This window comes from Pelobates fuscus, chromosome 10, assembly GCF_036172605.1.
Source record: "Pelobates fuscus isolate aPelFus1 chromosome 10, aPelFus1.pri, whole genome shotgun sequence".
NCBI lineage: Eukaryota > Metazoa > Chordata > Amphibia > Anura > Pelobatidae > Pelobates > Pelobates fuscus.
Window position 1 is genome coordinate 18,845,892 of NC_086326.1, and position 144,179 is coordinate 18,990,070.

The 144,179-nt window shown below is 40.7% G+C and overlaps 1 protein-coding gene across 1 annotated transcript; it reads left to right on the plus strand.

The window, feature by feature from the left end:
* The first annotated feature begins 14,122 nt into the window (after window positions 1–14,122).
* On the plus strand, window positions 14,123–116,336 carry LOC134574960 (uncharacterized). The gene is made up of 15 exons (XM_063434063.1): window positions 14,123–14,229; window positions 77,226–77,327; window positions 77,676–77,759; window positions 80,753–80,809; window positions 82,209–82,334; window positions 83,456–83,501; window positions 84,421–84,511; window positions 85,473–85,614; window positions 91,455–91,559; window positions 92,855–92,945; window positions 93,051–93,126; window positions 95,989–96,066; window positions 99,451–99,553; window positions 100,756–100,862; window positions 115,301–116,336. The coding sequence occupies exons 2-15, from the start codon at window positions 77,253–77,255 to the stop codon at window positions 115,434–115,436; spliced, it is 1,317 nt and encodes a 438-aa protein (XP_063290133.1). The 5' UTR covers window positions 14,123–14,229; window positions 77,226–77,252; the 3' UTR covers window positions 115,437–116,336.
* Window positions 116,337–144,179: the final 27,843 nt, after the last annotated feature.

Here is a 144,179-nt window from a genome sequence, read left to right on the forward strand (position 1 = left end):
ACACATTAACAGCAGCATAGAGAGATAATGATATAGGGCACGGGGAATGATTTGTTTTTTGCAATTTGCATACTTTGCAGTAATATAAATAGAGAAAGCCTACATTATTATTGCAGAACATGCATTAAAGGACACACTGTGTTTGCAGCAGACTGACCTGTAATGCATGTTCTGAATCGATTTTAAAACATGATCTGTATTTACTCTGAGTTTAGTCTGTCCTGAATATATACTATGTATCCACTCTGACATATAGTGCACGCTGTGAGCTCAGTCTGCCCTGAATATATACTATGTATCCACTCTGACATATAGTGCATGCTGTGAGCTCAGTCTGTCCTGAATATATACTATGTATCCACTCTGACATATAGTGCACGCTGTGAGCTCGGTCTGTCCTGAATATATACTATGTATCCACTCTGACATATAGTGCATGCTGTGAGCTCAGTCTGTCCTGAATATATACTATGTATCCACTCTGACATATAGTGCATGCTGTGAGCTCAGTCTGCCCTGAATATATACTGTGTATCCACTCTGACATATAGTGCATGCTGTGAGCTCAGTATGTCATGAATATATACTATGTATCCACTCTGACATATAGCGCATGCTGTGAGCTCAGTCTGTCCTGAATATATACTATGTATCCACTCTGTCATATAGCGCTTGCTGTGAGCTCAGTCTGTCCTGAATATATACTATGCATCCACTCTGACATATAGTGCACGATGTGAGCTCAGTCTGTCCTGAATATATACTATGTATCCACTCTGTCATATAGTGCATGCTGTGAGCTCAGTCTGTCCTGAATGTATACTATGTATCCACTCTGACATATAGTGCATGTTGTGAGCTCGGTCTGCCCTGAATATATACTATGTATCCACTCTGACATATAGTGCATGCTGTGAGCTCAGTCTGTCCTGAATATATACTATGTATCCACTCTGACATATAGTGCATGCTGTGAGCTCAGTCTGTCCTGAATATATACTATGTATCCACTCTGACATATAGTGCATGCTGTAAGCTCAGTCTGTCCTGAATATATACTGTGTATCCACTCTGACATATAGTGCATGCTGTAAGCTCAGTCTGCCCTGAATATATACTATGTATCCACTCTGACATATAGTGCATGCTGTGAGCTCAGTCTGTCCTGAATATATACTATGTATCCACTCTGACATATAGTGCATGCTGTGAGCTCAGTCTGTCCTGAATATATACTATGTATCCACTCTGTCATATAGTGCATGCTGTGAGCTCAGTCTGTCCTGAATATATACTATGTATCCACTCTGTCATATAGTGCATGCTGTGAGCTCAGTCTGTCCTGAATATATACTATGTATCCACTCTGACATATAGTGCATGCTGTGAGCTCAGCCTGTCCTGAATATATACTATGTATCCACTCTGACATATAGTGCATGCTGTGAGCTCAGTCTGTCCTGAATATATACTATGTATCCACTCTGACATATAGTGCATGCTGTGAGCTCAGTCTGTCCTGAATATATACTATGTATCCACTCTGACATATAGTGCATGCTGTGAGCTCAGTCTGTCCTGAATATATACTATGTATCCACTCTGACATATAGTGCATGCTGTAAGCTCAGTCTGTCCTGAATATATACTGTGTATCCACTCTGACATATAGTGCATGCTGTAAGCTCAGTCTGCCCTGAATATATACTATGTATCCACTCTGACATATAGTGCATGCTGTGAGCTCAGTCTGTCCTGAATATATACTATGTATCCACTCTGACATATAGTGCATGCTGTGAGCTCAGTCTGTCCTGAATATATACTATGTATCCACTCTGTCATATAGTGCATGCTGTGAGCTCAGTCTGTCCTGAATATATACTATGTATCCACTCTGTCATATAGTGCATGCTGTGAGCTCAGTCTGTCCTGAATATATACTATGTATCCACTCTGTCATATAGTGCATGCTGTGAGCTCAGTCTGTCCTGAATATATACTATGTATCCACTCTGACATATAGTGCATGCTGTGAGCTCAGCCTGTCCTGAATATATACTATGTATCCACTCTGACATATAGTGCATGCTGTGAGCTCAGTCTGTCCTGAATATATACTATGTATCCACTCTGACATATAGTGCATGCTGTGAGCTCAGTCTGTCCTGAATATATACTATGTATCCACTCTGACATATAGTGCATGCTGTGAGCTTAGTCTGTCCTGAATATATACTATGTATCCACTCTGACATATAGTGCATGCTGTGAGCTCAGTCTGTCCTGAATATATACTATGTATCCACTCTGACATATAGTGCATGCTGTGAGCTCAGTCTGCCCTGAATATATACTATGTATCCACTCTGACATATAGTGCATGCTGTGAGCTCAGTCTGCCCTGAATATATACTATGTATCCACTCTGACATATAGCGCTTGCTGTGAGCTTAGTCTGTCCTGAATATATACTATGTATCCACTCTGACATATAGTGCATGCTGTGAGCTCAGTCTGTCCTGAATATATACTATGTATCCACTCTGACATATAGTGCATGTTGTGAGCTCAGTCTGTCCTGAATATATACTATGTATCCACTCTGACATATAGTGCACGCTGTGAGCTCAGTCTGTGCTGAATATATACTATGTATCCACTCTGACATATAGTGCACGCTGTGAGCTCAGTCTGTCCTGAATATATACTATGTATCCACTCTGACATATAGTGCACGCTGTGAGCTCAGTCTGTCCTGAATATATACTATGTATCCACTCTGACATATAGTGCATGCTGTGAGCTCAGTCTGTCCTGAATATATACTATGTATCCACTCTGACATATATTGCATGCTGTGAGCTCAGTCTGTACTGAATATATACTATGTATCCACTCTGACATATAGTGCACGCTGTGAGCTCAGTCTGTGCTGAATATATACTATGTATCCACTCTGACATATAGTGCACGCTGTGAGCTCAGTCTGTCCTGAATATATACTATGTATCCACTCTGACATATAGTGCACGCTGTGAGCTCAGTCTGTCCTGAATATATACTATGTATCCACTCTGACATATAGTGCATGCTGTGAGCTCGGTCTGTCCTGAATATATACTATGTATCCACTCTGACATATAGTGCATGTTGTGAGCTCGGTCTGCCCTGAATATATACTATGTATCCACTCTGACTTTTAGTGCATGCTGTGAGCTCAATCTGTCCTGAATATATACTATGTATCTACTCTGACATATGGTGCATGCTGTGAGCTCAGTCTGCCCTGAATATATACTATGTATCCACTCTGACATATAGTGCATGCTGTGAGCTCAGTCTGTCCTGAATATATACTATGTATCCACTCTGACATATAGTGCACGCTGTGAGCTCAGTCTGTCCTGAATATATACTATGTATCCACTCTGACATATAGTGCACGCTGTGAGCTCAGTCTGTCCTGAATATATACTATGTATCCACTCTGACATATAGTGCATGCTGTGAGCTCAGTCTGTCCTGAATATATACTATGTATCCACTCTGACATATAGTGCATGCTGTGAGCTCAGTCTGTCCTGAATATATACTATGTATCCACTCTGACATATAGTGCACGCTGTGAGCTCAGTCTGTCCTGAATATATACTATGTATCCACTCTGACATATAGTGCACGCTGTGAGCTCAGTCTGTCCTGAATATATACTATGTATCCACTCTGACATATAGTGCACGCTGTGAGCTCAGTCTGTCCTGAATATATACTATGTATCCACTCTGACATATAGCGCATGCTGTGAGCTCAGTCTGTCCTGAATATATACTATGTATCTACTCTGACATATAGTGCATGCTGTGAGCTCAGTCTGTCCTGAATATATACTATGTATCCACTCTGACATATAGTGCATGCTGTAAGCTCAGTCTGTCCTGAATATATACTATGTATCCACTCTGACATATATTGCATGTTGTGTGCTCACTCTGTGTAATATAATATAATATAGTATAATAATACACTGTGCTCACTCTGTATAATATAATTTAGTATAATAATACACTGTGCTCACTCTGTATAATATAATATAGTATAATAATGCACTGTGCTCACTCTGTATAATATAATATAGTATAATAATACACTGTGCTCACTCTGTATAATATAATATAGTATAATAATACACTGTGCTCACTCTGTATAATATAATATAATAATACACTGTGCTCACTCTGTATAACATAATATAATAATACACTGTGCTCACTCTGTATAATACAATACAATACAATACACTGTGCTCACACTGTAGAATATAATATAATAATACACTGTGCTCACTCTGTATAATATAATATAATAATACACTGTGCTCACTCTGTATAATACAATATAATGATACACTGTGCTCACTCTGTATAATATAATATACACTGTGCTCACTCTGTTTAATATAATATAATAATAATACACTGTGCTCACTCTGTATAATATAATATAATAATACACTGTGTTCACTCTGTATAATATAATATAATAATACACTGTGCTCACTCTGTATAATATAATATAATATAATATAATAACCTGTGCTCACTCTGTATAATATAATAATATAATATAATAATACACTGTGCTCACTCTGTATAATATAATATAATATATAATATAATACACTGTGCTCACTCTTTATAATATATAATATAATACACTGTGCTCACTCTGTGTAATGTAATATAATATAATAATACACTGTGCTCACTCTGTATAATATAATAATATAATATAATAATACACTGTGCTCAGTGGCGTACTAAGGGGGGGGCGGGGGGGGCGGTCCGCCCCAGGTGCCATCCAGTAGGGGGGTGCCACACTCTGTCCCTCCTGCTGGTCGTCCTCTCCCTCGCGGCTCCGGCGCTCAGTGAGTGAGTCAGAGCACAGGGAGGGGATTCCCAGCCTGTGTTCTGAGTCATCACTGAGCACCAGGGATGCTGTTATGGAGTGTGCCAGCAGGGGGCGCAGAGTGTGCATTCTGCAAGATTTCTCCCCTGCGGCCACTCTGCCTGCACCTCCTGCACTGCTTGCACCTCCTGCACAGCCATTGAATCATGGTAAGAAAATATTATTGTAAATTCACTCTCACCCCCCCCCCTCAGTCACCCTGTCACCCCCCCTCAGTCACCCTATCACCCCCCCTCACCCCCCCCTCAGTCACCCTGTCACCCCCCCTCAGTCACCCTGTCACCCCCCCTCAGTCACCCTGTCACCCCCTCCCTCAATCACCCTGTCACCCCCTCCCTCAGTCACCCTGTCACCCCCCCTCAGTCACCCTGTCACCCCCCCTCACCCCCTCCCTCAATCACCCTGTCACCCCCTCCCTCAGTCACCCTGTCACCCCCACTCACCCTCTCACCCTGTCACCCCCCTCAATCACCCTGTCACCCCCTCCCTCAGTCACCCTCTCCCTCAGTCACCCTGTCACCCCCCCTCAGTCACCCTGTCACCAGTCACCCCCCTCAGTCACCCTGTCACCCCCTCCCTCAGTCACTCTGTCACCCCCTCAGTCACCCTGTCACCCCCCTCACCCTGTCACCCCCTCACCCTGTCACCCCCTCCCTCAGTCACCCTCACCCCCTCCCTCAGTCACCCTGTCACCCCCTCACCCTGTCACCCCCTCACCCTGTCACCCCCTCCCTCAGTCACCCTCTCACCCCCTCCCTCAGTCACCCTGTCACCCTCCCTCAGTCACCCTGTCACCCTGTCACCCCCCCTCAGTCACCCTGTCACCCCCCTCACCCCCTCCCTCAGTCACCCTGTCACCCCCCCCCCAGTCACCCTGTCACCCCCCCTCACCCCCTCACCCTGTCACCCCCTCCCTCAGTCACCCTGTCACCCCCACTCACCCTCTCACCCTGTCACCCCCCTCAATCACCCTGTCACCCCCTCCCTCAGTCACCCTCTCACCCCCTCAGTCACCCTGTCACCCCCCCTCACCCTGTCACCCCCTCAATCACCCTGTCACCCCCTCCCTCAGTCACCCTCTCCCTCAATCACCCTGTCACCCCCCCTCAGTCACCCTGTCACCAGTCACCCCCCTCAGTCACCCTGTCACCAGTCACCCCCCTCAGTCACCCTGTCACCCCCTCCCTCAGTCACTCTGTCACCCCCCTCAGTCACCCTGTCACCCCCCCAGTCACCATGTCACCCCCCCCTCAGTCACCCTGTCACCCCCCCTCACCCTGTCACCCCCTCACCCTGTCACCCCTCACCCTGTCACCTCCTCACCCTGTCACCCCATCACCCTGTCACCCCCTCCCTCAATCACCCTGTCACCCCCTCCCTCAGTCACCCTGTCACCCCCTCCCTCAGTCACCCTGTCACCAGTCACCCCCCTCAGTCACCCTGTCACCCCCTCCCTCAGTCACTCTGTCACCCCCCCCCTCACCCTGTCACCCCCCCCCCTCACCCTGTCACCCCCTCAGTCACCCTGTCACCAGTCACCCCCCCAGTCATCCTGTCACCCCCCTCAGTCACCAGTCACCCCCCCTCAGTCACCCTGTCACCCCCCTCACCCTGTCACCCCCTCCCTCAGTCACTCTGTCACCCCCTCAGTCACCCTGTCACCCCCCTCACCCTGTCACCCCCCTCAGTCACCCTGTCACCAGTCACCCCCCCAGTCACCCTGTCACCCCCCTCAGTCACCCAGTCACCAGTCACCCCCCCTCAGTCACCCTGTCACCAGTCACCCCCCCTCAGTCACCCTGTCACCCCCCTCAGTCACCCTGTCACCAGTCACCCCCTCACCCTGTCACCCCCCTCAGTCACCCTGTCACCACCCTCAGTCACCCTGTCACCACCCTCAGTCACCCTGTCACCCCCTCCATCAGTCACCCTGTCACCCCCTCAGTCACCCTGTCACCCCCCTCAGTCACCCTGTCACCAGTCACCCCCTCCCTCAGTCACCCTGTCACCCCGTCACTCTGTCACCAGTCACCCCCCCTCAGTCACTCTGTCACCAGTCACCCCCTCCCTCAGTCACCAGTCAACCCCTCTTTCCCTCACTCTGCTACCTGTCACTCCCTCCCACGCTCTGTCAGCCCCTCCCTCCTACGCTCTGCCACCTGTCCCCTCCTCACTCTGCCAACACTATCCCACAGCACACTATGTGCCTTACAATGCCCTACACACACTACATCCCACCCCCACACTATGTGTCTTACCCATACTGCATCCCTATCACCCCTACACCAGGTCTGTCTCCTAAATTACTATCAATAAAGATTTGTATCAGGACAAGTAGATTGTCACGGCAGACAAGTAGATTGGGCAAACACTTTAGTCCCTGGACAAGTAGTTTTTTTTTTTTTAAATTTCAACACCCCTGCCCTCTCTGCCATATACACCCCCGCCATATACACCCCTGCCTTGTCATAATATCCTCCCTGATATAAACCCACTACCTGGTCATAATTCCCACCCTGGCATATACCCCTTTAACATGTCATATAATACCCACACTGCCATAATCCCCTCCCTGCTATATACCTCCACCGTATCATAATACACACCCTGCCATACACCCTGGCCCTGCCTTGACATAGTATCCTCTCTTCCATATAACACCCAATCCCATTGTTCCCACCCGTGACATAAAACACCATATACTCACCACCTCACCTGCAGTCACCTCCTTCAATCCACTGTGTGCAGTGGCACACACTGTCATAGTATCCACCACACTGTCCCACCCTGCCATATACCTTTCTCCTGATAGTAATACTCACCCACTTACATATACATCCACGTTGTCACATTCCCCCAGACAGATAGGACAGATATATACTGGAAGGCAGTGAGATTAAACATTTTTATGGACCATATAGGAGTTTGTGTACGCCCTGCAGTAAGCCGGCAGCCGGGGTATGACTTCATCCTGGCATCGGCATCACTACTGGTCGTGCAAGTGAGCTGTGAAGGAAGAGCACAGAGATCCCAGCCCAGCAGCAACCGCTTGTCACTCCCAGAGTAAGGTAGGGAGGTTGGTTGGACCTCTTAATAACTAAATACGTTTGTATATCTGTGGTTGTGTATATGTTTAGTAGATAGCTCCCTAATTTGGTGTCCTTAAATATGTCAATCCCACATAAGGATAACAAATAAGTGAGTTATCTACTAAACAACCTAAAGATTAAAATTAAGAAAAAGGCTTTTTAAATTTTGATCTTTTAGCTATTTAGTAGAGAATTCCCTAAATTGGTGCCCTTATGTGAGATTCCATATGTAAAGATACCAAATTAGGGTGCTGTTTAGCAGATAGCTCCCTTATTTGGTGTCCTTAAATATGGCAATCCCACATCTCAGCATCTTGCCAACACTACACACAAACACATCCCTGCATTCCAGTGCAAACACTACATACAAACACACCTCTGTATTAAAACATCACCATTATATATAACCACACCACTGCATCTCGCCAACACTACACACAAAAGCATGCCTGCATTAAAATGCCAACACTACATACAAACACACCCATTCATTCACTCGCACTTACTCCATACAAAAGCATGCTTACATTGAAACATGCAAGCACTGCTCAATGCTACATACATTAAAAAAAATGTGGGTGTTTTGTACATTTTAAAGTGCAGGGGGGGGGGGGGGGGGTGCCAAAACTAGGACCCGCCCCGGGTGCCATATGCTCTAGGTACGCCCCTGACTGTGCTCACTCTGTATAATATAATACACTGTGCTCACTCTGTATAATATAATATAATATAATATAATAATACACTGTGCTCACTCTGTATAATATAATATAATACACTGTGCTCACTCTGTATAATATAATATAATATAATAATACACTGTGCTCACTCTGTATAATATAATATAATACACTGTGCTCACTCTGTATATTATAATATAATATAATATAATAATACACTGTGCTCACTCTGTATAATATAATATAATATAATATATAATATAATACACTGTGCTCACTCTTTATAATATATAATATAATACACTGTGCTCACTCTGTGTAATATAATATAATATAATAATACACTGTGCTCACTCTGTATAATATAATATAATACACTGTGCTTACTCTGTATAATATAATATAATATAATACACTGTGCTCTCTCTGTATAGTATAATATAATATAATAATACACTGTGCTCACTCTGTATAATATAATATAATATAATACACTGTGCTGACTCTGTGTAATATAATATAATATAATAATACACTGTGCTCACTCTGTATAATATAATATAATATAATACACTGTGCTCACTTTGTATAATATAATATAACAATACACTGTGCTCACTTTGTATAATATAATATAACAATACACTGTGCTCACTCTGTATAATATAATATAACACTGTGCTCACTCTGTATAATATAATATAACAATACACTGTGCTCACTCTGTATAATATAATATAACACTGCTCACTCTGTATAATATAATATAACAATACACTGTGCTCACTCTGTATAATATAATATAATACACTGTGCTCACTCTGTATAGTATAATATAATATAATAATACACTGTGCTCACTCTGTATAATATAATATAATAATACACTGTGCTCACTCTGTATAATATAATAATACACTGTGCTCACTCTGTATAATATAATAATACACTGTGCTCACTCTGTATAATATATAATATAATACACTGTGCTCACTCTGTATAATATAATATAATATAATAATACACTGTGCTCACTCTGTATAATATAATATAATAATACACTGTGTTCACTCTGTATAATATAATATAATAATACACTGTGCTCACTCTGTATAATATAATATAATAATACACTGTGTTCACTCTGTATAATATAATATAATAATACACTGTGCTCACTCTGTATAATATAATATAATATAATAATACACTGTGTTCACTCTGTATAATATAATATAATAATACACTGTGCTCACTCTGTATAATATAATATAATATAATAATACACTGTGCTCACTCTGTATAATATAATATAATAATACACTGTGCTCACTCTGTATAATATAATATAATAATACACTGTGTTCACTCTGTATAATATAATATAATAATACACTGTGCTTACTCTGTATAATATAATATAATATAATATAATGTGCTCACTCTGTATAATATAATATAATAATACACTGTGCTCACTCTGTATAATATAATATAATATATAATATAATACACTGTGCTCACTCTTTATAATATATAATATAATACACTGTGCTCACTCTGTGTAATATAATATAATATAATAATACACTGTGCTCACTCTGTATAATATAATAATATAATATAATAATACACTGTGCTCACTCTGTATAATATAATACACTGTGCTCACTCTGTATAATATAATATAATATAATAATACACTGTGCTCACTCTGTATAATATAATATAATACACTGTGCTCACTCTGTATAATATAATATAATATAATAATACACTGTGCTCACTCTGTATAATATAATATAACACTGTGCTCACTCTGTATAATATAATATAACAATACACTGTGCTCACTCTGTATAATATAATATAATACACTGTGCTCACTCTGTATAATATAATATAATATAATAATATACTGTGCTCACTCTGTATAATATAATATAACAATACACTGTGCTCACTCTGTATAGTATAATATAATATAATAATACACTGTGCTCACTCTGTATAATATAATATAATAATACACTGTGCTCACTCTGTATAATATAATATAATATAATATAATAACATGTGCTCACTCTGTATAATATAATAATATAATATAATAATACACTGTGCTCACTCTGTATAATATAATAATATAATATAATAATACACTGTGCTCACTCTGTATAATATAATACACTGTGCTCACTCTGTATAATATAATATAATATAATATAATAATACACTGTGCTCACTCTGTATAATATAATATAATACACTGTGCTCACTCTGTATAATATAATATAATATAATAATACACTGTGCTCACTCTGTATAATATAATATAATACACTGTGCTCACTCTGTATATTATAATATAATATAATATAATAATACACTGTGCTCACTCTGTATAATATAATATAATATATAATATAATACACTGTGCTCACTCTTTATAATATATAATATAATACACTGTGCTCACTCTGTGTAATATAATATAATATAATAATACACTGTGCTCACTCTGTATAATATAATATAATACACTGTGCTTACTCTGTATAATATAATATAATATAATTCACTGTGCTCTCTCTGTATAGTATAATATAATATAATAATACACTGTGCTCACTCTGTATAATATAATATAATATAATACACTGTGCTGACTCTGTGTAATATAATATAATATAATAATACACTGTGCTCACTTTGTATAATATAATATAATATAATACACTGTGCTCACTTTGTATAATATAATATAACAATACACTGTGCTCACTTTGTATAATATAATATAACAATACACTGTGCTCACTCTGTATAATATAATATAACACTGTGCTCACTCTGTATAATATAATATAACAATACACTGTGCTCACACTGTATAATATAATATAATACACTGTGCTCACTCTGTATAGTATAATATAATATAATAATACACTGTGCTCACTCTGTATAATATAATATAATAATACACTGTGCTCACTCTGTATAATATAATATAATAATACACTGTGCTCACTCTGTATAATATAATAATACACTGTGCTCACTCTGTATAATATATAATATAATACACTGTGCTCACTCTGTATAATATAATATAATATAATAATACACTGTGCTCACTCTGTATAATATAATATAATAATACACTGTGTTCACTCTGTATAATATAATATAATAATACACTGTGCTCACTCTGTATAATATAATATAATAATACACTGTGTTCACTCTGTATAATATAATATAATAATACACTGTGCTCACTCTGTATAATATAATATAATATAATAATACACTGTGTTCACTCTGTATAATATAATATAATAATACACTGTGCTCACTCTGTATAATATAATACACTGTGCTCACTCTGTATAATATAATACACTGTGCTCACTCTGTATAATATAATATAATAATACACTGTGTTCACTCTGTATAATATAATATAATAATACACTGTGCTCACTCTGTATAATATAATACACTGTGCTCACTCTGTATAATATAATATAATAATACACTGTGTTCACTCTGTATAATATAATATAATAATACACTGTGCTCACTCTGTATAATATAATATAATATAATATAATATAATATAATAACATGTGCTCACTCTGTATAATATAATAATATAATATAATAATACACTGTGCTCACTCTGTATAATATAATATAATATATAATATAATACACTGTGCTCACTCTTTATAATATATAATATAATACACTGTGCTCACTCTGTGTAATATAATATAATATAATAATACACTGTGCTCACTCTGTATAATATAATAATATAATATAATAATACACTGTGCTCACTCTGTATAATATAATACACTGTGCTCACTCTGTATAATATAATATAATATAATAATACACTGTGCTCACTCTGTATAATATAATATAATACACTGTGCTCACTCTGTATAATATAATATAATATAATAATACACTGTGCTCACTGTGTATAATATAATATAACACTGTGCTCACTCTGTATAATATAACAATACACTGTGCTCACTCTGTATAATATAATATAATACACTGTGCTCACTCTGTATAATATAATATAATATAATAATATACTGTGCTCACTCTGTATAATATAATATAACAATACACTGTGCTCACTCTGTATAGTATAATATAATATAATAATACACTGTGCTCACTCTGTATAATATAATATAATAATACACTGTGCTCACTCTGTATAATATAATATAATAATACACTGTGCTCACTCTGTATAATATAATAATACACTGTGCTCACTCTGTATAATATATAATATAATACACTGTGCTCACTCTGTATAATATAATATAATATAATAATACACTGTGCTCACTCTGTATAATATAATATAATAATACACTGTGCTCACTCTGTATAATATAATATAATATAATAATACACTGTGTTCACTCTGTATAATATAATATAATAATACACTGTGCTCACTCTGTATAATATAATATAATAATACACTGTGCTCACTCTGTATAATATAATATAATATAATAATACACTGTGTTCACTCTGTATAATATAATATAATAATACACTGTGTTCACTCTGTATAATATAATATAATAATACACTGTGCTCACTCTGTATAATATAATATAATATAATAATACACTGTGCTCACTCTGTATAATATAATATAATAATACACTGTGTTCACTCTGTATAATATAATATAATAATACACTGTGCTCACTCTGTATAATATAATATAATAATACACTGTGCTCACTCTGTATAAAATAATATAATATAATACACTGTGCTCACTCTGTATAGTATAATATAACAATACACTGTGCTCACTCTGTATACTATAATATAATAATACACTGTGCTCACTCTGTATAATATAATATAATATAATACACTGTGCTCACTCTGTATAGTATAATATAACAATACACTGTGCTCACTCTGTATAGTATAATATAATAATACACTGTGCTCACTCTGTATAATATAATATAACAATACACTGTGCTCACTCTGTATAGTATAATATAATATAATAATACACTGTGCTCACTCTGTATAATATAATATAATAATACACTGTGCTCACTCTGTATAATATAATATAATAATACACTGTGCTCACTCTGTATAATATAATATAATATAATAATACACTGTACTCACTCTGTATATCTGGAGTTCACATCCCATGGTGTGTGGGCGTGGCCTGTGGAGTGATGGGCTGGCGGTGGGCGTGGTTTCGGCGGAGTGGGCCGGTCATTACGCTAATAGCTTGGTATGCAGGGGGCGTGGCCAGCGGGGCGGGCTAGGTGGTGCCTCGGGTGGCAAGGCTGGCGAGCTGGAGGCTGTGAGCGGAAGGCGGAGGCTGAGCGAGCTGCCGGGGCCAGTGATGGTGCCGGAGAGCTGGGAGCACAGCGTGGCAGTCGGTGTGGCCGGGCTCACAGCAGGTAATGGGGCCGGCAGGGGGCGCTATGCTGGGGGGGGGGCAGGCTGGCACGGGCTGCTGGCAGTGGGCACACATTGGCACTGGCTGCTGGGAGTGGGCACATCGGGGGGTTAACAGGACTGGGCTGCCCTTAGAGAGGCCTGGCTGCCAATGCTGGACTACAACTCCTATCATGCTGTGTGATGGGAACGGTAGTCCGGCAACAAGTGAGCGGCTCCAGTTGCCCAGGTTTAATGCCAGAGAGCGAGATGGGAGTTGTAGGCAGAGATGGCAAGAAATGGGCATCACATGGGGCAAAGGATCAGCAGGAGATACAATGTAACTGTGAGAGAAACAGAACATTCCAAGTTCTCACTGTGAGAGGGCAACACATGCTCAGTAAGGGCAGAGGGCACAACATGAGTCTGCTGGGGCAATTTCAGAGGGCACAACATGAGTCTGCTGGGGCAATTTCAGAGGGCACAACAGGAGTCTCCTGGGGTAATTTCAGAGGGCACAACATGAGTCTGCTGGGGTAAGGGCAGAGGGCACAACATGAGTCTCCTGGGGTAAGGGCAGAGGGCACAACATGAGTCTGCTGGGGTAAGGGCAGAGGGCACAACATGAGTCTCCTGGGGTAAGGGCAGAGGGCACAACATGAGTCTGCTGGGGTAAGGGCAGAGGGCACAACATGAGTCTCCTGGGGCAATTTCAGAGGGCACAACATGAGTCTGCTGGGGCAATTTCAGAGGGCTCAACATGAGTCTGCTGGGGCAATTTCAGAGGGCTCAACATGAGTCTGCTGGGGCAATTTCAGAGGGCACAACATGAGTCTCCTGGGGTAATTTCAGAGGGCACAACATGAGTCTCCTGGGGTAAGGGCAGAGGGCACAACATGAGTCTGCTGGGGTAAGGGCAGAGGGCACAACATGAGTCTCCTGGGGTAAGGGCAGAGGGCACAACATGAGTCTCCTGGGGTAAGGGCAGAGGGCACAACATGAGTCTCCTGGGGTAAGGGCAGAGGGCACAACATGAGCCTCCTGGGGCAATTTCAGAGGGCACAACATGTCTCCTGGGGTAAGAGCAGAGGGCACAACTTGAGTCTGCTGGGGTAAGGGCAGAGGGCACAACATGAGTCTGCTGGGGTAAGGGCAGAGGGCACAACATGAGTCTGCTGGGGTAAGGGCAGAGGGCACAACATGAGTCTGCTGGGGTGAGGGCACAACATGAGTCTCCTGGGGTAAGGGCAGAGGGCACAACATGAGTCTCCTGGGGTAAGGGCAGAGGGCACAACATGAGTCTCCTGGGGTAAGGGCAGAGGGCACAACATGAGTCTCCTGGGGTAAGGGCAGAGGGCACAACATGAGTCTCCTGGGGTAAGGGCAGAGGGCACAACATGAGTCTGCTGGGGCAAGGGTAACTACTACAATGATTGTAATGCCAACAAATAATCCAGAATGAAACAATGACAAGTCCTGTGCTTTTATGGAGAATCATTGCATCCTGTCCTGTTAGTACATGAGTAACACAGTACTGCATATTACAGGTTTAGCAGGAAGGGTAACTTGTGATTGAAGCATGGCCACTGGAATGACAAAGATATTATCAGTTTATTGGAGTTAAATCAATGATGATAAACCTACTTACCTACCAGGCTGCATCTTTTTGAAGAATAAAGTGATATTTTGAAATGTTTGCAGATGTACCTGTGAGCAGATAGGAACATATTTTGTTGCTGCATGTGTAATGTGCCAACCTGTTGCAAGAGTCATGCAATAGATGGCTGTTTGTCAACTGTATCTTTAATTTTTCCCCCCTTCTTCCCATGCTGACTTGTTGTTCATGCAAGTAACCATTATGCAGTGTTGAGGTTTTTCAGCATGAGTCACCAGCAGTAATGGGTGCATATTTCTGATATCTCTACCAGAGACACAATGGGGATTCATATTAACAGACAGTTGATTAAACCTGAACATCCTGTGTATCAAAGATGGATTTTATTTTAACATTTGATAACCAGCATTCAAATGTTTAATAAACACATGGGCAGGAAGGCTGATGTTTTTGACCCCTGTCTCCAAATTAATCTGAATTTTATTTTTTTTCTTAATTTACGTTAGAACCCACTTATAAAATATTTACAATGGGTTTCATTGTTCGGAGCAGGATCTGACAAATGATGTGATCAGCAAAAGTTTGGAGGTGGAAGTGACATCATTCTGCTAAGCAAACTCATTTCTATCTTGAATCTTTTTTCTTGGTGTTTTTTGTAAACTGTGTGGAGGGTTGATAACCATCAGGCTTAACTCTGATTCACAGCAAAATAAACCATTTTATGTTTGCAAAACAGAAGGTTATATTCAGTTGTTTGCCTTAGTTTTTAAGTATACAAAAGGAGAGAACTTGTGTAGCCCGCATGGTCATTTCTGTACTAATTATTTTAATATTATTGATATATTTTAAAATAATACACATGTTGTAACATTCAGGAGTCTAAACAGCAAATTGCAGTGAATTAAATGAATTGGATATTTTGTCTAAAAGCGCCAAGTTGTGACTTTAGGTGAGTTGGATAATTTTTCTAAACCAGCTGTTACTGTCTGAATATTGCACATTGACTTTCCGTTTGCTACAATTTAGACTTTCTTGAATAAATACCCCAGTGGCTTATCAGTTCTAGGTGAATTTTGCAGAATTACTAGACTGATGATGTACACCAGTGGTTCCCAAACTTTTTAGGTTCATGGCGCCGTTAATATTTTTCCAAGGCGCTCCAAGTAAAAACTATTTTCTAGGTTGTATGTATGTACATTGCTGCGGCATATACTGGGCCCCTGTTCTGGAGAAATGCTTGCCGTTCAGGAGCAGATCCAGAATCTAATCTTGGGAGTGGCACGGGTAGATTATTTAAAGAAACAACCCAGGCACAATAACCACTACATTATGATATAGTGGTTATGGTGCCTGTAGTGCCCTCCCAGGGTAAGTAGTCAAACTGTTTAAGAACAGTTTGACAACTTACCTGAGGTGTGCCGGGATAGGGGCTGCAGTGTGTGTGAGGAGTGCAGTGTGCATGTGTGTGTGAGGGGTGCAGTGTTTGTACTGGGGTGCATTTTGTTTGTGAAGGGTATAGTGTGTGTGTGTGTGTGTGAGAGGTGCAGTTTACGTGGGGCAGTTTGTGCATGAGGGGTACATTGTTGAATGGGTAAGGCAGTGGCTGAGTGACAGGCAACAGAGGGTTGTAGTCAATGGAGTATATTCGAAGCATGGGCTTGACACCAGTGGGGTACCTCAGGGATCTGTACTTGGACCCATTCTCTTTAATATTTTATTAGTGATATTGCAGAAGGTCTTGATGGTAAGGTATGTCTTTTTGCTGATGATACTAAGATATGTAACAGGGTTGATGTTCCAGGAGGGATAAGCCAAATGGCTAATGATTTAGGTAAACTAGAAAAATGGTCAGAGTTGTGGCAGCTGACATTTAATGTGGATAAGTGCAAGATAGCTGCAGATAAGGGCAGAGTACAGAATATTTGAAAGAGTCCTAACCAGATGAAGGTAGGCAGACAATGTAATTGAGCAGCAGGAAATGCTAGCAGAATGTTTGGTTGTATAGGGAGAGGTATTAGCAGTAGAAAGAGGGAAGTGCTCATGCCATTGTACAGAACACTGGTGAGACCTCACTTGGAGTATTGTACGCAGTACTGGAGACCGTATCTTCAGAAGGATATTGATACATTAGAGAGAGTTCAGAGAAGGGCTACTAAACTGGTTCATGGATTGCAGGATAAAACTTACCAGGAAAGGTTAAAGGATCTTAACATGTATAGCTTGGTGGAAAGACGAGACAGGGGGGATATGATAGAAACATTGAAATACATAAAGGGAATCAACACAGTAAAGGAGGAGACTATATTTAAAAGAAGAAAAACTACCACAACAAGAGGACATAGTCTTAAATTAGAGTGGCAAGAGGGGCGGAGCCTGACCAGCATCCTGATCACACGCATGGCTGCAGAGCTCCTGCAGCTAAATCCCGAAAACTGCCAAAAGATAAGCAAAAACGACTCTCACCAACCCAAGACTACCCTGCCTGAGCTCGGTGTGCCCCACTGAACACGGAGATACCCGTCTCGTGAGAATCGGTGCACAAAATCCAAGGATGCAGGAATGCGGCCTACAGGCGCGGGAACAGGGGAGAGGCGGCCGATCTCCCCGTCCTCTCGTCAACAGCACCGGTGGCATGATGTTTCCCCCCCCCCCCCCGGATCGGTGGGGGTTATCCCGATCCAATCCTGGTCGCGCAGGAGACAAGCGACGAACCCGCACAGCAAGCCTACAACGCCAACACCCAAGGCAACACGGGATTGCTCGGGCCCAAACAAAATGGCGACACGGCCGCGGCAAGCCACAAACCATGCGACGCTGACCGGGAGACGGAGAGGCTGGATGCCGGTGTGCGATACGGGTGGCAATCCCCTCCGCGGCCCACTGAGGTGCAGATTCTGAAAGACCCACAGCAAGGGGACCAACGCAGCCTGAAGGAAGGCATAGGATGAAGGGACTTTGCAACAACCGTGACACACATCTGGGTCTACTCAGTTTACAGGGCGGCATGCCACCCAAGACCCCAGATCACAGCGAAAATATTATTATTACTCTTAACATGTCTATCTGCTGTTTAACCTAGTCTGTACGAGCGACTACTAGCACGTAGATAGGAAGCCAGTCCCTACTTAATGCACAACTCTTATAGCAAGTGTCTCACTGCGGCAACCAATGATATATTTTGAAAGTTTATTATTGTGTGCTCCTGTTATAATCCTATAATTTTCCAGTCCATAAGCCTGTTGCTTAACTTCATTGAGCAAAATTAGCATTATCTAGCGATGCAAACTTGTTACACATATTATGCATAGGTTGGATATATACGCTGAGGCTAACATAACAATCATTTAGTCTATGCCTAGCTAGACTAGAGCTAGGTCTGACCATCTTGCTAATCAGCTTAGGTTATACTTAATTGTACAGACTTGCTTGTATAATGTTTACACATGTCATGTTGTCCCTCTCTGCTACCCCTTTGAATACCCCCCTCTGACATGTGCATCTAGCTAATTCGCATAACTCACTCGTGAACTTACACTACTGAAATACTGCTATATATAAAAAAAAAAAGTGCCTGAATAGCAAATGCCATGACTTGTATTATCAATGTTTACCAACTGCCCTGATGTCACTGTTGTGGCGCACCAAGGATACTTGTTAACTTTGTGCACAAAATTTTTTTTTAAGAATTTAAAAAAAAAAAAAAAAATTAGAGTGGCAAAGGTTTAAAAATATCAGGAAGTGTTACTTTAGAAGGTAGTGGATGCATGGAATAGCATTCCAGCTGAAGTGGTAGAGGTTAACACATTGAAGGAGTTTAAGAATGCGTGGGGTAGGCATAAGGCTATCCTAACTATAAGATAAGGCCAGGGACTAATGAAAGTATTTAGAAAATTGGGCAGACTAGATGGGTCGAATGGTTCTCATCTGCCGTCACATTCTGTGTTTCTATGTAAGTGTGTATGGGGGGGGGGCAGTGGGTGTGTAGGGGGGGGGCAGTGTGTGTATATATGGGGGAAGTTATTGTGTGGTGTGGGGGTAGGAGGGCACATTCATAAATATGTACTTTATTTTTTTTAAATTAAAAAGAATAATTCTGATATCCTCCCTCCCTGCTTACCTTTGCCTGGGAGGGGGGACAGTACTAATCCCTGGTGGTCCAGTGGAGAAGTCCTGGTAGTCCAAGTGGTGAGACTGAGCTGCCAGAATTCCCTTTTGCGAGATTCGGAGCGTTGCCATGGTAACCTTAGCAACACTCCAAGCTCGCAAGAGGAGAACCCGGCGGAGCTGCAGGTTATAGCTCCCCCAGGTCCTCTCTCCCTCCCCTGCCGGCTGCTGCATTACATTGCTAGCGGGCCGGTGAAGGAGATTTCTGATCTCCCCTCCGGTCCTGCAGAGCCGGCAGGGGAGAGCACAGTTCCCAGTGCTATCATCATATGATCATAGCACCGGGAAACTATCTCACTGTGCCCCTGTGTGAACCGCAGTTTGTGAACCGCTGATGTACACAGTAATAGTATATAAATAGGAGCCTACACATCCAGGCTTACAACAGACAATCTGTCATCCCAGTAAGTGACAGAATAATGTATACAGTTATCTCGTGATGAACTGGGAATGTTTTGACCTGGGTCTTTGTCAAACTTCACATTGAGACAGGCCGACACATATCTCAAATGTAATAACGTAACTGCAGATCCTTCAAGGAGGAGAAAGTTACCTACATGGGGATTTGTGGGATGACTAGTATAATACAGTACTGGGTAACATCAGAATGTTACTGCAGGAAAGGGTTAATATATTTGTAGAGAAGATGAGGAGAAAAGAATGTCTGAGATGGTAAGTCACGTTAATGAATAAATAAAAAAGACAGAAGAAGAGGGGTACTTTCACTTTTTGCTGAGCTGGTGTGTACCTCAAGTCAGCCCTGGTCATCCATAATATTCACTATTCAGGGTTTTCCAAGCTGAAACCCATTGATTTCATCTGTCAGTGGGCTCACGCTCTGGATGCAAGGAATGTGTATTTGTAGCAATGAAGATGAAAATCCAGGATACTGCTCGAGTATTTGTCTGTATGAAAAGAATCTCCTGTAAGTCCAACTTGATTCAAGTTGTTGACAGTTAAACTTGGCAGTTGGCAGCAACACATTCCTTTTTGGACCCCAGCAAATTCAATGTAGACTGAACTGAGAACAATGTCTCTTGTCTGAACTATGCAGTGTAGATTCATTGGCTAAGGAAACAATGCGATAAAGTAGATACATTTTATCTGTTACCCAGAAAATGTTACTGACTCCAAAATTATATATATATATATATATATATATATATATATATATATATATATATATATATTTGTGTTAAGGGCTCATGATAGTACAGAAGATACAAACACTGATAAGTGTAGGATGGTATTAAAAGAGCAAGTCGGTTGTGGTGTGCCGGAACCGACGATGAGGTAGGCCTGTAAATAAAGAGGGCCCACCAAGAAGAAATGTAAAGAGAAAAGGAGTTAATAATGAGGAGTGGGTGGGAGGGTGATGCAGCGCTGACCTCGAACGATATGGAGCCAGGTAAGGGGTGTCCCTTAAGTAGGGAAGAGGTGTGTCATACGCCCCTCCCACAATTACAGGCCAAAAGGCCTTAATACTTGTGTTAAGGGCTCATGATAGTACAGAAGATACAAACACTGATAAGTGTAGGATGGTATTAAAAGAGCAAGTCGGTTGTGGTGTGCCGGAACCGACGATGAGGTAGGCCTGTAAATAAAGAGGGCAAAAGTAGAAAATCAAATTTATTACATACCAGCAATATACATACTTTAACCAGACATGTCTTGAAAGGCATTTCTTACTTCTTGTACCGGGTTAGGTATGTATCTAGAGTAAGCCGATGATTTCCAGCGCCCTAGTGACTTGATAACATGAACTGGAATGTTTGCACTGGATGCTGTGGAGGCCGCTCCTATCCGGAAGGAGTGGCCCGAATAGTTAGCTGATTTGAGGCCCAGCTGTGTAAGTAAAGACCTGACGTGTGTCATAAAGGTGGTGGTAGTGAGTACCGAACCTTGTAGACTGAAAGTGGTTGAGATGGTGGTTCGTTGTTATGCTGGGTATATGAGTCCAGTAGTTTGACGGGGCTCAACCTGTTGTGAGTAGGATAGTACTTAACAAAACACATGGACTATTATATCTTAACTCTGTCTCACTCCAAAACCAGTCAACATGCACTTTCAGTAGAGGTTAAGTGTGAATGAAGTAGGATGTGAGTGGACTGTGTTGTGCTGATGGAGGTAAATTCTCTTGGTCTCAAGAAACCATAAACAAGGCTACGTATATGGCGGTTTTAACGATGAGGCTTGTGTTGTTGGCAAAGGGTTTAAATCTAGTGAATTGTATAAGTCTTTAAAAATATGGAAATCTATGGGTAGCCTCTGGGCCGTACGTGGGGGTTCGGATCTCTGAATACCCCTAAGGATGTTCTTAATTGGTAGGAGGACACTTGATTTGTCTGGTTGTAAAGTTAGCATGTGATGTTGGATGCCTGTCAGATATGGTTTGATTGTGTTGTATGATAGTTTGAGTTTGAGGTGGCAAAAAGAAGCAAAGCCCAACCAGGATGCCACGATGAAAGGTTGTAAGATGTTGTGTTCAGAAAGGAATCTTTAAATCAAATGAAAGCTCTATCGTAAGTTTCCCGGGTATTAGTAGACAGTACTAATTGGGACAATGTTCTGCTGTGTTGCATAATAGCATCTAGTCCATTACTAGATGGTGGAATAGAGGGGTGTTCGTGGCTGTGAGTGCGGCTGACGGGAGTATTTGACGAAAAGCCTGGAAATTAAAGCGAGACAAATTGTCAGCAGCAGTGTTACATACACCTGGAACATGAATACAAAACAAGAGAAAATTATGACATGCAGCCAGCCAAGTGAGTTTCCTCAAGAATCTCATAATAGTCAGTGATTTGGATCGGCCTTGTTTATAATGTGACAAGTTACTTGGTTGTCTGAGTAGCAACGTACAGACGAACCTGCCCATAAATGCACCCATGCCACGGCAACCGTCACAATGGGATATATCTCAAACAGAGCTGAGGTAGTGGAAAAACCCTCCAGGTCCTGAACTTCTGAAGGCCAGCTGCCCCAAAGCCATTCGTTCCTGAAAAATTGCTGCAAAACCTGTGGTAGACGCCGCGTCTGACCAAATGGTAGGTGAGGAGTCAGACAATTTTGGAAGGAACATGCTTTTACCATTCAAGGTGGTTAAAAATTTTCTCCACATAATTACGCCTGCCGTGGCTTGGGTATCCAGGGGTGACCTGTGTCCATCATGTCTAAAAGTGGGAAACATGTAAAGGAGTTGTGAGATGAAAGCCCGGCCTTGAGGTATGATGCGAATGGCAAAATTCAGTGACCCAAGCAGAGACTGTAATTCTTGCGGTTGCAAGTACCGAGTTGTATGTAGAGATTATGTTGATCAGAATGTTTTCTACCTTGGGCGTGGCAGGCTAGCTTGCATGGTGGCTGAGTCTAGTATGATACCCAGGAATGTGATGAAGGTATCTGGTCCTTCAGTCTTGGTGGAGGAGACTGGGACACCCACCTGTTCGAATAGACTGATCGTTTCTTTTAGGCTACTGGGAGGGGAAATATTCTCCTCGACCAGTAAGAAATCATCCAGATAATGTATAACTGTAGGGCATCTGGCTATATTTAATAAAACCAGCATAGGGTTTCGGCGAATACGTTGAAAATGGCCGGACTACTTTGGAACCTAAATGTTAAACGTGAGCAAAATAGTAGTTCCCTGCCCACTTGATACCGTGCAGGTGACACAGTGTAGGGTGGATAGGCAGTAACTTGAAAGCATTGTGATATCAGTCTTACTGAGCCATGCTCCGGCCCCTGCCTGCATGATAGCCGTAATGGCGTGATCTATGGTGGAATATTGCAGTGAAAATTCCTCAGAGGGTATGAGGGAGTTCAGACTAGGAGTGGCAGAGGTGTGAGGTGTTGATAGATCAATGATAAGTCTCTGTTTGTGAGATTTCCCCGTGACAATACCGATGGGGTTTGTCCGCCATGTGGTGAACGGAGGGGACTGGAAGGGCCCCCATAGGAAGTCCTCTGCCACTTCCTGGCTATGAGTGTCTCCACCGCTGTAGGGTTTGTTGTGCGGATTGTAAATTAGGACATTCCAGGATTCCGGAAGGCATGTGTATGAGGCCTGTGTGAATCCTTCTGATAGACCCGAGATAATGAATTCCACCAAATGTCTAGATGGATGATGTGGCAGTAATGTCGTAAGTACAGAAATGTTTATTGATGTTAAGTATAGTTTTGGGATACATTTTATTTGGACACAGATTTAGCATGTGCCCTGAAACAGATGGCTGGAGAAAGTGATTGCAACTCAATCAGTGCTGGAGGGGTCGCAGCGGCCGACCCAGCCATGGTAAGGGGTGTAGTGACCGATTCCCCAGGGGTGATACTGGCAGGCTAACTAGGCCTGAAAGGCGAAAAATTAATCTTGTTTTGTGACAGGTGAGGCCCTGCTAGTTGCCAAGTGGCTATGAGAGGCTCTGTCTATGAGTTGGCGCGAGGGGTTATTGAGGCCACCCATCGTAGTGGCAGGAATCGTAGGCCTCTCGGTGATAGTAAAAGAAAACAGGGGGAGGGAGTGACAGGTGAGGCCCTCTCTATAATATTGCGAGGCGGCTAACTCACGTGTGGCCCGATGGCGTTTGCCTCCGAAACGTTGAGGCGGGGTGTTGGCCTCGCGGACCACTAAACGATAGGCAGAAATGCCAAGAAGGGAGGTACCTATTTGGGCCTATACCCCTAACTTGCCAGTACTCTATGGCCTAGAAGAATGAAACGTATGTGAACTACAACGTGAGCAGGCTTACGTACGTGGTAGTATGTATGAAGTTTTGAGATTCGACAGGTATGAAAACCTGGATAAACCTAAAACGGTGGAAAACAAAATGTGATAGAGTGAGAATGGATCCTGTAAGACCTGTGTAATCTGTATAGGCTGGGATTAGGGCTTCTAGCAGTATGTGCGGGAGGTGTAAAATCTATGAGTATGATAGTGACATGACTGCCCATGCTTGGTGACAAGCGTTACGCTGAGTCCGATACCTGGCAGCAGGGGATTGGCCGTATAATGTGTATATATGGAAGGTGATCAGATGATATGCATGTCACTAAACTGATCTGGGAATGCAAGGGACTTTTAAATGTGAAGTGACAATATGCAGAATCATAAATGTTGCTGTAAAGTGACGTATGAACCAGAACGTGTGATTCAAAAACCGAAAGTCTTGTGAGACGTATATGCCGTGTTCTTGAATACTCGTGTTACGTCGTCTGAGTGTGTCAAGAAAAGGCCTGAGTTTGTAAATGCCATGTGAAATTATGTGAAATGACAATCTATGCAGAAAAAAGTAACGTGACGTATGAGTGGTTGAACCAATGCGTGTGATTCAACCCGAAACCCTCTGTGGAAGGTGGGACCGTGTTCTTATATACTCGTGGTATATCGTATGAGTATGATAAGAAATGGCCTGAATAGTTAGTGCCATGTAATCGTAATGTACATGGTTGTAATAACATCATATCTCCATTATACTCTTTGAAAATAGGACCGTGTCCTTGAACTCGTGGTATGTCGTACGAGCATGACAGAAAAAGGAGCCGTAATGTAGGCTAACCATAACAGTAATATACATGTAATATCTGCATTGTAAAATAAAATAACTTATTATTAAAACCATATATATATAATAAGCAAACTGAAACAAAATAGACAACCTAAGATGGTGTAAAATAAGTATTTGAATGTTTAACCGATTACTGTGCAGGAAACGTATGATTGGTTGGATCAGTACGTGTGATTCAACCCGAGTATGCATGAAAAGGAATTAAATCCTTGTGTCATGGTTAACAACAAAGAAATGAGGCCTGTAACGTAGGCTGATTTAATTGTAATGAAATGGATAATTTAAAAAAAAAAAAAACTCCAGTAAGCGTGGGAGTCCAATGTCTATACAGAAATGTTAGCTGGTTTCATACCCTGATGTAATAAGTGATACCTTAAAAATAGCATGAAAATGGTCTGTCTAATTTAACCAAGCAACTTTTTAACCAAATGTAAATACATGAAATGATGAAAATGTAACTCACGAAAAAGATCTATGTGAATACATAGCAGAATAACCGAATCTTAGTATGAAGGGAAACAGAAGTTAGCATGAATAGCTTAACCGTATGCATTTTAATGCAAACAGCAATCGTGCATAGAATATACTATGAATAAGTGCCGACCAGAAAACACAAACCGAAATGACAATCGTTTAAATGAAGCAAGGTTGTTTTTTACATGAAATGCAATAATGTCCGAGAAGCCTGTAGTACACTGAATGACCGATAGGGGTCAGTGTGTAGGCGAAAATGCAGTGGTTCGATGGTTTGTACATGAAATGCAATAATGTCTGAGAAGCCTGTAGTACACCGAATGACCGGTAGGGGTCAGTGTGTAGGCGAAAATGCAGTGGTTCGTTGGTTTGTACATGAAATGCGATAATGTCTAAGAAGCCTGTAGTACACCCAAAGACCGGTAGGGGGTTTAAACGAATGATATGCATGAACATGCAATCGTTTTAGAACAGACTTAGACAAAATGCAGCCGTAAAGTGAGGACCTGACCCGTGCATGGTGCCGTGGGACTGATGCCTGGCATAACGGGTAGGTTGACTTACAGTTTGTGAGTCACTTGGACACCATCCACGGCGATGGATTGAAGAAAGAAGGTGGTAGGCCGGAAAAGCCTGTGGCTGGATTCCTGACACAGCTCTGCTTAAAAAACCTCATGGAGTAATCAGGTAAAATGGCGTCTGGATGACCCGGAAGTGGAAATGATGCAGCGCTGACCTCGAACGATATGGAGCCAGGTAAGGGGTGTCCCTTAAGTAGGGAAGAGGTGTGTCATACGCCCCTCCCACAATTACAGGCCAAAAGGCCTTAATACATATGTTCTGAGGCCTATTCTAGCATCAGAGATAGTTGTAAACTACAATTTGTAAAATGCCAATCCAGTTTAAGTAGTTGCGGAAAATCATGATAAATATAATTGACAAATAATAATCTGGGGTGCCAAGGATGGGTATTGGTGCTTTTAAAGATCAATGTTACAGAACATCCATATTTTAGTTTATAATGTCCGTATATTGTTGCTAGAATTTCTAGAATTGGCAAGTATTGTGATAGACATTTTTTTTATTTTTTATTAATGTGTGAATTGTGGGAAATTAAAAGTGAATACCAAGGGGGGGGGGGGGTGGAGCCTGACAAGCAAGCGAGCAAGACATGCTCTGCTTGAGCTCCCGCCGATCGGACACTTATAGCCTAAAATCTGGGGGTGAACCGCAGAAGGACCCACACACTGCGTCTATAAAGCTTGGGGAAACCAGCACACACCTGCGGACACCCGACTTGCCACTCAGAATGCCTGGGAACCAAGACGGCGGATTGAGGCCTACAGGGTTGGACGGGCTGGGAAGGCGGCCGCTTCCTGCTCACCACACTGGGCCACAGGCAAGCACCCACCCCCCTGCGGACCGGGGGGGATATCCCGGTCCCCGCCACATGGAGCTGGCCCTGCTGTATGCCTGCAGTCGGGACCGACAGCCGAAACGAACAGACCGGAGGTGAGGGCCTCCAAAATGGCGGACACAAGCGACTGCAAAACTCGTGGCACGCAGCAGCAGCCTGCAACACCCATTCACATCTCTAAAGCGAGCAAGATGGAGGTGAAACAAAGCGGGGCAACAAACCCACACAGCCTGTCCACAATGGCCACCCAGCCTGTGCCTGAAATGCGGAGCACCAGCCTCAGGACACACCGGTCCTCACTGGAAACCTTTGATTGGCTCTGCACAGGCCTCAGGGAGGCTTTACACAGCCGGGGAGTGACTCACCGCCAAGCTGAATTAAAGGTGGCCTCATGGATACGTCCTGCAGCGCGGCGCAGCTACTATATACAGATACCCCGAGCCTCCAAGATGGCCGTCCGGCACAACAGATACCGCCGGGCCTTGAGGCGGGATGGGGCACCAAACCCCCCGTGCACATGAACCCAACAGCACACAAGGAACACTGGAGCTCCGAACCAAGCGACGACCACACATACCCAACCTGACCGAACCACTGGCGATAAGCGCAACACGACACGCACCTCCCTATACAAGGCAACACTGCAAGCGACCACGCGACTGCACCACATGGGGGACACTACCGGAGCAGAACCCCGAAGCGGAGGCACCGGGCCCTGTGGCAGCAAAGGCGAGTCCAGCAGACACGAAGCACAGGACTTACCTATGGATCAACCTCACCTATCAGACCTGTACCCCAAGCAGAGGAAAAGCGTCAAGGACATCTAAACGGGACTGTAAAATACCCCAGGCAGGAGTTGGCTGACCGGGACCTTTACCACCTCAGATAAGACATCCGCCCCATGCCCCATATTGCTCCCTATCTTAGCTTTCACATAATCGTTAATATAGATTCTAAAAATACATATTCCTGTCTGAATAAGCTAGTGTTAAATGCCTGCATAACGTGTCATAGAACAAATAACGCTGTTATATGCTTACCGATTATCTAGTCTAGCATGCTGATCAAGATCTACTACCATCAATAACTTGTCTTTTTCATGTTCCTAATGTTTTCAACCACATAGATTATTCACTACTAAAATGTTTTATGTCACTTAGGTTTAATGAGTACAGGCGTAACTTTACCTAAGCACTCCGGGTAGATTGATGAGCGAAAGATCTAAATCCACACAGACACCCAAGTGAGGACTGTTACCCGATACCCACTGCCTACAGGCGCAGATTACTTTGTGGTTGCTTTCAGGCCGTTAGCTACCTTTATTTTTCCTTTCACAGGCATAGTGAGGCATTAAGCCAAGGCACTTACCGTCACCCTAACCTGAGAGGATACTAGATTCCCCTTTTTTGATCTGGCGGCCGCCTATAAGGCAACTGCAATTTATTCAACTGCAATACTTTAAGTTTTTATTGTTCGATTTGTTAATAATCATTTTATGCTCCATATGCTCCCAGACAGCTGATTTACGCGAGCCCATACACTGTAACAGAGCCCAGCACCAAGCCACCTCATCAGGTCTGGACTTTAGGGGGCATGGGCTGAGTGTCCTGAACAGACCTATATCAACCTAGTGTAGCCAGGGGTCCAGCCAGATATACCATACCCGCATGTTATACCTCTGATTGTATTCACTTTTACTTTTATTTCTTATGTTTCTGCAGCACTCAATAAGCATACGCTTTAACAGACAACGACAGATGTGTTGCACGTTTTAAGTAAACTAGCACAGCCATATCATAAGACCTCTAAGTAAAATTAAGAATAAATAACGTTAGCATCCTTAGTACCTTGGGGGAATGTACTACCTCACCCTACTAAGTCAAACTAGCTAACCACCCACATGCTCAAGCTTGTAGTTATTTAATTATTCTGTTGTGTTCTCTTTATGTAACGCATTTAAAATATACTCGTATACCATTGATACTCATTTACATATGTTAAAAAATGTTTATAGCTTGTACCAAACGACAACAAAAAGAAAAATGTGCAGATCTTTAGTGCCAACTTGCAAAACGTGATGGATAAAATATGCGTGCTGTTGTGGCACATTACAAATGATTGTTATCTTCATGCACAGAAAAAAAAAGAATAAAAAAAAAAAAGTGAATACCAGGGGATTTTAAAATATTATGGCAATTTAAAATGCACTTTACATTTCCAACAATTCACTCTTTAGTGCTTAACTCTGATTGTGCACATTTTAGTGACCCAGATTATGTACAGTTTAGACGGTATTGCATGTGGATTAACATTCAGTAAACCTATGCATAGCCTAGGGTCAAAGGGCACGACTTGGAAAAGCACAGTGTACCGGAAGATGTACGTAATGTGTCTATTTTGGGATAGTACTGCAAGAGCATCAATTTGTAACCGCTGATAGACTACTATCTGATAATGGAATATCTGCAGCGGTACATTTCTAAAACCAAGACACCCAACAACAGCAAATACTCCATATTTTAAAGTGTGCTTATTATTCAAATGCATAATGACGTCATTCTAGTGAGTGTTCTATTTTTGCATTGTGCTAATCAGAGTGCTATCCAATGTGCAAATGAAATGGGATTTTTTTGTTTTCTTTAAGATGCACGTGTTTGCATTATTGTGCTATTGCAGTACTGTGCACAATCTTTATTTAGAGGCTTTAAAAATAGCATTCAGTCAAATACAAGTTATTGTCTCAAATTATAATTTAAAGTCGACCTGTCACTTTTCTGTATTTCATAAAGAGTTACACGATTATTCACTAAAGTGTGAATTTGTGAATTCAAAGATAATTTCACATTTAAGGCCAGAGTATCTGAACTTGAAGCGTAGCTGATTTAGAGAATTTTTCCAACTTTTCTCCAATCCCAACAGCCACCACGAATGATGGCTGTGGCATTTAGTCTCTGTCTATGGAGGATTGCGCGGGATCTTCCAAATACCTCAGTATTGTAAACTTGTGGCTCTTGACATCTTAAGCAACAAGAGCCAAAGGGAATCGCTAACTGTCTTGAAAAAGGTACAATTCTTTGTGAATCGCTAACATGGCGTGCAAAAGGTACAATTCTTTGAGAATCGCTAACATGGCGTGCAAAAGGTACAATTCTTTGTGACTCACTAACATGGCGTGCAAAAGGTACAATTCTTTGAGAATCGCTAACATGGCGTGCAAAAGGTACAATTCTTTGAGAATCGCTAACATGGCGTGCAAAAGGTACAATTCTTTGTGACTCACTAACATGGCGTGCAAAAGGTACAATTCTTTGAGAATCGCTAACATGGCGTGCAAAAGGTACAATTCTTTGAGAATCGCTAACATGGCGTGCAAAAGGTACAATTCTTTGAGAATCGCTAACATGGCGTGCAAAAGGTACAATTCTTTGAGAATCGCTAACATGGCGTGCAAAAGGTACAATTCTTTGAGAATCGCTAACCTGGCGTGCAAAAGGTACAATTCTTTGAGAATCGCTAACATGGCGTGCAAAAGGTACAATTCTTTGTGAATCGCTAACATGGCGTGCAAAAGGTACAATTCTTTGTGACTCACTAACATGGCGTGCAAAAGGTACAATTCTTTGAGAATCGCTAACATGGCGTGCAAAAGGTACAATTCTTTGAGAATCGCTAACCTGGCGTGCAAAAGGTACAATTCTTTGAGAATCGCTAACATGGCGTGCAAAAGGTACAATTCTTTGAGAATCGCTAACATGGCGTGCAAAAGGTACAATTCTTTGTGAATCGCTAACATGGCGTGCAAAAGGTACAATTCTTTGTGACTCACTAACATGGCGTGCAAAAGGTACAATTCTTTGAGAATCGCTAACTGGCGTGCAAAAGGTACAATTCTTTGAGAATTGCTAACTGGCGTGCAAAAGGTACAATTCTTTGAGAATCGCTAACATGGCGTGCAAAAGGTACAATTCTTTGAGAATCGCTAACTGGCGTGCAAAAGGTACAATTCTTTGAGAATCGCTAACATGGCGTGCAAAAGGTACAATTCTTTGTGACTCGCTAACTGGCGTGCAAAAGGTACAATTCTTTGAGAATCGCTAACATGGCGTGCAAAAGGTACAATTCTTTGAGAATCGCTAACCTGGCGTGCAAAAGGTACAATTCTTTGAGAATCGCTAACATGGCGTGCAAAAGGTACAATTCTTTGTGACTCGCTAACTGGCGTGCAAAAGGTACAATTCTTTGAGAATCGCTAACATGGCGTGCAAAAGGTACAATTCTTTGAGAATCGCTAACCTGGCGTGCAAAAGGTACAATTCTTTGAGAATCGCTAACATGGCGTGCAAAAGGTACAATTCTTTGTGACTCGCTAACTGGCGTGCAAAAGGTACAATTCTTTGAGAATCGCTAACATGGCGTGCAAAAGGTACAATTCTTTGAGAATCGCTAACATGGCGTGCAAAAGGTACAATTCTTTGAGAATCGCTAACTGGCGTGCAAAAGGTACAATTCTTTGAGAATTGCTAACTGGCGTGCAAAAGGTACAATTCTTTGAGAATCGCTAACATGGCGTGCAAAAGGTACAATTCTTTGAGAATCGCTAACATGGCGTACAAAAGGTACAATTCTTTGTGAATCGCTAACATGGCGTGCAACAGGTACAATTCTTTGAGAATCGCTAACATGGCGTGCAAAAGGTACAATTCTTTGAGAATCGCTAACATGGCGTGCAAAAGGTTTCTTTGCACGCCAGTTTAGTGAATGGAGAAATCCTGATTGGCTGAGCGCCTCAGTTGACCTCTCTCAACCAGTCAGCAGCACTTCTGCCAAGCGGCACTCCATGCTTCCTAAATCTCACAATTCGGAAGCCGCTGGAGGCCACTTAGGGGTTAAACCGTTCGAGAATGGTTTAACCCCTTGAGGTAAGACTGCATGCAGGAGCCTCCTGGCAAAAAAACAACTTCATTTAGATGTTGTTTTGGTGCCTGGAGTGTCCCATTAAGCCTTGCCAGGGTCAGCTTATTGGCTGAGATTGTCGCCTTATCACACTCGGCCAATCAGCTAAGCCCTGCACCTCTGTTCTTGTCTAAGAGTTGAGTGCTTTTGGCTGAGGGTAGTGCACATGGTGCTTGGAATGTTCCTATAAGTCCTAAAATGTATTGGTAACATGGTTACTCTAATCTCTGTCTTAGCCAGTATTAGAGCAAATAGCTGTACTCACTGCCCAGTACAAGACACAGCGTTCTGGGAAGTACGGTATATAATGTCATGTTTATATTTGCTTGTTATTAGCAAGTTACCTACATAATATCTTCCTTTACAGCATTGCTGATCATATGTCACCGGGCCAGAATTTCATGATAATACAGCTTCAGCTCTAATTTATCAAGCTGTCAGTTTATATAACCGATATAACCTGCTCGATTAGAACTCGGGTTCTAAAACCAGTTCTCTAATTGTAAGGTTGGTGGTATTTCTACTGCTCACGAATGTCTGTTTTACATCTTATTATCATTAAACATAAACAATTTCAAAAATGTGTATAGCCTCTGTGTATATATAGACTGCAGTGTGTGTGCATGTGACTTGGTATCATTTTTTAGATTGTGTGAAAGCTATGCGTTATCTGAGTGGCAGATGATGTGTTGGACATATTGTTAAAATTACTAGTTTTAAGACGCAGGCTTTGATAGGTATGACAGCCCTTTGTCTATTTTTCAGACCACTAACATATAGTGGGTGTCCTCCAAAACACTGCTTGTAACATAACCACTAAAATAACTTGTAGTGGTTATGGTGCTTAGTTACCTGGTCTTCCTCCCCCTGTACAGTGTGGCTTAAAAGGTGTACAGTGTGTAAAAGAAATGTAATGCTACAGCTATAAGATTGTCCCCATGGCCATTGATTATTGTTATTAGTGGCAGTTATATTGTGCTAATCGATACATGCTGGCCAGAGCTTGTGGGATGGGTTTAGTTCAACAGTATATGCAGTGTTTAGAAATAATTTTCCATCAGATGAACAAAGTATCATTGCTTTTCACACTGAACCCTTTATAATTATACAACAAAGCACACAGGCCTACAGTAAAGCACATAGCAGTCCTTAATCACAGTAAAACAAACAGCCCCTGTATTAGCTAACTAGTAAGGCACACACATCTACTGTAAGTCACATGGTATGTAGCTACATAGGCAGAAAACAGACATGCTTCCATCAAGTCAGTCTTTCACACATTTGTTTTTGATCTTGATGCAAAAAAAAAAGGAAAAAAAACAAACAAAAAACACAGTTTGAAGCAAACGTGAAAATAAAATCCTTCTTCATCCGATTAATGTCAGTCAGATCTCTCCTTGGCTTAAGAAGCTATTATCTCACTAATTACAAATTACATCCCTAATCCAGTTGCTGTATAAACATCTGTGCAGACTTTGATGAAACCACCTCTTCAGGCAAAGAAATTAACTTCCTTATTGCTCTCACTGTAAAAACCCTTTTCTTTGCCTTAGACTAAATCTCCTTTCTTTCAGTCTGCATGCGTGATCGTGTACTAAGTATAGTCTTGTTTATAAATAGATTTTTTTTCAGACATTGGTTGGTATTGGCCCTGAATATATTTGTACACTGCTATCGTAATACCTTCCTAGCACCTTTTTTGTAAACGTAACAAATTTAAGTGTGTTAACCTTTAATCATAACAAAAAATGATCCATTCCATTTATTTTGTAGCCCGCCTCTGCACTTATTTTTAGTGCCATAATATCCTTCTTTAGATAAGGGTGCCCAGAATTGCACAGCACATGCAATGTGTGATCTCACCATTTATTTATAAGATCACAAAATTACATTTTCATTCTGAGAATAAATGCCCCTGGCTGGCCTTAGCAACTGCTGATTGACATTAAACATTGTTGCCTAGCTTGTTGTCTATAACAATTCCCAAATCCTTCTTGTGTGTTGTTATCCCTAATTAACTACCATTTAGGGTGTAAGTAGCTTGTGAATTCTTTACCCGCAAGTGCTTACTTTGCATTTATCTACATTCAATTGAATCTGCCATTTGAGTGCCCAGTCCCTAAATCTATCTTAATCTCTCTGCAGCAAAGCAATATCCTGCTCACATTGTATTTATTTTTACAGAGTTTTGTGTCATCTGAAAACACTGAAACAATACCTATTTCAAGATAATTTATAAATTATGTTGCACAGAAGCAGTCCCAGAACATGACCTTGATGGAGAACACTTACCACTTTAGGTCCCCCCCCCCCACCCCCCCACCCTCAGGGCCCCCTCCTGCTGGACAAATGACCCTATAGTGCCAGGAGAACAAGTTTGTTTTCCTGGCACTATAGTGGTCCTTTAAGCGAGCAAAGCAGGAAGGGGAATTGGATTGTACTTGTTCATCTAGGGACAAATGACTTGGCTTGTAATGAGGTTTCAGAGGTAAAGGAAGTTTTTTTTTTTTTTGCCAATGATATACGGCAGGTTGCTTCCACATTGTCATTCTCTGAAGTTCGGCCTGTGCATAACACTCAGAACGACAGGCGGATGCATATTAGGAACTTTAATTGGTGGGTTGGTGAATTGTGTCGGGAGCAAGGTTTTGACTTAATTTCTCATGGTAGCTTTGTTTGGAATGGAAATAAACTGTACAAAAAAGATGGTTTGCATCTTTCTTAAAAGGGAACAAATGTTCTCAGTGAGCAGTTCAGAGATTTTGCTAGTATGTATTTAAACTAGATGGGAGGGGGAGCAAAAGGGTGATGAAACATCAATCTAATTGATTACTGTAAGTGAAAGTTTAGGATCCGGTGATCATTAGTCGGTGTGGTTTAATATAAGAACTGTGACTGAGTCACACCACACAAAAACAAAAGTTTTAGACTTAAGAAAAACAGACTTTTCGAATATTAGAATATGTGTAAAGGAGTCATTATCAGACTGGAGCAATATAAATGGAGTCCAAGAGAAATGGGATTATTTAAACGTTGCACTGCTGAAGGCAACAGCAAATTGCATTAGGCTTGTCAGTAAAAGCAAGAAATTCAAGAAACCACTGTGGTACTTCACAGATGTGGCCAAAATAGTAAAAAACTAAAAGTTACCATTTAGTAATAATAAAACCCAGAATGAGGAAGATAGACAGATCTATAAGATTAGGAAGAAAGAAGATAAGCAAGTTTATAAGAGCTTCCAAGTCACACACAGAAAAGAAAATAGCACAGTCAGTAAAAAAAGGGGACAAAACATTTTTTAGATACATAAATGAGAAAAAAAAAGTAAAACAAGGATTAGTTAGATTAAAAATGGAAGAAGGAAGGTATGTAGAAGAGGATAAAGGTCTAGCTGACTGCCTCATTTAATATTTTTGTTCAGTATTTAAAGATGAAAATTACATAAAAACCCAAGGGCAGAGTACAGAATATTTGATAGAGTCCTAACCTCAACATCTGAGGAAAGAGATTTAGGGGTACCGTATATACTAGAGTATAAGTCAACCCGAATATAAGTCGAGACCCCTAATTTTACCCCCAAAAAATGGGAAAACTTATTGACTCGAGTATAAGACTAGGGTGGGAAATACAGCAGCTACTGGTAAATTTCTAAATAAAATCAGATCCCCCCCAAATTGTATTAATTGAATATTTATTTACAGTGTGTGTATATATAACGAATGTAGTGTGTGTGTGTGTATGAATGCAGTGTGTGTGATGCAGGGTGTGTTTGTGTATGTATTGTAGAGCCTTGGTGGGGGGTGGGCATTTTTTATTATTTTTTTGTCCATAGCATTATTATTATTATGTTAATATTATTTTAATATTTTTTTAATATTATTAAGTGTTCTTGCAGCAAGACCACTTAATGTTATCTCACATATATATTTAAGTGTTCTTGCATAGCAAGACCACTTACTGTTATCTCACATATATATTATTATTAAGTGTTCTTGCAAAGCAAGACCACTTAATGTTATCTCACATATATATTATTAAGTATTCTTGCATAGCAAGACCACTTACTGTTATCTCACATATATATTATTACTATTATTATAGCCAAATTTGCCACCCTAACTCCTCTCACAGTTTTTACACTACATAGACAAAAATATACCAGAACGTGCAGATTGTTCCTGATCGGATTGCTATTACTTTGTGGAACGTTTCGCCGAATGGTTCTCGGAATATCGTCGTTCTTGTGGCGAAATTTGTCCCATAGGAATGAATGGCAAAGCTAGAGTGGGAACTGGCAAAAGCTGAAAAATCAGGACATGATTTCTAAACTGCCACCACTCCCTCATTTTCAGGCACACCTACACAAATCTTATATCAAAACGTTCAGCTATCCCTGCTGCCACTAAAAATGTCCACAGCTAAGCCATAGTCCTGATAGTTTTCACAATATGACCATTTGTTTGCAACTCACGCCGTCCATTGACATCCATTGAAACTCCACTCTGCAAAGCTCACATTTGAAGGGCAATTTCTAAACTGCGACTGTGCCTTCATTGTTAATATTGCAGATACATACTAGGCATCAAAATGTAGGCTTGGGTCATGTGATTCTCACAATATAAAGCTCTTCACTGTAGGATTTATAGTCTTTAAAATACGACCGTTTGAAGATGGCAACCGCCAAAATACTCTGACCTGTGCAAGGCTGCAGCAGCAAGTGATGTCATAGACAAAGCCTTTTTCACACCTGCTAATGTTTTTATAAATGTATGTTTTAATGTAACTGTGAAGCACTTTGGGCAACAACATTGCAATTAAATGTGCTATATAAATAAATACTAACAGTTACTCCGCCCACTCTAGTTGTAGACTACTGATGGAGGCAAGAACACTTCACACAATTTCCCCAGAAATTGTAGCTTTTCTAGTTAAGTGTTCTTGCATAGCAAGACCACTTCCTGTTATCTCACATATATATTATTATTATTATTATTATAGCCAAATTTGCCACCCTAACTCCTCCCACAGTTTTTACACTACATAGACAAAAATATACCAAAACGTGCAGATTGTTCCCGATCGGATTGCTATTACTTTGTGGAACGTTTCGCCGAATGGTTCTCGGAATATCGTCATTCTTGTGGCGAAATTTGTCCCATAGGAATGAATGGCAAAGCTAGAGTGGGAACTGGCAAAAGCTGAAAAATCAGGACATGATTTCTAAACTGCCACCACTCCCTCATTTTCAGGCCCACCTACACAAATCTTATATCAAAACGTTCAGCTATCCCTGCTGCCACAAAAAAATTCCACAGCTAAGCCATAGTCCTTATAGTTTTCACAATATGACCATTTGTTTGCAACTCACGCAGTCCATTGACATTCATTGAAACTCCACTCTGCAAAGCTCACATTTGAAGGGCACTTTCTAAACTGCGACTGTGCCTTCATTGTTAATATCTCAGAGACATACTATACAACAAAATGTAGGTCTGGGTCTTGTGATTCTCACAGTATAAAGCTCTTCACTGTAGGATTTATAGTTTTTAAGATACGACCATTTGAAGATGGCAACCGCAAAAATACTCTGACCTGTGCAAGGCTGCAGCAGCAAGTGATGTCATAGACAGGGCCTTTTGCACCTGCTAATGGTTTGTATAACTGTATGTTTTAATGTAACTGTGAAGCACTTTGGGCAACAAAGTTGCAATTAAATGTGCTATATAAATAATAACAGTTACTCCGCCCACTCCAGTTGTAGACTACTGGTGGAGGCAAGAACACTTCACACAATTTCCCCAGAAATTGTAGCTTTTCTAGTTATTAAGTGTTCTTGCATAGCAAGACCACTTAATGTTATCTCACATATATATTATTATTAAGTGTTCTTGCATAGCAAGACCACTTAATGTTATCTCACATATATATTATTATTATTATTCTTATTATAGCCAAATTTGCCACCCTAACTCCTCCCACAGTTTTTCCACTACATAGACAAAAATTTACCAAAACGTGCAGATTGTTCCCGATCGGATTGCTATTACTTTTTGGAACGTTTCGCCGAATGGTTCGCGGAATATCTTTGTTTTTGTGCCGAAATTTGTCCCATAGGAATGAATGGCAAAGCTAGAGTGGGAGCTGGCAAAAGCTGAAAAATCAGGACATGATTTCTAAACTGCCACCACTCCCTCATTTTCAGGCCCACCTACACAAATCTTATATCAAAATGTTCAGCTATCCCTGCTGCCACTAGAAATGTCCACGGCTAAGCCATAGTCCTGATAGTTTTCACAATATGACCATTTGTTTGCAACTCACGCCTTCCATTGACATTCATTGAAACTCCACTCTGCAAACCTCACATTTGAAGGGCATTTTCTAAACTGCGACTGTGCCTTCATTGTTAATATCTCAGAGACATACTATACATCAAAATGTAGGTCTGGGTCTTGTGATTCTCACAATATAAAGCTCGTCACTGTAGGATTTATAGTTTTAAAAATATGACCGTTTGACGATGGCAACCGCAAAAATACTCTGACCTGTGCCAGGCTGCAGCAGCAAGTGATGTCATAGACAAAGCATTTAACACCTGCTAATGTTTTTATAACTGTATGTTGTAATGTAACTGTGAAGCACTTTGGGCAACAACATTGCAATTAAATGTGCTATATAAATAAATAATAACAGTTACTCCGCCCACTCCAGTTGTAGACTACTGGTGGAGGCAAGAACACTTCACACAATTTCCCCAGAAATTGTAGCTTTTCTAGTTCTTATTCTTATTATAGCCAAATTTGCCACCCTAACTCCTCCCACAGTTTTTACACTACATAGACAAAAATTTACCAAAACGTGCAGATTGTTCCCGATCGTGTTACTATTACTTTGTGGAACGTTTCGCTGAAAGGTTCTCGGAATATCGTCGTATTTGTGGCGAAATTTGTCCCATAGGAATGAATGGCAAAGCTAGAGTGGGAGCTGGCAAAAGCTGAAAAATCAGGACATGATTTCTAAACTGCCACTACTCCCTCATTTTCAAGCCCACCTACACAAATCTTATATCAAAACGTTCAGCTATCCCTGCTGCCACTAAAAATGTCCACGGCTAAGCCATAGTCCTGATAGTTTTCGCAATATGACCATTTGTTTGCAACTCACGCAGTCCATTGACATTCATTGAAACGCCACTCTGCAAAGCTCACATTTGAAGGGCAATTTCTAAACTGCGACTGTGCCTTCCTTGTTAATATCTCAGAGACATACTATACATCAAAATGTAGGTCTGGGTCTTGTGATTCTCACATTATAAAGCTCTTCACTGTAGGATTGATAGTTTTAAAAATGTGACCGTTTGAAGATGACAACCGCAAAAATACTCTGACATGTGCCAGGCTGCAGCAGCAAGTGATGTCATAGACAGAGACTTTTCTACACCTGCTAATGTTTTTATAAATGTATGGTTTAATGTAACTGTGCAACAACATTGCAATTAAATGTGCTATATAAATGATAACAGTTACCCCGCCCACTTCAGTTGTAGACTACTGGTGGAGGCAAGAACACTTCACACAATTTCCCCAGAAATTGTAGCTTTTCTAGTTATTATTATTCTTATTATAGCCAAATTTACCACCCTAACTCCTCCCACAGTTTTTACACTACATAGACCAAAATTTACCAAAACATGCTGATTTTTCCCGATCGGATTGCTATTACTTTGTGGAACGTTTCGCCGAATGGTTCACGGAATATCGTCGTTCTTGCGGCGAAATTTGTCCCATAGGAATGAATGGCAAAGCTAGAGTGGGAGATGGCAAAAGCTGAAAAATCAGGACATGATTTCTAAACTGCCACCACTCCCTCATTTTCAGGCCCACCTACACAAATCTTATATCAAAACGTTCAGCTATCCCTGCTGCCACTAAAAATGTCCACAGCTAAGCCATATTCCTTATAGTTTTCACAATATGACCATTTGTTTGCAACTCACGCAGTCCATTGACATTCATTGAAACTCCACTCTGCAAAGCTCAAACTTGAAGGGCAATTTCTAAACTGCGAATGTGCCTTCATTTCTAATACTTCAGAGACATACTATGCATCAATGTAGGTGTAAATGTAGGTCTGGGTCTTGTGATTCTCACAATATAAAGCTCTTCGCTGTAGGATTTACAGTTTTTAAAATATGACCGTTTGAAGATGGCAACCGTCAAAATACTCTGACCTGTGCCAGGCTGCAGCAGCAAGTGATGTCATAGACAGGGCCTTTTGTACACCTGCTAATGTTTTTATAAATGTATGTTTTAATGTAACTGTGCAACAACGTTGCAATTAAATGTGCTATATAAATAAATACTAACAGTTACTCCGCCCACTCCAGTTGCAGACTACTGGTGGAGGCAAGAACACTTCACACAATTTCCCCAGAAATTGTAGCTTTTCTAGTTATTATTATTATTCTTATTATAGCCAAATTTGCCACCCTAACTCCTCCCACAGTTTTTACACTACATAGACAAAAATATACCAAAACGTGCAGATTGTTCCCGATTGGTGTGCTATTACTTTGTGGAACGTTTCGCCGAATGGTTCACGGAATATCGTCGTTCTTGTGGCGAAATTTGTCCCATAGGAATGAATGGCAAAGCTAGAGTGGGAGATGGCAAAAGCTGAAAAATCAGGACATGATTTCTAAACTGCCCCACTCCCTCATCTTTAGGCCCACCTACACAAATCTTATATCAAAACGTTCTGCTATCCCTGCTGCCACTAGAAATGCCCACGACTAAGCCATAGTCCTGATAGTTTTCACAATATGACAGTTTGTTTGCAACTCATGCAGTCCATTGGCATTCATTGAAACTCCACTCTGCAAAGCTCACATTTGAAGGGCAATTTCTAAACTGCGACTATGCCTTTATTGTTAATATCTCAGAGACATGCTATACATCAAGATGTAGGTTTGGGTCTTGTGATTCTCACAATATAAAGCTCTTCACTGTAGTATGTATAGTTTTTAAAATATGACCGTTTGAAGATGGCAACCGCCAAAATACTCTGACCTGTGCCAGGCTGGAGCAGCAAGTGATGTCATAGACAGGGTCTTTTGTACACCTGCTAATGTTTTTATAAATGTATGTTTTTATGTAACTGTGAAGGACTTTGGGCAACAATGTTGCAATTAAATGTGCTATATAAATAAATAATAAGTTACTCCGCCCACTCCAGTTGTAGACTACTGGTGGAGGCAAGAACACTTCACACAATTTCCCCAGAAATGGTAGCTTTCTAGTTGTTATTATTATTATTATTATTATTATTATTATTATTTTAATATTATTTTTTTAAATATAATTTACATTATGTTATTTTGTATTCGTCCCCTCTCCCTGCTTGTTAGCTGGCCAGGGAGGGGCGCTCTCACTCCCAGGTGGTCCAGTGGATGGGCTGTGTAGGAGGGAGCTGGCAGGAAGCGTTTACTTACCTTTCCTGCAGCTCCTGTCAGCTCCCGTCTCTCACCTCCGGTCCGGTCAGCTCCCCTGTCAGCTCCACTGCAAGTCTAGCGAGACTTACAGAGGGAGCTGACCGGACCGGAGGAGAGAGAAGGGAGCTGACGGGAGCTGCTGTAAAGGTAAGTAAATGCTCTCTGCCAGCCCCCTCCTACACAGCCCCTTGTCTGTATTATGGCAATGTAAGTTGCCATAATACAGTCACTCACTCGAGTATAAGACGAGTGGGGGTTTTTCAGCACAAAAAATGTGCTGAAAAACTCGTCTTATACTCGAGTATATACGGTAATTATTTCTGATAACTTGAAGGTAGGCAGACAATGTAATAGAGCAGCAGGAAATGCCAGCAGAATGTTTGGCTGTATATGGAGAGGTAGTAGCAGTAGAAAGAGGGAAGTGCTCATGCCATTGTACAGAACACTGGTGAGACCTCACTTGGAGTATTGTACGCAGTACTGGAGACCGTATCTTCAGAAGGATATTGATACTTTAAAGAGAGTTCAGAGAAGGGCTATTAAACTGGTTCATGGATTGCAGGATAAAAATTACAAGGAATGGTTAAAGGATCTTAACATGTATAGCTTGGAGGAAAGACGAGACAGGGGGGATATGATAGAAACATTTAAATACATAAAGGGAATCAACACAGTAAAGGAGGAGACTATATTTAAAAGAAGAAAAACTACCACAACAAGAGGACATAGTCTTAAATTAGAGGGGCAAAGGTTTAAATATCAGGAAGTATTACTTTACTGAGAGGGTAGTGGATGCATGAAATAGCCTTCCAGCTGAAGTGGTAGAAGTTAACACAGTGAGGGAGTTTAAGCATGCGTGGGATAGGCATAAGGCTATCCTAACTATAAGATAAGGCCAGGGACCAATGAAAGTATTTAGAAAATTGGGCAGACTAGATGGGCCGAATGGTTCTTATCTGCCGTCACATTCTATGTTGCATGAGGATGTGATGCCGTCCTTAATATTTCAGCACGCAGTATAATGTTTAATTGTAAAATGCATGGAATATAGACACAGGAATTGTAGCTTAATCTATTAAAATACTGAAAATAAAGATTCTGAAAAATGCAGTGTTTGTTGCTTTGCTGGCACTGTGAATGAATTATTTATAAACTATTTCACCAAGCAGAATGTATCAGAAACTGGGGAACTGCTCCCTAGCTGTGGAACCAGACGTGTCCTTATACGGTATCTGACCCTCTCCAGAGGTTACTTTTCATGCCTGCCCGGCTGGTTAGGCAGCTTCCCTGCAGTGATTATATCCCCTCTAAAGAAAGAGATAGTTGTAGATTCCCAAAGCAATTACCTAGGACAGTGTAGCTTTTCCCAGAGTAACATAAATATTAACCAAGTCTGAATGTAGAGGGTCAGAGAACAGTTTTTAATGGGCACAGTTTAGGGCAGGGGGTAGGCAATCTTTGGCACTCCCCTGGTTTGGACTCGATTTCCCCTGACGCTTTTAAAACATCATGGCTGTAAGTGCATTATGGGAGATGTAGTCCACAGCAACATCAGGAGTGCCGAAAGTTGCCTATCCCTGCTTGAACACCAAACATACATCATCTAGTCAGACGCTGCCCTCTGTCTTCCCTCATTGTTCTCTCATCGTCCCTTAGCTCGTTTGTCGCCTTTGATAAGATCCACAAGCTCTGCACTCCCAACACAAAGGTCTCTCCGTATGGTCTCAGTGTTTTGTTTCCCAAAGGGCTACCCTTATGGTGTCACTGGCTAGCCCTCAGGTGATCCCTTAGTGCAAGTTTCCAGTTATTGCCTCTAAAGTTTAAACGGGTTGCTGCAATATTGGTTGCCGTGGATGGCGGGGTTTATTGCAGCTACCCTTTCTTTAACTTGTGTTGTAAAAAGGAGCTCTTGAGGGGAAACGTAGGAGATAAGTCCCAAAGACCAAGAACATTCACAACAATGAGAATTGGTGTTAACAAAAGTAAAACAGGGAAAATGGCAGGAGTTATATTGGGGCTTGAATGTCCTTGTAAAGTATAGGGAGATTGTGATGCTGTTACAAAGGATTCATTGAGATGTATATTGTCTTCAAGGTAGTCCTAGGGAGCACATGCGAATACATTTGTAATTAAACTCTTTGAAAAAGATAAAACTCCATTGTTTTTATGCTTGCAGGTCTTGTAACCACCAATACAGCATAAAGAATACTCTTAAAACTCCACAACTTAAAAAAATAAATAAATCAGCAACTGTATAAATAAAATGATAGTAGTACGGTTTGTATCATTGGGGCGGCTAATGTGCTTTATGTGTATGAAGCTTTTTAATGTATTCAGTGCCAGAGGGTAGGCAATTCCTCATGTAACCCACCCTCTAGCAATAAAACGGTGAAAGGGAATCTGATTAAAATGTGTATTGTGTGCGTGTGTATATATGTATACTTATAATTTGCAAACATTGCCATACTAATATACAACATTGCCAGAAACTAAGCTTCACACAAAGTCTGTCCGCTCTGATTATCTAAATGTCTATATGCAGTGGCGTACACAGGATCCATGGGGCCCCGGTGCGAAAACTGATGCGGGGGGCACCCGCGGGCCCCCCGTCCAGTGGTTACAGTGCGTGGGCCGGGCCGCAACAGATGGCGGTGGGCACCTGGTTGCAGGGGTCCGCAGGACGGCCGGGCCCCCTGGAGTGATTAAACTGCCTATAGTTTCTCTTAAAACATTTACAGCAATCTGCGACCCCTGTATGTACACACACATACAAGCACACATACATACAGAGACACATATATATATACACAGACACACACATACATACAAACACACATACACGTATATACAGACAGACAGACAGACACACATTCATACATACAAACATACCGGCCCCCTGGTAATCCATACCTATTGGGTGTCCCTAACAGCATGGGCCACCCGATGGGCCCCTTTACCTGCGGCCCCGGCGGTTTTACCACGCGGGCCAGGGCCGCAACAAATGGCGGCGGGCACCCAGTCGCAGGGGTTCGCAGGGCGGCTGGGCCCGCTTACGACCCCTGTATGTACGCCACTGTCTATATGTAATTGATATTCTGGCTAGAACAGTGATGCATTTTCTTAACACACTATTTGCAAGGGTGGGTAAGCATCACAGGAATTGTAGCTTACAAATGTCTGCATTGAAATGATACCCCATCCTAGTCTAGATTGATACATATCCTTACAACTCCTCGTAAAATAGTACATGACCTCTTATACTACAGATTTATTCATTTTTTTTTGGAGGGACTTTCATCCTTTAAAACAATTTAATCTGAATTAAGCTGTTTTGATGTTTGGAGACCCTAGATTTTCGATCTATTTAATTCCAAACCCCAGAATCAAATCACCATGGCCGCCGCACGCCATCTTGTTCATCTGCCTGGATGACTGTGATTGATGCACTCAGCCTATGGATGGCCACCAATTGAGAGTTTTAGTACTTAAATAACAATCTTACCCCTTCATGGAGTCCCTTGGACACTCTTCTAGAGATCGACCGATATTGATTTTTTTTTAGAGCCAATCCCGATAATCTGTGAATTTTTAGGCTGATAATTTACCAATACCGATATTCTGTACATTTACCGTTTTGAAAAGAGGAAACAATTTCTACACAAATCTGCTGTTTACTGAACATGTTTATTTAAAAACAAATTTTTAAGCAAACCTTTTTAATTAAGTAGTAAATGCACAAAATGTATATGCCAGTCAGATTATTTTGTTTTCAATAATATTTAGTGTTCCTCTCCCTTCCCTTCCCTGTCCCTTAGTTTTCCTCTTCTCTCCCTGTCCCTTAGTGTACCTCTCCTCTCCCTTCCCTATCCCTTAGTTTACCTCTCCCTTCCCTATCCCTTAGTTTACCTCTCCCTTCCCTGTCCCTTAGTGTACCTCTTCTCTCCCTTCCATGTCCCTTAGTGTACCTCTCCCTTCCATGTCCCTTAGTGTACCTCTCCCTTCCATGTCCCTTAGTGTACCTCTCCCTTCCATGTCCCTTAGTGTACCTCTTCTCTCCCTTCCATGTCCCTTAGTGTACCTCTTCTCTCCCTTCCATGTCCCTTAGTGTACCTCTTCTCTCCCTTCCCTGTCCCTTAGTGTACCTCTTCTCTCCCTTCCCTGTCCCTTAGTGTACCTCTCCCTTCCATGTCCCTTAGTGTACCTCTCCCTTCCCTGTCCCTTAGTGTACCTCTTCTCTCCCTTCCATGTCCCTTAGTGTACCTCTTCTCTCCCTTACCTGTCCCTTAGTGTACCTCTTCTCTCCCTTACCTGTCCCTTAGTGTACCTCTTCTCTCCCTTACCTGTCCCTTAGTGTACCTCTTCTCTCCCTTACCTGTCCCTTAGTGTACCTCTTCTCTCCCTTACCTGTCCCTTAGTGTACCTCTTCTCTCCCTTCAATGTCCCTTAGTGTACCTCTCCCTTACCTGTCCCTTAGTGTACCTCTTCTCTCCCTTACCTGTCCCTTAGTGTACCTCTTCTCTCCCTTACCTGTCCCTTAGTGTATCTCTTCTCTCCCTTACCTGTCCCTTAGTGTACCTCTTCTCTCCCTTACCTGTCCCTTAGTGTACCTCTTCTCTCCCTTACCTATCCCTTAGTGTTCATCTCCCCCCCATTCCCTGATCCTTAGGGTACCCCCCCCCCCCTTCCCTCCCTTACCTGTCCCTTAGTGGTTCTTTCCCCATCCCTCTCTCCCTCCCTGTCCTTTAGTACGGTCCTCTTCCCTCCCTGGTGTGCCTCATTATCTCTCTTGTACCGCGGTATGCAGCACTCTGGCACACTACAAGAGCTTCAGTTTCGGGTACCCTGCCAGTCTGACAGGAAATGCCCTCTCAGTGAGCACTTCCTGTCAGTCCGGCTTTGTACTGAAGCTCCTGTACTGCGGTCAGCTCTGCTCCGCTCAACCACGCCATACTGAGTGACTGGTGGGGGGGGGGCTGTGTTCTTCCCTCCTGCCGGTCACTCAATTCTTGCGCCCCCGTCCAGAGCCGCTGCTACCTAAGACGGCCGCCTGTGCCACCTTATGGACGCACCGGCCCTGTGTGCGCTGGGCCACTGCTGCCTATCACATTCTTGGCAATATTGGTATCAATACAGGCCGATGCTGAAATTTTCCCAAATCTGGAATATCGGCCAACCGATTATCGGTCTATCCATCAAAATAACTTCATTAAGATGTTTTTAGGTTTTTCTCTTTAAAAAGGAAACACAGCACTTTTGTATTTAACTTTTGCTTCTTTAATAAAAATAATAATATGAAAGTTATTAGCATGGGCATTAACATTTATAGTGTAACTAGTTTTCCTAATATGTCCTGGGATCCAGATTATTAGAGCTGCTGAAATTATTAGAAGATTAGATAATCAGCAAAATGAAGTCATAGGATCAAATTTCCTGTACACTGAGAGATAGCAACCATTTTATTCTTAGTTGGATATACCCAAGTTTAAATAGGTCTGCAGATAATTCAAGTTGTTTTCTGCACTTACACAAGCAATTGAGCTAGGGATTACATAAGACAGATGTTAGGAAAACATTGATGCAGATATGCAATAAGGGAGTGTTTGCCAATTTGTGGTACTTGAGTGAAGCAAGCCTTGGTCGCTCGCCAGGATTGTTTGCCTATCCCAATATTTTAACAAATATGTATTTGTGAGGGTTGAGAAATAAAATGAAATGTATCGTGCTACTGGGTGACGCCTGCCAATCATTGTTAGAAGCTTTGCACTGAGCAAAGAGAATATAGAGAGCAAACAATAGCCTGAAACAATGTTTCTATTTCTTCTCCTTATTTGCAATATTTTCCCATGGCGTTGCCTTGTCTGAGTGCCGTTTGCTAGATCTTTAAAGGAACAGAGCATTACCTGTATTCCCAAAGCTCTAGTGCCCCCATCTCTAGTTGTCTTCAGGCCCCCCCCTAACCCTCCACCATCTGCACTAAAAATATTCAAAACAAAATCTTTTTACTTTTTTCCCAGTGCTGAGACTCCCTTGGCGCCACTCAGCTCTTTGCATCCTGTGATGTCATTGAGTAGACATGGCCTCCTCTGGCAAAAGTCCAATCCAATACTACTCGTAGAGGAACATTGAGCAAAACACAGACTCACTAACAGACACACACACACTCACAGGCAAACACACTCACACTTACAGACACACACTCACTCACTAACAGACACACACTCACTCACTAACAGACACACACTCACTCACTAACAGACACACACTCACTCACTAACAGACACACACTCACTCACTAACAGACACACACTCACTAACGGACACTCACTAACAGACACACGCACACTCACTAACAGACACACGCACACTCACTAACAGACACACACACGCACACTCACTAACAGACACACGCACACTCACTAACAGACACACGCACACTCACTAACAGACACACGCACACTCACTAACAGACACACTCACTAACAGACACACACTCACTAACAGACACACACTCACTCACTAACAGACACACACTCACTCACTAGCAGACACACACTCACTCACTAGCAGAGACACACACAGTCAGAGACACACACAGTCAGAGACACACACAGTCAGAGACACACACAATCAGAGACACACACAATCAGAGACACACACAGTCAGAGACACACACACACAGTCAGAGACACACTCACACTAACAGGCAAACACACACACAGTCAGAGACACACTAACAGGCAAACACACACACAGTCAGAGACACACTAACAGACACACACACACAGTCAGAGACACACACAGTAAGACACACACACACAGCCAGAGACACACACATTTTTTTTTTATTATTTAACCTCCCCCCCCAGCCTCCTTACCTTTGGGAATGCTGGGGGGGGTCTCTTTTCCCTCGTGGTCCACTGGCTGCTGGGCGGGCGGCACTGGCGGGCGGGTGGCTGACGAGGGAGAGCTCCCCCTGAGCTGTCTGCTCAGCTCTCTCGCGCGCCGCAGAGTGAGGCTGGGAGCCGGAATATTATGTCATATTCCGGCTCCCAGCCTCACTCTGCGGCGCGCGAGGGAGCTGAGCAGACAGCTCAGAGGAAGTGCTCCCTCGTTAGCCTGCCGCCAGCGCCGCCAGCCCGCCCAGCATGTCTGTTAGCCGCAAGGCTAACAAGGCATTTGCCCTGGGCATTTGGGGGCAGCGTCTTTTGACGCCCCCTGGAAAATGCCGCCCAAGGCAAATGCCTTGTTTGCCTCGCGGCTAAAACGTCCGTGACCCATACGCGTCGAGTGCCAAGCGTGCATCCAAACTTCTCAATAGGAATTGGTTTACAGCCACTAGAGGTGTGCTTAAAGGGTCATTTCAGACCCCTAAAGCACTTAAGCTTACTGAAAACTTTGTGTGTGACGAGTGTGAACTATTATTTTCATTCTGAAAAAAAGTGTAGATTTTAATAGAAACGGATACTTTTATAAATTAACATGGTTACGCCCCTTTGGCTTTCAAGCAGACAACAAGTCCTGATACTACCTGGTTTGGTTAGCTCAATTGAGCTAAACCCAAGATGCAGCAATTGTCCAAAACACCTGCCTTGTAAAGATTTCTCATAGAGCTGCATTAAGTAGTCTGTGATTGGACAGCCACAGAAAGTCTGGGCGGGGTTAGAAGAGGAGGGTTTGCAAAGGCTGCAGATGAGAACTGTAGGTTTTGCTAAATGTTTTTAGATAAACCCACCAATGAAAAATATGCATTATTAAATATGTGCAAGTTTTCATTTGGGGTATGTCTACAAAACAGTGACTTATTCATGTTGTATTTGGTCAGTGGAGTGTCCCTTTAACACTGCAGTTTCTAAAAGAGGTGCTGGTAGCTCTACATCACTAGAGAGAAAGGGGTTCAGAAAACTGCTGAGCGCGGGGGAAGGGATACATCTCACTGGAGCTAGCCAAGGCAGCAGGGGGGTAAGGGCTAATTGGAAACATCAGCCCTGCTGTTCAGAATATAGTTATCATGTGCACCATTAAGTAGATCATGCCCTTGCATAAACTTTATTGTGCTCACTCCTTAATAAAAACCATGAGCAAAAACTCAGTATAGAGATTTATAATATAGAGCGCTAAGTTCCAGATCAGTAGCCTAAATATCCCTTTAATGGCTAAGAGATGGAGGGGCATAGAATCCTAAGTATTTGTCTTGATGAGTTATATTTTTCATTTTTTTTCTATTGCCTTGAACGAGTCACACTACATTCTCTGTTCCGGTCTTAACTGTTGCTGGAACTGGTCTCTTTATAGCAACATACAGACCTCTCTTCTCAATCTCACAGTTACCCTCTTTGATCGACAACCCATTTCATGTTGGCTATTTTGTTCTCTCTGCGTCTGAAGACCGATTCATTGTTTGCTAAAATGCTCTGCTTGACAGCAGTTCTAGAATGGCAAGTTGAGTTGCGATTTAAATTTGTGGTGGTGTAGTGACAGGAAATTGACAGGAAATGTACGTAACAACGTGTTTATAATTTGAATGTGTTTTATGTGAGCAATTTAATGTTTTTTTTTTCTGTGTTTTTTTTTTTTGCTTTTAGAATTGGTTGAAGTTTACATGTATTAAATATTTAGATAGTGATTACATTCTTGTTTTCTGGTTCAGTCATCCAGCACAATGGAATTCAAATTAATTGATAACTAAAATACTGAAGTACGTGAAGTCACATGTATTACATGGACATTTACATCCATAAACCACACATAGTGTTGCAGTACAGATTTTTTTTTTTTATATATATATATATATATAAAGCCCATGACAATTGGCTGATTGTTTTTTGACAACACGCACAGCTTGGCTAATTCAATCATCCAAATTGGCAATTCAATGTTCTAAGTGCGGTATGTAGGAGTCTGCTGCTGTTATGTGTCAACGTAACGTGGCAAGAGTTATCCACTCCAGTGAAGTAGATCATCATAAGGCTGTACTCAAAGAAACAAAACCAATTAATACATAACTTGATTGAAGTAATAACGAATTTTGAAATAAAGCAGTAGATTATGAAGCTAAGATGTATTGACAAGTCCACTGTGAGTCGACAACCTGTTAGCCTACCGACCACTCTAGAAGACAATTAAACAATGTCCAGGACATAGGTATAGAAGTGCCAATGAAAACCATAGAAAGAAAACGAACCATAGTACGTAGTCCTTGAGAATGTATCACTCTATGTAAAGCACTGTCAAACAACAACCTAGAACGCTCAGGTTACTGTTCACTATTCTAATATTCTCGACTTGCCAAGTTGATATTAAGACCTGAATTTTGCTGTATACGCGTTTCGCTTTCTGAAGACGTAACTGAAGGGAAAATCCTCTCCAGAAACAGGAACTAAAAATTCTTGCAGTACGTGCTGGGCCAAGCGCTATTGGGGAAGTGATTCAGCTCTTCCAATATTTTGTAGTGACATACTTCTAAGTATTTGACACAAAGTATTAAATATAACAACTTGGTTTATTCTAGTTTTTATAGTTACATTTGGTAACTTGGAGTTATTTTTATACTCTTCGAGGTTTATGAAGGTAACAAACCCTCAGATGAAACTTAACGGAAAGTGACACTTCCCGGAAAGGTCAATGTTATGTTTCATTTTCCCCATGTTTAGTAAATACATGTGTGTGGGGGCTGAAAAAACATGCCGGGATCTACATTGCCATATTTACTTCTATCATGGCTACCTGTCAATCATTCTCTGGTCTGCCCTGTACATGGCAGTCAGATAGAGAAACGCTCTTCAAATGATTACAATTTGCTAGAAAAGCAATTCATATTTTTTATCTACAAAAATTCCCATAGACTTGGTGACTTCTGTATTTAAATTAGTTAAGTTTTTCTAAGAGTTTTGTGATAGTTTGAAAAGCTTAGCCAAATGAATCAGATTGAGGCCATTGTTGGTAAATAGCTGTTAATGTTAACAACAGGCAGTAGCTAGTAGTGGCTGCTCTCATCGATAGCGACAACATGCGGGCCAGCTGATTGCTGATGAAGCACAGAAATACATGTTGTGAAAGTTGTCACCTAAGCACCTTGCTGGTAAGAAAAAAAAAAAAGGCTTATTCTGAGCATTCAGACTTCCCCTTTGATCGCATTAGTACCACCCCGTAGGAAAGCATTGAGTCAATGCTGACTCGAGGATGTTCAGCATCAGTTAGGCGCCCCAAACTCGCCTATTGACTCAGAAAGGCATCCAGTGGCTGTCTTGAGGTGGAGTTAACCCTGCAATGTAATTATTGCAGTTCATCAATAAGTGCAATAATTAAGTGTTCTTGCATATCAAGACCACTTAATGTTATCTCACATATATATTATTATTCTTATTATAGCCAAATTTACCACCCTAACTCCTCCCACAGTTTTTACACTACATAGACAAAAATATACCAGAACGTGCGGATTGTTCCCGATTGGTGTGCTATTACTTTGTGGAACGTTTCGCCGAATGGTTCACGGAATATTGTCGTTCTTGTGGCGAAATTTGTCCCATAGGAATGAATGGCAAAGCTAGAGTGGGAGCTGGCAAAAGCTGAAAAATCAGGACATGATTTCTAAACTGCCACCACTCCCTCATTTTCAAGCCCACCTACACAAATCTTATATCAAAACGTTCAGCTATCCCTGCTGTCACTAAAAATGTCCACGGCTAAGCCATAGTCCTGATTTGTTTTCACAATATGACCATTTGTTTGCAACTCACGCCGTCCATTGACATTCATTTAAACTCCACTCTGCAAAGCTCACATTTGAAGGGCAATTTCTAAACTGCGACTGTGCCTTCATTTTTAATATCTCAGAGACATACTATGTATCATAATGTAGGTCTGGGTCTTGTGATTCTCACAATATAAAGCTCTTCACTGTAGCATGTATAGTTTTAAAAATACAACCGTTTGAAGATGGCAACCGCCAAAATACTCTGACCTGTGCCAGGCTGGAGCAGCAAGTGATGTGATAGACAGGGCCTTTTGCACCTGCTAATGTTTTTATAAATGTATGTTTTAATGTAACTGTGAAGCACTTTGGGCAACAACGTTGCAATTAAATGTGCTATGTAAATAAATAATAACAGTTACTCCGCCCACTCAATTTGTAGACTACTGGTGGAGGCAAGAACACTTCACACAATTTTCCCAGAAATTGTATCTTTTCTAGTTACAATTGCAAACTTAAACTGATGGACACTGCACCCAGACCACTTTAATGAGCTGAAGTGGTCTGGGTGCCAATAGAGTCCCTTTTTAAAGGGATACCATAGTCACCCAAACCACTTCATAACAGTGTAGAGGTCTGCGTGCAGTGGCCCTGTGCGTTTAACCCTGCACTGTAAAACATTTTTTTAGAAACTAAGGTTAAATTCACTTCTAGTGACTGTCATGCTGATAGCTACTAGAGACTGTTCAGCTGTTCTGGCTCGGTAAGTAACACTTGATTACTTGATACACTTGAAGCCCATAGGAAAGCACTGAATACAGTGCTTTCCTATGGGTAAGCTTGGGTGAGCATGTGACACTTATTACATCCTCAAATGCTCCTCTATAAGAAACATTGAATTAGACCATTGCAGAGGAGGCCCGGCCTCCACCATGACGCTACATGAGGGAGCGAAGCAGGCAGTCCTGAGAGAGCCTCGGCACTGGAATAAGGTAAGTAAATAATCTATTTTAGTTATTATTATGATACACAGATGGATGAGGGACCTATATAAAAATTTTGTATTCCTTAAGCTATAGTGTTCCTTTAAACTCATGTTGTGCATGTGTACATTTCTATGTATTTTTTAAAAGTTAATTTCTACTATGTAACGTTTTCATTTAAACGATACATGCACTTTATTTATAGCTATAATAATTTTATGTTTTCTATCATGTCTGGCCTTTTCTTTAAAAGGACACACTCTAAGCACCAGAAACACTACAACTTGGATTTATCCCTTTTTTGTTGTTGTTTTCCTTTCCTTACCTTACGCTTCCTGTATCCCTTCCCATTGTCACTTGCCTTTATTTTTTTTTAGTATATTTTCTTCCTTGTGATGGCAGGTGTTGGCCCTTTTGTGGGATGATTGTACTGATGGATTGTGAGGAAATCTGATTGGTATCTGAAACAGAACTTTGCTTTAAGCCCCACCCATTGTCAACTTGACTCCTATACGCAAAAAAAAAGTCCCTACTTTTCCTTACGTGTGTTATGAAAACTTGAAGGAACTTAGGAAAAAATAAAAAGAGATTCAGACTCGGGAAGCAATATAGAAGTAGAATAGGTGAAGTGTGTTTTTAGTGACAGATCTGCTTTAAAGGGACACTATAGTCACCAGAACAACTACAGCTTATTGCATTTGTTCTGGTGAGTAGAATCATTACCTTCAGGCTTTTTGCTGTAAACACTGAAAATGCCGTGTTTACATTACAGCCTAGGGATAACTTCACTGGCCACTCCTTAGATGGCTGTTAGAGATCCTTCCTGGGTCATGGCTGCCTAAAATGCAGCCAAACATTCAGTATCTCCTCCCTCTGCATGCAGACACTGAACTTTCCTCATAGAGATTCATTGATTCAATGTATCTCTATGAGGAGATGCTGATTGGCCAGGGCTGTGTTTGAATCGTGCTGGCTCTGCCCCTGATCTGCCTCCTTGTCAGTCTCAGCCAATCATATGGGGAAGCATTGTGATTGGATCAGGCTACCACTTCTGATGATGTCAGCAGACTGATTGTTTTTCTGAGACAAACAGCATGCAGAGTTACAGCTTCAGGCTTGAATACAAGATTGTTACTATATTTATGGAGGCATGAGGGGCCCAGGGGGGCTAGATGGTGGTTTTAACACTATAGGGTCAGGAATACATGTTTGTGTTCCTGATCCTACAGTGATCCTTTAATGTATTGGCTCTAGTGTAAAGAGTCCTTAAAGGTCCTTTTGTTTTCCCCGGTTTGTTTCCTTTTGGGTTCAAAGCGCTTGCTTTTTCTGGCATTATATATTTATTTTGTTTTTTCTTTGCATTACTTCATAAGGATTTAGAGTCCCTTGCCTGACACCCTGAGTCCTTAAAGGGACTCTATAGTCAACATATAAAAGCAAGAAAGACAGGTCCCCCAGCCTTCCTTCTTGCTTTTATATGAACTTTCATGGATTAAAAATTATTTTCGAGGTTTTTTTATATTAAAAACTTACCTCCATTCCAGCGCCGAGCTCCCAGCCATGCGGCGCCCCCTTTTTCGTCAAAATGACGAAATCGCGGGGCCCAATAGGACGCTTCTCAGAGAGAAGTGTCATTGCGATGTGGTGCGCATGTGCGGCTTCGCGCTGCACCAATCGCGTTCTTCATAGAGCGGCATTGACAGCAGCCCTATGAAGAACCTGAGCGCTTTACCGCGCATGTGCGCGGAATGCACGTTCGAGCTGAGCTGTCTGATATTTTTTTTGTGGGGGAGGGGAAGGGTTAACTAGGGTCCCCCCCCTTTGTATTTAGGGCCCCCACCCACCGCTCAGGGGTGGGGGCCGGGGGGGGGACAGTTGGTCCCCCCATATTTTTATTTTAGGGCCCCCACCCGCCGCACAGGGGTGGGGGCCGGGGGGGACAATAGGTCCCCCCTTATTGATAATTTTAGGGCCCCCACCCGCCGCTCAGGGAAGGGGGCCGGGGGGGACAGTAGGTCCCCCCCTATTGTGAATTTTAGGGCCCCCACCCGCCGCTCAGGGGTGGGGGCCGGGGGTTGACAGTAGGTCCCCCCCTTATTTTTTATTTTAGGGCCCCCACCCGCCGCACAGGGGTGGGGGCCGGGGGGGAACAATAGGTCCCCCCTTATTGATAATTTTGACAATAGGTCCCCCCTTATTGATAATTTTAGGGCCCCCACCCGCCGCACAGGCCCTATTGTGAATTTTAGGGCCCCCACCCGCCGCTCAGGGGTGGGGGCCGGGGGGGGGGGACAGTAGGTCCCCCCCCATCGTGAATTTTAGGGCCCCCACCCACCGATCAGGGGTGGGGGCCGGGGGGGACAGTAGGCCCCCCCCCTTATTGAGAATGTTAGGGCCCCCACCCGCCGCTCAGGGGTGGGGGCCGGGGGGGACAGTAGGTCCCCCCCCTATTGTGAATTTTAGGGCCCCCACCCGCCGCACAGGGGTGGGGGCCGGGGGGGCAGTAGGCCCCCCCCTTATTTTTAATTTTAGGGCCCCCACCCGCCGCACAGGGGTGGGGGCCAGGGGGGGGGAAGGAGAGTAGGTCTCCCCCCCCCCCTTCAACCACTATTGTGGCCAGATAGCGTCCCTGTGGGTTCGGGCTTCAGCTGTCAGCTGAAGCCACGCCCACAGCAGTGCTGACTGGCTATCAGCACACAAAGCGCGTTCACAGTGCTTTGTGTGCTGATAGCCCGTCTGAAGTATTCACCCATGCGTGAATACGTCAGACGTGAACGAGGCCTTTTTAGGGCCTCTGAACTCGGAAGTCCCTCTGGTGGCCGTCTGATTGACTGCAACAAGAGGTGTTCCAAGCTTCCAATGTAAACACTGCATTTTCTCAGAAAATACAGTGCTTACAAGAAAAAGGCTCCGGGTAGCTGTAGCACTCACCTAAACAACCTCATTAAGCTGAAGTTGTTCAGGTGACTATAGTGTCCCTTTAAGGGGTGAGTGGGGTCTTTTTGAGGTTTGAAAACGAGCCCAATGTTTCTATGTCTCCTCCAGTGGAATGTGTGACCTTGCTGTGCCTGGTCTAAACTGATTGTGATGTCATAAATCTTTTAATATATGTTTTAATAGAAAGTTGAGAATAACATACATTTTTAATGTTTTATTCAGTGGTATAATTTACAAATCATGGTTTTCTGTGTTCTAAACCGTGCCATCAACAACTGTATATTTAGAAAAATAAATAGGTTATAGGTTGGATTGAGTTACTTTTTCCAATCTGATATATTGGTGTAAAAAGTTTATCAACTTACCACAACTTACGGTTTATTGAATAAGCCTGCAAATACAGGTCAATGCACCAAAAATGGATTTCACTCATAGAAACTTTGGGGTCGTAAAACGTTTACTAACGTTCTGTAACCGTAACCAACTCTAAATTGTGAATCTTTAAACGTTTATTCTAAACATGGTTATTCACTCAATTGTGAATTGTCTAGAATTTGACAAATTAATATTCTAGAAAAAAACTAATTGTGAAAGACTTAAAAAAAACAACCCTGGGCAGTAGGATGTATGATTGAGCTTGTTATGGGGTGGAGAAATTCACAGCTTGAATATCTGTATTTACAAAGCCGTTGCCAATTGCATGATATTCTTTGCTAATTGCAAACTGGGCCAGCAACCCTCCCTCCTACTGCCATGCCTTTCACAATTAACCCTTCACTTTCAACTTGATTCTCAACACAAACCCTAGATCCCTAGAATTTTGAGGGGCTTACTTTGAGTCCTCTCTTATTTTTTTAGGTGAGTGTAATCTGTTAGCATTTTGTTTCTGAAGTAGTGTACACAGAGAATAACACTTGGACTTATTTTGTTTCCCCTTTTCTCTACAATTTAGTGATTTAATTAAACATTATATTAAAAGGCTTGTGCTTTCTGTTGCCTTATGTCCTCAGAGAAATTTCCTACTCAATATTTATGGTTTGCAATATCGTTTTGGCTTATATAGACTCATACAAGGATTGTTCAAGTGGGAATATACTGAATATACTCAGGACATCATTAAATGCTTTATTCTGTTATTAGATGGATAGAGTGAGTTTTTTTTGCCAATAAAATAATCCTAAGGCATGGGGATCATTCACTAAACTAGTTATTGGATGTAATCTACTGACAAATCTAATGTTTACGCTAAAGTAGTCCGAGCTGGAAAAATCGTAAAACTGAGGACGTTTTGTTAATGTGTGTCTTTAGCTCTAAAAATGTGCTATTTGCTGGTCATTTCTTTCTTCTTCTTCTTCAAAATTCCTAATTTCGAGAATACATGCATATGTGTTCTCAGAATGTTAACAGCAAGAGTATTTCAACTGCAGCAATGTGTATTCTAAGTAGATGCTTCAAAATGAGAATATCATTGTGAATAGATACATCGCAGAAGAACCCAAGAGAAGGATGTGAAAACCCTTCAGGGTACTGGACCAAGGTGTGTTACTGATAAGATGTGTCCATATTTATTTATGCTACAGTGTATTAACATGTTGCAGAGTCAACCACCACCCTTTGTAGAAGGCATTTGATAAGCTGGAATATAATTTCTGTCTTGATGAGCTCTGTAGTTTAGCAAGTGATCGTGACAGCTGCAGATTTAAATATTCTAAACACCGGCACATCGAGAAATGTATTCCAAGAAAACTATTGAACATTGACTTTTAAAGTGTTACGAACGATTGTGTATACTGTGAGTAGCCATTAGCACAAGTATAGATGTATAATTCTATGTAGGTTATGTTTAAAAAGCAATTATGGGCTTTTTAAATGGAGCAATCACTGGGGAAGCAAATAGAATGTTCCTGGTAATTATCCGAGAACTTCTCTCAAGAACTGCTAAATGTTTAAAAACTGTATATCTCTTTCGTTAAAAGGATGCTTTCAAATTTAAATTCTCCATTGTACTGGAAATTTCATAGCTAATCTGATTTGCGTCTGGTTGCTGAAATCTTATGAGGACAAACCATTTAGCAAGCTTATGTGGGTCCCCGATGGGTTTCGATGCTCCTTGGTTGTCCAGTGGCGTCCTTCTGACTTTTTTACAGAGTCGCAGAGTCCGCAGCCATTGCCAATTATTGACTGAGACCATCAGCTGACTCTCCTAGGCCAATGAAAGCAATTCTGTGCAATTACAGTTGCACAGAATTGAAATTAGCCAGCCCGATATTCTAGTTCTGGGTTATGTAAAGAAGCCCCAATGACGTTTGAGGAGGTGGAAACTCTGTATGTGCAGTGTTTTGTAGTTTAAATGCTGCTCACACAGACTATGACCACGTCAAATCACTTTGTGGTCATGGTACTTGGAGTAAGTGTTTAAATGCACACATATCACAAGTGGTATGCAGGGGGTCGACTGGACTCTGACATCATAGACCTCATTGGGCCGACCGGACTCTGAGCACCCACTTACATGAGCAGCTTTGGATATCGCTACCTGTCTCTTGCGGAAGCGATGCAATTCAGGGTGCGATGTGTTTTCATAGTCCTCTTGATGTACCTCTATTTGTGGATGATAACCTGTAAACATTTGCGGTTACTAGAGGTATTGCACAGGAAGATGCTGTGTTCTGATGAATTCGGGTTGGATATATTTACGGATATCTTTGTAAACCTTGAGAAGCCAGCAGTTATAGAGGAGAAAGTGACAGAAAATGTAACAGTCTTATTGGTAATATAATACCGACCCGATGTTTGGTCTCACTAACCTATGCAGTGTGTACCGAATATGAGAGTGTTGGTCCATTGTCCTCATCCATTTGCAGTTGCATGAGTATAGACCAGGAATTAGTATATCTCAGCTTATCATTCTCTTTCAAAATGTGATCCTGTATATGGCAATGTGCGCACCAGGACTGGCACAGCAAGCTGTTTCATTTATTTTTAATACTGTTGAATGGTTCTCATTTTTGCATTTATTGTTACCCTATTTTTTTTCCTGTTGGTTCGCGTCTGTTTGCACTATCCAGTTGTATCTAGCAGTTCTAATGCTGCTCTGTACAGACACTTCTGATGGCAGTTGCTTGGGAATGAGAGATGTCATAAACTTGTCTCTTTGACCTGCTTCGGTTGCACCCTGGCTGGGAGTGATGGGATGGAGTCAAGTTCCTTATTATTTTTTATAATGTGTCTCTTAACATTTGATCCACTTTTAAGAATGATTGACATGTATAATCCAAACGTTCACTCAACTAGTCTTACGATTTACCTTTTAGAATCTTTCATCATTCTTTTATGTTTTTTTTTGATGACTGTCATTGTGTTAAATAAGTTGCTAGTAAGTATATATTTATATATATACTCTTTTGCACTATTTTGTATATTTATGGTGTTTTTATTTGGCTTATACTTAAAAGCTAAATAAAAGTTGTTTTTTTTTAATTGTAACATTGGAGAATATTCTATTTACTCTCCCATATTATCTGGTATCTTAAAACTTTGTTAACCTACTGATAATATTGTTCTTTTAAGTGCATTACAAGTCCGTTTTCCCTAATCGCTTCAATATGGATGTATGGCGTAGAGCCTTAGATCCATCAGGTCTGACTAAGATTGTATTCCTTTTTTAAATACCAGGTTCCACATCTGCTGTCCATCAATTGTGTGGCACAAATCCAGAAATATTCTAGTCTTTGAAGCTTAAAAATAACTGTCTGGTTATTGCTGAGCTAAGTATATTGCTGGCTACTGCCTAAAGAGAGATGTGGCTCTAGGTGTACATCATCTGCTCCAGGGTTTAACTCGCCTTACCGTTAACGTGTACTTTAAAGCTTTATTCTGTGTCAGCAAAATACATAATGGATGAAATTTAAATATCTACAGCCATCTCATGTTTTCTAATATGGAATACAAATCATTATTTTTAGAAAAAAAAGTTATCCTTTGTCTGACAAGCGTGGCTTTTTTTTTTTTTTGCAAACATGTTTTTTATTAGGTTTTTCATTGTATATAATGTATGTATGTATACTGTTTTTATAACGTGTGTGCGTCATTTCCCTAGTTAATAGCATTAAAAAGAAGACCTATAATAAATTATATTTCTTCCCCCGTGATGTCATAGGTAGATTGGGTATAGCACTCATTACTGACATTATAGTGACTTGATGAGAGAACATAGGACATGGCAGTTCTTTGTGCCTTTATCTGTGAGGGGTTTTGGAACTTGTAGTGTCACTTTAAGAAGCCTATGACTTTGTGAAATTTGTAAGACCTATTCTTAACCTTCATTATTTTTTTTTTAGTTTTCAAGTTGAATCTATTGAAACTATCTAAGTGTACTGGAAAAAAAAACTTTTATTTGTATTATGTGCTGTCTCTTTAAATAGCCGAGTTCCTTTTTTTGAAAACCAACTTCAGCCCTTGATATGGTTTGTATCCTGATTAATGTAAAACAAAACCTAAAGTAAAATAGCTAAATAAATACATCACAACAAAAAACAGAGAATATGAGAACTCAGTAGCTATTATTGCTATAGCTCTCCTAGTTTGAAAAGCAATCGTTTGTACTAATGTATACCTTTTAAATTGGAAACAAAATTACACTTAATATTTTTTTTCCTGTTAATGTGACTTAAAGAATTATACTTTGAATTTTTTGTTTACTGTAGAGTTTGTTTTCATAACTCTGTTATTTTTCAAATTGTATTGGACATCTTAGGGATTGTTAATTCAACAGTGAAACGCAGCGGAACTTGCACAGAAGTTTTTTTGCAAATAGGATGTGCTGACCTAAATCAAGGTCTTTAACCACTTCATGCTGTCAATACATGATTGTCGGGGTATGCAGCCATACCCCAAGTCATGTATATATACACAATTTTAACCATTGCAAATTACATGGTAAATGCACATGTGTTTGCGTTTGGTATGTCTTCTTTCTAACTTTACACTTCCTAAGTCAATTAATGTACAAGGATACTTTGTTGACCGTTCAGCCACAAAAAAAAAGAGAGAAAAAAGTTTGTTTGAATATAGATATACAGTGCTCTATAGTGGTTATTGTACCAGGAGACCACTGGTGCCAACCTCTGGAAAAGAGTCCAACCATTTCAACTGGTTTCATACTAACCTGGGCCCCCTAGGCATACGCGAACCAGCCCATATTCAGACATAGCGTATAAATTATCAATTTGAAAAAAAGACCAGTTAACAAACCCATTAAAAAATATTTATATTTTAACTTTTAAAATTATTTAATATTATGAAAGATCTTTTCATTTTATAATATTTTGATAGTTTTTGATTTGTTAATATTATATATATATTTATATATATATATATATATATATATATATATATATATATATATCAGGTTTTTTTGTAAATTTTCATTTAAAAAAAATATATATTTTTCCAATTTGATTATTTTGGCCTGATAAATGCCTCCTCTGTTTTCCAAAAAACTCCTCATGAATAGCCCCTTTTACTTCTTCACCACATGGACATTGTGTTGTCTACAGTTTATAATCTCTGAGAACAGTCAGTGTTGGAACATTCTTGGACAGCTGGTGGGGGTACATGCTGCATAATGCTTTTAACTGGATCTAAAATCAATGCTTTCCCATACCAGTGTCCATAGTTATCACCAAAAGAGCTGTACAAGGTCTCAGGTAAAATTTGCATCGTACATTCTTGAGCGCCACTTATCACTTCTTTTCTATAAATAAGTACACAGTTAAAGAAGCTCTTTTACTTACCGTATTTGTGTAATTCCTGGCTATGATTAACAGGGTTTTAAGGTGGAGTTAGGAGCTCTTTATTCAGTCCAATTGTAACACGTTTTTCAAACATAAGGCTGCAGGGACAGGGTTCTGACATCATAACCAATACACTGAGTTGGTTATGGTGCCTAGTTTGTCCCATGAATAAACCCAAATTGCCTCTTATAATTTGCCATCAACAGACAGATTTGTAGAGTTTAGTGCACCATCCCTTTTGCAGATATTAAAGGAAAACTTTAGTGTTGGGATTATAAGGATGTATTGCCTAACACTGAAGGATCCCTCTGCCACCCCCCTACCCGGTGACAAATAAAGGGTTAAAAAAAAACCTTTACTTACCTGGTTCCAGCACTGAAGTCCCTCGGCGCTGGGTTAGGCTCCTCTGCCGTCAGCCGATGAAGGGACCTAATGTGCATGCACGACGAGTGCAGTAGGCCTTCCAAATAGGAAAGCATTGACTCAATGCTTTCCTGTGGGGTTTTACAGAGTCAAACTTTGTGAAAGCCAGGTATCTCCTCTTGTGGTTGTGGTTTGGCAGTTTTTCTGTAACTGCAATGCTTGTAGCTGCAGGGCTTAGGGGACAGGGACACTGCACCCAGACCACTTCAATGAGATGAAGTGGTTTGGGAGCCTATAGTGTCTCTTTAAGGACAATTGCCAAATGTGCATGCTGACTGTACAAGAAGCCAATAGAGGCAGCTTTGTAAAAATAAACAAATATAAATTACTAAATAACATGAATCGGGGTTCTCCCGGAGCCCCTGTTAATCAAAGAAGGTGTGGTGGAATGCTTCCTCTCCATTTTTTCACACCATGGGTGAAGGTGTAAGGATTAATGGGCGCTTATAGTCCTGAAAATATTTTTTTTTTTACAGGATGAAAGACTCCCTTCTGTTCACCTCCCCTCCCCCACGTAGAAAAAAGTTAATAAAGACTACTTTAGTTTCCAGTGCTGGGACTCCTCCGCTGATGCCACCCTCTCCACCTCAGAGAAGTGCTGGCCTTTTTTGCGATCCCTTCCAATCCATTACTTCTTGTAGAGAACCAATGGGTTGGAGATACGCAAATGAACACACTCCTCCAGCAGCATTTAATTCCACGACTGAGTTTCACTTGGTTCTGGAGGAGGAAGCGCCTCTAGAGGCTGCCAGGAAGAGGACCACTTGTGGTATATTTAACCCTGCGATGTAAGCATTCAGAGGATGTGCTCCTGGTGACCTAATGGTCCTTTACTTACAAGTATGTTTAGGGAAAATACATATTTGCAACAATCTTATGAATCTTTGGTGTCCGTTTAGATACACGTGTCTTAAGAAGAGAGATTACATTTTTACATACATTGGAATGGACATCTAAATTGATAACTTGGCTTATTTAATGCTTAGCTATTTTTTTTTTGTGTGCGCTCATCTGTTCGTTATGACATGGACACAAAGCCAGAGTATGTGCTGGATAAAACTAAAAAAAAAAAAAAATGCAAGGATTCAGAGAAACCCTGTGTTTCAGCTGCAGATCAATGTTGCCAAATAAACGAATACATGCTTGAATACCCTCTAATTTCTGATACTAGTGCACATTTTATTCACAGCAATGAAGAAAGGCCGACAAATTCACGGTAAACAGCTTTGGATCACTGCTCAGTTAATTCTTTTATTCCAGTGACATTCACGGATAGTGGAGTGGTGTTATTTAACACACGTTACCTGTGTGTTTGCTGTTTGCGGTGCATGCCATGTTGGTAAACAAGTTTATTATCATGGCATTGCATTTCTGTTCCTGTTCTTTCACAAGACGTGCAATATAAAACATTTTATAATGGAGTTATCTTACTAAACTGGGAATTTTTAAACTCAGGACAAAATTTTGATTCTGTTTAGCAGTTTTTTTCATTAGCTTTTGTACATAAGTAAAAGATTTTTCAAGGAAAGTTAAAAAACATGTTTGTTGTTTTTTCTTCAATTTTATACCATATTTTATAAAAAAAAATGTAAAGTAAATTATTTGATACAAATAATGGTATGTAAAGAAATCCCTTCTTGGTCTGAAATAAAACAATATATAATTTGTACGGGATCAGTAAATGAGAGAGAGGATAATTACAGCTAAACACAAACACCACAAAAGTGTTAAAACAGCCCTGGTACTTAATGTACAACATGGCCAAAACAGTCCAGTCCTTAAGGGGTTAAATAAATTGAGGTTATTTAGTAACTCCAATGGCCATTAGATGTAAGCCCAGCTGCCACGTCAAGGCAAACCTTGAAAAGATTGTCTATGGAACAAACGTTGTTTTGAATATAATTATTTTGATATCAGTAAGTCGGAAAGGCATGTACTCAGTGCACCTAGCACATACCCAGAATGTTTAACGGTGTACCTTACGGGTTTACCTATAGGCTACTGCATGTCTGACAAACGGTAAGATTGAGACATTGGTGGAGCAGTCACTTCTTACATGGGCAAATTTCTTAGGTGCGCTGAATATTAAAAAGGTAGCAGTTTTGTACCTTAACATTACACCCCATTGTATTCCCTTTCGCCCACTAGTGGGCACTTTGGGATTTCAGGTGGATGGTGGTGGGTTATGCAGAAAACATCCAGTAGGCCTTCACCGGCCCACTGGCTTGTAGTTTCATCTGATGGAGGGAAGGGCCTGGGAGGCTCTGTGTTCCTCCCATGAGCAGGCTGGTCGGAGCGTTACCACCATGGCAGCGCTCAAATACAGTGCTGTGCTCGCAGGAGGACAGGAGAGTCAGCCGGCAGCCAGATGAACTGCAGGCTGAAGTGAACATGACATCACTGGTCCACCAGGTCTTGCAGCAATATGTCCCTCCTCCCTGGTAAAAGGTAAGAAAAGAGGGGAGACATTTAAGATACACACAGCACAGATTGCATACACTACTCCTCTCTCACACACACACGGACTGCCCCCTCTCACACACGGACTGCCCCCTCTCACACACGGACTGCCCCCCCCTCTCACACACGGACTGCCCCCCTCTCACACACGGACTGCCCCCCCTCTCACACACGGACTGCCCCCCCTCTCACACACGGACTGCCCCCCCTCTCACACACGGACTGCCCCCCCTCTCACACACGGACTGCCCCCCCTCTCACACACGGACTGCCCCCCCTCTCACACACGGACTGCCCCCCTCTCACACACGGACTGCCCCCCCTCTCACACACGGACTGCCCCCCCCTCTCACACACGGACTGCCCCCCCTCTCACACACGGACTGCCCCCCCTCTCACACACGGACTGCCCCCCCACTCACACACGCACTTCCCCCCTCTCACACACGCACTTCCCCCCTCTCACACACGCACTTCCCCCCTCTCACACACGCACTTCCCCCCTCTCACACACGCACTTCCCCCCTCTCACACACGCACTTCCCCCCTCTCACACACGCACTTCCCCCCTCTCACACACGCACTTCCCCCCTCTCACACACGCACTTCCCCCCTCTCACACACGCACTTCCCCCCTCTCACACACGCACTTCCCCCCTCTCACACACGCACTTCCCCCCCTCTCACACACGCACTTCCCCCCTCTCACACACGCACTTCCCCCCTCACACACGCACTTTCCCCCCTCACACACGCACTTCCCCCCCTCACACATGCACTTCCCCCCCTCACACACGCACTTCCCCCCCTCACACACGCACAATACACCACTCACACACGCACAATACACCACTCACACACGCACTTCCCCCCTCACACACGCACTTCCCCCCTCACACACGCACTTCCCCCCCCCTCACACACGCACTTCCCCCCCCCTCACACACGCACAATACACCCCTCACACACGCACAATACACCACTCACACACGCACAATACACCACTCACACACACACTGACTGCCCCTCACACGCACGCCACCCCTCACACATGCACTGCTCCCCCTCACACACCCACTCACTATGCCTCTCACACTCCACCCCTCGCACACGCACTGCCCCCTCGCACACACACTGCCCCTTTCCCCACACGCACAGCACCCTTCAAACACACACGCATAGCCCCCTTCACACACATACTGCGCTCCACATCTACATACAGCACCCCTCACGCACAAACATACACACATAGAAATAAAAGTAGAATAGAAAATAGAAAAAAAATACATTAAGTACATATTTAAAAAAAAAAAAAAAAAAAACTTTCTAAAAAATAAAAAATTGCACTTGCAGTATAAAATTAGTTACTGTAGCACTGGTGGGCGGTAAAGAAATTTTAACATCAACAAAGATACTAAAGTGGGCGGGCGGTAGGAATTAAAAGGTTCACTACCCCTGGTATAGACCATTGTCACAATAAAGATTAAACAAAAGAGACAACTACTTAAAGCAAATGTATGGCAAACCTACTAAACAGTGTGCCCTCTGGAACACCAGAAAAACATTAACCAAACAAATGGGTAGGAATGCACAGGAATGGATGGTGACTTCCCAAGGTGTAAATAACAAAAAAATACAACCTTGTAGTATGGGAACGTAGTTTGCAGTGTCTATAAAAAATACAAACTGCACATAGTGTGATCAATGTATATATTAGAGGAGACACACAATCATAATGAGGAAAACTCACGAGATAAATGAGTGTCAGGCACATCATCCTTAATCAGGTGAAGTCTTCAGTATAGTAGTGAAACAGTCTTCTTACACTTAGGGGTAAAAAGAGACCAAAAGACAGTGCAGATAGAAATTAAAATAGAAAAAATGTATTACAATTGCACTTACAAGATAACAGGATAAAAAGGCATATCTCCAATGCAAAGTGGAACAGGTATAATGTGGGATATTTCAACGGAGACTGCAAGCAGAGGAAGAACATCCCTGAGGAAGTCCATAGGACGAAACGCGTAGGATAGACACTTTGGACTTACATTGCTGCATTATACCGGTTCCACTTTGCACTGGAGATATGCCTTTTTATCCAATAATGAACTAGCATATGCTGTGGTTTCTGCTCTCCCTGTCTCCCAATTCCTTAGCATTGAGTGTCTGACAAGGAATTGAGAGACAGACGGGAGAAACAAAAACGTTAAATGGGGTTGTTCTCCAAATCTATGCATTTTTTTTTTAGCAAAAATACTAGCATTCTGTTGTAGCCATAGAATTTCAAGCTTTTTTTAAAGAGCATATGTTAAAATAGCAGGACCGTTTCACTTTGAATTTGAAAGTCACAGTGAATTCTCAGTTTAGTAAATAAGCTGGTGTATCAGCTGCCTGCGATGCTGTTGGGGTTATGGTTCACACAAACTTTCTTTAGTTCACTTTATTTATATAAGCAACAAAGATGAAAACAGGATTGTTCACTCCTTGTTACAGGGCTGGTCAAGGAAGGAAACTGTGTGTTATTTCAAAGGTGCAAGAACGTTTCTCAAATTTTACTTTTATAAAAGTTGCTTTGGTATTGCGTGTTTAAATGTCTAAAACATCTTGAGGCTTGTTCATCAAATCGATGAAAGTGCAGAATTAAAAGGACACTCCGTAAAAAGGATAAATTCGTAGATATGCCCCAAAGAAAACATTCAGGTTATTTTCTCTGCATGTTTCTTTGGAGTTCTATGATATCTTAGCTGACGTGCTTTTATGTGATTTTAAATGTTCCTTTAAAAAATAAAACATTGGAGTATTTCCCAATCTAGCTATTTTTGGCACAGAAAAATCAATTTCCTTGTTAGTTTACATTATTGGACATTAGTGTCCATTGTTAAATAATCCCATTTGTGATTTGTAAGATACGTAACCACTGGGAAAATGATGTCATATGGAACTTGAAGGCACAGACAGTGGCCTTAAAGAATTACTCCTACCCCTTTTTTTTTGCCATGTATTTTTTTTTTTTTTTTAATTCGTAATTCTCTATTGAGCATTATTCTTTAGGTCCTCCTCTCCATAAACTCTAAAATAACTAATAAAATGAAGCAATAACTTAAAAGGAAGCTGTAGTGCCAGGAAAACAAAGTTGTTCGTCTGGCACTGTAACTCCCTAATAGCGCTCCAGGCTACCTAAATCACATGTGCCGGATGTAACTAGCCCCCAGCAAGTGCAGATTTCCTATGTGAGGTGCAGAAATACAGCATATGCAGACACCCAGCACTCTAACAGCAGAAATGGTCATGGTTGGAATAATTCTTTAACGGGTGAGTGCTTCCCATGATAACAGGGTTTATTTAGTAAATTACAATTCATAGTGAAATGAGGACTGACACAATTGGAAGTAGAATATGGTAGCTGGGACTGTAACAGAGTTTGTATCATAGCTGATACTGTTTCCAACATTTAAAATTTGGATTTCAATTTGCTGGTATTTGGAGTTTCGAGAATAAATAGTGTTACAGGTAAAATCTGTTCAGTAAATTGAGCTGTTGTGATTTTAATAATGACCTTTGCAATGCAGGCCAGATTTGTCTGGTTGGAAAACAAAAATCTTTAATTCCAACTCCCTCCCACCCCACTTCAAATGTTGGACATCCTTTACACACAATAATTCAATTCTTTTTTTTTTTTTATTAAAGTCATATTTTAAATTCAGCTGTATGTATTAAAATCAGCACATAGTAGAGCGCAAAATATGATAAGCAATGACAGTGAGTGAATGAATTGGGTCATTCCCACAATCAATCAAGACTTTATTCCCACAGCATAGACGGATCAGATAAAAGTAAATCATGGTTTTTGTTTTGCAAAGCAGTACAACCAACAAATAACTAAATTCGCGTGCTGGTAATGTAGAACTTGATGGCGATGAAATTAAGCAATTTTTGAAAGCATGTTAAGTTATTTTTCTTTTCTTAAAACAACAAGGCAGCTCAAGGCATGTATGACATGATGTGTCACAGTCAAAGAGGAGTGCAATATCCCAAGAAAGGTTTAACCCCTTAAGGACCAAACTTCTGGAATAAAAGGGAATCATGACATGTCACACATGTCATGTGTCCTTAAGGGGTTACGGTCTGTTTCCATTGAACAGGTTTGCTGTGTATCTCATGGGGGAAATGACTGAGATCCATGGGTGTCCACCATTCATACACCTGTTAACGGGCACTTTATATGACTGAGCAAATATACTTTTTTTTTTTTTTTTTATATATATATATATATATATAGTAAATAGAACCATCATTACAGTATGGAAACTTTTTTTTATTTTTTATTAATTTCTGAGCTGATCATCTGAAATCACATGCTAGTGATCTGGCAAAAAAAAAAAAAATACATTAAAAATCTTCCATTTAAAAATATAAAATAAACAGTTCTTTTACTGTTCGATGTTTAAATGGAATGTCCAGGGTTACAAGTGAAACATTGTATTTATTGAGAATCATCTTCGGGAAGTGGGTAAACATTAAAGAAATCTGTCTTATTTTCATGGAATTTTCAAGCCAGGGCTTGACAAATTTGCTTGTAATCTTGGAGCCAGCTAAAAAAAGTTAGAGCCAGGTTTTTAACAAATAAAGCTTCATTTAAAATACCATTTTAAAGAGCTACTATAGACGCCAGAACCACTGCAGCTTAATGTAGTTGTTCTGGTGTCTATAGCCTGTCCCTGCAGGCTTTTCAATTTAAACAATTGTTTTTCAGAGAAAAAGCCATGTTTACATTGCTACTTAGTAACACCTCTAGTGATGGTCATTTAGGCGTCCACTAGAGGTGCTTCCTAGCCCAGTGCTGCGCAGCACCTTTGTACAGCGTCTCCACACTTTGCATGGAGGTGCTGAATGTTCCTCATAGAGATTTATTAATTCAATGCATCTCTATTAGGAGGTGCAGATTAGTGCATGTGCAATAGCCTATAGGAAAGTATTGGCTTGTCTGAGATCATCAAGATTGATTATCTCAGCCATGGAGGTGGGACCAGCCACAGCGAGACTGACGCGGCGTGAGTAAAAACACCCTTCCCAATGCGATCAGAGGGGGACCGGTGACCTTAACGCACACTCATTGACTGGTACACACACACTCTCAGATAGACACAGACACTGATAGACACACACACTCTCTCTCACACTCCAGAAATTGTATATATACATTTTAATGATTATAATTTAAATCCAACTGGCCTCTCTACTTTTTGGAGAACTGTATTATTTGAAATAGCATAGTGCTTAAAGCATACTCTCATGTCTTGAATGTAAAACAGCTCATCAGAGCCTTGCCTCCAGGATGCCAGTGTCAATTTTGTCCCTATTGTGTGCGCTGTGCACACACCCCACACACAATAGGAGAGAGAGAGGCTATCCGTGAACTGCGCATGCACAATACACAGCATATCAAAAATAATGAATTACTTTGAACCAAGCTGTGAACTAGGCCGCGTATAAACTGATTGCATCAACAGTACTGTTGCTAGTGTGTAATGTTTGGAACTATTATTGAGAGACCCCCGAATATGAGATAAGATGAGTACCCATAGTTCAAAATGCCATGCCTCTGATGAACCCTTTAAAAATGTAAATAACCATTTTAATGGTTTCCATTTTAATGTAATTGTTTGGCAATAGTTTGTTTTATGTAAACACTGCATTAAAAAATACAGTAAACTATTGCCATAACTAAGCCTTTAAATAAATAAACACCTTTCTTAATAAGTACAATAAAGTATTACAATTGAATAGAGTGAAAACAAGTGTTATATTATTCATGTGATACAATAACATTCTTTATAGACGTATCATTGTGTTATTATCTGCAGACTGTTATATATTTTTTTTCAAATATATTTTTGTTGAAACCAACAAGAAAGGGAAGGGATACAGAAAAAGGGGGGAAATGTTTTTTTTCCTTGCACAATAGCTTAAATATACATGAAAAATAGAACATTGTAAAATATACATGAAACCATGATCGTAAAATACTATAGGACATCATTTAAAAATTCCGCACTAGCGTAGAACAAATGGACACAATATTCTTCATACTAGAGTTGAAAAACTGTGAATAAAAACACGTACCTTAAAAAGATAAAAGAAGGGCAGGGTGAAGTAGGGAATAGTTCTTATAAGGGTACTTGAAATGGACTCTCTGGACACCAATACAACTTTAATGCATTTACTAGATTTTGGCCCAATTAATATGCTGTATTTGCAAATCTTTATAGTTTTTGCATTGTGTGAACAGTTTTTGAGAGATTTGACAAACAAACTGCGCTTTTCTGGTTTCCACAATACTGCCCCCCATTTACGGCTGCCATTTGGTTAGATGAGCATTTGTTCATCGAAATTCGACTGGCGAGGATAGGCAGAGAGCACTGGCATATTACTGCTACACATACCTCGAACAAAGCTCTGAGAGGGTCTTACGTGTTACTTAGGGCTTCAACATCTCCACCCACATAGGATTTTATACAGTTTTGGTGTGGTTGTAACTGTGATTAGTGTGGTTGAACAAGGAGCGGCTTTGTACACAAGGAGTGCATGTATCTACTGGGTCTGGAGTGTTGCTGCTGTACTGGTGTAATTAAATTGTTTTTTCCACTCCCATGAACCCCTGCTGAGCATCCTCTCTGAGAATACAAATACTTGTATGGACAGAGGAGATGAAATCAACCTACTGTGATAGATTTGACTGAAGGGTGGGCTTATAGCTTCGGGCATTTGTGAAAATTGTTGCCATTTCAAGACACTATGGCCTTGATTCAATATTGTTGCATACACTTTCCAAATGATTTCATATTCTTGCATCATTTTTTTAAATTATTTAATATTATAAAAGATACTTTTGTTGTGCAATATTTTGCATATATTGATATTCTGAAAAATATCCAACAATATTAAATTAAGGTCAATGTATCATGAGACTATAATAGGGTGGTTTTCCTTGTAGCATAGCCTACTCGAGTATTGATGGTGCTTGTGGTATCTTAATATTTACCTCCTTGTGTTTTTCATCAGGGCAACTTGTTTAACTAGAAAAGCTACAATTTCTGGGGAAATTGTGTGAAGTGTTCTTGCCTCCACCAGTAGTCTACAACTGGAGTGGGCGGAGTAACTGTTATCATTTATATAGCACATTTAATTGCAACGTTGTTGCACAGTTACATTAAAACATACATTTATAAAAACATTAGCAGGTGTACAAAAGGCCCTGTCTATGACATCACTTGCTGCTCCAGCCTGGCACAGGTCAGAGTATTTTGGCGGTTGCCATCTTCAAACGGTCGTGTTTTAAAAACTATAAATCCTACAGCGAAGAGCTTTATATTGTGAGAATCACAAGACCCAGACCTACATTTTGATGCATAGTATATCTCTGAAATATTAACAATGAAGGCACAGTCACAGTTTAGAAATTGCCCTTCAAATTTGAGCTGGCTAGAGTGGAGTTTCAATGAATGTCAATGGACGGCGTGAGTTGCAAACAAATGGTCATATTGTGAAAACTATCAGGACTATGGCTTAGCCGTGGACAATTCTAGTGGCAGCAGGGATAGCTGAACATTTTGATATAAGATTTGTGTAGGTGGGCTTGAAAATGAGGGAGTGGTGGCAGTTTAGAAATCATGTCCTGATTTTTCAGCTTTTGCCAGCTCCCACTCTAGCTTTGAACATTTTGCCATTCATTCCTATGGGACCAATTTTGCCTCGAGAACGACGATATTCCGTGAACCATTCGGCGAAACGTTCCACAAAGTCATAGCAATCCGATCGGGAACAATCTGCACGTTTCTGTATATTACTGTCTATGTAGTGTAAAAACTGTGGGAGGAGTTAGGGTGGTAACTTTTGCTATAATAAGAATAAGAATAATATATATGTGAGAGAACATTAAGTGGTCTTAATAATGGAAATTCATTTTCTACACTGCTGAAGCTGAGCAATTTGATTATTAAAGGGGGGGTGGGGGTGGGGTGGGGAACACTATAATCACCAGAACAAATACGGTTTGTATTTGTTCTGGTGAGTAGAATCATTACCTTCAGGCTTTTTTGCAGTAAACATTGTTTTTTCAGAGAAAATGTCGTGCTTACATTACAGTCTAGGGATACCTCCACTGGCTAGGTGCTTCCTGGGGCAGTGCTGCACAGTGCGCAGCACTGCCATTCAGTGTCTTCACCCTCCATGAGGAGATGAGGATTGGCCAGGGTTGTGTTTGGCTTGTGCTTAATCTGCCCCTGATCCGTCTCCTTGACAAGCTCAGCCAATCCAAAGCTTTCCCATGGGAAAGCATTGTGATTGGCTCAGATTACCACTTCTGATGATGTCAGCAAAGCAGGCAGATCAGGGGCCGAGCCAGCAGCAGCAGACTGTAGTCAATGTAAGATTTTGCCATATTTAGGGGGTAAGGGTGGGGCAAGGAGTGTAGATGTTGGTTTTAACACTATAGGGTCAGGAATACATGTTTGTGTTCCTGACCCTATATTGTTCCTTAAATGAAAATTGTTAAGTTGTATCCAGATGCACTTGCACTTTAAAGTTTGCGACATTTCAACATTTTAAAATGTTAGAATAATAAACTATAGGCTGTTTTTTACACTGAAAACAATTGTGATTTCCCCAAATATCGTAATTGAAAGGGGAACTGTCACTTCTCTGGAAATTACACCGTTGACCTATTTGTCATGTGATGTTCAGTTTATGTACAGATTTAGGAAATAAAATCACAATCCAATTCTGTTCAGACACAACCAGGGTATAGCAAACGAGGAGAGGTAATTAAACATTGGGGGATAATTATCATAGTATTTTGTTCTAAAAAGTTGGCTAAAGTGCTGAAAATGGGAACCAGTGGAATCATCATGAACATTCCATTGGTGACTCCACCCCTTTTTACATTTTTGGGCCACTTTTTAGATCAGAACACTCGGATGAATCCTTCTCTCCCCATTATTTAACGTTTCATATTTTCTCTACGCTGAATGCCAAGTACAAAGGACAGGATTTATATAATGATTGACAAGAAGTCAAGAGGGAGACATCCACTTGCAGGATAGAGAATCGTTGATTTCTACATTTATATTTTATTCTTCACACTTGGCAAATACGTTTGGTAAATCCAGGGGATAGGCAAACATATTATTAAAAATCCTTAGTGAAGTAACTCCTTAAAATTAGGTTTGCTCCAGTTGTAGCTTATTTCGCCCAATATTTTTAAGCAGATGGACAATGGGTAGTACTCCTCTTTTGGGCAGACTAGATGGGCCGAATGGTTCTTATCTGCCGTCACATTCTATGTTTCATTGTAGCAGTACAAATCCCTTGATGATTTTACAGCCTTAATATGGCACTTTGAGTACCATAACCACTACACATCATTGTAGTGCTTATAGTGCAAAATTTACTAAATGCTTTAACCTTTTTTTTTTTTTTTAAAACTGTTTCTGAACAGCTTGACAAAAAAAAAGGCCTCTCCTGGCACTCTACTGTAAAGCTTGTCCCTCTACTGAAAATCTGATTATACATATGTTTTGCTTGCTCCTTATCCATCGACCAAACTTAAGTGACCGTGATTAGCTCAGGGCTCACAGCCTGTCATTACCACTGAATAATTTTGGATGCATTAGCTGAGCCATTGCATAAGAGCCAGGCTTTAGGTGCCAGGAAAGACCCTTTTATTGTCAAACCGCTCAAAATATGTTTTCACCATAACCACTTCAATGAGCTGCAGTGATTATGGTGCATAGTGTCCCTTTACAGGTGGCAAAGCATAAAGGATGTGGTAGATCTACCATTCAGCCATCCCCATTCTTCATAAGTCCCTACATACTCAGAATATATGGGCCCTTTTTAAATTACGTTTTAATAAAAATACATAAAAAGATTAGAAATTACTTAAAACCTTTAGATAAATTCTTTCTAGCCTTGGCACGGCAGATGTTTCCGAACTGTGATACAGAGTTCAGAAATATTTGCCTTTTTCGATGGCAGCCATCAACTGCATTTAAAACCACCTTTTCTTGCGCGTTTACCATAGCAAACACGATCCCCCCGAGAGAGTGTGATATTTGCTGTAGAGCAGTGCAATAATGATGTGTTGGACAAATGATGGATTTGTCATTAGCGAAATAACTTTTTAAAAGAAGTGAGTAAACGAAGCTGTGACTCACAGGACAGGAATGCTTTATTAAGGTTTTGGATAATGCTCCCAGACCAGTGTTTGCGTTCTTTCCTGTATTACTAGCTTGCTGTGTCAAACATCAGTTTAAGGTCACATCCTATTCTGTGGGTTTATTGTATTCCTGGGATGTCTTATCACGTGGGTAAATAATTATATTACAGAGAAGCTAGTGTCTACAGAAAAGAACAGTGCTCAAGTCAGCAAATCTAGCACACATAATTAACTTTAATTGTCTCCATAACCTCTTCACTTTGATACGGAGTGACCAAACTCTACTCTCCAATTTGCTGTACAATTTAACCATCACCCACTGCCTGTTTTTTTTTTTTTAATCATTTTTTTAAATGATTATTATTTTTTTTTTTAGAGAAGTCTGCTTTAAATATTAAAGAAAGTAACATTAAAGGTGGTTTTAAGATGTAAAACAAATATATATTTCTAAAAGATGGTCCTATGCTTTGAATTGTGAGCAAATACAATTTACCAAATCTGCTCTGTGCTCTAGCACCAATATATTATGTTAGCTAGACAGCCAGGATGTCCTTTGAGATATGACTACATAGTGTCAGGAAACAAATGCTCACCTACTGGGGCGATCTGCGTGGATCCAGATTAGGAAAGTCCTAATTCAGACCTGACCTCCCGAGATTACATTATTATTTTATTATTTATATAGCGCCAGCAAATTCCGTAGCGCTTTACAATGGGAGGTCACATGGCTGGAATGGCAGTCTTAGTTGTCAGGCAGTAACTTAAAGTTTGAAAAATAAAGGGGTACATTTATATAGTGTCCTAATCCAACTTTTAATTAAAAAAAGTACAATGTGTGGAAAAACCCAAAAGGAAATAAAATACTCACACCGTTTAGTAGCTGTATTCATAAATAAAGTGACTCCAATAAACTGCAATGGGTTCATAATCTTTTTGTCATTAGTGATGGAGTCTGTTCCATTGGCTGTGTCATTGACTCCTATGCTGAATAAGTAACGCCAAGTTGACTCTTTCACTCAAACTTGTCCAAGGCTGTTATAAATTCAGTTAAACTTGACCTTTAGTTAATATAGCGATTGGACCAGTCTTGGTCAAAATGTTTCTGAACAGTCTGTCCAATTCTCTATTTCTAGTTGTACTGTAGATGAGGTCACTTTAACACCAGGACCAAGGTTCTGTACGTGTACACAGCTCGGAATCAAAGTTCAGCTAGACATGCAAAGAGTAGCCGTAGCTGGTATCATTTTGCAATTGTGCTGCTATTGTTTTCTACATTACGTGTTCCTGGCAGACTTATACGTCTTTTTTAAATTTTTGCGTCAGATCACATTACCATACCTGAAGATTAGGGTCTTTCCTCTGCATTATCTCATTCCGACAGCCACGGATGCCTGTAGCAGTTTCAAAGTCCATTTCATTTTTTTTACAATTATATTATATATATATTTATTTATTTTTTGCAGACAAAGATCAGACTTGTCAGGACTGGTAAAAAATAGAATCGCATAATAACAAACACTTTTTTTTTTTACAATTATTTATTTACTAGAGGATAAAAATCTGTGTTAGGAAAAAAACAAAATCCATCATTCCCGATTCTAATGTGTCGTTTAAATAGTTACATTTTGTGCAGAATAAATTTTTGCTTATGCTGCCAGAATGTGTCGAGGGCAGTGTGCGCATGCTGATTTGAAGCACATCAAAACAGATGCTCTCGATATAGATAAGTGGTTTATAATTCATTAGATTGCTGATCCACAATGCAGCTGTAAGAGTTCACTGCCCGTATCCTACTTGGAGTTCTTTAGCGACTGATAGAAAACTTTCTTCCTTTGCAGCATCACAGAAGAACATCAGAGAATGAAATGGACTTTGAAACTGCTGCAGGCATCCGTGGCTGTCGGAATGAGATAATGCAGAGGAAAGACCCTAATCTTCAGGTATGGTAATGTGTTCTGACGCAAAAATGTAAAAAAGACGTAAACTATAAACTAGAGGACTGTCATTTTAGCAGCTTTTCAGTGATGCATCTCTATGATCAATCCAGATAACTCTATCGCTCTAATTCAGGTAGATGCAATGCAAATAGATCCTAGATTTCTGTTTTTTTTCGACTTATTTTTCCTCTTCTTTAATGCTCAGCTGGAATGTAAAATAATCTTCACAGTGTAGGAATGATTGACATTTCATGACCTGCAGCATTTGCCAAGCTGAGAGAACTTTCTTTCCCTATGGAAGCCTATAGTTATATAACCGTATCTCTTTTTTATTTGTTTATGCACCTCAAGGAGGAAGAATATGATTCAGATGATGATTTGTCCGAAGGAAGTCAATTCAGACACAAAGCAGAAAAGCGCCGAGCTAAAAAGAAGGTATGAAGTGCTTTCAAGAATTCTATGTTAAGGCAGAACTGTAAATTTTTAGGAGCGGTCTAAATTCAATGAAAACACATTGGCTTTATAGGAGGAGATGTAAAAAAAGGTTTGCAGGAATATACATGTTGGGCAAACTATTGAAGCATTTTTTTTAGGTTTCCGTGGTGATTGTGCCACTTCTTTTAGAACGTTGCTCCAAATATAATTTTTTTTCTAAATCTCATGGAGTCCGAGAATCAGATGGCAGCTTGTTACTATTCGCTATGCATGCTGAAAGAACTTTACTAGGATTCATATGAATACAAGGAATTGAACTATTCTGGTAAAGAATGGCATTAGAAACAGAACAGAAAAGAAGTCAGTAAATTATTGCTCTTCCAAGTCCCTGGTTAGGTGATACTTCACACGAGTTGTGGATATTTCTGGTAATGATCCTCACAGTCTAGGCCTAAATTATTGTCTGCAAGAATCTGTATGGGATTGCACGTGTATTCTCAATGGCGGCTGGTGAAGTTTTAAGAATGTGGGGGCCAGACTGCTCCCTAGAGTTTTACACCTCCCTATACAGTATAGAGATACTCATACAATACAGAGAGCGGGTCATAATACAGATATGCTCATACAATAAAACAAGCTGGGCACAACATAAGGATATCATAAAATATAAAGAGCTGAGAACAATACTAAGCTGGGCACAACACAGGTACCTATACCACACACAGAGCTTTGTAGACTTCATAGATGTCCATACAACTTGTAGATCTGAGTAAATTACAGAGACATAACACACAGAGCTGGGCACAGTAAGGAGATATCATAATTATCCCACAGAGCCAGGATCACTGTAATGGATTACACAGAGCTGCAATACAGAGATCCTCACACAATGCATATATCTGTAAAAGGCTTCAGCTCTCTCTGTCCCTCTCTCTCTCTCTCTCTCTCTCTATCTTCCTAGCCCTTTCCTAGCACTCCTTCATAATGTCATCTTCAGTAGTGTCCCTTCGATGATAACTTTAACTTTCTACTAAATATTGCTGCTGTTATGAAACATTCCAGCTGCTACATTAGCTCTCAGCACTCAGTGTGCACAGGGTTAAAACAGCAGGTTCTGCTAGACTCCTTACTACCTTTGCAGTTGGCAATATAGCTAATCTGCAGTGGTAACATGGAGCCAAGAAGTAGCTGACATGGTTTACAGAAGTAACCATTATTACAGATTAAAACTGATTGAAATCAGAATCAGATCAGTCCTCAGAGTCACAGCCCCAGTCCTGCAGTTTGAAGCTTCTCAACTTTTCAACTTTTCAGCTTGAGTGTCTCGGTTCTCAGCTGTAGGGTGACTGAGCACTTTAAAGAAGAAGGTAGCAGAAATTTCCTGGTGTGCCGCGGGGCCATGCAGCGCTCTGGCAGCTTCCCTCTGAGGGAATTAGCAGAGACAGAGATGGGCCCGCTGGTCGGTTTCATTATGTGGTGCCTGTAAGGTGAGCCCAGAACACTCAGAGGGGGGCTGGCCGGCAGCAGCAGCAGCATCCTGGATCAATAGTTACATCGTGGCCGGCAGCCTCATTTAGTGTTGATTGGTGGATGGGGGTTCCACCAGGCCGGTCCACTCTATAGTAATACAGATTAAAGAACCGCGCACACATGAAAATACATTTTTACTTAAAAATCACCTATCTCAGCAAACAAATATGGGGATTCAATTCCACCATATGGCCATAGTGTGTTAAGCCCACCACCACTCCACACAACCCAATATCGGTGGGTCCTTCACTAATTTAAACTAATCTGTAAGAGCATTGTGAATATATATAATGCAAATTCAAAAAAAATACAGCGTCAAAACTAAATAATTAAAGTAATAGTGATTTGATCTCAAATTATAAATCTGGTCAATGAAAATTATAATAAAACTGACATTACTATCCAAAAACCTCTTCAAATGCAATACCTTCCAGTGGTGAACTCCAAAAGGGGCCTCTGAAGCTGGGTGCTGGACGGTGCTCAGTTGATTAGCTTTTTTTTATTTGTGCTTTTTACATTAATTTTCACATTCATTATATATATATATTCACAATGCTCACAACAGATTATTAAAATACATGTAAAAATCTTTTGCAAGCTGTTTTTAAGTATGCTCACCATGAAAAATGCATATATTAAAAACATGCATTTTTTTTCTTGGGGTATATCAACTAAACAGTGATTTTTTAAAAAAAACAATCGTATTTGGGCAGTGGAGCGTTGGATGTTAAGTGTCCAGCTTGCTTAGTGACGTGTTTGTGCTGCTGTGCACTTTTTTTTTAATAGAAGAAAGTCCAGCAATTTCTTTCTTTGAACTTGACCAGCTGGTGGTCCGTTCTCCTACTGAAAGATGACAATTAATAGGTTGCTTTCCGTTCTCTGGCACTTGCACTCAGCATACTGTGGAGAGCGTTTTTCATGCACAGACCCACAGCGTGAAGCATTCATATATATCGCACAAACAGAATGAGACCCTGTGTGTAATAGACATCACATAGCTATTTACTATAGTAGGAATTGCAGGGAATTGAAAGTCAATTTCAAAATTTTGGTCACAGTAGGCGAAAAAAAAAAATCTCCAAGTCGATTCTGTTTTCAGTTTGACTATCTTGGCCCTAAATTAGAAATTAACATTGAATTCCCAGAAACTCTCACAATAACCCTTGTGACAGGGTCTTACATAGGATAATATTTGGAGTACACGTTCCTCACCCACCCTCGATGCCTAATTTGTTTCCTAAAATAGACTTTGAAAAATACTTGCTGTTTAAAAATATGATTAGATGGAAATTAATGGGTTTTACTGTGAATCACAACAGCTTTGAAAAGCTGTAACTGTTTGCTTTCATGAAAAACACGTCTATTTATATCACATTTCTTTTCCTTTAATTGCATCTGTTGCTGTTAAGCGAATCATTCTCTCTGCACGGTGAACAAAAGGATCTCTTTGTTTTTACCCACAGAGGCAGAGAGAACGGAAAAAGCTTGAGAAGATAAAGCACCTGGAAGAGAATGAACAGGTAGTTCGATTGCTAAGTTACTAAGGATACAAAAGTTATCTCATTTTATGTCTAAACGCTGCTCATTTCAATGTGTTTCTGGAGTTGTTTTTTGAAACATCACAGTGTCTGCAGTCCTGTAATATGCGAGCGCTCCTTAATCACTATATTTTTAGATTATCCTCTAACTGCCATCTTTCCAAACGCTCACGTTACTGACAGCAGACCTTCCTTCCAGGTACAGGTATTCCTTCTTTTTAAGCAGTTCTGTTATATTGTTGGTGGCATTCACATATTTGTTAGAACTGGAAACAAATCAACATATAGCTCTCTTAGCCATAAGAAAAAAGCTTTATAAAGTACAGTAGTCCCTTCTATGGTAATAACATAAAATGGGACAAGGGCCCTTTTTTGTGCTTTTTACTTCTAGAAGTTGAACCATTGTGTAGTGGTTGTGGTGCTACCAGGGTAGTGGCGCTATTCTATGGTTCAAGTCAAATAATTTTGAAGTAGTCTGACACAAAGAGAGTTTCCCACAGGCTTCCTTGGCCAGTGGTCTGCAATTACACTTTTGGGCAGCATTGATTGGATGAGTAATTAAATAAAATTAAAAAAAGTAGATGAAAGTGGTTCATCAATGGATTTTACATGAGATAGCCAAAGTAAATTGCCAGTAAATTGCCAAAGTGATCCATTTCAAAGCTGGATTCTGATTGCCTAAAAATGCTAAGTGTCGAGTCAAACTACATCTATAATACAAAACGTGGTCTCTCACCAGAAAATGTATAAGTGGCAAACTGTTGACGTCTCTTTATGGGATATAAAATGCAGAGTTCCATGAACAGTACAGGTATAAAATACATCAATATATTAGCAGTTATTTAAATGTGTTTTTTGTAAACTCGTTTTAAAGTGTCTCTGGCATCTCAAACCTGTCTTCCTCCTACTGCTTCCTCTTCTCTTCCTCATTCGGAATCAGTTCTTCTCTCCCTCCTACTGCTTCCTCTTCTCTTCCTTATTCGGAATCAGTTCTTCCCTTCTTCGTTTTGGATCTGTTTCTCTTTAAAAAGATTGTTTCCTACATTTGACAATCTTGATAAAGGGTGGACTTTAAGGCAAGCTCCACTATTTTTACAAAGGAAGTGGTGCATCTCTTGAGTTCCACCCTTTGTCAAGATTGTCAAGTGTAGGGAAAATAAAAAAGACAAAGTAGTTCCTACTATGTTTTAAAGAGAAATAGATCAGAAATAAAGATTCTGAAAGAGAAAGGGAAGAGGAAACCATAGGAGAAAGCTAAGTTCGAGGTGAACACAGAGAATACAGTACTGTCACCCTTTAAACTTAACCAGAGCCAACTTGCTGCAAAGAAGCTGAGAGATTTAAATGTGTGCCTCGAACACGCTCTGTTGTGTTTTGGCAGGAACCAGAGTGGGACGTAAACAGTGCATTTGTCGCCAACGCTGCCAGTCACATAAGGCCAAAGACCAGATGCAAACTAGACAAAAAGCACAATGACAACAAGGAGAATGAAGGGAAAATGCAGGAGGTAATAATAATACAATAAGGGTATGTTGTGAAATGACATCTGGGGGCCTTAAACATACAGCCATGCATGGTCCTTTTACATCATGGATACAGAAATGAAAGCCGTTCTTTGATCAACTGTAATTGTTTCACGTTATTGTGCTGTTACTGTGCCAAATCAGCATGCAGAAATTGCTTGTGACATGCACATCGGTGCAGTTACTCAGTCACTCCTTGTTTCAGATATTTCTATACTCTTTAGGTATCATTATGTGCACAGCGCATTCGTATTTCATTTTCTGAAAGGTCAATCTTTATCGAATATTCGATCACAACGAACATTCATTTTAAATCATCAACTGAATGTGTGTTGTTGTGTTTTTTATTTTTTCTGCATTGTTTTATTTAAAAACGGTTCAAAAGTTCAGGTATAGCCCAAAATGGGGTATAAGGAGAACAAACTGGTCATCCATTAAAGGAAACCCGTTTTGGAACACCTGGCACACCATATGCACACGCCAGTTTGTATATTTTTTGTAATGCCAAACATTGGTTACTGGACACACTGGGCTACTGTCATAGATGAAGGATTGAATCCTCAGGTTCATCATCAGCAGCGGGTGAAATTTCTGGCCAAAAATGTGAAACATGCCAAAATAGGTACCTTTTTGGGTACCTCATAGAAAATCATGTCAACCCCTCAAAATCATATACATCACACATGGGAGAAAAAGGATAATGCCTGTGGAGAGCAGAATAAGTGAACATTGTTAGTGTAGTTACAAATTCTTCTACCAAACAGCAGCTTCTGTCTATCACAAGTCCTGAGATGTATCATGTGGGGTCTACTCCCAACGTGAACAACCCTTGTGCATTGAGCTGTTGATGAACTACTGTTCCCATATTCCTCCATTAGTCTGTGTGCCCTTACTATTGCTGGCAATGTCATGGGTGCTGTAGTTCATCAACATCTGCAGATATCGACTACCTGGTCTTCACAGATAGGGTCTTCCACCTGGTTATGTTTGTACTGGTAAATAACTGAGTAAACGTAATCACATTAAGTGGACATTGTATAGCAAAGTTCTATCTTAAAAATTTATATTGTTTTGTATCCATATTCTTTTTTCCCTTCTGTGTCAGAGTGACTGTGCAACTTCTTCAGTACAACGAGGACGGCACCTTGCTGGTAAGTAGAATGCTGAGATTTGCGTTATATCTATGAAGGTGACCTTTGAGCCACATGCCATCCAATTAACCAATGAGTCATATCTTTTGCTGACATTTGAATACAGATCTCATTTTCTTTGTTTTTATCAATAGTGATGTCCCGAACAGTTCGCCAGGAACCGTTCGGTCTGCCCCCTATTCGTCATGGAGGTGGGAGGGTCTGGGAGGGAGGGTCTGCTGCTGATTGGCTGGAATGTGTCTGCTGACTGTGAGGTACAGGGTCAAAGTTTACTCAATGATGACGAATAGGGGGCGGACCGAACATCACGCGTGTTCGCAACTGTGAACACGCTATGTTCGCCGGCGAACTGTTCCTGGTGAACTGTTCGGGACATCACTATTTATCAACTATTAGCTCTTTTTTTTTTTTTTTTTTTTTATGGACGCATTTTTATTTCTCTTTAGGGACTTTCCATTAAGGGAAATTACTACAAAACAATTTCTTCTTAAAATATTCTTCTCATCTAAATCTCATGCTGGTCTGATTTCTGCATAATCATATTTTATGAAGAATCGAAATATTTGTGGTTTAGCATGGTTGCAGCTGCTGCATAATTTAATTCAAAGGGAGTTTTGCGTTATTTCCTTGCTATTGTATGTCCATTAATACCATTTTATATGTAAATATGAGGCTTACTTATTGATTGCTGATGAAATTCATTGAGAATCTTGATTTTTTTTTCTAACCCAAGTTCACTCACAGAATCTGTGACATGAACTGGTGATAATTCGGATTATGGCATTGGCATCGTTTCACGTGGAAACATAGAGTAGAAGAGTCAATAATGCCCCAGTTCTGCCAACTTTTGATTTTGAGCATGTCTGTTCCTTAGCCTATCTGCTTCTCCTTAAATTTATTCTGCTTTTTATTTGTTTAGAACAAGGTATTAATTCTGTGGAAGATGGAAACTACACCAAAGCCATTGAATTGTTTAGTGAAGCCATCAGATTAGATCCTAAGGATTACAGGTATATTTCTACATTTAGACTCTCTTCTCTCTGGTAGTGATAGAATGACCATAGATCCATGATATTTAATAAAGAAATTGCAGATGTACAGTTACCTATGTAAGGTCCACAAAGCATAGGAATTGTGTTTATAATGTGGTCTACGTTTTGAGAATCTTGAAGTTTAGGGAGAGTTGGGAGTTATTAACGAAAGAGTCCAATGGACCTGAGAATAACCTGAAAATTAAAATTACCTCGAATTTTTATGTGATGAGAATTTAAAGCCGTAACGGACCTCCGGTACCTGACATGGAATTAAAGGGACCCTCTAGGCATCCGAACCACTACAGCTTATTTTAATGGTTTGGGGGCAAGGAGCCTGTTTTTGTTCCTGAGCAGCTTAAACGTGCACAAACTCCCCATTGCTTCTCTTTGAGGAAGCACTGGATTGGCTAAAATCATCAGTATTTATAATCTCAGCATGGGGAGGAGTAACGTCCTTTTACAGCCCTGGGAAGATTAAGATAAGCAAAACTGTTGTTGTTTTTTTTTCCTCATATGTATATATACATGTTTTAATATTTCTAATGCTAGCGTGTTCTTTAAACACTCGTTTCTCTTTTTATTTTTTTTGTATAGCTTAAATATTTTTTTTTTAAATCACCATATTGCTGTAACACATGCTAGCAATTTATTGGAACCGTTTGGTCTTTCCGTAAACCCTTTAGAACACGCAGTGCGTAAAGATGTTGAAGACTTTCCATAATCCGGAATGAACAACTGTTTAGTGCCCACCTGAACGGAATAAAGAGCATTCTATTCAAATGTTTCAATCTTTTTGATCAGTGAAAGCAATTTGAACAATCGAATGCACACAGCAGTGCGTTTTCGTCCAGTGACAGAACTACTGCTGAAAACGAACTTCTCCGCATTGTTTTCAGTTACAAAATGTGATCCTTTTTTTTTTTTCTACTATTGGCAGGTTTTTTGGAAACCGTTCGTATTGCTATGAGCAGTTGAAGCTTTACCCTAAGGCACTAATGGATGCTGAGATCTCCATACAGCTTTCTCCTGATTGCCCAAAAGGCTATTTCAGGAAAGGAAGAGCTCTGCAAGGCTGCAATGTAAGATTGTTAGGGGGGGGGGGGTTCTCATCCATCCATTCTGTGAAATAAATTATACTTTAAGAATAGAATTATTTGAAAGTGTACTTGTCACGTGAACAATGTGACATGACGGCACTTTGTGGGAAATGAAATTTAATCTATGCATAGTGCTATCCGAATTGCTGACAAATCTACACATACAATTGTGTCTTTTATTAATGTACCCCATTTCTATAGCACAGCAGTACAATTTTGACAATTTCTGTCAATTTTTCCACCGGAAGAATGTTTGATTTCACTTATATATTTTTTTACCGAACATTTAATATTTGCCTGCTTCTTATAAAATGGATTATTTAAAAAAACAAAACAAAACAACAACAAACACATTTGGGCAGCTCCTCCCACCCCTCCCCTTAGAGTTAATGGACCAAAACAACTTTGAGGTCTCAGGCACCATCTTACCTTTACCTCAAGGGTCAAATCATTAATGATTGGTTTAACTAGCTTCCCATTCAGAAATTGGAATGGAAAGATACTTATCTTATTTTTTTATTATTTAAATACGTTGAAGACAAGCATGCATAATCAGCAAAAAGAGTGTGCACAATTGAAAGAGCAGTAACATAGAGAAAATTAAAAATATTCAGAGAGTAGTGGTAAAGCATTGGCAACTATCACTTGTGACATAAAACAACTGTGACATTCAACCAGTGATCTAAAAGGGAAAAGGGAGGGGGGGAAAGGAAAAGAAACTAGACAGATCCCCAAAACAAAATAGACAGACATACCAGTGCTCTCTGAGAGTATGTATCTTTTTTATTGGGAGCTAGTGTGAGCAACAGTGGCACCCAATCCTAGGCTTCCAGACCAAGAAAGAAAGTAGAAGGGCAGGGCAATCAGGTGCCATCTGCCAGAATTTGGAGTAAAACAATTCATAAACAGTTTATCCCTTTAAGCGAAGACAAATCCGAGACCTCGTTGCACCATTGCAATGAAGTTGTTATAATACCCCTTTAAGACTGACATGAAAATGGTTGCATGTCCATGGACCCAGACCTTGATTTTAAGGCAATTTCATAGATTTTCATAGCGGCCCCAGTTTTAAACAGCAGAGCAGTGTGGCATATATGATATCTCCTTCACTCATTCTTTAGTTCATTGCTAAATGTTTTGTGTGAGAGTGTGTCCTCTTTCTTTCATTATTTTTTCTTCATTTTACAAAAAGTGCAGATTTCAATAGAAATTTACACTTTTATAAATAAACTTTGTTACACCCTCCTGGCTGTCAATCAAACAATCTGTATGGTCACTTCCTGGTTGTTTGAGCTAAACTCAAGAGTCAACAATTGCCCAGAGCACCTGCTTTGCAAAGACTTCTCATTGAGCTGCATTGGGAAGTCTGTGATTGGACAGCCACAGAAAGTCTGGGCGGGTTTAGAAGGGAAGGGATTGCAATGACTTGAAACAAGAGAACTACAACTTTTGCAAGCTGTTTTTAGATATACCCCCAATAAAAAAAAAATCATAATAAAATGCATACATGTTTTCATTTGGGGGTCTATCTGCGAAACAGTGATTTTTTTATTATTATTATTTATTTATTTTTTATATTTATGCAGTGTCCCTTTAAGCACGGTGTAGAGAATGTTTTAGACCTATGACCTCCAATGAATTTACAGTTCATCTGCAAATAATGTCAAAGAGAATTGCAACAAATTTTATGCAATCATTTTGCATCTCCTTAAAATATTTCTAGGATATATTTGTATGCATTACAGTGGCCTTCACTTCTGACTCTTTACAATGTAAATGTTATCCTGTTGACACAAGCTCTCAAAACAAATAGATGTTGAACAAACACACTCCTTTGAATGATGAATGTATATAATGAATATAGTCTCACATCAGCTATTAGTGATGTTTAACCTTGGCACTGTAGATGCTTGTAAACTACATTTCCCATGATGCAAGCCAGTCTCCTTTCATATATGATGAACACTTCTTATAACAGGTTACTGGACCACTGCAGCGCACCGCTTGTTAAATACATGATCCAAGACAAAAATGTGTATATTAACAAATCAAAGTAAATTTTATTAAAAATAAAGTTAGCAAAGCAAAAAGTAATACATAACAATAAACACTTTTTTTTGTGGTGAGGGGCCATGATAATTCCAACCTGGAATCTGCCTTATTTGCTTAAGAAAGAATTGGGGAGGAATTATAGTAAAGAATTACGTAATGGTTGCTTTCAGAGTCATATGTATAAAGGGGTCTATTTACTAAAAGCCTTTTTATTTGAGCTAATTCAATTACTTTTATTTGCCTCAATGATCTTCAAGTCAGTGAAGAAACGGAGACAAAAATCCTTTTGGTTTATGTTCTTTAAGTTATGTTCGGTTTAAGTTATTATCAACCAGATTCAGTTGACAATGAGCCACTAGTAAATTGCTACTCTAATATAACCGCAGAGCGAACTGAACTCCCTGCTGTAATAAAAAATTAAATCAATACTAATAGACTAACGTAAGAGTAGTAATTGTGTGTTATATAGGGTTGGGAGATCATTATAGGTTTACGATGGGTTGAGTGTAGCGTTAGTGTGACACGGGGTTACATAGAAACATTGAAACATAGAATGTGACGGCAGATAAGAACCATTCGGCCCATCTAATCTGCCCAATTTTCTAAATACTTTCATTAGTCTCTGGCCTTATCTCATCGTTAGGATAGCCTTATGCCTATCCCACGCATGCTTAAACTCCTTTACTGTGTTAATCTCTACCACTTCATCTGGAAGGCTATTCCATGCATCTACTACCCTCATGGGTGCAGTTCTGCATGATGGGGGATTCACTCAAATAAGTCATATGTAATTCAGTAGCAATTCCACTCTGTGTGAATAGCTAAATTAGTAAACTTGTGTAGAGATTCCGTTGGCAAAGTAAATACAGCTGAATGCCCGAGAAGCTTGACTTTTGTTGGCATTGCCTGGGTTGCAGAGTTTAAATGTGAGCCAAACGATTTTAACCGTTTATGAATGCTGTACTAGTGATGGCTAACCTATCAATGCTTGGCTGGCCAGGTAATTCACAGATAACTCCAGCCTTTACAGGTGTATAGAATGAGAATGTCCTTCATGGTGTTGTGTTCATGGTACACTGGACACCCTTTAGTTTCCTTACCCCTAACCACCTTCATCAAAGTACCTTATGTTCGGCCCAATCAGGCAACGTTCCCTCTAAGACTACATGCAAAGCAATTACCTTAGAGGGAGCAATGCAAACAGGCTGTGTAGAAAGCAACCCCTATGAGGTGGCTTTCCCAGCATTATGTGTTTCTGTTGTTGGATGGACTGCTCCTGCTTTTTATGAAGCAAAACAACATTTTCATTATCAGGCCCCTTTTCTATGTCACAATTTCGATATTTGTTGCTATGGCAACATGAACATGCTGTGAATGCTCCTAAATCTTTTGGGTTTTATTTATGTGCTTAAAACAACACGTTGACATACCTCCTTAATTTTAATTTGCTCCATACGCCGGTACAATTACGTTTTGTCTAAGTGGAAGAGCACCTTTTACAATCGGGGCAGGCTCCCTGCGTGTGAATGAATTATCATTTTCTTTATTACTGCCTGGGACATAAATAGCTGGGAGTTTAAATTGAGTGAAAGTGTTTATCTGCACGTTTGTAACAACAGAGGATGACATTATTCTGGCTTTCCATTACACAGTTCCTTCTCAATGACGGGCATATAAAAGTCAGTAATGACATAACTATCATTCTTCCTACGCAGCCTTATTAATTCCCAGGAGATTCTAATGTGTTGTTATGACATCACCGTGTACCAGACATACTACGTATCACTCTTACTGGAACTGATGTCTCTCTGTGCTATAATCGGGGAACAAGTTCTTGCTGACCGTATGGTTGTACATTGGCATGGTCTCATTATTTCACGTGGCGCTTCTTTTAAGCAATATGCATTTTAGTTTTTTGGTTTTTTTTTTATTCCATTTTGAAGAAGCCTTACACGCGAAACGCGTTGCGGAAATGTTAAGATTGTGTATTTTGGGCTAAATAAAGATTTTTGGTCACTCTGTTGTGACAATCTTCTTTTTAAATACACTCTAATATATTTCATTTTTATATTCTGCACTCCATGATATCCTAGGTGGGGATCATACCACCAACGCTGACATCAAAGAGCGGTTAGCCTGCTCTATACTTGTGAGTACTATTTTATTTATAGACTTCTGATATTTGTATACATATCCCATAAGCGGGGATCATACCGCTGTACGCCCTTCACGCTAGAGCTGGTTATAGCTCTCATAAATGTGAGTTTATTACTATCTTTCCCGTATTAGTGTATATATTGAACTGTAAATATTGCACTATTGGTTCCTTTGGTTGTCTTTCATATAAGTGGATTCACCTGGATAAAGACATTGAAGATACTCCTGCTTAAAGCACTTTACTTTTATTTGGACTAAGTGAGATCCTTCCATTTGGACTTTTTAAACTGTGATTTATTATATATTTGGACTTCCATCTAACTACTGATGGTTTTATTTCTTGTTATTGTATTTGGCGCAGCCCTTATCTCTTTTTCTTGCTGCCCATTTAGCGCTGACTCTTCTTTTATCATGCATTTTAGTAGAGTGGCATTTGACATGTTAAATGTGAATGGCTGATGGAGGGGTTCGTGCTGCCTAACAGTTTAGGTGCGGATGTACAAGTGTCCACACAGAGGGGGATGCCCTCTGATACAGCGCTACGGAATTTGCTGGCGCTATATAATAAATAATAATAATAATATCTTATGCTTGTGGTTCACAGCTCCTATAACTGACAAGTTCTTGAATTTTCTTTCAAACATCATTTTACTCATCAAGAATAAACTGTCACTTAGGAGAATGTTAGATTACATTTAATTCACCAGAGGAAAAGTGTGTGTGTGTGTGTTAAGATTAAACCGTTTAGCCTTCCTTATTCCTGATTCCGGCACCAGTTGCAAATCAACTCATACCTCAAAAAAGATGCAAAATCACCCACCAAAACAGATGCTACAATATGTGTTCAATAGAGGGTTTGTTCAGTAAAAAAGTGACATTAAGTCAGATGAAAAATGACTTTTAAAATAAGTGCTCCAATAGGTGTTTTTATAGCTTAGTTGAGTGGATCAAAATTGAGCACATTTGGTATCCATTTCGGTAATGTTTACAATTTTGTGAGCGTACCTTAAATCCGGTCCCCACTCACCCTGCTACTCCGAGATTGGGCTAAATACAGCGAGATTCAGGGTCAGAAACAGATGTTTATTAATTAAATCATAAATTATTGTTACATCGAGAATAGTTGTGCTCCAAATACATACTGAATAGGAGGGTGTGTTCAGTCCACCTATTTTGGCCTCAAATGTGTTATTTCTTATGCTTTTAATGAACAGTTTAGTGATTAAACATATGAGTTAGCCTAGCATCCTTCTCAACCCTTAGCTACAAGATAATTTTAAGCGTTCTCACAGCCCACACTTAGTTACAGTATCTGCACTGTAATAATACATTCCTTAGTAACAATCTTTTCCTTTTTCTAAAATGATATTTCCACTAGACTACTGTATTCAAATATAACGCAGAGAGCAATTAAAAGAACAGGGTGCCTTTAACGCCCTCTGTTGTTATTTGTGATATACGTGTATATATATATATATATATATAATATACACTTTATGTACTAGAATATTGCTATCTTTTGCACGATGGTTGTTATTTATTTTGACGGAGACAGTCCAATAACTGATTGCTGAATGCTCACACTGAATGTTTTTGTTTTTTCCTACTTGTAGAGATTTTTGGAGGCAGAAGAAGCATTTAATATGGTCCTGCAGCTGGATGAAAACTGTGACGAGGCTTTGAAAGAGATACACACCTGCCAAGTGATGAAACTCATGGTATTATTACTTGATCTATTTTTAGTTGACGAGCGTCATTTTTACAACCCACAAGCAGCGTTCCATGTGGTATATGCAAAGTGCTCATTAATTATAGCTAAGTTATATTGTACAGCACCAACACACTATACAGCTCTGCGTAATGGAATAGAATGTAAAGAAAACATCCCAGGGTGGATTCAACCACTATCTGTAACAGAGATGAGGGAAAAAATGAATATTCTATACTATTTACAAATGATGAAACAAAAATGTTGCACTTTATTTGTAGCAATTTCTTGGGCTCTGATTTCCCTTCAATGGCAAGCTAGTTAAAGAGGCAACTACTTTTGTACTATTGAATAGTTAATAGGATTACTATAGGGTCAGGAACACAAACATGAATTCCTTACCCAATAATGCTAAATCCACCATTTGGGTGACTTGCCCCCTCCTATCAAAGTTGAAAACTCTCCTTATTTCCTGCGCCGCGTGGGTCCGGCAGTGCTGGCTGCGCCCCCTTTGTGACATAATAAAAATGGGCGATTTTGGATTGGCTAAAATCGGCATGGGGACGGGGCCAAATGCCGTTTTGGCCAATCACTATTTAAAGAAAAACCCAGAGGTAGACAATTGGTCTTGTCATATAGAGATTGTAAGTTTAATGCTTGCATGGCGATTTAGTTTGCTCATTCAAGTGCCTAATATCCGTTATTTATTAATAATATCTCATTATACATTAATATATTTTGTGAATGCCCTTATTGAAACTTAGATTAAATTACATGCATTTCATTTATTGAGTTCTGTGGGATGAAGATGCAAGAGTGAATAGCTCAGTGTTTGTTTTTTGTCTGATTTAACAAAAATCATATTAAGAAAAGTAAGTTGTTATTCCCAGAGTGAAAAACCTAAAAGAACACTATAGTGTTAGGGATACAAATCTGTATTCTTAATGCTATGGTTTCCCTCTCCAAATAGGTCCCTTTAAAAACACCGTATTGTGCTGATGAAACTGTGTCTTCAATGTGCTGGTCATATGGCTGGCATGCAAAGGATTAGACAAATCATTTTTTGTTTTTGTTTAGTTTTATTACTTTAACAGCTGTTTTGACATATCATATGAGTCCAATATTTCAGGAGGTGGGAGAGAGAAAGGATGGAGTTACATTCTATGAGTGGAGTCTGACGATCTCCCACCACCTTAAAAATCACCAATTGCCACTGGGGTGTAGGGAATTCTAGGAAATGTATTTGTGTACAGAATTCTCTGAGTGGGAGAACTGGTCGGACGTTCATTGTTTTAAATTTTTAAGGAACGGGGGTTTACGCAGGAACAAAGTATCACTTTACTGGAGAAATACGAGTCGGTTGCTGCTGTCCTGGAAGCGCCCATATCTGTTGAAGGTACATTCGTAGCTGATCCATACTTTTGTAAGACTTGCTAATTGAATTAAAGCGAAGTTGATACGTGTATTAATCAGCCTTCTTTTATCTTGATGGATGAATCAGTGCTACAGAGAAATGTGAAGATATTCCTAGATGAATCCATAGAAGATGATACATTTTTCCTGAATCTTCTTTCTGAGTAAGTACAACCACATGGCGTATGTCCAAACAAGGTCAATCTGCGTCCGATGAGAGTTGCTCCTGTGTGTTTAGAGAGAGCCTCTGTGTACAGATACAGCAGAGTAAACCAGTTAATACTAATCGCGGCACTGTAACCGTCTGTGAGCTACATTTCCCAAGCTCCTCAGCTGTCCTTCAGGGAACTGCAGTTCATAAACCTATGGATTACATCATAAGCGGCCATTGCCATAAACCATTGGAAGCTGTTATAGAGTATTCATTCGGGCAGCTCATGGGAAGAATAGAATTATGCGGTATTTCTTGTCTACCATAAATTTCTTAAAACTGTTTTTACTTCCATTTGCATCCTCACAATTGTGTGTATGAGCATGCAGGCTTGTTTTTTTATTTTTTATTTTATTTATTGTATTTGCAATACATACCCCCAACTTATGGGGTGAAAAGGGTAAAAAGGTGCAAATCATGTCACTGATGCCCCCCACAAATGGAGCAGTCCTGCCCAAACTGGAGTGCAGATTCACCCAAAGAATTGAAGGGTCATTAAGACTTGAATACACATCGGGCTGCTTCCAATCCAGCTGGTGAACCACATAAGGGAGGGCCATGAAGATGGAACTGTTGGGAGGCCTGACAAGATTCATATATTTAATCCGTTAAAATATAGCCTTGCACATTGTTCTGCTTTGCCCATATATCTCACTTGTTTTATTTTTCATTCAGAAAGTATTAAACCAGAAAGTGTAAATAACAAATAAAATCACACATATTTATTGTAAGCACTGATTGGTTGGTTGGAGACTTTAAACGTAAGCTATTTTTCCGGCTGACTATACTGGTCAAACAATTGCGATTTCTTTTTATACAATTATTGCTGTTTTATTGAATAAGCTAGGATAGGAAATGCCGCAGAGGCAATTATTAAACACACTCATGCAGCACCTCTAGGTGAAGTCACCCCTTGTACGTGTGACATCATCACATGTTGCTCCATTCTTGCTCTTGTGTGATATCAGTATCTGCATAGATATTCCTGTGTGAGCGTATTCCTTCCATATGTCTCTCATGTAGCTCTTGTCCGGAACACCACTGACGTTTTATTTAATTACACTGTATGCTCTGCTTGTGCCAGCTTGGCTTATAAAATAAATAAATGAAAAAAAAAATACATTTAATAATATGTAATGTATATATGACCATTTTTTTTAAATATAAAAAAAATCCCATATATGGCTTTTAGCTAGCTATTGTATTCCAGGTGATTAGTAATGTAGGCTGTGTGTGCACACCCCGGTGTCTGCCCATCTTTGTGAGTTTTACCACCATGTCAATTCTTAATCTAAGAAAAAACTGACCAACAGAATTGCACGATGCACTGGACTGCACTGGACTGCACACCTTGAAACATAAGGAGATAAAATATATCTTCCCCCTCGATTACCTGTGCATGGGGTTCAAGCTGTTGTTTCCCCCTAAGCAATCACTCCAGTACTCCAGTACCTACTTCCATGTACATGTCAATCACAGCTTCAGAGTGGAGGGCTTTGTAGAATCAATAGTAAGCATTACTGCCAGGTCAGTATTCTGAATCGGAGCACGGAGGACTAGCAAACATGAAGGAACAATTTCATTTTTATTTCTGTTAAGCCAGTATTGCCCCTGGGAGTCCTTTTAAAATAAAGCCAATAGATTAACAGAGATTGCGAAGAATCCTAAAAAATGCACTTCCTTCAGCAGCTGCCTTCACGCCAGTATTAACTTATTTCTTTCACATGTCCGTCTCTATGACTTCTTAAAATACATGTAAACATCTTTAATAAACAAGGGGGTAGTGTTACGCTGCAGAATGTGGCTTTCAGGTCCTGCTTTCTGTTTCTATATACACATTCTATACTCCCACCATCTCCTCCCAACCATGTTCAGTGTAGGCTACGACCTGACTTTATTTTGACTAAATATTACCCTTATCCCTGATTGGCTACCGCGAGCCTACAGAGAATTGACCCTTTCTCCTGCGTGTCCTCATTGCTCTACAACAGAGATCACTATATTACAAGGAAGGTTTCTACCTATGCCAGATATTAACATTTGTTTCCCTTTCGATCTTTCGATGTAACGATATATATATCTACAATCGGATATACAAAAAGATATTTACTTTTTAAGTAAAATTTGTTGTTTATTCCCCACCCTCTCCTCCCCCTCAGGCATAAGTTACTTTTTTTCAATCTAAAAGCTGAACAAAGATTGAGTTGGTGTCAGACTAAAACTAAAATGAGTAAAATGACACCTTTTTATAAACTTTGCAATTCAGTTTTCAGTTCACTATGATTCAATGCTAAGTTCCACAACTTGGCTACACTAAGAAGTTCTATTTTATTAGGAATTGTTTTTGACTTGTATTTACTAAGAACCAAACTTTTGGCTACCCATTTCCGTGCCAGAGTACAAAGCCACACACTCGCCTTGTTTATGTGTAAAGTTGTAAGACCTGTGTTGGTTTACTTTAAGAAGGAGGCCGTGAACCATACCACCATTATTATTATTCTTTTATTCTTTTATTATTTATATAGCGCCAACAAATTCCGTAGCGCTGTACAATGGGGGTACCATCTGAGTAAACACGGCCCGTGCTACACTAATCTTTATGCTCCAATAAAACAGCACTTAATGCCTCGTTTTATTTCAATCTGAAGCGAACACACGAACCATGCATGTTGAAAAGGGCATTTATACAGTTTTACTCTGATTTATTTCTTCTGTTAACTGGGATGTTATAATTGCCAGCCTGGGTCCTCGTACTTGCTATTTAACACATTATACGATTCTTAGTGTTGTTGAAGATTTCTCTCTCTTTATACAGAGCACAGAGTTCATCTTTGTGGGTTGGTAATATCACCGACCAGATTACAGAAAAACAGCTGAGAGACCTGTTTAAATGGTAAGGATATAATTGTGTTTGGTATATATTGATAACAGTTATGTAAAAATAAAAACTGATTACATAACAGAAGGATAGTGGATCTTAACATGTTCATTTTATCTGTGTTCCGATGTACCCTTTACCTCAGCAACTTTTTGTCCATTGCGTCAGTTATAGTTGGTTATATAGAGATACCCTGCCCCTGTATCCCTGCGTACAGAGATACCTTGCCCCTGTATCCCTGCGTATAGAGATACCCTGCTCCTGTATCCCTGCGTATAGAGATACCCTGCCCCTGTATCCCTGCGTATAGAGATACCCTGCCCCTGTATCCCTGCGTATAGAGATACCCTGCCCCTGTATCCCTGCGTATAGAGATACCCTGCCCCTGTATCCCTGCGTATAGAGATACCCTGCCCCTGTATCCCTGCGTATAGAGATACCCTGCCCCTGTATCCCTGCGTATAGAGATACCCTGCCCCTGTATCCCTGCGTATAGAGATACCCTGCCCCTGTATCCCTGCGTATAGAGATACCCTGCCCCTGTATCCCTGCGTATAGAGATACCCTGCTCCTGTATCCCTGCGTATAGAGATACCCTGCTCCTGTATCCCTGCGTATAGAGATACCCTGCCCCTGTATCCCTGCGTATAGAGATACCCTGCCCCTGTATCCCTGCGTATAGAGATACCCTGCCCCTGTATCCCTGCGTATAGAGATACCCTGCCCCTGTATCCCTGCGTATAGAGATACCTTGCCCCTGTATCCCTGCGTATAGAGATACCCTGCTCCTGTATCCCTGCGTATAGAGATACCCTGCTCCTGTATCCCTGCGTATAGAGATACCCTGCTCCTGTATCCCTGCGTATAGAGATACCCTGCCCCTGTATCCCTGCGTATAGAGATACCCTGCTCCTGTATCCCTGCGTATAGAGATAACCTGCCCCCCTGTATCCCTGCGTATAGAGATACCCTGCCCCCCTGTATCCCTGCGTATAGAGATACCCTGCCCCCCTGTATCCCTGCGTATAGAGATACCCTGCGTATAGAGATAACCTGCCCCCTGTATCCCTGCGTACAGAGAGAACCTGCCCCCTGTATCCCTGCGTATAGAGATAACCTTCCCTCTGTATCCCTGCGTATAGAGATAACATTCCCCCCTGTATCCCTGCGTATAGAGATAACCTTCCCCCTGTATCCCTGCGTACAGAGAGAACCTTCCCTGCGTATAGAGATAACCTTCCCCCTGTATCCCTGCGTACAGAGAGAACCTTCCCCCCGTATCCCTGCGTACAGAGATAACCTTCCCCTCTGTATCCCTGCGTATAGAGATAACCTTCCCCTCTGTATCCCTGCGTATAGAGATAACCTTCCCCCCTGTATCCCTGCGTATAGAGATAACCTTCCCCCTGTATCCCTGCGTATAGAGATAACCTTCCCCCTGTATCCCTGCGTATAGAGATAACCTTCCCCCTGTATCCCTGCGTATAGAGATAACCTTCCCCCTGTATCCCTGCGTATAGAGATAACCTTCTCCCTGTATCCCTGCGTATAGAGATAACCTGCCCCCTGTATCCCTGCGTACAGAGAGAACCTGCCCCCTGTATCCCTGCGTATAGAGATAACCTTCCCTCTGTATCCCTGCGTATAGAGATAACATTCCCCCCTGTATCCCTGCGTATAGAGATAACCTTCCCCCTGTATCCCTGCGTACAGAGAGAACCTTCCCTGCGTATAGAGATAACCTTCCCCCTGTATCCCTGCGTACAGAGAGAACCTTCCCCCCGTATCCCTGCGTACAGAGATAACCTTCCCTCTGTATCCCTGCGTATAGAGATAACCTTCCCCTCTGTATCCCTGCGTATAGAGATAACCTTCCCCTCTGTATCCCTGCGTATAGAGATAACCTTCCCCTCTGTATCCCTGCGTATAGAGATAACCTTCCCCTCTGTATCCCTGCGTATAGAGATAACCTTCCCCCCTGTATCCCTGCGTATAGAGATAACCTTCCCTCTGTATCCCTGCGTATAGAGATAACCTTCCCCCTGTATCCCTGCGTATAGAGATAACCTTCCCCCTGTATCCCTGCGTATAGAGATAACCTTCCCCCTGTATCCCTGCGTATAGAGATAACCTTCCCCCTGTATCCCTGCGTATAGAGATAACCTTCTCCCTGTATCCCTGCGTATAGAGATAACCTTCCCTCTGTATCCCTGCGTATGTTGTCTTAAAACTGCATCAATTTGTGAAAATCACTGAAGGTGTATATTCTTCCCTCTCCATTAAATATTTCATCTGAGCATACAGATACTTGTACTACTATAGCAGGGGTTTCTTAGACTTATCATTCAGCTGTCAGTTTTCTACACAAAGAGCTGAGCTACAACTTCAAGAAACCACTGGAGTTCCCATCAACGCTCCGCACTGTCATACAAAGTTAGCACAACGAGTAGGCCAAGTTACTTCTTGGGTTGAGCTCACAGCAGAAGCTGCTAAGCCTGAAAGGTTACAGGAAATTCTGGAATCTGAGTATCTTTTTTTATTTTTGTAGTATACTTAATTTATTGTTTTTTATTGTTTTGCATCTATTTTTGTAATGAAGCCTCTATTCAGTGCATTTTCCCCATAATTGTATTTCTAATTTTCCTAGATTGTAAGCTTGTCTGGCCTTCTTCGTTGCATATGTTAGTCAACATTGTTTTGCTTGTTAGTTCCATGTTGTGAAATATCCCCATTATATTGTAGAGGGCTGTAGAAAGTGTTAGAGCTATATAAATAATAATAATAGATTTCTGTATAAATCGAGGGTATCAGAACAAACTATACTTTAAGAAAACAACATGTAATACATGTGGGTGTATTTAATGAGAAAACGTTAAATTACAGTAGAACAAGCATATAGCAAAACTGTCACGACCACGCAGAATCTCAGAAAAGCCTCGATCACGGAGCGGTTAATGAATGTTAACCTGTACTGGTTTCCGTTTCTCAAAACTCTGAAATTGTGAACGTGAGAATTCTTTGTTATTAAAGTTGCTTAGATGTCAATTCCTAATGACTATTGATCACTGTGCTTGTCACTAGACATGCTTCCGATTCTAATCTGTTTATTGAGGCGTCTGAGTTCTACCTGCAGACTTTGGTAAAATGGGGTAGGTTCATTAACTCTGCTTCCCCACATAATTAGCCATGAAATTAGCACTGTCGTTATTAGTTACCATTTCTTTGCAAGAGCAGGCAGAACAACAGTGCTTCAGTAATGAATTCTTTAAATAGGTTTTAAACAGGTGGAGGATGTTTTGTGTATTTTTAATGACTTGGGTGAAAAAAAAAACTATTTTGATCCGCGTGTAGTGTTCTAACTTTATTTGTTTTTTTTTGTTTTTTGTTAATTTTGTTTAGTTATGGAGAAATCCACAGCATCCGACTCCTTGGCGAGAGATTTTGCGCGTTTGTCAACTTCAAATGTCCTGTTGCGGCGGCCCGAGCTCTTGATGCTTTGCAGGTAGGTATCTGAATGCACTGCTGACAGGCGTTGGTTGATTCTTTAATTGCAATATATTTATTGCAGTATGAGTTGGGATATCAAACAATCAATTTATAAATTAGTTGACACAATGCAAAGGAACTCTTTCTCATTCTTCATTGCTAGTTGACAATACAGAACTCTTTATACCAACCGTCATGATTTGCTCATGCCATTCCCACTTGCAGGGACATATTACTAGTCTACAAGCTCATTCAACCAATGCCTAATTTTGTGACATTTTATAGAATGAAAACTGGGCATGAATTGATGGTTGCGTTATAAGCAATCAATCAATATTTCAGGACAAAGGAGAGCATGTGTTACATAGAAACATAGAATGTGACAGCAGATAAGAACCATTCGGCCCATCTAGTCTGCCCAGTTTTCTAAATACTTTCATTAGTCCCTGGCCTTATCTTATAGTTAGGATAGCCTTATGCCTATCCCACGCATGCTTAAACTCCTTTACTGTGTGAACCTCTACCACTTCAGCTGGAAGGCTATTCCATGCATCCACTACCCTCTCAGTAAAGTAAAACTTCCTGGTATTATTTTTAAACCTTTGCCCCTCTAATTTAAGACTATGTCCTCTTGTTGTGGTAGTTTTTCTTCTTTTAAATATAGTCTCCTCCTTTACTGTGTTGATTCCCTTTATGTATTTAAATGTTTCTATCATATCCCCCCTGTCTCGTCTTTCCTCCAAGCTATACATGTTAAGATCCTTTAACCTTTCCTGGTAAGTTTTATCCTGCAATCCATGACCCAAAGATGTATTACCTACTATATTTTTCTGTACTATTCATTTGAGTAGTTTTCTCATAGCCGTTATTAAAATTTTATAACACTATACACTGTGGTTCCTAATCGCCTGCAGTGTTTAATAGATTCATATCGTCCCTCCTTTGTCACTTATGAGTGCATTCTTTGTTGTGCATTTCATGGTAAAATCGAGACATGTTGCCTTAGGATATCATTTCATTTATTTAGAATTTGGCTTATGTAACTGTTTTACACAGTCTTTTCTTCTTCTTTTTTTTTGTTTATACCCTTCGTACAGAAAATGTTTCTAATTAAAAAAACAAGTACAGTAACTTCCCATCACACTTCATTCCAATGAGGCACGTTTATTGCATTTCAAATAATAATGGAGAAACATCTTTTCTTACACCTGTCAACAGGGAAAAGAAGTAGAGAATACAAAATTATTGATCAGATACCCAGACAAGCCTTTCCGACCTGCAACTGTGAGCACTTCAGAAGCACAAACAAAGACAGCCTCAATAAAGTAAGTTGTGTCTATTGGCTGGTTCCAATTTAAGGATGTCAACACATTTACAAATGACAACCCTTACTCATTAAAGTTAAAGACCCTTTTGTCACTTACCCGAGTCTAGCGATTTCCCATGGCGCTGGTTCTGACTCCACTGACAAGAGCCGGCAGGGGGACCTTATGTGCCTGCGCAGCACGGACTGCAATCACATCAGGACTGCCCCGTAGGAGAGCTTTGAATCATTGCTTTCCTATGTTTTTTTTTGTTTTTTTTTAGCTGATGCTGGATGTCATCATACAAAGTGGGAGTATGTGTAGCGTAATTTAGCAGACCAAAAGTCTACTAAGGACCCGGAGGCAGTTCGAGTGGCTGTCTGGTAGAGGTCACTAGAGGTGGAGTTAACCCTGCAAGGCAATTATTACAGTGTATCAATAACTGCAATAATTAACACTGCAGGGTTATGGGGATAGGGTCACTGCTTCCAGACAACGTGGTCTCTGTGCCTATAGTGTCCGTTTAACGATTATTTTATGACCCACTATAATTTACAGGCATGATTCTATCCCTGTGAATTACTAGATCTGGTCTGCTAGATACAATAGCTGGCAGAGTATATAATATATCTCCATTTCACAGTTGACAAGGACGGCTCCAGACGAGCAGAAATGTGACAAAATAATAAAATATTCCTGCACCCTTATAGAAGATGCCATACAGAACTAACCATTGTGCAATTTCAGCGGCTCTGTCACCTTATTCTGGAATCTTTGCATATGATGGGGACATTATGGCATGCGGTGACTGTAGGGAAGGGTGAGTTTTACTTACCTGAAGCTGTCCCTCATGCCCGTCACCATCTACTTCCATGAGATCCTCTTAAGCTCCTCGCACGTCATTCGCCAGAAGCCTACGTCAATGGGGCAGGATAGAGCCACTTTAATGTTGGTCTACGATGGATATGTGGCAGTCTTCTAAATTTTATACACCTGTCAACAAAGATTTGGCTGAAAAGTTTAGCATTTGAAAGGCAAGATCGCATTCGGCTTCTCAAGTATTAGACTTTAGGAAGGAAACGTTGCCTGGATTATATAATATGCAATGAAAATGCTGATTTACATTTCCAGTAATGTAGCAATTTGTTCATCTACACTTGCATTTGGCGACCTCTCTATATACATACTTCAATTCAAACTGCTTTATTCACTAAAGTGTGAATTCAAAGTGAATTTCGAATTTAAGGTCAAAGTAGCTGAGCTGGAAAAATGATCTGTAGACTATGCTTTCAGTTTGGCTACTGTGGCCTGAAATTTGAAATATCACAGTAAATCACCCTCAGAGTGTCCCTCTGGGTATTCTACATGTGATATGAATCAGATACAGGTGTAGAACTCCTTATTTGCTCATTGCTTGGTTGGCTTGCACAACTCAGGAATGAAAAATGAAGGTACGTCTAGCAGGGTCTGTAGTTACTGTGTGACAACCTTCGTTTAACTAATGAATCATTTCAGCTTCCTAAATGGGGGAGTGTATTGTGTACAAGCGATTGCTGATGGTGATATTGGCAATCAATGTAACAATGCCCTATAGCAAACAAGTACAAGTTGGCAACCTGCAATATTTACTTAAGTCACAAAGCAAATGTTCTCATTTCTGTAGAATAACTGCCAGATGTTTTTTTTCCTAACCTCCTTCTGCAGTTAGATCACAGTGGTGCTAGCCTGTCCCTTGTTTGATATTTGATAATACAGGTCCTGCTTATGGTTAATGATTAGACTATATGATCAAGGATTTTTTTTTCAAACAAACCCTTTATTTTAGATAGTTCTGTCTATGTTAAGATGCGGTGGCTGTAGAGAAGGGTGAGTTTTACTTACCTGAAGCTGTCCCTCATGGCCGTCACCATCTACTTCCATGAGATCCTCTTTTATGTAGTATATATGTAGTAACTGCACCCAAATGGTCAATTTCTTTAGACAAATTAAAACATACTATATAGAAATACAAGTATAAAAGCTACACATTGTCATGGTTCCATAGAAATCTCTTTGGTTTTTGGTCCTTTCAGTATGGTACAATACCTCTTAGTGCCACTAGCTGCCTGTAGTGCTGTTGCTTGCTTTGTCAGCTTCCCTTGTAATAGTACTACGCTATGGAATTTGCTGTCGCTATATAAATAATAAAAAAATAATAATACCAGCGTTTCTCTTTTTGTTCCTATCCCCCTCTTGTCTACAAACCTCTGAAGACCTTCAAACCCTTCAGGGCCTATTATCATACCAGTTAGCAGCAGGAGTCCTAATGGCCACCTAATCCAATAGCTCAGTCTGTGGGGGAAGAGCCAGCCGGTGTGCAAATCCACCTTAGTTGATTATAGTCGACATTCTATGTCCTGGAATCCTGAGTTTCATGGACCTGGTAGAGCATCTCAAGGATCCTAAACCAATTCTTAATATCCTGAGTATCCTAAACCGAGCCTCAGTTTCCAGAATATCCTAATGTCCCAAGGCTCCTGAACCTGTTTTCTGTTTCCCGAATGTCATTGTTTCCCAAGGGTCCTGAACCTGGTCCTAGTATCCTGTATGTCCTGAATCTGGTCCTAGTATCCCATGTATCCTGAACCTGGTCATAGTATCCTAAATGTCCTAGTATCCCAAGGGTCCTGAACCTTGGGCTCCGTATCCTGAGTGTCCTAGTATCCAGAGTGTCTTGAAGCTAGTCTTATGTAACGAAAATATACCCCAACACGCAGGATTCAACACAACAGAAGACAACACAGAGGGGAGATACGTCTACTGGACCTTAGAAAGGCCGGACTCGACGTTAATGAGAGGAGTACAGAGTCAGGAGCGATCCGAGGTCAAGGGCACAAAGAGACAGCGTAAACTAAGACTAGCCGGGGTCTAGTACACCGTAAACAGCAAGCCAGCAAACAGAACCGATAAGGATAAAGAGATAACGTAGTCAGAAAACAAAGCCAAGGTCAAGTACGAAGGAACAGAACTGTCAGGGTACCTGCGGTCTATACCTCCGAAAGAGGTAGAGACTTAGCTGTTCCTCCATCCAGACGGCCTGATGGCTCCCTTTCCCACGGTCTATCCGGTCATGCAAGGCCGGCCGCGAGGGAGTGACTGCCTTTTACAGCATCTAGGCAGGAAGTTGTCATCAGGACACTCCTCCGGAACGACCTGTCACTCAATTGCTGCAGGACCAATCAGGACGCCTCGGAGGTTACTGCTCTGAACAGGGTATTTAACAGAGCTTCTTTCATTAGCTCATTGCCCTGTCGTGGTTCTAGCTTGTTCTAGTCACTCAGTGCTTGTGTATTCTATTATCCCTTTTGGTTTTGACCCGGCTTGTTTACCTTACTCTGCTTATTTCTGTTACCCTTGATTCGGCTTGTCTCTCGCTTACCTGTCTTCTGTTACCCTCGACCTTGGCTTGTCTTTGACCATTCTATACTGTACTACTTACGTTAGTCCGGCCATTCTAAGGTCCGGTATACGTATCTGGCAACTGTTTGTACTCTGCGTGTTGGATCCCTGTCCCGATCCGGACATTACGACAGGGCCAATGGATCCTGCGAGTACAAACAGTCAGCTTGCCTCTCCTGATCCTAGGTTTGAAGCCATGGATCACAGAATGGATCAGATGGCGCTTGCGCTACAGGCTCTATTATCTCGTGCCAATAACCCACCAGAGGAGATACGTAATACCCCTGTTTCTCCTGTCGGTTCAGGTCTAGAGGTAGCCACAGTGGGTGCTTCTTCTCGCATTACCCCCCCAGTACGCTATGGTGGGGCTCCTGAGAAGTGTTGTGGTTTCTTAAACCAAATTAGTATCCATTTTGAATTGCAACCTCGCTCTTATCCTACAGATAGGGCAAAGGTAGGATTTATTATCACCCTACTTATTGAGAAAGCTCTGAGATGGGCCAACCCATTATGGGAGAACGATAACCCATTAGTTTATAACTATAACGCCTTTGTAGCTGCTTTTAGAAGAACATTTGACCCTCCAGGTAGAAAGGTTAATGCAGCCAGATTACTGTTGCGTCTGAGACAGGAGAACCAAACACTGTAAAATTAAGCTTCTACCCGGGACTATGCCTCCGAGGGGCCATGTATATCCTTTGTCTGTTCAGGAAAACTCGGTTCTAGAGGAGTATATTCAGGAGAATTTAGAAAAGGGATTCATCAGGAGGTCTTCTTCTCCGGCCGGGGCGGGGTTCTTTTTCATTAAGAAGAAGGATGGCACGCTGAGACCTTGTATCGATTACCGAGGCTTGAATAAAATAACTGTCAGAAATGCCTATCCTATCCCACTGATTACCGAGTTATTTGACCAAGTTAGATCTCAGAGGGGCTTACAATTTGGTGAGAATCCAGCAAGGTCACGAGTGGATGACGGCATTCAATACCCGGTATGGCCATTACGAATACACTGTTATGCCATTTGGACTATGCAATGCTCCTGCAGTATTTCAAGAGTTGATTAATGAGGTACTTAGGGAGTTTCAGCATGATTGTGTTATTGTTTACCTGGACGACATACTAATACACTCTAAGGAGATTGAGACTCACCATAGACAGGTCAGAAAGGTGTTACACAAACTTCTGCAACATGGTCTATACTGCAAATTGGAAAAGTGCAGTTTTGATCAGTCTCAGGTAGACTTTCTTGGGTACGTGATTTCTGGGGAAGGTTTTAAAATGGATCCTGGTAAACTCCAATCTATTTTAGACTGGCCTTTGCCCAAAGGACTCAAGGCTATTCAAAGGTTTATTGGTTTTTCCAACTACTATAGGCGCTTCATTAAGGGTTACTCCTCTATCATTGCGCCTATTACCAATATGACCAAACAAGGGGCTGATACTAAGTTCTGGTCTGAGGAAGCTCTTGGTGCTTTTAAGACTCTCAAGGACCTTTTTGCCTCAGCTCCCATTCTAGTTCATAATGATACGACTCTGACTTTCTTGCTCGAGGTCGATGCTTCTGAGACAGGAGTTGGGGCTGTTCTGTCTCAAAGGTTAGGGGTGGATAAACCGTTACACCCTTGTGGTTTCTTCTCTAAAAAATTTTCTGGGCCTGAGAGCAGATATGACATCGGGGAGAGGGAACTGTTAGCAGTCATTAAGGCTTTAAAGGAGTGGAGACATTTACTGGAAGGGACACTACACCCTGTTACTATCCTAACGGATCATAAGAACTTGTCTTATATTGGGGAGGCTAAGCGCTTGTCCGCCAGGCAGGCTCGCTGGGCTTTGTTCCTCACTCACTTTAATTATGTACTTACGTATAGACCTGGTTCTAAGAACTCTAAAGCCGATGCTTTGTCTCGTCAATATGAACCATCCACTATAACTGAACCACTTCTGTCCTCCATAGTTCCTAAGGGGAATATCATCGCGAACACGAATCTCAGGATTCACTCTCCATTGCTTTCTGAGATCATGAAGTTTCAGCATTTGGCACCCAAACAGACTCCTGGGGATCGACACTTCGTTCCTGCCGCTCTCCAACTGGAGGTGCTACGCTGTCTCCATAACAGCAAGGTGGCTGGGCATCCTGGCATCCGCAAGACCTATGCGCTGGTCTCTAAAGATTTTTGGTGGCCTGACTTACGCAAGGATATTAAAGAATTCATCGGGGCATGTGAAGTTTGTACCAAGACCAAGCTACCCCATTCGCTTCCATGCGGATTTCTGCACCCTTTAGAGGTTCCTGAAAAGCCTTGGTCCTGCCTGGCAATGGACTTCATTGTTGATTTGCCTATCTCTAAAAAGCAGACTGTCATCCTCACTGTGGTAGACAGATTTACTAAAATGGCTCACTTCATTCCCTTACCTAAACTCCCATCTTCGCCCGAATTAGCGGAGATATTCGCCAGGGAGATTTTCCGTTTGCATGGGATACCTTCCCAAATTGTCTCTGACAGAGGCTCCCAATTTGTTTCCCGTTTTTGGAGATCATTCTGCTCCCAACTAGGCATCAAATTGAATTTCTCCTCTGCCTATCATCCTCAGTCCAATGGAGCTGCTGAACGCACTAACCAAAAAGTTTAACAATATTTACGTTGTTTCGTTTCAGAACACCAGGACGATTGGGTCGGTTTGATTCCTTGGGCGGAGTTTGCACATAACAATCTCATTTGTGATTCTACGCATTCTAGCCCTTTTTTCTTGAATTATGGCTTTCATCCTTCCATCCTTCCTTCGGAGTCTTCTTCTCAAGGGATACCGTCGGTGGATGTTCATGTTGCCAATTTAAGAGAGTTGTGGGATCAAACTCGACAAATCCTTCTGCACAATTCTACGCTGGTTAAAAAACACGCTGACAAACGTAGAAGGGCAGCACCGGTGTTTGTTCCAGGCGATAGAGTATGGTTAAGTACTAGAAACATTCGGTTAAAAGTGCCGTCCATGAAGTTTGCTCCTCGATATATTGGACCTTACAGGGTACTGTCTCAAATTAACCCAGTTGCGTATCGTTTAGCGTTGCCTAATGCCTTACGCATTCCTAATTCATTTCATGTTTCCTTGCTAAAACCATTAATATGTAACAGGTTCTCCTCCACGATCGCCCCTCCCCGCTCAGTTCAGGTGGAGGGTCAGGAGGAGTATGAGGTCAATTCCATCGTTGATTCTCGAATCTCCCGGGGGAAACTGCAATATCTGGTCGATTGGAAGGGTTATGGTCCTGAGGAGAGAAGTTGGGTACCTCAGGAGGAGGTGCATGCTCCCCGTCTCCGCAGGGCGTTTCACTCTCGATTCCCTTCTCGCCCTGGTGTATTCCGCCCGGTGGGCGTATCTGAGAGGGGGGGTACTGTCAGGGTACCTGCGGTCTCTACCTCCGAAAGAGGTAGAGACTTAGCTGTTCCTCCATCCAGACGGCCTGATGGCTCCCTTTCCCACGGTCTATCCGGTCATGCAAGCCCGGCCGCGAGGGAGTGACTGCCTTTTACAGCATCTAGGCAGGACGTTGTCATCAGGACACTCCTCCGGAACGACCTGTCACTCAATTGCTGCAGGACCAATCAGGACGCCTCGGAGGCGTGGTTACTGCTCTGAACAGGGTATTTAACAGAGCTTCTTTCATTAGCTCATTGCCCTGTCGTGGTTCTAGCTTGTTCTAGTCACTCAGTGCTTGTGTATTCTATTATCCCTTTTGGTTTTGACCTGGCTTGTTTACCTTACTCTGCTTATTTCTGTTACCCTTGATTCGGCTTGTCTCTCGCTTACCTGTCTTCTGTTACCCTCGACCTCGGCTTGTCTTTGACCATTCTATACTGTACTACTTACGTTAGTCCGGCCATTCTAAGGTCCGGTATACGTATCTGGCTACTGTTTGTACTCTGCGTGTTGGATCCCTGTCCCGATCCTGACAAGAACTGAACACAACAAGCGCAAACGGGAACTGAAACAGAAACCACGATAGGGCAAGGAACTAAGGGAAAAAGGTGAGTATATATACCTTAACATCTATTTTGATTGGCCCCTGTCATATCCACGCCCCCAAAAGGTAAGTGTATGGGGAGTGTGGCATGACAGGGACCAATGGGAGGCCTTTGCCAATTTAGGCTCCCACTGTCCCTTTAAGAGCGCGCCCGATACCCGCGGCACGCTCTTAGAGTCAGGCGGGACACGTGACCGCTTCTTGCGGTCACTGCCCGCCTTCCTGTCACAGACGTGCAGCAGCAGGACCGCGCGCGGCTTGAACAGAGGACCCCGTCCGGCCCCTGGAAAGGGTAAGTACCGCTACAGTACCCCCCCTGAGGACACACCCTCCGGGCGGGAAACGAGAATGGAAGGAATGTACAAGGCGAGGAGCGTGAACAGCGTCAGCGGAAATCCAACTGTTCTCCTCAGGCCCATAGCCCTTCCAATGCACCAGGTACTGAAGTCAACCTCTAAGGAAATGAGAGTCAAGAACAGCAGAAACTTCAAACTCCTCATGACCCTCCACAGAGACAGGAAGGGGAGGAGGAGTATGCCGGGTATAGCGGTTGCGTACGTAAGGCTTCAACAACGAGGTGTGAAAGACATTAGGAATACGCAAATTCTTAGGAAGACCCAAGGCATACGAAACAGGATTAACTTTATGCAAAATAGGATAAGGACCAATAAAGCGGGGGGCCAATTTCACAGAAGGCACCCGGAGGCGAATATTTCGCGTGGAAAGCAAAACCCTATCCCCCACGACATAAGAAAGAGCCGCCCTGCGACGCTTGTCAGCCTGCACCTTCTGGCGAGCAGCGGAATCCACCAAAGAACGCTGAACCTGCTCCCAAGTATTACGCAAACCAGCCAAATGCTCATCCAGAACTGGCATGCCCTGTGAGGAGAAAGCAGCCGGAAGAACAACGGGATGCTGGCCATAGACAATGTAAAAAGGACTTTTGCCGGAAGAATCATGAGTAGCGTTATTCCGAGCAAGGAAGAAGGTCAGCCCAAGTGTTCTGATGGTGGGATACGAAACAACGAAGGTACTGCTCCAGAGATTGATTGGCACGTTCAGCAGCTCCATTAGACTGGGGGTGGTAAGCGGAAGAAAATGAGAGAGAAATACCCATTTCCGAACAAAAGGCTTTCCAGAACCTGGAAATAAATTGGCTACCCCTATCGGACACAATAGATATGGGAATGCCATGCAACCGAAACACCTCTCTACCGAACATAAATGCCAGTTCCCTAGACGTGGGCAGCTTGCGAAGAGACACAAATTGAGCCATCTTGGAAAACCGATCTACTATAATTAGGATAACTGTGTTACCATTCGAAGGGGGTAATTCAACAATAAAATCCATTGACAGGTTAGACCAAGGTCTCTCGGGAACAGGTAACGGATGCAACAGCCCACAAGGAACTCTACAAGAAGATTTCATACAGGCACAAGTAGTACAAGCACCTATATAGTCGGTGACATCCTTGCGTAAGGAATCCCACCAAAAATACCGAGAAACAGCTGACACCGTTTTGGAAATACCAGGATGTCCAGCAGTCTTAGTGTCATGATACAACGACAGAATATCCCATCTCTCGGGTAAATCAACGAACAGTTTATCATTAGGCCTCTCGCTAGGTGCCATTCTTTGTTTCGCTTGTATGGCCTGCAAGAGGGACGAGGAAATAGACAAAATAGTAGTAGCTATTATCCTGTCTGGGGGAATGACAGGAGTAACATCAATCTCCTGTTTGTCAGCAGTTTCGAAATGTCTGGACAGAGCGTCTGCTTTAGTGTTGCGATCACCTGGCCTATAGATGATAATATAATTGAAATGAGACAAAAACAGTGACCACCTAGTCTGCCTAGAAGACAATCTTTTAGCCTCACTAAGGTAGAATAGGTTCTTGTGATCCGTAAATATGAGGATGGGATCTTTAGTTCCTTCTAACAAATGTCTCCATTCTTTAAGTGCTAAAATAATAGTAAGGAGTTCGCGATTACCCACATCATAATTCTTTTCTGCTTTGGACATTTGTTTGGAAAAGAAGCCACAAGGATGCAATGGCTTGTCAGGCGACTCTCTTTGGGATAAGACAGCACCTACCCCGATATCGGAAGCATCAACTTCAAGAATATAGGGCAGTGAGGGGACAGGATGCTGTAAAATAGGTGCAGAGACGAACGTAGTTTTAAGAAATTCAAAAGCCTGAAGTGCCTCGGGAGACCAGACACGAGTATTGCCATCCTTTTTTGTCATACGGGTGATAGGCGCTACAATAGAGGAAAAACCTTTAATAAAGCGTCTATAATAGTTAGAGAAACCAAGAAAACGCTGAATGGCTTTCAAACCTTGTGGTAGAGGCCATTCTATGACAGCAGCAAGCTTCTGGGGATCCATACGAAAACCTTTAGCGGAAATCAAATACCCCAAAAACTGGACTTCGGATTGGTCAAATAGACATTTTTCCAGTTTACAATAAAGACCATTAGCAAGAAGAGTCTTCAGAACTGTTGTAACATGTCTGTGATGAGTGTGTAAATCTGTAGAGTAAATTAATATGTCGTCCAAGTACACAATTACAAATGTGTGAATAAAGTCTCTTAAGACGTCATTAATAAATTCTTGAAACACTGCTGGGGCATTGCATAGACCAAATGGCATAACAGTATACTCGTAATAGCCAGACCTAGTGTTAAATGCCGTCTTCCATTCGTGGTCTTTCTTAATACGTATTAAATTGTATGCACCTCTAAGATCCAATTTAGTGAATACAGTAGCATGTTTGAGCCTGTCAAATAATTCCGTAATTAAAGGTATAGGGTATGCATTTTTGATGGTGATTTTATTCAGACCTCTATAATCGATACACGGTCTTAAATCATCTTTCTTCGATACAAAGAAGAACCCTGCTCCAGCCAGAGAAGAGGATCCTAACAAACCCTTTTTCTAGTGATTCCTTAATATACTCCTCCATGACACGGTTTTCTTGAACCGATAAAGGGTACACCCTGCCCTTTGGAGGTATAGTATTAGGCAATAAATAGATAGCACAATCGTAGGGTCTGTGATGCGGTAATTTGTCAGCCTCTCTTTTATCGAAGACAGTCTTGAGAAATAAGTACTGAGGGGGTATAACAGTAGACAAAGGAGGAGTAGTAGGAACATTAATAGAATTCAATGGGGTGACTTCAATAGTAAAAGACTCGTTGCCCTGACTCCCAGTCGAAAATGGGATTGTGAGTACGTAACCATGGGTACCCTAACACGACGTGAGAAGAGGGAGAGGTGATGACCTGGAACCGAATGGTTTCAAAGTGTAAAACCCCTGTATACATGTGTAACGGTACAGTTTCATGGGTAACAACTGGAGAACTTAATGGTCTGCCATCTATGGCCTCAACGGCCAAGGGTATCTCCTTCTCTCTTATGGGAATGTTGTTTTTCTTAACAAAACCAGAGTCTATGAAATTATCAGCTGCCCCTGAGTCAACCAGAGCTTGTATGTGCTCAGCTATGCAACTCTCTCCCATATGAAAAGAAACAGGGAGAAGCAACCGGTTAGGAGGCAATTTAGGAGACTTAGATATCACACCCAAGGCCAGTCCCCTATAGGGTCTTAGGTGCGAGAGTTTTCCGGAAGCACGGGACATTCTTTTATCATATGGTCTCTCCTACCACAGTATAGGCAGAGTCCATCCCTTCTCCTATGCAATTTTTCAGTATCAGAGAGTTTGGCAACCCCTAATTGCATGGGTTCCTCCTCAGATACTTTAACACTCTCAGGTTTATCAACTCTGGGGTTAATAGGTGTAACTAAACGTCTATTCCTGTTTTTAGTATAGAGCCTGTCACAAATGCTATTATCTATATCAATGAGGTAGTCAATAAGGTCCTCTAATGCAATAGGAAGCTCCCTAGCTGCTACCTCATCCAATATAGTGTCAGATAAACCTTCCATGAATGCAGTAGTTAACCCATTGTTGGTCCAATCTACCTGTGAAGCAAGGGTACGAAACTGAATGGCATAGTCTGCAACAGACCTAGAACCCTGTTTAATTCTCATTAATGTTCTGGCGGCATTCTTTGACCTTTTAGTTGTGTCAAAAGTTCTGCGAAAAGCTGTAAGGAAACTATTGAAATTATGTACCATAGGTCCATTAGCCTCCCAAATAGGATTTGCCCACTCAAGTGCTTTATCGGTAAGTTGGTGCATAAGGAACCCTACTTTAGACCTATCTGTGGGAAAGGAACGTGGATACATTTCAAAGTGGAATTCTATTTGATTAATGAATCCTCTGCAAGTCTTAGCTTCCCCTCCATACCTAGGAGGGGGTGTTAAATGGGCCAAAGCATTAGGCAAAGTAGATACATCAGGAAGAAGAGGAGCAGGAGGATCCGGTACGGTTACTGAAATAGTTCTAGATAAGAGCATTTGGAGAGCCTGGGCTATCTGATCCATACGGTGATCCTGCTCTATAAATCTAGCCTCATGAGAAGCCATCTGCTGAGCTAAATCTGCGGGGTCCATGGCCCTATCGTAATGTAACGAAAATATACCCCAACACGCAGGATTCAACACAACAGAAGACAACACAGAGGGGAGATACGTCTACCGGACCTTAGAATGGCCGGACTCGACGTATATGAGAGGAGTACAGAGTCGGGAGCGATCCGAGGTCAAGGGCACAAAGAGACAGCGTAAACTAAGACTAGCCGGGGTCTGGTACACAGTAAACAGCAAGCCGGCAAACAGAACCGATAAGGATAAAGAGATAACGTAGTCAGAAAACAAAGCCAAGGTCAAGTACGAAGGAACAGAACTGAACACAACAAGAGCTAAAGGGAACTAAAACAGAAACCACGATAGGGCAAGGAACTAAGGGAAAAAGGTGAGTATATATACCTTAACATCTATTTTGATTGGCCCCTGTCATATCCACGCCCCCAAAAGGTAAGTGTATGGGGAGTGTGGCATGACAGGGACCAATGGGAGGCCTTTGCCAATTTAGGCTCCCACTGTCCCTTTAAGAGCGCGCCCGATACCCGCGGCACGCTCTTAGAGTCAGGCGGGACACGTGACCGCTTCTTGCGGTCACGGCCCGCCTTCCTGTCACAGACGGCGGATGAGCCGCGCGCGGCTCGTGCAGCAGCAGGACCGCGCGCGGCTTGAACAGAGGACCCCGGCCGGCCCCTGGAACGGGTAAGTACCGCTACATCTTAGTATTCTATTCTTCAATAACCTGGCACTAATATATGGATTGTCCTGAACCTTGGGTTCCGTATCCCAAGTGTCCATAGTATCCCAATTGCTTAAATGTCAAGTTTCTCCTGTTCTATTTTCTCACATGGCTATTCACTAAAGTGTGAAACATTGGGAAATCAAAGTGAATGCTAAGTAATTTTCAAATTTAAGACAAGAGTAGCTGATCTGGAAGCCTAGCTGGCTTGGGAACATTTTCCCATTCAATTATTTGGACCTTAAATTTAAAATGTACTTTGAATCCCTGCGATGTATACTACAAAACTTTCAGATTAATAAACAGCACACCCAAAAATATATGGTTTTAAATTGTGCCAGGATACTTAAAATCACGTATCTTTGCAAACAAATATAAAGATTGAATGACACCATATGGCCATATTGTGTTAAGCCCACCATATGCGTTTGTTATGGCAGGTCATTTTAAGTAGCTCTGTAAAATTTAAAACTTAATTATTTTTTGTGTGTGTGTGCTGTTCTCTTATCTGTATTTTGTATATACTATTGTATTTACACCTGCACCGCTACTTAGAAATGTATATTCTGGGTGTATTCCCCAATTACCCTAGTTTCTGTATACAAACAACTGGCAAATGTGTTAGAGATCCACTGGATTACCCCAACATCTTGCTTAGATGGTCTTCAGGGAAGATCTTTGAACACTTTCATCAGCAGCCGATGAGACGGTCCTTAGAACTATACTCAATAAAAACATGCTGTCATGAATATACTTTTCTCGATCTTGTATAAATGATGATGAAAACGCACCTTTCTACTGGAAACACATAATGCTACAAAGAAAAACTGCAAAACTGCCAACGCACTTTTTCCTTAACCATTTCTTTAAAAATTCTTAAATAAATGATCATATAGGCCTCCGGGGAGCAGCTGTTAATAAACAAGACACCTCTTTAAAATTCTTTTCATTTTTCTTACCTATAGTCTTAATCGGTTTGGCTTTTTTATCTTTTTTATGCTCAGGGACGAAGCTAAACCTATGTCATATAACGTTATTTACACATGTTGTCCTTAAATTAAGTTTTTTTGAACTTAAGCTACTGAGTCTTGTTATCCATATATTGTACATAATGGATTGGCAGATATATATTTAAACATAAATGTTTAGGCCAGGTGTCTCAAAAGGTCCACGCAGCTGTCAGGTGAAAGAAGTTTTGTTTCACGCTTGTCCTATTTATTTAACCCCTTAAGGACCAAACTTCTGGAATAAAAGGGAATCATGACATGTCATGTGTCCTTAAGGGGTTAATTGGGACAAGGGTGACCAACTAATGGATAGCAAACCTTCTGTTCTTCAGCAAACATGTCATACTATCCAGTAAAGGTGAGCACTTCATTATGATGACCAGCACATTTTCTTTATTAGCACATTAGTATAGATAAAAAAGAAGCAATGTTTCAGTTCAACAATATTCATCGTGTGTGTCCGGTATCTAGATACACAGAAGTTCTGTGTGCATGTGGACCTTGTCTAATTTAATCTACAATTTCTACTGGGATGCTTTTTTGGGGGGGGGGGGGGGACAGAATGCAAAGGTTGCCCGATGCGGCACAAACATACAGAATCTTACTGCCATAGCTTGAGTTGAAGCACCTGAGAATTGCATGGGGTAGCAATCTCATTTTTGTTAGATCTATTGACTTGCATAGTATTGGCTAGCACAATGTGTAGGCAACATTTTCATCTGAGAAGCTGTGGAAAGTAATATTTTATTTCTTTTGGCCCTTAGTTCCAAGAAAAAAGGAGCAGTAAAGACCAGCGAATGTTACTACTGGAGATCCAACGGGTGCAGTTTTGGAGATAAATGCCGCTACAGACATATCCCTGAAAATAAAGGGGTAGACAAAAAGCAGTGGAAATGCTGATCTAATCAATACTCCGACACAGAGCAATTTCAGATAAAATATCAAGAACCAAGGCCAAATGATTCCAAGATGGATGTCTCTAGGTCTGCCAGTGATTTGATGAAACTTTCTGCAACTTATCAAATGTTCTGAAATGAATCATGGTTTGCACATCTTTATTGCTGTGGAACTTCCTTGGCTCTTATTTCTTTGTGTTTTAACGTCTCCTCTTCGGCTCGTCACAATGATGATATCTAGAAGCGTGGATCTGAACATGCACTTTAATGTAGAACACTGAACGATTGCATGAACTGCTACCTGTTACAAATCAAGCCTTTGATATGCCTTGAAATACTGGAATTACAGTAAAACCATCCTCCAACGTTGCAGAACATGACTTGCTTGGGAGAAGAAGAATACGTTACCAGCTGAATTCCGGGTTTCTAACCCATTGGTCCTAGACTTCTCCTTTCACTAGGGTGACTTGTTTCAAAAATATTTATTTTCCAGTAATTACACAGCCAGAGCATATATTTGTTCTGTTTTAATTTAGCATTATTTTGCCATCAGGCGAAACTATTAACTGTAATGGAAAAGGGGCCAAAATGTAACACCAATCATTCTCGGAAACATTATGGTCTAAGACGGTAGATAATATTTTCTGAAGTGCCTTATTTTATACAGATTTTTGTACATTTGGAATATTCACACTGTATTATTAATTGACCAGGGGGTGTTTTAATTGTGTCATTCTTTGCTAAGTGTTGCTGTATGTTTTTGGCGTAGAAATTTGTGACCCACTATCAACAAGTGATGCCAACTAGTAAAGAGTCTGCAACGCCCGGTCAGTCTTTGCCAATGTAACTAACTTTCTTATAAACCTGTTTATTTATTATTGTATGTTTTAATTGTTTGCACTAACTGCTGCTGTGTTTGTGTGCTGTTATGTTAATTACCTGTACACATGCCAACTTGGGGTGAAGCCGATGGCTTTAAGGCTTAATAGAAACCTGGGACTGGATTGAATATGCCATTATCGGCAGTACCGTGGAAGTAAACTCACAGTTTGCTCACCAAATTGTGAATTCTGTAGAAATGACAAAGGAATGAACATTTTAGGACAACATGGGCCAAAATAGAAAAATGTGCCTTTTTATTTTGCTTGCCTATTTTGGGCTGAAACTAATTCTCCACGGTTCTTGGTTTAACAAATAATGGCCGCTTTTTAATTACTGCTCAGGAAAATCCCAGAACATGCTGTGTCATAGAACAAATGGATCACTAAAGCATCTTGCTTCGATGGGCTTCAGTGAAGATGTTCGAACACTTTCATCAACAGCCTAGTTGACTTAAAAAAAAAAAAGATATATAAAAAACAGAAACCCCATTTATGACTTAAGTGCTAAGTTTTCTTCATTGCTGACCTCAGTGTACAATGCCTTGGATTCCATGTGATCAATAGTAAGACCCAGTAGGGATTTTCAGAAATATATATGAATATCCCATGAATTTCACACAATATATTTTCTACCAATTAACCATGCACATATACAATGCACACCAATGTTTCTGGCTTTCATAGTTTTTCAGGTTTTAGATTCAATGCATTTTTCCAAACAAATGTCATTATTGTGTTTTAAATGACTTTTCCAAGAACTACAGCCCACAGTAGTTGCTATGTTGTCAAGATTGCTTGGCACCATCCCACGGATGTAGTTAAACGGTTTTGGTAAAGTTTGAAAACTTGCAGGAGAAGCCAGATATCTCCATAGAATGAAGCCTTCTGAAGTAGGGAAGAATCAGCTAATACTCTCATCCAGTGAACGCTGACCCATAAGGCATGTTTTGTTCTACGGAGCAATTCTAGTTCTCCTGCAGGCAAAGATTGGATGAAGGGATTGCTGGTAACCAGGCAAGTTGGCAAACTGTACTAAAACATGTTTGCCTGCTTACTATGGTATGGCTCCAGGGCACTCTTGGCAGCATAACCACTGCAGCAGGTTGGTATGGTGCTTGAAGTGTCCAATCAAACCATACGCAAACATTTCTAAGAAATTCCTGCAGACATTGAAGAATAACAAAAGGTGAACGTCTCCACCCCGATATTCATTGGGTAGAAATTTGAATAGTGTCATTATCTTGGTATCAATTATCTGTATTATTATTACACACTGATTCTTATAACAATTATCTGTATTATTATTACACACTGATCCTTATAACATGTTCATAAAATTCTGATATAGCTTTAATTCCAGCAGGGCAGGGTGACCAGAACCATACTCTTTCAGGTTATGCTGTACCCAAATTGAGACATCTGTCCCCATCCTAATTCCCTCCTGTCCCCAAAAAATGTCAAATGGATATATTTAGGGGAAATCAGGAAATATTTGAAGACTTGGACAGGGATGTAAACATACATAATGGGTATGTGATTGCACACATATAACACCTTTCCTTATCACTTTCTCTGTGATTTAATGTTTGAAAGATTTATGGATAATTATTAATAGAAATTAACTGGTAGAAATGTTCATATTGGCCATTTTAAGGTATTTATCCAGTATGATTTAAGGAAACCATTTATATATATATATATATATATATATATATATATAGTTTTTGCTTCAGTAATAAAAAAAAAAAGTATTTACGAGGCCATCTAAATGGCAGAGAGCCAATGGAGTTATATTCTGTTAGGATTCATTTTAATATAAATAGAAACCCTGTTGTGTTTCGCAGATGGAAGCAGTAAGTTGCAATTCTGATCAGACTGCATGCTTTGTTTGATGTTCATAGGGTCATGTTTTGATTAGTCTTTATTTTATTTTTCTAAAGGATATGCTTGATATTTCATATTACCAACATGTTAATTAAATTGCATTAGGGAACATAGTGACAAGTAGCCTGCTTGCGTTGGGCTGCCTTACAATTTACTATAATAAAGCATAAAGCAACAGATGACTCACTAAGCAGGTCATTATATAAAGGGGGTTATGCAGGTGCTTGTCATACAAGGACCGATAACGTACAACAAAAATACCTGATACTATATTGCATTAAAAAAAAATGTTTGGCCATAGACTGATGTTATAAAATTCTGAACAGTTTATTTTACATCTACCCTTTAAAAGATATTTTTCCAAGTATTCCTTCAAAGTATATTTATGTCCGTACATACTATTGATTCATGTAATTTTTGTCACATTGTAAAAAGAAGTGGACATGTAAACAGTGTATGTCTATTGAATGGGTCATGTATACTGAATTGTCATATTGATAATTTATGTCATGGGGTAGCAGTCCGCAATGGCTCTTGTAGTGATCCTGTGAGACCAATTTGTGACATTTACTCATCTATTGAAGCCTTTGGGTTGAGAAAGGAGTCACGGGAAGGCCTAGTTGACATGCATTACATGTCAGAACGGTGCCTTGTCTCAAGACATTTGTGATATCAGAATGAAGTTCTATCAATCTAAATATTACAAAAATGAAACCATACATAAGATATGTGAAAAGTATGTACAATCTAGCTTTATTGATTGATTTAAAATAAAATTACACTTTTAAAAGTTATTACATGGTCCAAAAACATCAAGAAACCCCCCCCAAAAAACAGTTGAAAGTGTAGAGAGTCCACAAATGTATTTTTAGATTCATCCTACACAATAGCCCTTACTTAAAACATATCCTTATAAAACAGACATTTAGATTTTGCCACCCATCCTATAGTACTGATCTAATTTTATAGCTAGCACAAGTGATAGTAGTCTTACCTGAACTATGCCAGATTAATTGTATTATATGAAATACATTGTAATCTGTTTACATTCAGCTGTGTATGAAGCTTGGACTTTGGCAAAGACGTTGTTTTTGGTATTTTATTAATATTTAAAAATAACCAAAATGTCCAACAGTGTTATCCAGTAGTTACACAGAAGAGAATAGCAATTGGTAAATAAATGGCTCACCATTAAAGTGCCAGAGTGGCTTATAATATATAATTATAATATCTTAAAAAAATATATTGCTCAGAATTTTCCATTCTAATTTTGTAACAAATACCCTGAATTATGAATTCATGATGTCCATATTTTAAAATTCCATGATTCTGATGCATCAATATTAAGAACTGAAAGCTTCATGCTGTGCCAAATTAAAGAAGACTTCATGTATTGTTACTCTTTATAAACACACACAAACGTTGTGCGTAAACCAGACTCAGGATTCATGGTTTCCATAAAGCAATGGAAAAGGAATCCCATCCAAGGCCTAAAGGGACACTATAGGCACCCAGGCCACTTCATCTCATTGACATGGTCTCAGTGCACTGGATGCATGAGGACCTCTAGGTTTTAACAGAGTGAAGCTATAGTGTTAGAATACAGTTTCACCTTAATTTACACCGACTGGAAATCAGGACACAAAGTTTGCTTAAGTAATATGTCGACACAGGTTGTTTGACAAAACCTCACATTCCCAACATTTTAGTCTACTTCTCCACTTCCAGACTTTTGACCCTCTCAATGATGTTCTGTAGCAGCTATACAGGGGATTGGCCTACACTGCTCACTGGATAAATCTGCTGTGATATGTCAGCTCTCAAAACCTAAAAGTAGGCGAATATTTAAAAGAACACTCCACATGCCTAAAGCACAATTTTGCTGGCTTGCTTTATGTGTAAAGAGAGTGTCCTCAATGGAACTGATCTCAAGAGCAAGCAATTGTTCAGAGCACCTGCCTTGCATTGAGCTGTACTGAGAAAATTGTGATTGGACAACAACAGAAAGTTTGGTCGGGGTTAGAAGGGGAGGGTTTGCAAAAGCTGCAGACAAAGGATCTGCAGCTTTTGTAAGACATTTCTAGATGAACCCAAATAAAACCAATTAATAATTAAATGCATGCATGTTTTCAGTGAGGGCAGATGTACTAAATATGGATTTAGTTTTTAGGGCAGTGGGTGTACCTTTAAAGATATCCCTCACAAGGAACATATGTGACTGTCCATATGACTGCATCATAAAACATCAATGTGTCGTTCAGATTGGAATATTTTTGTAATCATTGGCATTTGGTAGTCTTCGAAATTCAGAATTAGCCACGATAAGCATAAGACCTTACTAATGGTACAGATGTATTGTTAACACGATGATAATACATTTCCTCTTGGCTCTCTTCCAGTTAGGGCTGCTAAGTTTTGAATGCTTTTCTTCCTGTGATGCCCACCATCAGGCTGATAATCTCATGACCTGCGGTTTGACTACAACCTGGATTATTTGACCAGAAATAAGTTTAAATCTGGCAACCGAATAGCAATTATCTGAGTCTACGGATAAACTGTGATTCAGTCTGGTCGTAGAATCTAGATTTAGATTTTAACGCAGAGCACATTCCTATATCCACCTCTTACTGGATGCTTCTACATTCTAAAACCTGTTCTAATAAAACAAGTTTATGGGAAAGGAGAAATGCTATAAAATGTGTCTTCTGAGCTGCTAATTTAATTCATTCAATTATAGATTTATTTATTTTTTTCACAAAGCGTAGAGGCCATTTCTGCTCTACTCATTGGTAATGATCAGTATAGTTAAACAGCATATGGCTCCAGTTTAAGTAAATTAATATACGTGGTCTGGTTATTCATTTTTTTTTTTTGTATGAACATAAAATATTTTAAAATACCAAACCACCACTAGATGGCAGCATCATACACAGATTTCATGATGGTACACAATGTTGCTAAAATGCCACTGTGGGATCTCGATAATGTTGTGAGTTGCAGAGTGGTGTAAGTGTGTCATATTACAGATGGTATTTCTTTCACATCTGTTATGATCTGTGTAATAACTCCTGAAAAATCCCATATCTATGCCGCAAGGATCATTCCTCGAGCATTTTAAAAATTGTAATTCTTATGCTGTAACATTTTATGTATGTTTTGTTTTTCGTAATTGTATTTTTAAACTATTTGTGTAATAACTGAAAGTGTTATTTATATCAGTTACTTGTCTTGACAGATGTTTCCTTATAAAGAAAATGCTTATGAAAATGTGATTTTATTTTGCTTTACACGTCTGTTCCTGCTGTAAAACTAACAGTCCTACACTGCATTACTGCATCTAGGTTGGATGCAATTGAGATAGGTAACGTGGATATATACATTCCTTAAAGGGAAACTATAGTGCTATAAAGTTGTATTCCTTGCACTATAGTACCCTATAGTGCCCTCTTGCGTGTGCCCCCCCCCCCCCCCTGCCCACCGCTAGCCCCTTTTGTCACTTATCAGAATCCAGCCTCGATGTTCCTTGGCAGTGGGTCAGGCTCCACCTCCGCTCCTCCTCCCCTGACATCAACCAGCGTCGGGGATCTAATGGTCTGAAGAGCCGCACTAGCATTAGACTACCCCGAAGGAAAGCATTGAAACAATGCATTGCAATGGGCTTTAGCTGATGCTGGATGTCCATTGTGATGATGTTCAGCGTCAGGCAACCAAAAGTCGCTTAGTAGTCCCTGAAGCGCCTCTAGTGGCTGTCTGGTAGACAGCCACTAGAGGTGGAGTTAACCCTGCAAGGTAATTATTGCAGATTCTCAATAACTGCAATCATTACAATTGCAGGGTTTAACTGAGAGAGACACTGTACTGAGATCAATTCAATGAGCTGAAAAAGACTGATTGAAAAAGAAAATAAACAAGCTATACATTGGTCTAATTATTTTTATACTGCTAACATGTGTAGGTGTCAGGTGAGATACTATAATGAAATGCATCATCTTGTACCTGATAATAGTCTGATAATATTTTTGGTATTGTACAATAAATCCTAATTAGAGCCAGACATCAATTTTAAGGCCTCTACTTTTGCAATTTCACCCCAAGAGTTCTGTCATGACTTGAGCATAAAACATTTAAGTATTTTCAAGAGGTACTGCAAATTGCAAGGTGATGGACTGGTCAAGCATGTCTCCAGACCTAAACCCTTTTTACCATCTGAGGGGAATCCTCAAACAGAAGGTGGGGGAGTGCAAGGTCTCTAACATCCACCAGCTCTGTGATGTTGAGTGGAAGAGGACTCCAGTGGCAACCTGTGAAGCTCTGGTGAACTCCATGCCCACGAGGGTTAAGGCAGTGCTGGAAAAAAAATGGTGGCCACACAAAATATTGACAATCTAGGCCCAATTTGGACATTTCCACTTAGGGGTGTACTCACTTTTGTTGCCAACGGTTTAGACATTAATGGCTGTGTGTTGAGTTATTTTGAAGGGACAGCTAATTTACACTGTTATACAGGCTGTACACTTACTACTTTACATTGTAGCAGAGTGTCATTTCTTCAGTGTCGTCACATGAAAAGATATAACAAAATGTTTACAAAAATGTGAGGGGGTGTACTCACTTTTGTGAGATACTGTATAATAGAAACATTGTACACTTTGATATTGTGCTGGAAACATTTTTTGGACCTGGTTTAGATTTATGGATGAGAACATCAATGAAATTCAGCATTTGAAAAAGCACAGATCAGATGCGCATATCCCAAATTTCTGCGTTAACTATATTTTATATATAGTGGAAAGAAAATTGAAATTTTTTAAGGGACATGTAAGGTAAATGCATGGTGGAACATTCTCATCAACTCAATCCAACCCCACAGGAAGCAGCATGCTCTCTTAATTAAATGGGCAGCATGGCCACCTTCTACAGTGCATCTCTTTAGTGAGAGGTCAGCTCTACGTCTCTGAAAATTAAAGGGATACCGTTACTTCTCTAAATGTAACACCATTGAATAAAACATGAAAAAAAAACCTTAAAAAAACTCTGTTTTCAGCTAAAAGTATATCAGAGATTTAACAATTGATATCATAATTCACTTCAGTCCTGACACAGATTCCTCCATTTATTTTGTTCCCTCCTGGCCATTAATTAAAGGAATACTCAAAGCACCATAACCTCTCAACATACTGTAAAGGTTTTGGTGCCATTACTGGCCCAGTACCCTCATAGGGTCAGTAGTCAAAGGATTTGTCAGTTGTTTTGCCAAATTACCTGCAGTCCACTGGAACCATGTCTCCTACAAAGTGCTTCCACTGACCTCCACTGAGCGAAGTCTTGCAGTGCACTGTTCAGTAGTGGCTTGACTACTTATCCAGGGAACTCTGAGTCCTGGCACCACAATCACAGGAGGCTGTAGTGATTAGGATGCTTGGAGTCTTCATTTAGCTCCAACTCCATGAAAATATTTGAAGCAAGTTGGGGAAATCTCCGTGTTGGTTGACAGGTGGGAACATTTCATTTCCCCTTGACGCTGGGTCAGGCTCAGCCTTGGTGCCTAAATCCCAGTTTCCCCCCATTTCTTCAAAATTTTGCTATGCAACATAGCTTAATGCCTCGGGGAGGTAGAAAGAAAATGTCGAGCATCAATTTTATGCATCAATAATAGCTGAGCAATCTATATTTGACACAAAATCAATGCAGCCAATAGACCCACATACATAGCTTGAACGTTTCCCTGCCATGCATTGATAGCCAAACAGCATAGCTGTTTATTTCAGCGTTCTCAATTACTCCACAAGAGCAGACACTTTAAATAATTGTGTCCTTGAGGCACTCCGGGTGAGCCTTAATGCTTAAGTGATTTTATGTAATTTATAGTAGGTGGGAGGGGTGTGTCAGAAAAAATAAAAAACACAAACATTAAACGTGGCTATGAAAGCATTCAATACCAAAGCACAATTTTTCATAGATTAAACAATACAGAATTATATATATATATATATATTTTGCTGCATTCCTGACTCGCAGAACTTGCAATCGAAGTGAAAGGCATTATGATTTGCCTGAAATCGTGAGCCAGCTATGGTATTAAACACATGCCGAATTTCCTTTCATTCAGTGTCATTGCTTGGGGTTATTAATTTACAGATTATGCGGCCTAATTTCATGTATGTAAGCAAAATAATTAATGAAGTTGTTATTTAAAATGTTTCCAATTAAATGGAAATCAACAAATGAGTCTAATTGAGTACCAGCTGATTAGTAAAAAAAACAAATCACATTGTCTGCATCATAGTATGCGAGATTTTTAAAACTATGTTCAAGATCCATACATTATTGAAATTCAGTTGGCCACGGGGGACAATGATCGCTATATAATCACATTTATTAGATGATTGATCAGTCAAAAATGGCAGATGATTTCCAAGGCCATCTGTAGTTTTGGACAGCATTATCCAGAGAAACATGTGATGATCTAGATGACCTGTTTTTACAAAGAAATTAACCACTTATCTGCAGTAGAACAGCACTCTAGAGATTGCTCCTTGGACACATTATGGACACATCAATGGTATTTGGCCGATATAACCCCTTTTATGTCTGCAGCTTGCAAGTCAACTTTAGAAGCGTCAACTTTAGAAGGGTTATCCATTGGTGTTGGGGCTTGGATTGGTTGGGCCAAATGCACAACTTACAAACATCGGATCATGATTTATCCAATTCCCACTTGTATGAGAGACTAAGTATTGGCTGAGTTAGTTTAGTCACTTCCTTGTTGCATACGTTAGAAGCATAATAGAAAGTGTCAAAATACCCCCTCCCCCCACACAGTTCATTTTTTTTTTTAATATATATTTTTATTTAGGCATATTGACGAAGGAACAAACAAAATAACACATAAAAATAAGCACAAATCAAATCAAAATAATACACGTCAATAAATAATGCATCTAGAGTTAAAAGCATTACATTGCAGAGAATTTAAAAAAAAATAATCAAATAATAGAATATGACTGGACATAAGAATATTAAGCAAAAAGCAATTGCCCTTCCTTCACATCAACCAAGGACACAGGAAAAAAATATAAAAGTGATAGTATTACTTTAAATAGAAAAAAAAATGGAAAAACGGATATATAAAAAATAATAATATAAGAAAAAAATTAAAGAAGCAAAAATCAGTAAAGCATTCATAGCAAATATTTTTGAAAAGTGCTGCAATTTTAAGACATGCAGGGCAGGAGCCCTTCTTGCACCATAAATAGTCTAAAGTGCATAGGTTTTTATGGTGCTTGGAGTGTCTCTTTAATTTGCTTGCTGATAGCATGCAGGTAAAAAGCAGCAAACCTCAGAGGAGTCCAATCATCTGAAGTCATCATTATGTGTTCCAGGATAAAACACAGGATGAACAGCTATTATGGCAATTTAAAATGACTGGGGTCCCCACAATCTATATATTAAGCTGAAAGTCTATTATCCTCAGATTCCGGGATGGATGCACAAAACAGCAATTCTTAATACATTTCTCTGTGAACAAAGAACGTTATTTTAAACCGCATTGTGTAGTTCTGTGTATTGTTCATGTCGAAAAAGGCACCATTTACATTTTATCTTAGAAAAGCCATGGCACCATTTTTCTCTTTCTGTAATTAAATCTGTATTATTATGATTATTATTATTTTTTTTCATTAGCATTTATTCTGCGCAGTAGCCTATTTATAATATTTCTTTTTAATCACAGACACGAGTCAGTTCGTCGACCACATCTGTTAACACAAACAAAGTTTTTGGCTTTCATCAAATGTGGTTTGCCAAACTGCCTTGATGGTTCCCACTGGCGGTTCTAGTGACCAAATAATGTGGAACAAACCAAATTTGACTCTGTTCTCACAGCGGAAGCCCCTCTAGTGGTTGCAAGGAAGAAGACTACTAAAGGGTTAACCCTTTTATGTAAATATTGCACTATCTACTAATCAGCAATGTTTTACTATAAAGGGTTAAAATGAAAGGAACCCTGTATTCAGACAACTTCATTAAAGGGACACTCCAGGCACCCAGACCACTCCTGCCCATTGGAATGGTCTGGGTGCCAGCTCCCACTACCCTTAACCCTGCAAGTGTAATTAGTGCAGTTTTTCATAAGACAGCCACTAGAGGAGCTTCCGGGTTCTTTAAACACTTTTAGTATTTTAAGAGATGCTGGACGTCCTCACGCAATGCACGAGGACCTCCAGCGTCACTGGAATCCCCATAGGAAAGCATTGAATAATGCTTTCCTATGATCGGTGTAATGCGCTTGCGGCCGCAGCCGTTGCCATGCGCATGCGCATTAGGTCTCCCCTGCCGGCTGACGTCGGTGGGGGAGGAGAGTTGTCGGAGTCTGACCCAGCGCCGAGGGACATCGGCGCTGGATACAGGTAAGTCACTGAAGGGGTTTTTAACCCCCTCAGCAACCTGGGATGGGAGGTGGTACCTGCAGTGCCAAGAAAATGGTTTGTTTTCCTGGCCTTAGAGAGTCCCTTTAAGATGCAGAGATTGGGGTGCCTTTCGTGGTCGTTTAATGAATTGATTTGCTTCCTGCCTTACACATAATAAACAGCAGCAGTTTTCATGTGTTACCCAACAGAATGAAAAAAATTCAATGTGTCCAGAAAACATTGTGGATCTCACTGCCAACCATGTATTTCATAAGTGTTTGATTGAAGAGGAGCTGTGACTTCCAGAGAAGTGAAACCACAAATGCCAATGTTCTCTACCCACAGTCTGGGACACAAGTCGGCAAGGAAGAAAACAAGTTGCACAATGGGTGATTTCAAAATGTAGGACAGGTCCTGGGACTTATTTTTGCTGGGACAGTAACCTAAAGTGCAGGACTGTCCTGGTAAATTTGAGACTGTTGGCACCTATTTGACAGTTCCCTGTCCTTTTACTCTATTAATTTCCATTACAGTGTCTACTGAGATACACTGAGTAAGTAAAAGCCTTCTTCTGCGTGAATTTTTGAGGTTGTGCCCAATGATTTAAAGGCACACATTGCACCATGCGTACGCTACTGCAATAGTTAACCAAATCTTTATGAAATACTCATTAAGTATTCACTGAAATTCCAACTCAGTCAAAAAGATATATTGAGACAAGTCAGGGACTACTTTGTCTCAGTATTTTTCTATGCTCGACATCAGGCGGAGCTACTGCCGTCAAGAAGCGTCAATCTCCCAGGCATCACCAGTAATGGCTGCAGGGAATTGGCTCAGTCTACGGGTGCTCCATAGACCTCAATACTGTATGTTCGTGCCAGGAGCAGGAGCTGGAAGAGGATGGTGGCTCTTGCAAGGCACAGGTTCAGGTTATTTAGACGCACTTTATGCTGCCCCCTTGAGCCACCTGACCTCAGCGGTGATGTCACTGTCAGGGGTCTTTGCAAATTATGCAAAGTCCCCAGACGGTAACCGTGTCAGTGCCAATGCTGCTTTAAGGGTGAATCATCGATTCTATGGAATTCGCCATTGAATAAAACTTTAAAAAAACAAAACATCCTATAAATTCGCTTAACATTTTATTTTTTTATGTGATTTTTTTTTTTTTTTATGTAACCAATTAACATCACAATCCAGTTCATTCCAGGGATAGCTAGGGCACACATTGAATTGCAGAAGGAAAATGGAAACGTTTCTGGTTTTGCTCCTCATTGCTCTTTCCTAGCCAATCATTGTAGTTTTCTTCAGCTGCAGGTTGGGGGAAGGCCGTATGCTGAAGGACAGGTGACAGGTGAAGAACAGGAAAGGGCAGGACTCATAACAATGATTGACAGGGAGCCACGATGGAGGTGCACTGCTCCAGAACAAAGGTAAATACAGCTGTGTGGAGTCTTAGATATAATTTTCATGTTTCAAATTACATATTTGTTAAATATACAGAATAAAATCATGGAACGTGACAATTCCCCTTTAAGAGTATTTTGTATACTGCTCTGTACAGAAATAAAGGAACCAGACCCTGCAGTTTGCAAGTGGTTCTGCAATGCACGCTCACCGCCCTTATACAAAGGGTTAACTGTGGGGAAATGTCCTTTAATTCAGTTCAGCAAAATGGGTGTAGATCAACCCCCAGGAAAAAGTGTTTGGAAGAAGTGATGGAATCCGGCAAAGTTTTCTTTTAATACTGAGAATAGTCATGGTCGTTAAGGTCTGCTGGCAGGTTAGTGCTTTGGGATTTGACTAATTAACAAGTATTTAACCAATTAACTTTGTTCTTTACATCGCTAAGCAAAATGTTTGCATATCCATTGCCCTGAAAATCTGGCCTCTCAGCATCTCTCTGCGATATGAGTCAATGTGCCCAAATCCCAGGGATGGCTTGCCTCAGAGCAGTCACATTGTTACTGGTCACTACCTTACCATATGTCTGATTACCGACATGCCAGCAGAACTCTTGGAGAAATTCCGATTGAAATAACGGTATTAGCTCATCATAAATGAGCTGGCACTATTAAAAATTAATAGTTAGTCAAGTTATTGTATGTGGGAAAAAATACAAATATTGAGGTTCTTAAAGATTCTTAACAAAAAAGGAATTGTGTAAAAATAACTGCAACTTTCAGGTCAAAAAAGTAAAAATGGAAAACAAATCTACATCTTGGCCTTGCAATCCTCCATATTTGGTTAATTAACTTCCTGTTACTTGTTTTATAGAAAATTTTAATTCTTAAAGATACTTCAACACTTTCCTCACTGGAAGCAATGGGGAATGCCAGATTAATGACCTAGGCAGGTGGAGGGGGTCTCATATCAGGATTGTCCACGTGGATTTGAGAAGGAAGTTTTTTGTTTAACCAAAAAAAACAAAAAAACTATTTTGTGTTCTGCTGCAGTCTCTCTCATTCTGATTTGTCTTGTTTGTTCTGGTCAATGTTTGTCTTTACCCGTAGAGTGTAATGCTCTGTGTAACAATATAATATTCTACTGACGTTCTTTCAGTAGATATAAGTAACAGTTTAATTCATTAACCCCATGAATGAAACTCCTGCGGAATGTCTGTGTATGATGCGAGTTCTATAGAACGTTTTGAGCGCTAAACATAGTGGATGCCCTGCATAATCCGAGGCATCTAAAATCATAGAAAGGAAATGGTGGTTGCCTGCAGCGTCCCATTTCTCTGGGAATACCAGGTTTCCTTAGGTGCTCCATTTTCTTTTAACATTCTACATTTAATTTAAGAGAACACTCCAAGAACCATAACCACTACTGTACGTTGTAATGGCTGTGGTGCCAAGGGTGCTCTGGTTCCCCCACTATATAAATAGTCAAAATGTTTGTTTTCTTACATGGGTCCACTCTCTGCAGTCAGGGGTTCTCTGTTCTGAGCCGAGTACGGCAGTGCAGGGCTTAGCTCATTGGCTGAGAGCAATCAATTGATGCTCTTCACTGGCCACCATGTAATCAGGGCAAATACCAGGTGGGCCACAATGACCATGGGTTGAGGCTAACAGAGGAAATCAAATGATCTCTGCAAGGAGGCCGGAGCATTGCTCCTTTTATGGGATGGCAGAGAAATCAAAGAGCTGCCTCAGGACACGCAGATGCTGTAGGGCAGGGGTGGGCAACCTGTGGCCCTCCAGATGTTTTGGACTACATCTCCCATAATGCTCTTAGGGCCATAATTCTAGCAAAGCATCAAGGAAGATGTAGTCCAAAACATCTGGAGGGCCGCAGATTGCCCACCCCTGCTGTAGGGGACGGGGGAGAGCTGGTTGCTTGGTCCTGAAGGGAAGAAACTTTATTTATTCTTTTAAATGTAATTGTAAATGGTATCATTTCAGAGCCACTATACACACAATTTCCAAGAGTCTTGATTTTGGTAAGACAGTTTCTATTTTAGGCTCCTGTCCACCCCCCGGATTATGTACCCTGGTGTCCTGCATTCGGGGATGCTAGAGAGCTGTCTTCGATTAACACAACACAAGTGCATCATTAGATTAAGAGCCCAGTGGGCCTGGTGCTGATAATTATGATGGGCCTAATTACAAAATCTTATTGACCAAAAACACTAAAACAGTCCTACCTCCTAAGCATCATGTATCTGATGGAGATGGTGCTGGAGGGAAACTCATAGGATGCAACTATGAGAAAACACTACCCTTTGCTAATCTCACGCTTTCATCTTTCAAGTAAACCCATACCCCCTAACAGCAGTGTCCAGTAAAGCAGGAAGTCTATGGAAGCGGTAAAAGGGTGGGCCACTGACACAAATCACATAACCAGAACGTCCGAAAGGGTGAACATACACAAAAAGGGGGCATGTCTGTGTCCCCACATCTCCCAGCCCCTTAGTGTCTGTTTCCCCATGTCTCCCAGTGTCCCCATGTCACTAGGACACTGGGAGACATGGGGACACATATACTAGGGAACACTGGGAGACCTGGGGACACTGAGACTCATGGGGAGACAGACACGAGGGGACACTGGGAGACATGGGGCACTGAGACACTGTGATATATAGGGGACACTGGAGACTTGATAAAGACCTGGGTACAGGTCAAAATATTGCGGTGTCCAATAAACATGCTTAACCCCTTAAGGACCAAACTTCTGGAATAAAAGGAGGATCATGACATGTCAGACATGTCATGTGTCCTTAAGGGGTTAAAGCTATCACAGTGAGTGCCTGAGATTTTTTTTATTTTATACTAGACACTACGGTCACAGAGACACTACGGTCACAGAGACACTACGGTCACAGAGACACTACGGTCACAGAGACACTACGGTCACAGAGACACTACGGGCACTGAGAGACATGGAGCACTGAGACACTCTGATACATAGGGGACACTGATACATAGGGGACATTGGAGACTTGATAAAGACCTGGGCACAGGTCGAAATGTTGCGGTGTCCAATAAACCTGCCTAAATCTATCACAGTGAGTGCCTCAGATTTTTTCTTTTATACTAGGGGACACTGAGACACTAGGAGCCATTGGGAGACTAGGAAACACTGAGACACTAGGGACACTGGCACACTACAGACACTGAGAGACATCAAGGACACATGGGGATACTGAGATACTAGGGACACTGGCTGGGAGACATGGGGAGTGCCCCATGTCTCAGTCGCCCAGTGTCCCAATGTCTCCCTGTGTCCCCCAGTGTCTCCATGTCTCTCAGTGTCCCCTAGTGTCTCAGTGTCCCCATGTTGCCCACTGTCCCCTAGTGTTTGTATCCTCATGTCTCCCAGTATCCCTTAGAGTCTGTGTCCCCATGTCTCCCAGTGTCCCCATGTCATGAAAGACATGAGGACACATGGGAACACTGGGAGACATGGGGCCACTGAGACACTAGGGACAGTGGCTGGGAGACATGGGGACACACACTAGGTGCCACTGGGAGACATGGGGCCACTGTGTCCCTAGTGTCTCAGGGTCCCCATGTTCCCCAGTGTCCCAATGTCTCAGCGTCCCCATGTCTCAGAGCTGCTGTCTGGACTCTCTGTGCAGAGCTGCTCCCTCGCGGATCAGTGAGTAGAGAGAGGCAGTGAGGGAGATGCCGTAACTTCTTATCACTGCCTCTCTCCACACAAACAGCGACGCCTACTGTCCAGCGCTGGTATCGCAGAATAATCTGTTTATACTGAGACAGATATTTGTATTGTCGGTATTACTGCAATACCGGCACCGGCTAGGCAGCCTCAAATACCTGAGAAATACTTCTGAGAAATACCTGGCAACCCTAGGAATTACATGAGAAATACCTGCCAACCCTAAGAGTAGTGTGTAAAAAAAAAAAAAAAAAAAAAAAAAAGTTTACTTTTTTTTTTTTTAAATCAATGGGCCTATTCCATGGGCCTGGGCCTGGAGCTGCAGTTTCATCAGCCCCTATGTTAATCCGGCCCTGGCTAGGACCATGCAGAGAGCACTTCAGCAGCACTCTGACTGGCAGTAAGCCCCTTCAATGAGCATGATTGCCATCAATAGTAATTCCTGCCCCCCCACTCAGGTCTCCTGTTGGGAGGTACAGACACACTTACACTCTACAGCCCCTAATACACTCTCACTAGAGCCAGTATGTACACACTTCAGCTATTATACACACTCTACAGCTGCTACACACACACAATCCTTTACAGTCTCTAAATACATGCAGGTGCGCACACCTACCTGTTCCACTTTGATCCTCTGGCATCCCACTTATTGTCACTAACAAATGCAGCGCACGTGTGTCATTAAATTATCTTGTGCTACGCAAAGAACAAAACACAGGGCCTTTTCCTATCCGATTCCTTCAGCAGTACAGATGTTGTGGACCACATCTCCCCTGATCCTTTGCCAGGATTATGGATGTAATCTTTAGCACCGAATATACCCCCTTCCATAGACGGGTCAAAACTAACATGCTCAGCTTGGGGCAATCTGCTTGCCATTGATGAGGACATGACACACCTCTCGGGCCGCATTACCTCCTATTGGTCTGAAATAATTTAAAATGTCTTGACTACATTTTTTTTTTTTTGCAGTGCAAGGGTAAGTATACAAGTTGATAAAGACATACAACCAGGACAAAGATAAAGCGTATCCGACTACGTCACATAAAATACCACACTTTTTAGTGTTTTAGTAAACACGCTATATCAACAAGAGTGACCGTAAGTCCAGAGGAATGTGATTTGGTATACAATAATCTTATACATGTAATGAATTTCCTTGGACTATGAAAAAGTTAATTGCACAAGCATGTTACAGGAATACATAACTAGCTAGGTAGTAATACTTGTGCCCACCCAGGAGGCCCTGCTTTGGTCTAATGGCGGTCCAGTGACTTGCGACTTGTGTAGCGCCACAAAATGCACATATGGTGCAGTTAAAACAAATGAAACACATGAACACCATAGCAAAATAAAGAGCAGAATGTAAAATAATCAGGAGCTGAGCTCTAGCAGATGTCTTGCTGCGACATGGGTTGAGTGTAGGACTGTTAATCTTGGTCTATGCCCTCTGATGGCAGCTTGCCTACCCACTGGAACCATAGACACAGTCCAGTACTCCAGAGAAATTGCTGGGGCGATGCCCATACATGAGCGAGGGTTAGGTCCTGTGGTGCCCCAGAGGAATGGTGGCTTCATTCTCTTAAGTCGGGTTCCCATGGGAGTTGCAGTTGCTCTCTCCTTGATGACACAGAGCAGTAACCTCTGGGTTTATCCGCCTGTCAGCTCTTGGCGTTTAGGTGAGAACACCTGCTTGTACAGCTTGCTCCAGAACTTTGTAAAAGTACGATTCAGCTTAGTGAGAATATCATCACTTTCGTCGCTGGGAGCCAGTGAGCAAGAGGCGTCATCACAGGTGTACTCCAACTCTAAAGAGCTTGATATTAGGCTTTCGAGTTGCAAAGGGGCCTCCGGGATGCAGAGTGGGGTCACCCCCACCGGTCTAGAGAGGTGGCGGGGGCCTGGGCAGACAAAGGTTTTAGCTATGTTCCAGTTCCTGGCTAGTCGGGAGAGTGGCCGTCTCTCTAGCCCAGCACCCACACCAAGCCCGTGCGTCCTCTGCGGATTGTAAAGGCAATCCAGAGTTTAGAGGCTCCAGAACAGACCAGGCATGGCATGGCAGGTTAGCGGTAAGATTGCAGGTAGCTGCAGGATTAGAGCCCTGAGGGGCAATAAACATGGGTAGTTCAATGGCTAACCAGCAGCTCTTTCAGAATGCGTCCATCTGCCATGCTAGCCAGGCCCCTCTCCCCTGCCTTGACTGAATTGTTTTTTCAGTCCATCCCTGGTGTTGGCGCTTAGCTCAGGTGAGCTAACAGATGCTTCTATCAATAACTGACTTGTTTTCATACTAGAACAGGAAAGGCAGGGTGCCTGGTGGATCCCACGTAACAAGTCATACTTGTAGGATTTCTACAATCCAGTGATTTGTGAATAAAGCATACTTTTGCATTGCTGGCTTATATTATGATGGTTATCTAAATAAATGTTAATTGCAAAGGAATTGAAATATTAGTCCAATTAGGCTTTAACTAGTTTGTATATATTGATATACAACTGGAAATTCCCCTCTCAATTCTCCAATATTCTAATTTTAGTGAGTAACCCAGAATGTGCTCTTTTCCATTTATAGCAGTAAACCATGCTAGTTTCTTCTTCTTTTTATAGAGTAATTTCAGTAAATGTCATTTATGATCATCATAATTAATCCACATGTTGAATGGCACCCAGCTAATTTTACGCTGAACACTGGATGAAATTAATTTCTGTTTTTGATAGGTTAATTTTAAGGTTCAATATCTTATTAAGCATAGAATATTTTATAAAGGTGATGTTCTATATGTGGTTGTTTAAAGAGTTCTTAAATCACTACTCTCCTCTTCTCCGGAAAATTAAAGTGTTACCATCACACCGGGTCCATCGGGGTGTAACATTTACCCTACAGCCTCTCCTGTTCCCTGCCCTCCTACACCCACCCTATCATGCATATCTGATTGTCACTGGCATCTGTCATTCTATTTCTATATTCCTCTGGCAAAGTCCTAGTTGTGCTTGCTAAAGGTGTAATCCCTTCTTCTGACTGACTGGTAAGTCCCCACCCATTATCCCCTTTTTATTCACTCACCAACTAGTAACATTTGTACACCCTTTGCCCCTACCCCTTATTTCTGGCAGCAGTCATATCATTCCTTCCTTGGATTTCCAGGGAGGTGCCATCCAAAAGCAGAAAGCACAAATTACTGTTGTGCATCACCGGCACACCTCACGTTGAGCTTTGAAATGTCCCTTTGGACATAGAAACTCGAGAAATTATGTCTTCAAAGCTATCCCAGAGTTCCCACTTATTCCTGATTTCCCACTTCTTTCTGTTTTTTATTTTATTCAGATATATGTGAATTTTGGGAGAACTGTTTGCATTAGTCACAGGCCACATACGTTATGGGAAAGTGATGAGGTACAAAAAAAATAAATAAAAAGATATCAAATGCTTTATTTTTTCTTTGCATCTATCACGTACAGCAATTTACTAATAAAACCGTGAATTGTCAGTAAGTGAGTAATTTTATAATGGAGTAAATGTATTCACCAGTGAGATACTTTACCCAGACTGACCTTGTGTTCAGCATCGCTTTTAACATATTTTTCAGATACTCTGTTTTGTAACAAGGAATATTCACCATGTGCATGTTTAGTCACTATTTATCCAGCTGAGAATTATATTCCTTTTCTTGGATTTTGACTGTTAAAACTGAAATTGTACAGAAACTGAGACATTCTTACCATTGTCCTGCTACATTTCTCTATATTGCTTGACGCCATTTGCAAATCATACTCTATATGTAATATATAACCGCACTAAAAAATGATTTAAAAAAAAAAAAAAAAAAAGCAAGCTTGGAGATCCTTTGAAACTTTCCGAATATAACAGACATCCTTTTTGAGAGAGAAACCTGTATTTATCACCCGGCTCATGGACTGGACCAGACTTTTAAGTTTCTTTTTTTTTTTTTTATTCTAGTTACAGTCAATTGAGACATCCAAATGTGAATTACACAGAGACTTTACTAAATTTAAACTGGCAAAACTGCTATTTCACTTAAAGCCACAGGCTGTGCGCGCACAGATGAAAATAAAATATGTTCAACCAAATGATTAACCTCCTGTTTTACTTTGAAATGCTCCACACGGGCACAGTTAATTAACAGTGTTACAGAGCCCTATTCAGATCACACACATTCCACTGAAAACTCTATTACATCATTGCTGTATTCAGGCGTGTTCCTACTGAGCTCGAAAGATTTTTTTTTTTTCTACTTTTGAGATATTCCAAACACTTTGTGCTGGCCTGGTAAAATACAGAGGACATTGAGGTAAATATCAAGACACCTCCTTAAAGGGATAGTCCAACCTCATAACATGGGATATATCGCTAGAGTGTTATTAATTGCACTGGCCCCACATTTTCTCCCAGTGCCTGTACAAATAAGCTGTTACAAACCTCGAATTCAGCATCAAGAAGGTCTCTTTGCTGCTGTTCCCCCTCTGGGAGGTCACACTAGTATCCCCATCAATGCTTGGAGTGTTTGAGAGTTTTAGTGTGTTCCTTTAATGAGCTTAAAATTATCATTGCACATTAGCAAGTGAGATTGGCCCTGGGTAATAGAAATTTGAGTGTACCATAAACCCTCCATGCTTGCAGTGGTGTATGCATTTTAGGCCTGGCAAGTAGTGTAGCACTTTTAATCTTTTTTTAGATCAAATCTTGTGCATTAACCAGGATTGTCCAACAGATGGATCCCAGGCTGTTGCAGACATCCAGCTTTAAGCCTGGCAAAGGATTATGGGAGTCAAAATTCTGTAGACCAAGCGATTGCTCACAAGTACAGTAGAGTAGAGAACCAGTGAACCACCATTTTCAAACAAACCACACATTTCTGACCAAATGGCAGAGCTGAATATCTCATAAACACTTCACTTTACAACAAAGGCATTGAGGTATGAGCGTGAAATTTCAAGATAACACCATAATGTCATTTTAAAATGACAAGTGCAATTTAAAAGGCAGTTTCCAAATGGGCAGGTTTTTTTTCAGGTCACCTAGAGGGTTAATGTACACTGTATACAACATTAAGATGTTGCTGTTGTCTGGACTGGACTGGTGGTCCGGTGGAGAAGCCCTCATGGTCCCAGTGGTGAGAGTGAACTCTAGCAGCTCCTGAGGCTAGAGTTCACTCTTGCGGGATTCGGAGCATTGCCACGGTAACCTCTGCAAAGCTCCGAGCTCGTGAGAGGAGAACCCAGCGGAGCTGCAGGTTAGAGCTCCCCCGGGTCTTCTCTCCCTTCCCTGCCAGCATTACACTGCATTCTGATCTCCCCTCAAGTCCTGCAGAGCCAGCGAGAGAGAGAGAGGCACAGCCCCCCGGTGCTATGATTACAGCACCGGGGAAACATTTTGCAGCACCCCTGTGTGCCCGTGGTGGCACCCCAATGTGCTGCAGCACACAGTTTGGGAACCGCTGATATAGCCTTTACACCACACATCAGATGGTCAGAATGTAGGGGGTAGAACCTTTATAGCACAGCATTCAGCTATTTATACACCACAATATTGACTCTCTCCATATAAAGCAATGTACAGTACAAGTGTCGATTCCCGGCACCACTCTGGGGAATTAATTACATTACCCCAGCTATCACAATCGGCTAACTACGGTTTCCTGACAGTTGTAGAGGCACAGCACACAAAATGTCAGCAAGAACTGTCCCCTTTCCCTGGACTGTACCCTCACATTATATATATATCTATCTATCTATCTATCCCTGGAAGCTCTTGACTGAGCATCCTCACTGTCCCACTGTCCCAAATAGCGCACAGCTTGTTAATGTTTTACTGGGTTCTTACTATTCTCCTGGTGAGGAGTTCCAGGTGTGCAACCGCTTAGTACCAATCTCACAAAATGTGTTCCCAGACCTGGGGAAGGAAATGCTTGTGCCCCAGGTATCCTCAGATGCCTCCCTGACCTCCCCTCCAAATAGAGCTCTAAGCGGTACCCAGACCTCTGCCGTACCGATCCGATGTACAATTCCAGAGTGTTTCAGGTTCGCTAGATGTGTAAAACTAGTCCAGGCGATTCCCAGAGGCCCTTAAGTCCAGGTAGTGACAATAGTGCCTATGAGGGGCTCTTGGGACCAGGCCCATAATATGTGGACAAGAAGCTGGCCTTAAAGCCTCTCCATAATTCTGTGGCATGGCCGTTTTTGTCCTAGTAGTGTTTTTCTAAACAGATATGACTTTATGATGCAATAATAATGATATTACTGGATCACTATAGTGTCATTGACTTCTAAAACCTGATGTTTTCACAGTGATGTATTACATTTCTGCACTTTAGTAGAAAAATTATCGCGATTTACCAGCAATATCATGCACCCAGTTTTTTGTTTGATTTCTCTCTTTAAAATCAAGGGCTCCTTGCTTGTTAAAGTTTCTAAAAATATACCCAAGAACAAACACGATTCACATCCTGCAAGTCCTACTGACCCCAGCAAGCCCACTCAGTGTCCACAGGAGGTACTCCTCAAAGGCCCGAGACACAGATAAACTTCTAAAGACAAGTTCTTAGAGCTGTTTTATCATTTCAGTCTGTTCCTGTGATTCTGGTGTCAGCTTGTGAGACAGCAGGTGTCCTGCGTTGTTCCAATCGACAGTGGCTCAGATAATGCAGAAGCCTCTCTTGGAAGTTTTACCACCTTGAATTACTGCCGAAGGCTACAATGAAATGCCAGTATTGGATTCCAGCACGTCTGTCCAATACCTGACTCAGGCACTTCAGTCAGTGTGAGACACAGCTCTGAGTAATCTACACCGGATGAGTTTGCTCATAGCATAGGAATGATGGATAAAGCAGGCTCAGTGGTGGACTAGAAACATGTACTTAAGCATGCCAGGTCAGGTATTTTTGATATTTCCAGGCTGTTATTTTTGGATAGTTGGGGGGAAAAAAAATATACCCTATCTGACTTGTTCCGCAACTAGGTCAAAACATATTTATATTTAGTTATTTTTAAAATGAATACTTGTTCATTACTTGGGAGGGAAATTTGCAGATGAAAATGACTGAAGTTTATAGTTGTAAAGCAACACGCTAGACACCATAATCACTTCATCTTGTTGGAGTGGTCACGCTGTGCCAGATGCATCATGGGAAGCGTAGTCTCCAACAGACCATGCCAAAGGTCAGCCTAGCCATCACTGCATTACGCTGTTGATTATTCTGCTGTGTCTTGTAAAGAACAAATATGAACTAGAATTGAATCTTTTTAAATGGCTTTTAACCTTTTTAATTGATAGCTTCCTTTTTTTTTTTTTAAACATGGAATGCATAGTTAGCACAGACATGTGTGGAGAAACACAGTTTTTTTTCAATGATGTATTTAAAACCTATTTATAATCACGCACTTTTTGATTAGAATTTGTTTGTTCAATATTTACAGAAATACTGGGGTATGGAAACGTTTTCGACTCTATACCGTTTCCCCTATCTTGCAGGTTTCACAGGGTCTGAGATATTGACATTTTCTGTTGCAAGCAGTAGGTGTGACATGTAACAATTTTGTCAAATATCCTGCTTATAAAGATTCAGCAGGATTCTGAAGGTATTAATATTACAGCTTTATAAAAAATGGCAACAAACAGGATTATTCAGTAAAGTGAAAAGCCAAGGGGAATTTCACATTTTAAGGGACACTTTATTATCACCAGAACCACTACAGATTAATCTAGTGGTTATTGCGTCTAAAGTATGTACCTGCAGTCTTAGCACTGCCTTTTCTAAGAGAAATCTGTTTATATTGCTGGCTAGTGGCTTTCACTAAGACTGCTACCAGAGGTGCTTCCACAGTGTGCAGCACCTGCGATGGGCATCGCCATGCTTTGCATGGAGACGCTGGATGCTCCCAATATAGCTGTATTGATTCAATGCCTATCTATGGTGCAATGCTGCAATTTGAACTGCACGTGCAACAGCTTTGCAATGCCTTCCTATGGGAACATTGGATTGGCTGACATCATCAAGATTGAACTCAGCCGTGGAGGCGGGCCAAGCAGCAGCAATAGGGGGTTGGGGGAGGAGGTAAGTAAAGCTACATTTTAACTCTTTACTGAAGGAGGCCAGAAACCTAAATAGGTAGACCAGCACTAAAGTGTTTGGGTTACTTTTAAGATCATAATAGCCAAACCGGAAAAAAAATTCTGTCAACTATGCTTTTTATTTTGGCTTTATGTTTGAAATTCACTTTGAATTTACTTTAAATTTTCGTTTTAGTAAACAACGATGAAAATTTAAAATTGTCTGAATGTTTGTTTGTATAATGGACACGTACAGCAGGAATCAGGAAATCTACTGGCAAAATACAGAGATTTGACATGGTATTCTAGCAACGTAGAATGGTCTCTGTATTAACATTCGTGTATTCCACCTGTTAAGGCATAGCATTAACGTTCTTTGAAGTTTTCTTTATAGCATGATCCGAGAGAGAATGGTATAATTTTCATCCTATTTGTGCAGCCTATTCAATGGGTCACAATGGCATCCAGGCAGAGGATGTGTTAAAGCTATATTAGACTGAAAATCATTTCTGACATGTAAAAGGTTAGTCGGGCTTTACGGACTACGCTACATCTCATCATTGCTAGGCACAGCAAAGAAAACATAAACCGGCTTATTTGCTACAGTGTGTATTGCTGGGAATCTAAAGTCAGCGATGCTATCAGTTTGGCAATATTTGCCTAAAATTATAATTTCACTTTGAGTTTCTGACAATTTACACTTTGGTAAATAACCCTGAAAATGTCTGTGCATGTGTTTTGCTGTAAAAAAAAACAACAAAAAAAAAAAACAACTACATTACATTATGATTGCCGTGTGAAAAAAGACTCTGGCAACTTTCTCAATGATTGATTGCAATCTACATAAGAATGTAAAGTAATGGCAGTTCTTCTTCTTTTTTTTTTTTTTTTTTTTTTAAGTCAAAGGTGTTTGTTTTAAGAGCCTGGTTCAATGTAATCATTGTCCTAAGAATTTCCTGAAGAGTTGAATTTTAGAAGTTTCCATAACCCTAAAGGTTAAATTTTTTTGAAGGGAGGCTAGTTGTTGGGATCTAAATCTTTAATGGCCTCAAAAGCTAATCACTCCTGTCACTAAATTCTACAGTTTTGATTCTAAGTTTTATTTTTCTCATTTGCCTTCTACGTTACCATAGTATGACTGATACGTTGCCAATGGGAGACATTAAAAAAAAAAGGCAGACATTAAATGTTTTCCAATCTGTTTCCTGGGAAATTACCCCTTAATTGCAATAGCACCCCAAAAAGTTCACAGGTTATCACAAGTTATGTCATGCCGGACTTAGGATGAGCTTCACTTTGGGAGCTCAACATATGGCCCTGTTCTAAAAAAAATCTTGCAAATTCCTGCAGCTAAGTGGAGAATTTGGGGAATGGTCACTTACCAACAGCTGGATGGCCTAGGTTAGATATTCTTGATTTCAACCTTGTAAATCTCTCAATCTCTCAAAAGAGAAACAAGCGAAGTGCGCTGAAAGGTGTTTTTTAGTTCGAACACTGTTCATGAGAACATACTAGGCACAAGTCTTGTCATTTTGGTAAGGCCAGTGTCTACCATGGGTCTGTTAATTACCGGCAAGTAAAACTTCCCCCTTTTGATTCTGTTTTCTGGATATACGAATAAGAGTTGTGTCTCACCCTCTCAAAGCATCCATTCAGCCAATGTGTTATTTTTGGATATTGCTTCCAAGTCTCCACTCATGGTAAGCTCCATTGTTACTTATTTGCTATATTCACTTATTCCAAGAGATTATGTTCATATACTTTGTACCAACTGCATGTCCACGTTAAGCCACTCTGTTGCCTGGTTGCTATTCACTCCTTTAACCCTTTAAGGACACACGACATGTGTGACATGTCATGATTCCCTTTTATTCCAGAAGTTTGGTCCTTAAGGGGTTAAAGCCTGTTGTTGTTTAAGCCTATCTGCTGCCTCTACTGGGTGACCCAAGAAGCTCACGTCTCATTTTATTAACTGCTTAAATTGTATCCTCCAATTATTACAAAATATTGCACCATCACCTCCAGTAATCCTGACAGAGACAGTGATTGCGTTTGATGACTATTATGTATTTTTGATTGAATATGAAGACAAGTGACCCTCTCTTCTGGTCATGGCCAAAGACCAGTTAATTCCTGGCCACAGAGTGTGAATGAGACTCTATATGCCAATGACTTGTTCTGTTCTAAATTTCAGTTTAAGTCTGACAGATGTTCCCTTTGAACCACAGACTGCCTGAAGGGGTCTACCAGGAAAGCACTTACTGGTAGGCAACCTTCGGCACTCCAGATGTTGTGGACTAAATCTCCCACAATGATCCTACAGATAAAATGCTGGCAAAGCATCAGGGAAAATGTAGTCTAAAATATCTGGCGTGATGAAGGTTGCCTACCTTTGGACTAAGATCAGTGAAGACAGAACCTAACTGGTGATAAAGGCATTATACCTTAAACAATATGTCCAGCAATACCACACTGCTATGTCAATATCAAGGAAATCTAGCAAGTACGAGAACTGATGGGAAACACACACTGCCATTGTTATAAAGATTAATAAACCAAAATGTTACCCCTTCCAACAATGTGATACCAGAGTCAATTTGATGGCCCTCTCTGAGATACTGTATAACTAGAAAGGGGATCTCCACAGAACTTGTGTATATCGCTAACTTACGCCTCTTTAATACCTTTGACTTTGGGTATATGTTTAATCCACTTTTTGTTAAGATTGGCAGTTATGTAATTCTACTTCTTTTTATACTTCTTTTTTTCAGTCTATTTCTAAAATAAAACTGAATGTTCCAGCAGCGAAGCAAAGTACACGGTAAGTGCGCGAACATTTCCCTTTTACAAACAGATCGATATTGATGCTACCGTGTCTGCCACATCAAACAGGTTTTTATCTCTTCTCTGAGAATGCCCAAACTTATTGATTAAATGCTGGAGAGGGCATGCTTCCTTTGCTTTACTGAAATAGCAAGCACATCTCCAAAACACGCAAACCTGCTGTCGGGCTCCGATAAATGGGCACTAATGATGTAGTATGGAATATTACTATGGCTTTCTCAGCGCATGGAGGTTGCAGTGAATTATTTGATGCCATCCCTTTTTATGGAGGGGTTGAATGGGATAGGAAGTGGTTATTTGATCATTATAATAGTGCCAAGAAATTTTATTTTATGTAACATTTTTTAATGGTATAGTAACGTTAAATAAACCGTACAGACAAGCTCAAACTTTAACCTTGTTTACAAAACTGAAGATTCGCTGGTAGGGATGCTTTCCTTTTTTGCCCAGTTTCGATCATGTTCCCTTACCACTCTGTCTAAGTAACACCAGCTCCAATGACCCGTTTTAAAAGGATTTCTCACTTTAAATTAGTTTTTTCATGAAAAATTTATAACATTTTACAATCTGGTAATAAGTCATTCAGAACTTCTCTGAACATTCTCTGAAGTGATTAGAAGTAGAGAATTTTATCCTTCCTCTATGCAAGGCAAGCACAGCACCCCCCCCCCCCCCCCCCACATTTATTTAAATAGGAGCAATTCATGCACATCACAGAGCAATCATTATTTTGGTTTTCAGTAGGAGTATGGTGCAGGTGTATTGCTCATTGGAAAGAAAGATTGGAAATGCATTATCTCAACTTCTATTGTAACATGCAGAACGGCTCAGAATTCTTGGCTCTGCCCTGTCTTTACCCACTAGTGATGGTGTAATGATGTGTGGATAATTTAATTGGCATACATCAAGGACCATAGTGCCAAATAAGCATAATATAAATGAAAGTAAATTGGTGCTGACCAAGCGCATTTGTGTATGGCCATCCATTTAAAATTGGTATTTCTTGTGCGATAAAGTAAAATGTCGAACAGTATGCATTGGCTTTTTCAATGCCGTAAACACAGGGTTAAAATGATAAAAAAAAAAATATACATAATTTAGCAATGAAAGAATATGAAATTTAAAGGTTGGTGCTGTCTTGGGAAGGTAGCATCAAAAAGCCATATATTAGAAATCTTAATTGTCCGCTGGTGTTTTGATATCTAGTGAGAGGACCCACCAGAGCAATGAACTAAGCATGATTAGTGATTGACTTTGTCCTTCTGCCTTCTTCAACCATTTGACCTATTTAAGCACCGCTGTTTTGGATCTCTGGTGATGAGGAGACATTAAATACATGTATATCCTGCAGATGTTGTGATCCACTGTGGTGGAGTGCTCTATGAAGCATGGTGCAACATTGGAAGAATGTATATTGTTTATGTTGGGTACAAATGTTAATTTCTTGAGTTTAAAGGAGCACTAATGTGTTAGAAATACAAACATGTATTGTGTGTCCACATTGTTTAACTACAGACCCCCCATTTTCTTTTTCTTTTTAA

Excerpts from the sequence above, each read along its gene's own strand:
- LOC134574960 (XM_063434063.1), top strand. The coding sequence starts at position 77,253 with ATGGACTTTGAAACTGCTGCAGGCATCCGTGGCTGTCGGAATGAGATA. Across the intron at positions 83,502-84,420 it reads ACGAGGACGGCACCTTGCTG|AACAAGGTATTAATTCTGTG; the intron begins GTAAGTAGAATG and ends TTATTTGTTTAG. Across the intron at positions 96,067-99,450 it reads CTGAGAGACCTGTTTAAATG|TTATGGAGAAATCCACAGCA; the intron begins GTAAGGATATAA and ends AATTTTGTTTAG.